Below are 143046 nucleotides of genomic sequence, written 5' to 3' on the forward strand. Positions count from 1 at the left end.
ACCGTGCGATAAAAATACTGACAGCGAAATCAGAATGGAAAACACGTGTTTTGAGCTGAACAGCTGTTGAAGCATAAGGCGTTGTTCAGTTGATTACCTCGTACTGTGCTAATTCACCACTGCTGAACACAAGTTCAGCAGTGATCATTATTGAGTCATGGGAAGATTATGTTTTGCTTTGGGCACTGCATCTCACCATCTCTAGGATGGCGCAGATAGGAAAGCATGCGGCTGGCAATCGACAGGTCTCGAGTTTTAATCCGGATTTAGGTAATTTTATATGTAATTCTTATTTCATAATAGGTGTTCTCAACATGAGAGCAAATAATTACTCTCGTGAGAGTTCAACATTTTTGCATTTTATTTATTTTTAGTCATTTTTGCCAAAGCTTGATAACAACTTTCTTGTACATTTGTAAAACGCTTTGAACAACAAAAAATTAAGTTGGTGCACAACATGATGCTTTATAATTTCTCCAAATTTGTGTGAACAAAACCCGAACATAGGTTGTACGTGAAAATAATTCAAATGTTATTCAACATTATGCTGAATTAATTCGTCGTAATGGTGCCTGTTAAATGAGTGATTGTTAGTTGGGTTCTACGTTACGCAGCTGGTCGATGTTGAGCCGCGGCGGTCGAAGTCGAAAGGCGTGGTAATAATTGTCGAAAGTTTTGAGCGCATACATACAGCGACTGAGTTGTGATCAGAATCTTTATTCGCACTGCGGTATGTGCGGACGTTGGTTATATCCGAGAAGAATTTACCGCGGATAAGAACGTGATCGATTTGGTTTTCTGTGGTCGGGTGATCTTCAGGTGGCTTTGTGGATATCTTTGCAGGAGAAGAAAGTGCTTCGGACTACCGTACCACGTGAGGCTGCAAAGATTACGCATCGCTGACCGTTATCATTAGATACGGTGTGCAGGCTGTTACGCCCGATTACCGGTCTGTACATTTCCTCCATTCCGCGTAGGTAGTTCATGTCGCCAAAACGATTTTTACGTCACGCAGCGAGCAACCATCCTATGGTTGCACTAACTGCGCAAAGAACGCTTCTTTCTCGTCATCAGGTCTCCCTTCGTGTGAGTAGTGCACGTTGGTGATGCTGTAGTTGAAGAAACGGCCCTTAACTCTAAAAATCCTGTTCCTAGTTCATTAGTGGTGCCACAGTTTTGGTAGAAGGTAGCCGCTCGATGCCCGCTTTTCCGCACTTTCTGTCCAGTCCAACTAAGTTCCTGCAACTCCACACAGAAAAAAATATGTAATTAAAATTCAGCGAGAAATCATGCACATAAAGGGAATGCTAGAGTTAGTGCACTTTTACATGAGATATAATGTAAAATTACATTACCTTCGTGTAAATTTCCGCCAACTGTCACGTAAACCATCATGGACACCAACCGATTACGCGACTATTAACGGAAATTTACACGAAGGTAATGTAATTTTACATTATATCTCATGTAAAAGTGCACTAACTCTAGCATTCCCTTTATGTGCATGACTTTTCGCTGAATTTTACATGAATATTTTTTTCTGTGCATGATGTCGAAGTTACGGGGATGTAATTAGTCGTAGATTATTCTGTCCCATCATGCGAAACCAAGTGACTTGCAATTCCATGTGCCAAGTTTCCAATCGTAGTCCTTATTTCGTCGCGTGGGTTTTTGACGATTGTATCGAGTCGTATTTTCTCCTATATTATTTGCAATGAGGAATTTTACGGGTGGCTTATTGGACCTACGCTAACACTCCTGTCTAGCCGGAGGACCATCGTGCCTGCTCTGTTTAGCGACCACGCTACCACATTGGATCTAGCTGAGCGTGATGCAGCATTGATTACTCAGCCGCTGGATGGCAGAACAGACGTTGTTTGAGCCGCACCCTTGGCCGTACCTCCTTGGTGAACAGACACTCGGGTCGTACCTCCTCAATCTAGCTGAAGTCAGAAGGACAACAGTGTCCAGCTAAGCACACAAGTCTTAGCTGGCGGTCTTTGTCATCGCTTGACGGTTGTGCTACGTTGCCCCGAATGTCGATTCCCCGAATTACATATTCGACCACCAGTGAAGCGGTCGCATACACGGAGAGATTCTGGTTGCGTGCATCCATAGACAACCGTTATTCACGGATTGTTCTACGACTTTGGCCTGCACTTGGATATTGTTACATTGCGCATTGAAATTGATTCTGTGCTCCACCGGCCTCAATTTCGGGGTCACGTTGTGCTGAATCCTATTTAGGGTGAGCCAGAATAAATAGTCGAGCATGATAAACATAATGAGGGGATAGTTGCATTGGTCACACTAGCTCCTTGCTTACTAGTTACGGCACGATTATACAGTAAAGCATTTTATATCCAAATACGAAATGTGCTACCTTATTTCAGCACATACTACCAGAGATAATTAAATTCCCTTAACAATGGCTATAATTAGCACGATCTTACTGAAGAAAAAAACGCCACTCCGACCACACTCCAAAAAAAAAACGAAAAAAAAGTGTGACTTTTGTAAAACGTGCTCCAATTAGCGACACTCGTTCCCTCAATCCCTCAACGGAAAGTCACTTCTTTCGCTTTCGCGCTGCTGCACTCTTCCAAGTGATATCCACTTGAGGCGCATAGACAATTTCAATAAATAGAATATTTCTCGTCTTCTTACAAAACGTGCAGCAATTGGCGGGACAGAAACGCGACACTCGAAAGATATAAATGTGAAAGAAACCTTTCAATTTTCCTTTCCCGAATATTATTCATTTTTCAAGAGCCACTTTTCACCAAATGACTTGAAGTTGGCAGACAGTCAGAGACCCTCTCGACTCCCTACCGACGATCGGATCGGCTTTTCCACCCGAAAAGAAAATTGAGAGACGTACATCACCATCATCATCTTTTCTCATTGGAAATTGAAGGAATATCAAGCGAGATGGGGAAGATGCTGACAGGTTACTGGAAAACTGGGGAAAACTGCTTCAAATATGGAAGGAAAGAAAAGCTGAAGCAATTCATACCTCTCCTGGTTCCGGCTGCTGCTGCTGCTACAATTATCGTTCTGTTGCCAGAGGAAGAAACGTTCGCTGAATTTAAATAGCCACATCATAATGATATTCTTCCACCCTCTTATTCGCCGGTTTACGATTGGCTTGCCGTTGGTGGACGTTACCAATTGATATGGTTGTGAGGGCAGGGTTGTGCCGTGATATGGCAAACACTGTCCCAATTATATTATATTGGTGATGCACTACAAATATTCTAATGTTAGATATACTTTTTAAATAGGTATTTATTGGACATAACGGTTACAGCTGATTTCCGGAGTAATTCATCCCTGGTTAACACAGTGAATCTACCGTACGTCAAAACACTAAACAAGCTTTTTTTTACTTACATCACAGTGGTAAAAACGATGATGTGATTTCTGAGTCATGACGAATTAAATGATTTTCTATTTCTTAAAGTTTTCCACCACCATTTTCTCATTTGTCTGTTTTAGGTCTTGAGATATCGTTTAAAGTTGTTTACTACAAAGATGTTTAGTTTTTAATACGATATTAATCACAGCTTATGACCACCTTCTCTTACAAATAAAACCACTGTAAACCATTCAAGCGGCAGAGGAATACAGAGAGAGTTCATTATACTTCGGATACTTTGCTGGAGTGCTAATGGATACTGAATGTAAAATGCGAAATCGTCTTTTGTGCCGTGTCGTGCTGGTGCCGTCTTTCCGTCAGCAAATTTCGGAAATCGAGGTGATGGACTTTAAAAGTTCCATACTTAAACAGTGCAGCATGGGTCATTTACGGGACACGGAATAACTTAAAGTAGGCAGCCGTTTCAGTTTTATGGCTCAATTATGTTATGAAAGTTTGCCGCCTTAATTGAGCAATATGCATAGTTCATTTGATGCGGCGGAGGCTGCTGCTGCTGGAATCCTATGCAAACACTCTCCCCGGGGTTCCGACACATGAGGACGTGACTGGTTAGACAGGATACGTGCATGCCTTCTATGCATGCTGTTAATTTCGCCAGCATCAATTATACTGCCGATATATAATGCGTTGTCAACTTAGGCTCGCACTGTATTCTATATATTAAAGATGACCGATGCGAGTTGTGTTTTATGGAAGGCTCTGGTTAAATATTTGGTAGAGTAAAATTATGTTCGTCGCTAGATGAATTTGCTAGATGACAGCAAGCGGCTACCAGCAGCATTAAAAATATATTCTTTATGCTTTTGTCCTGGCGTTCTGAATTTCCAGCTAATTTCATACTTTGAATATATGATAGAGTTTCCTCAGCATGTATGTAACCAGTGCAGTGATTAGTCATAAAACTTAGCCTTACCCATAGAAATGAAAATTTTGTGTTGAGGAAAGGCAGTTAACCTTAAGGTACACCGGGGCAAGTTGAAACGGATTAGCCAAGATGAAACAGCGGGGTAACATGATGTTTTCTAATAATGATATACAATTTGATTGCCATAACCCATAGTTTTTGATTCAAACAATCTTTTAGCGAAGGATAATTTTCAAATTGTATTGAAATCTATTTCAAAACTTCGCGTTTCATCTTGCCCCACCCGTTTTAACTTTCCCCGGTGTGCCTTAAATTATATTCAGAAGCAGAAATGTTAACAGCGATCCTTATCTTACAAGCATTACGTCCCAACTGGTGCAGAGAGTGCTTCTCAGCATACGGTTTTATGATCTCTCCCTTGTTTATTAAGATGACACGAGACACTGTGATGGGCTACAAAATGCAAAGTTGACAACCCGGAGCATCCAACACAGCTCTGAACCTCACAAGTTCTTACCTCATGCTTGCACGGGTCAATCGATGACAAAGACCGCTAGCTAAGAGTTGTTTGCTTAGTTGGTACACGCAGAAAAATAAATTGTAAACAATTAATTAAATTCCAGTTCAAATCGAACGATTTTCCAGTTTACTATAGCGAAAAACTAATTTCTAGTTTTAACTGAACTGTTCCATTGTTTGATAACACAAATATTTTCATTTTTCGAAATTTTTGAATGTTTGTTAGAACAAACAGAAATTTGGTAGTTTCAACATAAAGTAACGGATTGTTTTAAACCACTGCACTTTTGTCACTAACAAAGCCGGAATGTGGTTGTGTTGGTGGCAGCTCGGAAATCTATTTTAGACACTCGGCAAACGGATGGAAAGGAGACCGAATAAAAAAAGGCAAAAGGCGAAACCGACCAATTTTTTTTATGTATACTGTCTTGAGTACCTGCGCGTTATCAAACACGGCCAAAACTGCACTTGGAAGTTGGGGTGATGGATTTGCTACACCTTCCTCGTTGTGGCGATGTTGGGGTAAGAATTTTTAAGATGTGTGAGTACTTCCGGGCCATGTTTGTGGTCCGCATTTTGTTAAAATAAATGATGTTTTTAACGTAATATGGAATGATTAGAATTGGTTGTTTTGATCGATAAACACAGAGTAAGAACAAATAAATATAATTTTGGAATAAGTAAATGCTTAGTTTGAGAATCAACCATGCGTTTTATTGTTTTAAACGAGCCTCATTTTTCTGGGTGCGTTAACAATTAGTCCTACGTCAAGATTGCGGCTATGGCCTCAAGTACACAGGGTCAAATATTTGACAAGAAAAGAACTCAAAAAATAAGTCTAGGAAAGTCTAGGGACTTCCTTGTGGGTAGAATATCTTCATGCCTGTCACATGACATACACATACAAAATGACCATTGGCTGGTGTTCGCAATAGCGAATAAAGGCCCAGCTACAATGGGGAGCGGCACGCGCCGGCGCAGCAGCGCAAAATATTCAGCACATGGTACCCCATATGAACTGCCACAATGAGCAGTTGCGGCAGAAGCGGCATTGTACTAAAATGCCGCAAATATTCAAAATGTTGAAAAATGGCGGCAACTTTTCACAAACCTGCTCAGTTCGATAGCGCTCAGTCGTCACAGCACTGTAGTTGTTCCGTTCGCTGGTTTCAAATTGAAAAATGGAACCTGAGGCTTCCTGCGAATTTGATCTGTCTGATGACAAGATTCTTCAGCTCATCGATCTTGTGCGTAAGCATCCATTCCTATACGACAAAAAGTGCCAAGAGTACCGGAAAGCAACTTCAAAAGATCGGGCCTGGAGTTCGATTGCCAGCATTCTGGCTGCCGGAATCTCAGGTAGATATATTTATATGCGGAAATATCGTCCAAAACCAAAATAAACATATCAATTAGGCTAAATCAATTTCTTTTTGTAAGAATTCCTCGGGAACTCCTGGAGGATTTCTTGGAGGTACTTCTTGAGGAATTAATAAAAAACCTCTAGAAATTTTCAAGGAACTGCTGGAGGAATTTCCGGGGATTTCCTTGAGTAATCTCCGGAGAATTCCTGGAGGAATCTCCGAGGAATTTCTGGAGAAATCTCCGAGGAATTTAGGGAGAAATTCCTGGGGAACACATGGATAAATCCCCAGAAAACTCCTGCGAGGAATCCCCAGGGAACTCTTGGATGAATTCACGTTCAATTCCTAGATAGATTTCCGGCGATCGCCTGGAGGAATCCCCGTTTCTCAATTGTTAGCAATCCCCTATAGCACCGTACCGCATTCGTTCAAACATCTTCCTACAATGGCAATGATGGCTTGCTTTCATCGGTACCTACCCCTACAAGAAGTGAGTTTGGTTAATACGCATAACCCGATACCATTCGCGACTACGAAGGTTGATGAGCCGGGAAACGCTCTTTCTTCCTACGGGGTTTCTTGTGGGAGTATGAGTGAAAAAAAGCAAAAAATCTTCACTTTCTCACAGAAAACCGCAAACAAAATCATCACCTTCGCAATCCCCAATTGACCACTGCTACATGTTGATCTCCACAGTTGTAATTTTATTGTTAATGTAACGGGCGCATGTAACGTAAATACCGGGGTATTCAGCAAAACTATGCTGAAGCTGACCGGTTCGATTCCCTGACGGAATTTTGTATTTTCGTAACTTGATTTAAGAGAAAGCAATATTGTTGCAAAGAAAACTAATTACTTTGGGAAACCTGAGAAGCCTGCTCCGTCCCATTTAGGATGTTACGTCATAAAGAAAAAAAAACCCAAATTAATCCACCTAGTGGTGATAGTGCCTTTCTCGTCAAAGTGTTTCTGAATCCGAATATTTTTATAGAAAAGCAGGCATTTTATCAAAGACATCTTTGAATTGACTTAAAACTTATTGAAAGCATATAGTCCGACGTTATGTTCAGCAGGGCTGATAAATATCACACTTCTCAGTTGACTGCTTGAGCACTTTGTTGAGCACCTTCACTAACACTGGAGGCTGATCAATATCAAGACGGTACTAACAAGCTAAGCTATAACTCTTTACACAATCACAGATCACAAAAAAAAATTCTGAACATTTGGGCTATGTCTTATTGACCGTTGAAAACAAGAGCGATAGGTAGTGAGTATAGTGCGACGTCTGTTTGTATGTGGGTTTAATTTGTAAGATTTTGTTCTCTTACACATATTTATCGCTTGCGTTGATTTTATTTACTTTCGTAGTTCCGGCGAAGCACCGAACGCTGGTTGTGCAACCCTACCGGTAGTCTTTAATGTGGTGTGAGCCTATTTTCTAGTTAACCGTTCCTCGGGTTATTCGGGAGCAGGCCGTTAGGCCGAAGGCCATTAGGCCGAATGCCGTTAGGCCGAAAGGGTCGTTAGGCCGAATATACCACTTTCGGCCTAACGACTCTTTCTTTGACGTTTAAAAGTTGTATTTTTCTATGTAACGTATGATATGATATTATTAACTAGCTGACCCGACGTGGCTAGCCACGTTAGCTAGAAAAAAATGTTTTTTAAATTCCAGTTACACTTCTTCAATGAAACTGTTTTCGAGAACATTCCAGAATCTCTCTTCAGAATGCTTCCCTCTTGAATGTTTAGTAATATCCAGAAAGTTCTCAAAATTTAATGAATTCTGATTTTCCAGAACATTTTTTTTTCTTGAACGTTGACAAACTCCCCGAACATAATCGGCATTAAAAAAATTGTTCCAGAAAATTGTTCCAGAATGTTCCAGAATATTCTAGAGATTTTTTTCTGTTTTCATTTGGAATGCTCAATAGCTTCCAGAAATTTCTCAAACATTTTATGAATTTGGTTGTTCTAGAACCTTCTTAAAAGGTATTTTTCATTATTTCTGGAACGTTCACAAACTCTCAGACACTTTTCGTAAATTTATAAAAGTTTGCAGAAGGTCTTTGTCCAGTTGCTTTTGTCCAGTAACTTCTCAAAAGTTCTAAGACTTTTCATAATCTAGAACATTTTCGTAGATTATTATTCTTCTTTCTGAAACATTCAGTAATCTCTAGAAAGGTCTCGAAATTTAATGAATTTTGGTGTTCCAGAACATTTTAGAAGGCCCTTTACTTCTTTCTTGGACTTTCATTAACTTCCAGAAAGTTCTTGAAATTAAGAATGAAAAGTGCACACAACATTCCAGAAAGTTCTTCTCCTTTCTCTGATTGAAACGTTCAGTAACGCATAGCAAGTTTTCGATATTTGAGGAAGTGTGATATCCAGAATATCTCAGATTATTGTTTTACTGTTGTAACGTTCAGTATCTTTCAGGAGGTTTCTGGAAATTTTATGGATTTTTTATGTTCCAGAACATTCTAGAAGGTTCTTTTTTGGTTCCTTGTTCGTCCCCTAACGTCCATAACCTTTTCCCAATATAATAAAGTTTCATGCTCTAGAACATTCTAGAAGGTTCTTTTCTAAAACGTTTAACAATTTAGAAGTGGTTATTAGAAGCTGAAGTTCTCAGTTAATAACTGAGCTCATAGACACTAAGCTGAGAAGCAGGGTTTGTCCCAGTTGGGACGTTATGCCAAAAAAGGTGTTCCATAATGCTGCAGAAGGTTCTTCTTTTTTCTGAAGCGTCCAGAAACTTCAACGGGATTCTCGAAAATTTAAGAAGTTCCATATTTTAGAGCATTCCAGAACGTTATTTATTTTCTGGATTTTCCAGAAAGTTCTTAGAGTTTTTAGAATATTGATGTTCCAGAACATTCTTCTTATTATTCCTAGAAAGTCAAAAAACATCCAGAATGTTCTCGTACCTTTTAGAAATTTGATACAACTATGGTGAAACATTTCAATGAAACATTTCAAAGCGTGACGAAAGGACAGACAACTCTGGGCTTTTATATATATGATGCTTGGAAACCTTTCAAACATTTGTAAAAAAAAAAGAAAAAATCTTGAGCACTCGTGGAAAGTTCTGGAACAGTTTTTAAAACCTCATCTTCCTTCCTATTTTTTTTTTTTGCTTTTTCTTCTCCTTATTCTTTTTTCTCTAGTTCATACAATGCTATTTCCATCATACCACTAAGCGTGAAATATATCAGTGAAACTTTGCTAAGCGTGACAGGAGGACAGATATACAACTCCGGGTTTTATTTCACGCAGCCCTATTTCGATGCACCCGTTTTTGATATTCTAACATAGGTAAATTAAGAAAAAAATTATCCATCAAGGAGATTCTTGAAACTTCTAGAATTACAATTGAGAATTCTTCTCCTCAGAAGCCAGTGTATCAATAAACATGTGAAACATTTCATTCAGCATTGGACTTATCAGAAGCGCCAGAATTTATTCTATCATGTATATACTTTTTAACCATAGCCAACAGGTGTAGGGTTTTTGTCAATTGAATGGGTGAATGTTCTAGAAATCGAAAACGCCTGAAAGTATACTTCCAAGTACACACCTCGAAAATATAAGAAGTTTGATAGGTACTCCAGAACATTACAGAACGTTATTTTTTGTCTGAAACTTGCAGTAACTTCCGGATAGTTCTCGAAAGGGTTAAGCATTTTGATGTTCCAGAACATTCCAGAATGTTCTTCTTATTATTATATCTAAAAGGTCCAATAACTTCCAGAAAGTTCTCGAAATCTCAAAAGTTTGATATAGCTACGGTGAAACATTTCAATGAAACATTTCAATGAAACATTTCAAAGCGTTACGGACAGACAGACAGACAACGCTGGGATTTTATATATATGATAAAAAAATGTAATAATTCATTTGCCCGGGCTGCCGCGCAACCATTTTCGCAGCCGGGCTGCCATAGCCGCCTCTGCCGGCGGCTGCTGCGCCGGTTGTTGCTGCGCTGGTGGCTGCTGCGGCGGTGGTTGCTGCGCCGGTGACTACTGCGGCGGCAGTGACCGCAGCGGTGGCCGCTGTGGCGGCAGCTGCGACCTCAACGGTGGCCGCTGCGGCTGCCATTGGGGCAGTTGTTTCGGATGTTGATAGTAACTTCGTCCGTCCGACCCTTCGTTCGGCCTTTTGCGGGCCCCGCGCTTCCGGCGGGTATTTCTACCTCCGCGCCCGCCTCCGCTTCCACCTCCGTTTCCACCAAGGTTTCCACTGCACTCACCACCGAAGTAAAAATTGACGTTCATCTTTGCGTCCACGCTTTCACGCACTTCGATCGGAAATGAAACAGAACCGCGGCAGCCCAATGCACGTTCGGCCTAACGACCCTTTCGGCCTAACGACCCTTTCGGCCTAACGACCCTTTCGGCCTAACGACCCTTTCGGCCTAACGACCCTTTCGGCCTAACGGCATTCGGCCTAACGACATTCGGCCTAACGGGGTAGAACCCTGAGACCATTTTCCCGCTTACCATTCATCAAGTTATCGAAAATGCTGTAGTTTGATGTGTCGCATGCATGGGTTTGGAGCGTTTTCATATCTGGCCCCTTCCTGGGGTACCGGCCCGGAACACCTAAATGGCCATAACTCCGGAACGGCTGGACCGATCCGAACCATTTTCAATAGGAAACAATGGGACCAGATTCCGCGTCGAATGAACCGTCGGTCATTAAAATCGGTTGAGGTTTACTGCCAAAAAGTGATGTGAGTTTTTTTGTACACATACACACATACACACATACATACACACACACATACACACACACAGACATCACCTCGATTCGTCAAGCTGAGTTGATTGGTATATGTAACTAGACCCTCCGGGCCTCCGATCAAAACGATCAAATCTGACTATACATGTCAATGGTTGCTACTCCGTTATTGATCTGAGCTGGTACCAATTGCACTGAGATCCAAATGAATAAGGGCTGGGACACTCCACTTATTCTCAAAGTGCAATTCTAGCAGCTCATACATTTTGGATCAATACCGGCGCCGGCCACGTCCTTATAGTCAGTTGGGAAGGGAAAGGAATGTTAGAGTGTGCTGGTTGTTGCTACTAAAGACCGAGAGCACTCTGCGTCCCCACAACTCGCACGGACTGGGGTGTTTGTTAGACGGAAAGGATGGGAGATCTGGGAGTCACCGTTGGGTCGGTGATGCGATCCATGGATAGGGGGTTATTTATAGTGTTCGTAAGGTGATAGATTGTGTGGTGAATGAGGTGAATAAGGTCAAGCGGCCCAGCACGCTTTGATTGCATAACTTGTAGGCGTTATATACACTGTGCTGTGAGTGGAAATTGGAAGGGAGGGAAACGACTTGTTTCCAATTCGTTTCTGGTTCTAGCGATGGCTATGAACATATGAATATACATGAGTTGTATATATAGAGAAGAGAGAGAGAGAGAGAGATAAAGTGGATAGAAAGATACAAAGTAGGATGAAAAGGGACGGACCAGGGATTGAACCCATGACCTTCTGCATACGAATCAGAAGCGGTAGCCACTAGACCACCAAGCCCGTCATGTAACTAGACCCTCCGGGCCTCCTATCAAAAAGTCATTTTTGGAGTGAACATATAGCCTTTCCAGTACACTTGGTGTACGAGAAAGGCAAAAATATTGTTGTACTTACATGAGTGTCATAAAAAAACGACAACCGGTGTTTTACTTTTCCAGGGTGTCTACTCATAACTCAAAATAAAATTCCCTGAGTTTTCCAGGTTTTTCCAGATGAAATTTCAAAAGTTTATAATTCAAAAAATGACTTAAATTTTCTAAAAATTATGAAGGGTGACTTAGGGTATCATCGGCAGGTTTGTTTTCTTCTTCTTGGTTGGGAAGGATTTGATGCCAACTCTCAGTTCAACAGGTTTCAAAAACCCCCTATGACGAAGAGAACAAAACTGCCGAAAATACGTAAGTTCCCCCACTCTTCGAAAATTTCTTTCAAGATTTCTGAGCGTAATTCCTGCAGTTTCTTCCTGGCTTTCCCCAGGATTCTTTTACGAGATATCTGTACGAGTACGCCCCGATATTTCTTGCAAAAGTTTTCCTCCTGAAGATCCATCCAAAACTATTCAAAGTTTCTTCAAGCATGTTATTGGTTGAGCCTCATAGCCATGTGGTTAGAGTCCGGATGGATGAGGGTTCGATTCCCGCTCCGAGCGATGACATTTCTCACGAGAATAGCTTCTTATCCGTAGCCACTCCGTGTTAAGTTTCGTTCAATTGGTACAACTGCCGGCTGAAGCCAGTTTCCCGTAAAAGAATCCCTGCAATAACTTTGGGAGAAATCCCTAAAAGAGTATCCAGAATCTCGGGGCAATTTCTGGTAAAGATTCCGGGAAGAATTTTGGAAATAATGTAAAAAAATCATGGATCACTTCACGAAATCCGGTACAACTACAAGGAACACCCTGGCTCTGAAAGAATGCAAGAGAAGAATTCAATGAGAAATATCAGCAATAACTCCTGTGGAAATCCCAGAAGGCACTCTCAAAAAAAAATCTTAGGAGAAAGTCCAGGGTAAATTAGGAAAAACTGGGAGAGACATCTCCTGACCAATATCGGAAGGAATTTTCTGAGAGAAGTTCCAGGAGATACTCCGAAATAAATCTCAGGTAAAACATAAAAAAAACCTCTTTTAAGAAATTCCTGTAGGAGACCAGGAAGAACATCTTGAAGAAAGCCCAAAGTAATTGTTTAAAGATATCACAGGAAAAAAATGTAAGAAATCTCTTGAGGAACTCTTGCAGTAAATTCGTGAAAACTCCTTCTGAAACCCTTGGAGGAACTTTAGTAGAAACCCCAGGAATAACTCCTTCATCAACTCTGAAAGAAATTCTGGAAAGATCTTCTGGAGAAATCTCAAGAGAAACATCGGAAGGATTTGCGTAAAATTTCCATGAGGAATTTCAAAAGAAATTCCACGATTTATCCCGACAGAAATTCTTATAGAGTATTCGGGATAAATTCTGGTAGAAATCCTACGAAGATTTCTTCAAGCAAAACACTGGAGGAACTCCGGGAAGAAAAAGCATGCCCGTGAAAAACTTTAGGAGAAATCGGTTGGAATTCAGGAATCCTGGAAGGAATCCGGAAGTATACCTTTCCGGAAAAAAAATCTATATGGATTTTTGCTACCAGGTTTTTATTCTTACGACCCAATTTTTTTTCCTGAGTAAAATTTCCCTGAGTACCGTAATCCGGGGTCAAATTGATCACTTCAAAACAACTTTTGCGGATAACATCAGTGCCTGTTCAAATATTCCCAAAAGAATTTCTGTAAAACCAGTACCCAGTGGATCTCCATGGAACCATGTGACAAAATTTTGTTCAACAAATTTAAACTTTAAGTTAAATAACTTCAAATATCAAAATATTGGAAACTAGCTGACCCGACGTGGCTAGCCACGTTTTCACAATCCCGAGAATTTCGACGATGGCTTAAAAATGTTGGTATGCATTTTTTGCTTATGTACAACTTAATTCAGAAACAATATTTATTCCTCTGAAGCGTTCTAGAATTTCCTTCTTCCTCATCTCTTTGCAAAAGGCTTCAAAAACTTCTCCGAATTCTAAACAGAAAGTTTTTAAATATGCTATTATTTGTGAAAAATACTTGAACATGTATGCTATTGGTTTGATTCCTACAAAGAATGTTCGAGACTGTTCATGAATCTTCGATTTCATCTCCTGATTCTCACAGGAATTAGAAACAGAAAGCTTCTAAATATTCCATTATTTATCGAAAATTCCCGAACATTTTTAGTATTTCCTACATCAGAGAATGTTCTAGAATATTCCAAAAACATGCGTATCTTTATCTTCTTCTCGTTCCTCTTCTCCAACTTCTTCGTCCAGGAAAGTATCAAAAAATTCTTTTAATTCGAAATAAAAAGTTTACGAATATTTAATTTATTATGTAAAGTTTTGAAATACGCCTGTCCTTCCTTCGAAATATGTCCTAGAATATATTCTTTTCCTTGATTTAGTTCCGGAAAATTTCTTCCAATAATTAAAAAGCATATTGATTCCTTCAAAGAATATTCTGGGATGTTCCAGAAACATATTTTTCTTCTTGGTGAAGTTTTTTTTTTGTATTCCAAGCCGAGAATTTTCATTATGTTTGGAAAGCTCTTGAACATTTGTATAAATAGTATTTTCATCTCTCCGTGACATACGCAATGATCTAGAATATTGTTCTTCTCTTCTGCTTCTCCTCTTTGCCCAGGAAAGTTAGAAAAATGTCTTCATATTTGAAACAGAAACCTCTCAAATTACATTGATGTTCTGATAGAAAAGGAGCTTCTTCGAATTCAATTCTTGGACTTCGATTCGACTTCAATCTCGAACACTCAGATCATATCATGCTAGTCGTTCCGAAATATACGTAAAACATTTCAGTCAAACTTTGCTAAGCGTGACGGGAGGACAGATAGACAACACCTGGATTCATATGCCGATTTTGATCTTATTAATTTAGATTTAGAAAATGGTCATCCCTCTAGAAGATTCTTGAGCATTCTGGAATAACCATTTCCAGAAGTTTCCGCAGAATTCATTGTAAATATGCGAAACATTTCACTCAGCAATGGACTCATCAGAAACGCCAGAAAGTATACTATCATGTATTCAGAGATGAAAAACGCCAGAAAGTAAACTTCCAAGTACACACCTTTAACTGTTACAGGGTTCTAATCTCTGAAATGGTAAGAAACTTCTAGAAGCTTCTCAGGAACTGCGAATTTTTCATTTCATTTCAGTCATCGTGAATTGATGTTCGTAGCGCATACAGCCGAGCAATAAACACGTGGGTATTTAGCAAAATTATGCTGAGGGTAAGAGAACTTCCAGAGACTTCCTGAAAGTTCTCGAAAATTAAAGTAGTTTAATAATTCAGAACATTTCAAAACGTTCTTTTTTTCTGAAACTTTAAGTAATTTCCACAAAATTCTGAGAAGCATGCTTTGTTCCAATTCGGACGTTATGCCAAGAAGAAGAAGATGTTTCATAATATTGCATCTTCTTTCTGGAGCGTCCAGAAACTTCTAGAAGGTCTCGAATATTTAAGAAATTCAATACTCCAATACTCTTTTCTTCTGGAGCTTTCAGTAACTTCCAGGAAGTTCTTGGAATTTTCAGAATATTGATGTTCCAGATCATTCCAAAAAAGTTCTTTTTGTTATTTCTAAAGTGATACAACTATGGTGAAACATTTCAATGAAACATTTCAAAGCGTGACGGAAGGACAGACAACTGTGGGCTTTTATATATATGACTAGCTGACCCGACGTGGCTAGCCACGTTTTCACAAACCCGAGAATTATGACGATGGCTTAAAAATGTTGATATGTATTTTTCGCTTATCTACAACTTTATTCAGAAACCATATTTATTCCTCTTAAGTGTTCTAGAATTTCCTTCTTCTTAATCTCTTTGCAATGTAACGCTCCAAAAACTTCTCCGAATTCTAAACAGAAAGTTTTTAAATATGCTATTATTTGTGAAAAATACTCGAACATGTATGTTATTGGTTTGATTTCTACGAAGAATGTTCGAGAATGTTCATGAATCTTCGATTTCATCTCCTGATTCTCACAGGAATGTTCCTATTTTTTTAAATCAGAAACACAAAGCTTCTAAATACCTATTCCATTATTTATCGAAAATTCACGAACATTTTTAGTATTTCCTGCATCAGAGAATGTTCTAGAATATTCCAAAAACATGCGTATCTTTATCTTCTTCTCGTTCCTCTTCTCCAACTTCTTCGCCCACGAAAGTTTCAGAAATTTCCTTTAATACGAAACAAAAAGTTTACGAATATTTAATTCATTATGGAAGTTTTGAAATACGCCTGTCATTCCTTCGAAATATGACCTAGAATATAGAGTGTAGAATTGGCATTTAAGTTAAAATACACATAAATAAAAACTAAAAAAAATCCTAGAATATATTCTTTTTCTTGTTTTAGTTCCGGAAAATTTCTTCCAATAATGAAAAAAAGCATATTGATTCCTTCAAATAATATTCTAGGATGTTTCAGAAACTTATTTTTCTTCTTGGTGTAGTTTTTTTTGTATTCCAAGCCGAGAATTTTTCATTATGTTTGGAACATTTGTATAAATAGTATTTTCATGCCTCCGGGTCATACGCAATGTTCTAGAATATTGTTCTTCTCTTCCCCTTTGCCCAGGAAGGTTAGAAAAATGTCTTCATATTTTAAACAGAAACCTCTCGAATTACATTGACGTTCTGGTTTGCTAAGCGTGACGGGAAGACAGATAGACAACACCTTGCCGTTTTTGATCTCCTTAATTTAGATTTAGAAAATGTTCATCCCTCAAAAAAAATTTTTGAGCATTCTGAAATAACAATTTCCAGAAGTTTCCTCAGAAGCCATTGTAAATATGCGAAACATTATGATGACTGTTGTAGGGTTCTAGCTCATGTAATAATGGAACTTTTAGATCTTTCTACTGGATTGATGCAGCAATGCAAAAATGCAGCGATGCATCAATGAAACGATACAACAATATAGCGATACCACAGACAAACAGACGTAGCATTTGCGAAATTTCCATCGACCACACTTTTAACGATCATTTTAAATTTTCATAGTTGTGGCTTTCACAACCAGAGGCGGGCGCATCGTTTTTCTATGCGTTTGACGTTTCACACTAGCGCCTTCTGTTGACGATGTGGCACAACACAGTGATTCGTGCAACTTTTCCACCAGGTGATGGTAGTGTGAGCTGGGCGATGGATTTCCAAGAAAATCGTTCAAGGTGTTACGTCTGTTTGTCTGTGGCGATACTACAATGCATCGATGCAACAATACAATACACCAATGCAAGAATGCAGCGATGCACCTATGCATCGATGGACGAATTTAGCGAAGCACCAATGCAATGATGCACTAACGCAACGACGCACCAATTCAACAATGCACAAATGCAACGATGTACCACTGCAACTATGCGTCTATGCAACGTGCACCAATGCAATGATGCACCAATCCAATGATGCACTAATGCAACGATACACCAATGCAGCGATGCACTAAAACAACGATGCACTTATGTAACGATGTACCAATGCAACTATGCACCTATGTAACGTGCACCAATGCAATGATGCGCCAACGCAACGACGCACAAATTCAACAACGCACTAATGCAACGATGGACCAATTAAGCGATGCACCAATGCAACGATGCAACAATGCAACGATGCACCTATGCAATGATGCACCAATGCAACGATGCACCAAACCAATGATGCACTAATGCAACGATACACCAAATCAGCGATGCAGCAATGCAACAATGCAATGACGCAAAAATGCAACGATGCATCAAATCAATGATGCACCATTTCAACACAGGTACAATGCTACAGTGCAATGGTTATTGAAGCTTTTATTCTGTGAAACATTTCAATGAAACATTTCAGAGCGTGACGGAAGGACAGACAACTCTGGGCTTTTATATATATGACTAGCTGACCCGACGTGGCTAGCCACGTTAGCTAGAAAAAAATGTTTTTTAAATTCCAGTTACACTTCTTCAATGAAACTGTTTTCGAGAACATTCCAGAATCTCTCTTCAGAATGCTTCTCTCTTGAATGTTTAGTAATATCCAGAAAGTTCTCAAAATTTAATGAATTCTGATTTTCCAGAACATTTTTTTTTCTTGAACGTTGACAAACTCCCCGAACATAATCGGCATTAAAAAAATTGTTCCAGAAAATTGTTCCAGAATGTTCCAGAATATTCTAGAGATTTTTTTCTGTTTTCATTTGGAATGCTCAATAGCTTCCAGAAATTTCTCAAACATTTTATGAATTTGGTTGTTCTAGAACCTTCTTAAAAGGTATTTTTCATTATTTCTGGAACGTTCACAAACTCTCAGACACTTTTCGTAAATTTATAAAAGTTTGCAGAAGGTCTTTGTCCAGTTGCTTTTGTCCAGTAACTTCTCAAAAGTTCTAAGACTTTTCATAATCTAGAACATTTTCGTAGATTATTATTCTTCTTTCTGAAACATTCAGTAATCTCTAGAAAGGTCTCGAAATTTAATGAATTTTGGTGTTCCAGAACATTTTAGAAGGCCCTTTACTTCTTTCTTGGACTTTCATTAACTTCCAGAAAGTTCTTGAAATTAAGAATGAAAAGTGCACACAACATTCCAGAAAGTTCTTCTCCTTTCTCTGATTGAAACGTTCAGTAACGCATAGCAAGTTTTCGATATTTGAGGAAGTGTGATATCCAGAATATCTCAGATTATTGTTTTACTGTTGTAACGTTCAGTATCTTTCAGGAGGTTTCTGGAAATTTTATGGATTTTTTATGTTCCAGAACATTCTAGAAGGTTCTTTTTTGGTTCCTTGTTCGTCCCCTAACGTCCATAACCTTTTCCCAATATAATAAAGTTTCATGCTCTAGAACATTCTAGAAGGTTCTTTTCTAAAACGTTCAACAACTTAGAAGTGGTTATTAGAAGCTGAAGTTCTCAGTTAATAACTGAGCTCATAGACACTAAGCTGAGAAGCAGGGTTTGTCCCAGTTGGGACGTTATGCCAAAAAAGGTGTTCCATAATGCTGCAGAAGGTTCTTCTTTTTTCTGAAGCGTCCAGAAACTTCAAGGTTATTCTCGAAAATTTAAGAAGTTCCATATTTTAGAGCATTCCAGAACGTTATTTATTTTCTGCATTTTCCAGAAAGTTCTTAGAGTTTTTAGAATATTGATGTTCCAGAACATTCTTCTTATTATTCCTAGAAAGTCAAAAAACATCCAGAATGTTCTCGTACCTTTTAGAAATTTGATACAACTATGGTGAAACATTTCAATGAAACATTTCAAAGCGTGACGGAAGGACAGACAACTCTGGGCTTTTATATATATGATGCCACTTTGGGGCGAAATTGATCAGTATATAATTAAGCATCGGTTGGAAAGGAAAATTTCCGTCACCGCTTATTTTTGCTCTTCTAAAACCGAATAACGCATCTAAAATCTTACAACTAGTGAATTTAATACTTTAAATGCAAAATTAAATTTCGAAATTTCCCCTTAAACGCCTAAAGGTAGGCAATTTCATTAAAAATAAGTGATTTCTATTACAATAAATGACTATTTCTTCATGAAATGAACTTTTTATAAGAATTTCATGTTCGGATTAGCTGCCTAACATCCCAACCAAGGCTCCACAAAAATGTTAAAACAGAGAATTCACTGGAAGTCCTATTAGCAATTGATTGTTTAGCAGCAATGATTTCATCTAAATGAGAAATACATTGCAAATTCCTTGAAAAAATAAGACAAAACTAACTTTTTTCTTAAAAATTAAAAGTTTCCACTCATCTCTAGACAACTACGAATCAGATGACGTAAAAAGTTTAAGATCAAGATATTCCCTGAGTATTCCAGGGTTTTCCCTGTTAAATAAAATCCCCTGAGGATTCCCGGTTTTCCAGGTTTTTCCAGGTAGTAGACACCCTGTTTTCCCAGCAATTCGTCGAAAACTTCAGGGGTCATGCGAACGGATCGCACAAAATAGTCCGGGTCTCTTTTCCGCATGAGATCAAATAATGTCTCGTAGAATCCTTCGGTTTTCCGATGCAGGTTCGATGGCCGGACCCACCATCGACGGTTGACCGGTGTTTTTCTCGTCACTTTTCTGGCACCATTTAGAATTTTCAGCACTAGCAACAGTTGAAGAGCCTGTGATGCGCTATCCACGGTATCCATTTTGGTGCACTTTGTAAACAAAACTGCCGATCGTGTCTTCTTACCATTAAGCATTGTAGACAACAAAGCGGCACGCGGCAGCGGCGAATGTTTTAGCACATGTTAGTACTTTTTCTCAACTGACGCGTTGCCGCGCCGCTGCGCGTGGCTCCCCATTGTAGCTGGCCCTTAATAGTTGAGAACCCTGCCATCCATGCCAAGGATTATTCGGGCCGATGAGGCATCGCCGTATGTCAAACGTGACATTTGGCAGCAGCAACAACATTAGGCCGTATGAATAAAGTTGAGTAAATACTCTTTACTAAATCTATGTGAAGCCGTGAAGCAAATCTCTGTGAAACTTCACAGAGATCTGAGTAAAGAGTATTTACCAACCTAAAAAAAGTTATTTAATTTTGATCGCAAAATCATTGATTTCGAACACTGTGCGATGTTCAGATTCTGATGCAATAAAATTGCATCATCTAGAAAAGGCGCGGGTTGGTTCCGCTTCCGGTATTCTGGATGCCAAAACGCTCTCCGACAATAATTATGCACATGCTTGGGACATATTGATTGACAGGTATGAAAACCCGAGGGCCATAATTGACACTCACATACACTGAACGAAAACCCCCGCCATAAATTGAATGATTTTTGCTTCATCCGAGCCCCATGCCTATTTTCCGACAAGATTCGGATGATTTTCATCCTATTGAGCTTCCTTCAAAATAAAAACAATATGAATGTTTACCCCCTCGAAAAAAAAGATGATTGTCATTACTTCTTAGGAAGCGGATAAAAGAATGATTATCATTTTTTTTTCTGAGTGAATTTGGTGTGGGGTGTTTTCATGCAGTACAAATTTTATAAATTAAAATATATAATTAAAACACCAATTTCGAACAAATTTTATCACTGTATTACCTAGTTTATTAATTTTTTTACAAAATATGTACTTGGAAGCCTAGGCCCATTGGATCCGGCCATATTTCAGGATGTGATTTTGAACGCATATTTCCTGTAGAAAAATACCAATTTTTCGATCAATAATGTTTATAAAATTCTTTAATAATCCTAAAATGATTCATTCTTACCTTACGTGATGTTTTAATCACAACACTTGTATATTCCCTCCTCCTGCGGGTTAGTCCGGAACCAAAAAACAAGCGAAATATTTTTTAAACAAACTATCAAAATTTGCCATACTGGTTTTGAAGAATGACATGTTGATCTAGAATTGAATGATTTTCGGTATGGAACATAGAGAGAAAGGCTTTCAGATGTTTTTGTGGTGATAATCAGTCACAACAAACCCCAAGCAATAAATCGTTCATTATCTGTGTCAATTCTAATATGGTAACAGGATGATTTTCATCCTGTAGGAGGGAGAAAAATCATTCTGAACTGTAATCATTCAAAATTCGGATTCTGAAGATTTGCACCTCTTTGAATGAAGAATCATTCTTCGTGCGGCGGGGGTTTTCGTTCAGTGTAGACGGGCTTCTCGCAATGAAACGAATGTCTAGGGAATCGCATAAAGAACTGCGTGAGTTGGTAGATACGTGCACCCGACACGTCGAGGGTCTTAAGGTAATGAAACAGCCAATCCAGGGTACTACGGGGTTGATTATCAATAAAATTTTGACTTCCTGCCTTGGACCCTTTCACTCGTAATCATTGGGAACAATCACTACCCACGGTCAGCTGCCTGATCTTGACCAGACATTGACTTTCCTCAAGGAACAATGCCGTGTCCTTGAACGTTGTGAAGCAGATCATCCTACTACAGCCAAATTGCATCAATCGAAACCGTCTCAACAATCTGCTAAACCTGCAAACGTGAAGGTTCATGCCATATTTTCCGACACCATAATGAGGAGCCTTGTCAGTTTTGTGACAAGAATCATTTCAATTATCTTTGTCCTGATTTTCGGAAACTGTCTGTATCGGACAGAGAAAGTCGCGAAGGTAAGAGAATCACATGTTTGTATTAACTGCTTGCGTCGTGGACACCGGTCCGTTGATTGTTCTTCCAAGAGAATCTGCAGCAAGTGCAATAAACGTCACCATTCCCTCCTACACGAGGAAGGAAACAGACCGGAAGCTAGTGTGAGCCCTAACAAATCATCTGGCCAGATTGAAGGTGAAAATGAGCGTGTATCGCTGCCGGTAGCACCACAGGCAGGCGATGACTCAGCCAGCAATTTGGTTTCTATATCGAAATTGCAACTGAAATAGTCACACATATATAGCACCAAAGAAATCGTATTCAATGCACGAAACATACTAAAGTGGAGGCAATATCGAAACATATATACGATTACTGCGATTCCATCCAACATAATTTACGATTTCTCGAAAAATTTCCACGATTTCGCCGATTTTATCCGTCTAAATATATGATTATGCATGATCTTATTACGATTGCCAATATACGACTCAAGATTTTCAAATAAAAAAACAATTGGTGTTCAATGGGAATCGAACTTAGGTCCTTTGATTGAGAACTGCGCGTCATCTCTATTGGCTATATGTATTGCCAAGTTGAAAATAGAGAGTTCAAAGTGAATGGCATGAAACGAATAAAAATTAGCATGACACGGTGCGAGACTTGTGATGGGAGCGTTGTTGTTGTGCATTGAGTGGCACCAAAAGTGGTGCCGTGCAAGCGGCCCGGAATTCACATCGTTGTTGGAATCTATACATCACTTATTAGAAGTCATCTGCTAGTACGAAAATCTATATATTTGGTTGCAATTATTGCTACCATGGTTGGAATGTGTCAACAACAACAAAAATTCAAATTTGTGACAAATACCTTTTTTTCTTTTTCTCCATCATACAAATATGTAAACAAAACCATTTAAAATTTTCGAGATTGAGATTCGGCTATTAGAAGTGCAGTAACAACCATATGCGACTGTAGAAATGAATATATGATTTCTACGATTTCATTCACTTCGTATACGACGCAAGTATGATACAAACGATCAATATACAACATTGTTATAGTTGTATACGACTTCACCGATTTTATTCATACCTTTAGGTAGTAAGCTCGGTTTAGCAGATTCATATACGATGTGAAGCGACAATTTCCACGATTCAATGAAATCATATATACGACGCTAGCGAACTTGCAACTTGACACTAAAAATGTATATTCTTTTCACGATTCTATCCGATTTTGTGCGATCCTAACGATAGAATCTCGCACCTTTTATGATCGGAGACGACTATATGAAACAAAATCGCAATTGAAATTTTTTTTGGCATGAAATGCGATTTTACGCAATCATTGTCAACAAATATATATATATTATACAATTCTGATTCAATATATGAAAATATACGATTTTTTCCTCACTATGATTTACGATATGTGGTTGGCTGCAGATGCACTGTAGTTGGAGGAAATGCCAATGCAGAACCCGTAGCTTCCGGGAAGGTAAGCCCAGCTCCCTGGGTTAGTGGGTTGGTGTCAGGCCCTGCGAGCCAGCCGTAAAAAAGACTAGCACCGGAAAATCAACAAGAGAAGAATACGAACCGATACCAATGGCGACGACCACAGCGACGAAAAGGGACTTGCGATTGGAAGCTCGGTACGTGGAACTGCAGATCTCTCAACTTCATCGGGAGCACCCGCATACTCGCCGATATACTGAAGGACCGCGGGTTCGGAATCGTAGCGCTGCAGGAGGTGTGTTGGACAGGATCTATGGTGCGAACGTTTAGAGGTGATCATACCATCTACCAGAGTTGCGGCAACACACGTGAGCTGGGAACAGCTTTTATAGTGATGGGCGACATGCAGAGGCGCGTGATCGGTTGGTGGCCGATCGACGAAAGAATGTGCAGGTTGAGGATCAAGGGCCGATTCTTCAACATTAGCATAATAAACGTGCACAGCCCTCACTCCGGAAGCACTGATGATGACAAAGACGCATTTTACGCGCAGCTCGAACGCGAGTACGACCGCTGCCCAAACCACGACGTCAAGATCATCATAGGGGATCTAAACGCTCAGGTAGGCCAGGAGGAGGAATTCAGACCGACGATTGGAAAGTTCAGCGCCCACCAGCTGACGAATGAAAATGGCCTACGCCTCATCGATTTCGCCGCCTCCAAGAACATGGCCATTCGTAGCACCTTCTTCCAGCACAGCCCCCCGTATCGTTACACCTGGAGATCACCACAACAAACGGAATCGCAAATCGACCACGTTCTGATTGATGGACGGCACTTCTCCGACATTATCGACGTCAGGACCTATCGCGGCGCTAATATCGACTCCGATCACTACCTGGTGATGGTTAAACTGCGCCCAAAACTCTCCGTTATTAACAACGTACATTACCGGCGGCCGCCCCGGTACGATCTAGAGCGACTGAAGCAACCGGATGTCGCCACCGCATACGCGCAGAATCTCGAGGCAGCGTTGCCGGACGAGGGTGTGCTCGATGTGGCCCCTCTAGAAGACTGCTGGAGTACAGTGAAAGCAGCCATCAACAACGCAGCCGAGAGCACAATCGGGTACGTAGAACGGAGTCGACGAAACGATTGGTTCGACGAGGAGTGCAGAGCGGTTCTGGAGGAGAAGGATGCAGCGCGGGCGGTAATGCTGCAGCATGGAACCCGACAGAATGTGGAGCGATACAGACAGAAGCGGAAGCAGCAGACCCGTCTCTTCCGGGAGAAAAAGCGCCGCCTGGAAGAAGCGGAGTGCGAGGAAATGGAACTGCTGTGCCGTTCACAGGAAACACGCAAGTTCTACCAGAATCTCAACGCATCCCGCAAAGGCTACGTGCCGCAAGCCGAAATATGCAGGGATAAGGAAGGGAGCCTCCTGACGGACAAACGTGAGGTGATCGAAAGGTGGAAGAAGCACTTCGACGAGCACCTGAATGGCGAAGAGAATGTAGGCACGGAGGACCAAGGCAGCGGAGGAAATGACTTTGTTAGTGCAGCAGAGGACGGGAACGAACCAACTCCCACGCTGAGGGAAGTTAAGGATGCCATTCACCAGCTCAAAAACAACAAAGCGGCTGGTAAGGACGGTATCGCAGCAGAACTCATCAAGATGGGCCCGGAAAAGTTGGCCACCTGTCTGCACCAGTTAGTAGTCAAGATCTGGGAAACCGAACAGCTACCGGAGGAGTGGAAGGAAGGAATAATCTGTCCCATCCACAAGAAAGGCGACAAGTTAATGTGTGAGAACTTTCGAGCGATCACCGTTTTGAATGCCGCCTACAAAGTGCTATCCCAGATCATCTTCCGTCGTCTTTCACCTAAAGTAAATGAGTTCGTGGGAAGTTACCAAGCCGGTTTCATCGACGGCCGGTCGACAACGGACCAGATCTTCACCGTACGGCAAATCCTCCAGAAATGCCGTGAATACCAGGTCCCAACGCACCACCTGTTCATCGACTTCAAAGCGGCATACGACAGTATCGACCGCACAGAGCTATGGAAAATTATGGACGAGAACAGCTTTCCCGGGAAGCTGACTAGACTGATAAGAGCAACGATGGACGGTGTGCAGAACAGCGTAAGGATTTCGGGTGAGCTATCCAGTTCATTTGAATCTCGACGGGGACTACGACAAGGTGATGGACTTTCCTGCCTACTATTCAACATCGCCCTGGAAGGTGTTATGCGACGAGCCGGGCTCAACAGCCGGGGTACGATCTTCACGAAATCCAGCCAATTTGTCTGTTTTGCGGATGACATGGATATTATTGCCAGAACATTTGGAACGGTGGCAGAACTGTACACCCGCCTGAAACGTGAAGCAGCAAAGGTCGGACTGGTGGTGAATGCGGCTAAGACAAAGTACATGCTGGTAGGTGGGACTGAGCGAGACAGGACAAGCCTTGGCAGCAATGTTACGATAGATGGGGATACTTTCGAGGTGGTAGAAGAATTCGTCTACCTCGGTTCCTTGCTAACGGCTGACAATAACGTGAGCCGTGAAATACGAAGGCGCATCATCAGTGGAAGTCGTGCCTACTATGGGCTCCAGAAGAAACTGCGGTCAAAAAAGATTCACCCCCGCACCAAATGTACCATGTACAAGACGTTAATAAGACCGGTGGTTCTCTACGGACACGAGACATGGACGATGCTCGAGGAGGACCTGCAAGCACTCGGAGTTTTCGAGCGACGGGTGCTAAGGACGATCTTCGGCGGTGTGCAGGAGAACGGTGTGTGGCGGAGAAGAATGAACCACGAGCTCGCTGCACTTTACGGCGAACCCAGCATCCAGAAGGTGGCCAAAGCCGGAAGGATACGGTGGGCAGGGCATGTTGCAAGAATGCCGGACAACAACCCTGCAAAGCTGGTGTTTGCAACTGATCCGGTTGGCACAAGGAGGCGTGGAGCGCAGAGAGCACGATGGGCGGACCAGGTGGAGCGTGATCTGGCGAGTGTTGGGCGTGACCGAGGATGGAGAGCTGCAGCTGCAAATCGAGTATTATGGCGGCAAATTGTTGATTCAGTATTATCATGAATTTGATGTGAACTAAATAAATGAAAATAAATGAATGGTTGGCTGGAGAGTCTTCTAAGTCCACTTCGTCGTCGTCCGTTATTGAGTCGTCCGTCGTTTCGCTAAATGTGTCTCTTCCGAGTGTTTTGCTTCTTACTGCAGTGGTTCATGTAATGGATAGGAATGGTCGACCTGTTCGTTGCCGTGTGTTCCTTGATTGCGGCGCCCAGGCCAATCTAATTACTACCGCCATGTACAAAAGGCTTGGTCTGGAAGGATGTCTTGTCGCAATAAACATTGTTGGTGTCAGCAATTCTCGAACGAAGCCTAGTTGCGTTGTTACGGTGAACCTTGAATCTCTCTATAATGACTTCCATGCATCCATGCAATGCTTGGTAACTCATAAAATTACGAATGTTCTTCCCACCCAACGACGCTGGTACTGGTTATCAACTGATCAGAGCCGGCGAAGCGCTTATATACCTCACGCCGTTGGAATCCGCACATTCACGAACCTTTCTCAAGTGCTGAGGAGCGTGCACAAGGTTATGAGCAAGGAGGCACACATTTTATCAATTCAGGAATACTGGTGACGGGTATGATTTCAAACCGCGTACCGGTTAAGCTTATAACTGGGATTTTCGAAGTAAAAACCCAAAAAAAATAACGGAATCTTGTCCGGTAGCGTTCGCCCTGCGTTTGTAATCACCCTAATAGTCAAGTCGCAATTTCAATTCGGGATGAAGTTGATAGACCACTCACATATCATTCTAAGTTTAGAAAGTTATTGAACAAACTAAATTTGATGATGCTAAATCTGAATAAGTTTTTAAAATTCTTACAACTGTTGTATTTTTGTATATTAAAAATAGAATAAAGTTTAGTAAGTTGCAAAATCACGCCAAAAAATTTACTTTTTCAATCGTGAAATTTTGCGTTTGATGTGGGTCATTCTGTGATTTACTAAACTTTATTTTATTTTTAACATACATACTACACCAGTTGTAAGAATTTTAAGTACCTATTCAGAATCAGCATCATCAAATTTAGTTTGTTCAATAATTTTCCAATCTTAGAATGTTAACTCATTGGTCGATCAACTTCACCCAAGAATGAAAGTTTTTAAATTTGGCCATTTGAACATTTTTTGCAAAATGTAGTTGTTTCTTTTAAGTATTTAGTTTACGAAACATGATACAGGTCCACAAAGTACATGTTTTAAAAATTTGTGTTTGAAATTATATATAATGTACCTGATTTTATTCACAAGAACAGAGGAAAACTGACCAACTTCCCCCAAGATTACGGTACTATTTATTGAAAAACATTACCAAAGCTCATCAACAATTTTAAGATGAAACATGAAGAGAAATGCGAACAAATAGTTCCAGCTTAAAACTTGACAAACGTTTACTTCCGTACGCAATCAGAATTGTAAAAATAGTTAATTAAAGCGTGATTAAATTACTATGCTAACCATTTTGTTACATTATTGTTGATAACTTTACTAAGTTGAATACCCAATACTCAGTAATGCATTCCATAGCTTCAACTTCTAGCAAGAAGGCAACCACCTTCTACGACTACGGTTTGTGTAATAAACTTGTTCGGAAACGACTTGGCGTGCGTGGCGATATTTTGTTATGAAAACGTCCTACTTTATCACATAGGGGATTGGCGTAATGGAGATTTTATGGTAATCAGACTGCGTTGGTAGTCCAGTGCTGGTCAGTACTCGAACACAGCTTGGTCAGATACATCGAAAGCCAGAGATATGAACTGTTGTAGTCCTGGAATGAGACCATCAGGTCACAATAGAATGGAGGGAAACGGACCACGCGTTTTATGATGTGCCAACATTGATATTTCCTTTTCCGGGAGCGCGTTTTTCTGCGGCTACCCACTGAGCAAACCAACCAAGAACAGTAGGGGACTAACCGGACCGGGCAGTGTAACAGGTTCCGCCGAGGCAAAGTCCGCACGGATGACAGCACATGGCGACAATAAATCAGCAAGAAAATGTACTTGAAGCGAACTTTCTTACGTCGTCCTCGATATTAAACAGTAATTTAGAAGCTATCAGCCGGAAAATGATGGAAACTTTGCGTCGTGATGTCGAAGCCGGTTCCGAATAGTGTGTCGAAAGTTTTCGGTCCGTTCTTGTCGTTCCATCTCCCGATAAGGGCACGCTAAAGGATGCAGTGCAGAGCAGCCAAAGTTCAATTTAGTTCCGGCATGGGAAGGAAAAAGTTAATGAGCAAAGTGCCTAGCGGCGTTTCTTTGGAGATGGATGATTTTTTCGCCTTATCAGGAAAGGCCTTTTGAGGGAACAGTTTACCCTTAAGAAAGATAACTTCAATTTCTGAAACGAACGAATGAGTTTTCTCAACATGGTTTTCAATAACAACAGCTTTTTTGTGGTCAGTTTTTTTTTTAATTTGCAATCATCGTCGAAAATAGGTAATGATTAACAAACGTTGACAGCCTTCTATATCCAGAAAACGATTATTAAGGGGACATGCTACCTACACCAAAATATAAATTTCTCGATTCTTCTATGTATTATAAACTAGAATTTAGATCATAATCAGTCACAATTCAGCAGTGTTTTTACCGACGAGGGTTTGGAAGATTCGGACATTGCAGCGGCCACTCAACATGTACCTCTCGTTTTCTACCCTGGACTGGGACTTTTTGTAAGCACTGATATGGTTGTTTCGGGGCTTAAGGATTTGAAATCTTCAACTGGATGTGGTCCCGACTGCATACCGTTACTGGTACTTAAACGGGGTGCGAATTCGTTGGCCATATCGCTTTCAATAGTATTGAATCTTTTTTTGAATACCGGCGTATTTCCCTGCTGCTGGAAGGATTCTTTTGTGTTTCCGGTTCATACAAAATGTTGTAGGCGGACAGTTTCTAACTACCGAGGAATCGCTGCTCTGAGTGCTACCTCCAAGCTGTTTGAGAGCATTGTTCTTGAGCATATGGTTCATACATGCGATTCTTACATAGCTCCAGAACAGCACATAGCTCCAGCCGTTTGCAGTTACCTCAGGGCAGCCATCTGGGACCCTTTTTATTCCTTCGGAATGTTGGCTTTGCAGTCTTTTGGGGCAATCGAATACACTAGTTTATGATTTTTCCCGACGTTTCGGTCCGTATGGGACCTTTTTCAAGGGTTCAATCGGTCAAGCTTTCCTAGTCAAAACCCAAGTAACAGAACTAGCTGAGTAACAGCTTTTTAAGCTAAAGTTTGCTTAAGAATTGTTTGTTCCACTTTTGCACAGCAAAAATGTTTGTTGGGGATGGCTTTGTTAAACTCTTGACTAGGAAACCTTGACCGATTGAACCCTTGAAAAAGGTCCCATACGGACCGAAACGTCGGGAAAAATCATAAACTAGTGTTTTCGATTGCCCCAAAAGACTGCAAAGCCAACATTCCGAAGCAAAATCATCCCAGTCCCATCCCAACCAAGTACCTTTTTATTCCTTTAGTACGACGTGAACTATGTACTAGATTGCGTCAAACTGTCTCATGCGGATGACCTAAAACTTTACCACATTATCAATGGCCAACGTAATGCAGACTTCTTGCAGCAACAACTCGCAACATTCGCTAACTAGTGTCATATTAATCGCATGGTCCTGAATGTGTCCAAATGCTCGGTCATTTCATTTGGTCGGAAAAAATCGCTAATTCATTACGATTATTGCCTAGATCACACTCATCTAAAACGAGAGTCTACCGTCAAAGATCTGGGTGACTTGATGGATTCCCAATTAACTTTCAAAGACCATGTTGCCTATATGGCTGCCAAGGCATCTTCACAATTAAGTTTTATTGTCCGTTTCGCTAAAAACTTCAAAGATTTTTACCGCTTAAAATCGTTGTATTGCGCACTTGTGAGACCATTGCCCGAGTATTGCTGTGTAGTTTGGGCTCCGTTTTATCAAAACGAAATACAGCGTATCGGGGCGGTACAAGGAAAGTTTATTCGCTTTGCTCTGCGTTTTCTCGCTTGGCAAAACCCCTTGCATCTGCCAAGTTATCCAAGTCGTTCCAAACTCATAAACTTGGAGCTTCTGCAAAACAGAAGGAACGTCGTTAAATCCTGCTTCATGTCCGACCTTCTTCAAAATCAGATCGACTGCTCTTCGTTGCTTGATCAGATTGAAATCCAAATTCCGAATCGGTCTCTTCGCTCCTATTCTTTTCTGTCGATTTGCCAAGCCAGAGCCAACTACATTTTTAACGAGCCAATGTAGAGTAGGTGCCGTGATTTTAATAGTTGTTTTGCTGTTTTTGATTTCAATGTTTCTCGTGTAGTGATTAAGCATAGCTTTAAGCAAATTTTATGTTAGTGATTTAAGTTTTGCTAGAATAGCTGTGTCATTTGCGTCTGTATTTTTACCTGTTATATATGTAAATGTAAATAAACATGCCCTGCATTCTCGAGCATGGTCCATGTCTCGTATCCGTAGAGGACTACCGGTCTCATTAGGGTGCCGTTATAGTTACGCGTGAGAGTGAGAGTGTGCGTGTGCGAAGCCGCAAAAAAGAATATCAACAACAGCAAAAACACGAAAATCCTTTGGACGCGCACTCCCACTTTCACTTTGAAGCGGCTCTATGTCGGCGCCGTTAGAGTTTTGTACATGGTGCAATTGGTGCGTGGGTGAATCTTTTTAGCCCGCAACTTCTTCTGGAGCCCGTAGTAGGCCCGACTTTCACTGATGATGCGCCTTCGAATTTCAAGACTCACGTTGCTGTCAGCCGTCAGTAAGGATCCCAGGTAGACTTATTCCTCCACCACCTCGAAGGTATCCCCGTCTATCGCAACATTTACTACCCAGACGGATCCTGTCGTTTCGGATCCGCTTACCAGCATGTACTTTGTTTTTGAGGCATTCACATCCAGTCCGACCTTTGCTGCTTCGCGTTTCAGGCGGGTGTACAGTTCTGCCACCGTTCCAAATGTTCTAGCGATAATGTCCATGTCGTCCGCAAAGCACACAAATTGACCGGATTTTGTGAAAATCGTTCCCCGGCTGTTGAGCCCGGCTCGTCGCATCAGACCTTCCTGAGCGATGTTGAAGAATAGGCATGAGAGTCCATCACCTTGTCGCAGTCTCCGGCGAGATTCGAATGAACTGGATAGTTCACCCGAAACCTTTACACAATTTTGCACACCGTCGATGTATCGTTGATTTAATCAGTCTTGTCAGCTTCCCAGGAAAGCCATTTTCGTCCATGATCTTCCTTAGATCTGCGCGGTCGATACTGTCGTATGTCACTTTGAAATCGATGAACAGGTGATGCGTTAGGACCTGGTATTCACGGCATTTCCGGAAGATTTGCCGTACGGTGAAGATCTGATTCGTTGTCGACCGGTCGTCGATGAAGCCGGCTTGATAACTTCCCACGAACTCATTCATTTTAGGGGGCATCCATAAAGTACGTCACGCTAAGAGAGGGGAGGGGGGTTCTGAAAAGTGTAACAATCAATGTATTAGGTATAGGAAAAAAACCGTACGAAGGGGGGGAGGGGTGAAAATTCTAACTTTTAGCGTGACGTACTAAATGGATGCTCCCTTAGGTGACAGACGTCGGAAAATGATCTGAGATAGCAATTTGTAGGTAGCATTCAAAAAAGTGATCGCTCTGAAGTTCTCACATTCCAAATGGCCGCCTTTCTCGTGAATGGGGCAGATCACCCCTTCCTTCCTCTCCACCGGTAGCTGTTCGGTATCCTAAATCCCGATTATCAGCCGGTGCAAAAGGAAGGCAAATCGTGAGAAAGGGAGGTAAGATAGGAAAATATCACGGCGTGTAGTGTCCCTTTAAATCAGCCTCTGCTGCTGAATTGACAGGTTGAAGTCGAATATATCAAATACTTCGTTGAATGCAGCTGTTACTGACACTGCACAATGGTCCACGAACCAGAATTACGAGGAAAAATGCATTCCGCGCCTTCAAATGATATTTTAGACAAGCATGGTCTGTTACAAAGTTATTTCTATAAAAATTCTTTATTATACCAACGAACCTAACCTCAAAATGACTGACTCAGGTCATTTTAACAAGTGTAACACGAGCATGAAAAAGGACGTGCTTGGGAAGCGGACCTGGAGTGATGGTTAGACCACTTGACTATCACGCCGAGGACCTGGGATCGAATGCCACTCCCAACAAACTCGCAAAATGTGAGTTCTTCCTTCGGATGGGAAGTAAAGCGTGGGTCCCGAGATGAACTAGCCTAGGGCTAAAAATCTCGTTAATACAGATAAAAAAATGAAAAGGACGAAAGCAAGGTCGGCAAAGTAGTAGGTAATTTTTGTCTTCTTCGTGCATTGTCAATCATTTTGAAGTTAGGTTTGGCGGTGTAATAAAGAATAAAGTCTTCTTTCTAATGAACATAGACATTAGCATGGTCCTTATTTTCAAAGATATAGAAAAAAGAGTCGTGAAAGAGTCGAAAGTTTGATTTTTAAAGATATATACAGTGGTTTAATCGTAAAAATGGGTCTTCCGGGAATATCAAACGACAAATAAACGATGCCAATTGGGCAAACAAAAATAACATGGAATTTCTTCAAATATGACTATTCAATATGCTTTTACTAGCAACCCTTTTCCAACCTAAATTTCGAGTAGATATTTGCAGCAATTGAATTCAGTTTCGGAGAAGATGAAAATGAAGAGTGCCATTAGCCGACGCGTTGTAGGTACTCCAAGAACGGCACTTCCGAAGACACTGGCCAATACTGCTTCATCAGATCTTCCAGTTGTTCCTCCATTCCGGCAATTTCAGGCAAACTCGAGGTTAAAACTAACCAACAAAAAACTTCTCGAACTAACGCTGTTATTGCCGATGTTGCCCTCTCACATGATCTCAGGATCGATTCCGTCGCCATTCTTAGCACTTCGCAGGCCGACATTTGCTGGACGAGAAGTCTCGATTGTTAAGGTGGTATTGGCAAACGACGAGATTGCCAAGTGCTCTGATGTCGAGCAGGAAGACATCACATTGAACAACAAATCAATAGGAGTCGTACCAGACTATGCTGTCTTTCTTCCTTTGTTCTTCAGGATCATGATAGCTGATCACACAAAGGAAAGTGAAGCTTTAGAGCAGGACAATAATCAACTCCATTTATTGAACATGAAGCTCCAGGAAGCTCTTTGTGAGAGACCGGCTGGGTAGAGCTTTTCAGGTCTTCCAGGATTGCCTGATGCGAAATGGCTACTGAACATTTCCCAAAATGACTAATCTAACTCTTCATAAGGGAATTATTATTTTATCTATTCCACTCAGCAGTGGGCATTTCATTGAGAAACTCCAGAAGGTATGCTAAAATGTACCAAACATTGGTTTAACGTACCTATTCAAATTTTACAGTCCGTTTGTGCAATACACAACGTGAGCGGGGGACATTTAGACTACCGCGCTGTGCTGTATTTGAACAGATTCTTGTAGTAAATAGAAGTTCATAATTTGTTTTAATACATTTATTGGAGTAGGCATTGCAAACGTATTACTTAGAGGATGTATGGCCATTTGGCCGAATGCCGTTTGGCCGAATTAAAATCAATAGAATTTAGAAGAACTTTTTGACATGCTAGCTGCCAATGTGATCATCAGAAATATTTCCTTCTTTTATTCATAGGCATTTTTTTCTAATTTTACCATTCAGGGATTAGCTGGCGCTGCAACTACCATTATTTCATCAGAGTTTTTTTCCTTCTCTGAAACATAGGCTGTTCTTTCGAGTTGGTGTCTGGGCCAGTGGCATTATCACTTGAGTTCATAATTTATTTTCAGCCAAACGGCATTCGGCCAAATGACATTCGGTCAAATGAACCGAAACCACTCAGAGTTGGCAATGAATAAGATTTTGAAATCATAAATTAGTCTTGAGAGATTAGCCTGAGAGATATTTGAAATAATGTTCTACGAAAGTGACCAAATCTCGGTAGACTTTGATTTACCCGTTGGACATTGCCCTCATCCATCAAAGCATCGTACTCCCCGAGGACCCGTTCTGGATAGCCCGTCCGCATCACTCAAACGCCATGCATCAAGAGTATCCGTCCCCGATTGTCCGTTCGATGCTGGCAGCACAAGTCCTCCCACCGCCCCGTCCCTGATTACCCGGAAGATTCTGGATGGACTTGTCCAAGGCCCCGTCAGTCCATCAAGAGATCGCTCCTCCCGTCGTCCCGTTGCTCAGAGATGTCCATATCCTCAGTGTGGGAAAGAGAAATAGAAAATACACCACTCACGCTGTGCATCTGAACAGGAGCCCTTCTCTTATATGTGGATCCACCACTGCGATTCGGATGCGCGCAAGCTTGGTGGGTAGAAATAAATCTCTTAGCTCCCTGAGCACTAGGCCACACAACAGTGCGGCGAGAGCGATTTCAAATTCTCTTCGGTGAAAGTGTAAAAAATCACCCGGGTGCGCGCTCCAGTGAGGTTTTTGCGCCAGAGTGCGCGCTGCGGTGAAACGCCGGAGAGTTCTCGCCCCGGCGACACCATGGTGATAATTCGGTGACTGCTGGGTGAAAGCACGGGAGAGCGCCGGAGAGCGATGCGCGCGAAAGAGTGAGCCACACTCGATCCAAGGCGGACGAGCAAGAGCACGCACTAGCGCTTGGTCTACCTACCACCCAAAACAAGAGAAACTGGCTTCTTGGTGCGGTGAAAAATGTTCCTATCCCCAGTGTGGTCGATAAACTGACGCCGCAGTGAATCGCTACGGTGAAATGCCATCTCTGCCAACGGCGTTGCTTAATACCCAGTTTTTCCCTTAAATCGTCGCCGATTGGTTCGGCGTACTTCATCGATTTGGAAGTCCGGATCAAATGAGCACGGTTCGTCTTGAGGCTGCGGCTCTACGGTTTACTACAAGAATGTGGGTCACTTTCTTATTTACTGTTGGCACTGATTACTTCTTGGACGGTAGAACGAAAAACACGTTCCTTATTATTGTTGTTCCTTATTAGTCCATCCGGAATCCATTCGTATACCCCGTCATTAAATTTTACAGTTTTGCATATGCAAACCCCTTGAGATCAGTGTCAATTGACGATTGTTTTGGTGGCATAGCTGGTAATTGTACCCTTGACCATTCGCATATAAAGTGAACGTGTGATCATCAACCACGAAGGTGCGCCTGTAAGTGACTGTTGTAGGGTTCTAATCTATGAACATGCTCTTACGAAGCGATCTGTTGAAAATGCAACAAAAGGGCGTTTGCAAAGATTCACAATTTTTTTTAGGACCACTGATGGAAGGTTGTCGGTACCTGATCTTTTGGAGACATCGAGATCTCTCAGTGCTGATAAGGCATCGTTCGGGGTTATTTTTAAACGCGGGTAGTTCAAATCATACATGAAAAATTCAAACTACCTAATATTTGGGTCAATTTTACTAAAATATTAACGCGACCCAATTTTCACAATCCTTTACAGCATTTACAGCAATTCTTAGAAAATTTTCTGAAAATATTGTTGTTGACCAGCACCTCACTCTTCGTTTCAATGTAGTCGAAAGAGAATTATTGCCAGAATCTGATCTTAAAATATAGAAGCGCTTGCCAAACCGCACAGATTTAGAAAAAAAAAAGAACAAACCACGGTTCTGTGTAGCTACTGTGAATGCTCTGGACAATGTGTGCACTGTTGCGAAAAGTACAATTCAACTGTCTCCTAATGTCCATCCATAAACCAATTTGCTTCATCAACCTCATCCCACTGGAATCGAACAATCGATTCTCCTAGTTATCTAATCCCATTGACATGGCATTCGCAATCTGCTCATCGAACTGAGAAATCGTTCAATCAATTGAATATGCTTACTTGAAGAACATGGCCAACCCACATTCCGGATGCGCATTTTCCACGCATACATACAATATTCACAGCAGCACATCTCGATAAGGCCATCCCGGATCGAGTCGGGCACATGGCACTGTTTTCACCCAAGCTACAGTTGGAGTGACTCGTCTGGTCGGTTCATGCTCGGAAAAATGTTTACTTAATCATGCATTAATCTGGAAAATTCATACAATGCAATAGAATGCGCCATCTATCTCCATCCATTGTCCCGTTGCAGAAGATTACCGTGCGTTTGTAACATTGATGCGGCAGCTGCTGACGCCGAGCACCATGACAAAGCCAAGCTGCCGCGCCGCGCCGTGCCATCAGACGACGATGACAACGGAGACTTGGTCCATCCAGATCCAGCAGCTTCCCCTCGATGTAGCAGAATTCATCACCGGGGAAAAAATAGGCAAAAGAATGACAAGAATCGTGTATTCTCGTACATCCGTAGATATCTGCAATGCAAGTATATCGATATTCATATTGCCAGCCAGGATGCTAGATTGCATGTTCGGTTTGATCCAGAGCAAAGTCAATAGGACTGATCCATCTGCGATGAACCCACATCACCAGAGCCAACCAGCCAATCCGCCATTGCAAGAACTGTGTGGGCATATGGGGGAGAGTAGGGTTAAGCAGATCGGTAAAGAATAGCATATGCCAATAATTCAAATCTAATTTACTTATCAGCTTGCCGTATTCTTAGATCCAAGTGATTTCCGATTTGTGATTGCCGATCCCCATGTTCGATCACGTTCTTCCATCCTGGTCCACTTATCTTACCCGCTGTACTCCTCGCCTTCCTATAGTAAACGGATCTGCGGCAAACATCAACATTCAGGATTGTTGTGCGGCACTCTTGCAACATGCCTTGTCCACTGTATCCTTTCGTTTCTATTCACCTTCTGAATACTGGGATCGCCGTAGAGGTCCATCCTTCTTCACTACACACCGTTCTCCTGCGCACCTTTGAAGGTCGTGCTTAGAACACGTCGCTCGAAAACTGCAAGTGCTTGTAGGTCCTCCTCGAGCATGGTTCATGTGTGGTGTCCGTAGAGGACCTCCTGTTCATTAACGCTTTGTACATGATACATTTGGTGCAGGAGGTGATCTTTTTTGACCGCATTTTCTTTTGGGGCCCAGGCATGACTTCCACTGTGTGATTGAACTCACATTGTTTGTCAGCCATCAGTAATGATCTGAGGTAGACGAATTCCTCCACTACCTCGAGATGTCCCCGTTCGGTTCCGCCTACTAGCGTGCACCATTTCTCCGCGAATTTTCGATGAATCTTCATAAAGTTGACAATCGATAGTGTCATAGACGATGCAGATATATTAACCTGTACTAACCACTGCGTTTTTAGAAACTGTTCGAAATAGAAAAAAAAGATGAACTATGTATGTCAGCTCAACGGAGCATTTTGCTCTGATTCCTACTAGCTATCAACAGAGTGCATTGGGCGCATGAAGAGACATCTTCGACTGACAAAGAAAGTGTTGCCAGATGAGGATAATTTAAATTTATTCTGTTCCATCCAAGCCAGGTTCTAATACCATATTTTGAAAGTATTGCTAATATTTACAACGATTACACACAACAAATGCAAAACAGATACAATTTGATGGCCTCCCTTCTATCACAGGCTTCGCTCCCTGCACACAGCAACGTCCAGCCAGAGCATATCACAATGATGTACGAGCCACCGAGCGAAGCCCTCCCGAACGAGTCGAAGCGAAGCGGCGAGCGAGCGTTGGCAAAAATAATAAACGATGCCAGCAAGGAATATAGACAAGCATAAAATGCGTTTTTGCTATTTTATGCTTCATGAGCACCAACGAATTGAATGTAAATGTAGACCGCGTGATGGCCCAAGTTGCATTTTTAAATGACGAGCGAGAAACGAGGTCCTGACAGTGGATATCAAAACGTTACAGTACACGATGACGCTGATGCACGTTGCTCCGGCTCGCAGATCCAAAAGTCTGGCTAGTAGATTGATTCCAGAGGGAAGTGAAAAAAAGCTATTTCAGAATATTTATACAGCATCTCCGGAAGAAACGTGGCTGATTTAAGTTTGCCGGAGACTAAATTTCCATGCAATAGGCGTTCCACGATGATGTCTTCGTGGCACTGCAGCTTGTGGCTTGCATATAGGTCATTGGAAGATAGCTGTGCTGCCGTATACCCACCGCGTATACACAGTCATTGTGCAAGTATTATTGATGGAACTCTCTGACATTTTGCATATCCGTTTCGGTGACAGTAGCTGGGACGTGAGCTACGCCAACGACAGTGCATTTGACAGTGTGCTACTTTCAGTTTACGCATATACGAAGTACGTCTCTCCGTCTTGTATTCGCGGAAATATTATGTCAAGTTTATACTGTAAATGTGAATAGTTTCCATTTTGTTTTCTTCTTGTTGGTTCAATCTACCAACTGGGACAAAACCAGCTCCTTAGAGGAGTGTTCCATGAATAGTAGCAGCGTTATTCATTGAAGACAGAATCGCAAGCGCGATCACACTCTGAGTAGAGGACGGCACTTCTCCGACGGTGTAGATGTCAGAAACTATCGTTGAGCTGAACGCTCTGTACTGTCAAATATTGTCATTGAAATGTCAACCGAGAACGACGATCTTTCGTTTTTGGATTCGATGAATGAAGAATCCCAAGCAAATCTACACTTTAACCAAACATTACTGAATATTCTTGAACCCCCGTCATTTTTCACCAAAGAAAAAAAAAAACTAATGCATATTGCTGAACAACATGTAAAATCTGCATTTAAGAATTCACCATCTGAAGTTAAACCACTTCCGAAGATGGCTTGAGGATAAGGCCTCATTCAAAGAAGAAAGAGAAGGCCGCCAGCCAACATCACATCAAGTTCTAATCGCAATTCGCTGATAACTTCAATGGCCAACAAGTATATAAGCGACTTTCGTAAACAAAAAGGGAAATCATCTTATGCAAAAGCCGAGAGGCTTCCTAAGAAACGCATATTGGAACAACCAGTACAAAATTCGTTGTGCAACAGATGCTTCGCCACCTCGGACGATGGCGAAGAGTGAGAGAATAACTACGTGGAATGCATCAAGTGGTTCAATCAAACTGCAATTTTCCTTTAAAGTGTAGAGTATGAAAAATCATTATTTTTTTCAATACATTGTTTTGTTCATCAAATTAATGTCGATATACCTATTATAGTTTAGAACACCAGTATTTCTTTTTAAAATGTTAAAATTTAACCAAACATAAATACATAATACGTCTATGAATCTGGCATATCAAAATAATTCTGAACTCTCTAACAACTTGAAATGATAGGCCAACGCAAGAACACAATACTGAGGTTGTTTTCTAGCATGAGTTGAATGTGAAATTTGGTCCCAGATGTATACTTCCGGTAGGACTCCGGGTACACTGCTCCCTAAGATCCATAATCAGTTTGGACCTGAAATATTATTTTAGAAGTTTAGTGTCTATGAAGAATTTGTTCGGTATACCAGAGTCCTTCTTTTAAAAGTGTTAGGTACCGTAATCCGGGGTATCATTGATCAGCGGGGTAACATTGATCGGCTTGACCCACCTCATGAAATGTTCAAACAAGCATTTTACATTCAACCAGTTTCTGCTATGGAATAGTATATCGTAATCTGCTATCATTTAGCTATTAAATGACATGCAATTTATGAAAATTGAATTCCATTAACATTGAATTAAATCGGTTTTTCCGTAACTGTGTTTCGTAACGCAATGAGATACATTGTCAAACATTCATGCTTGGCGTGAATACTAGATACAATATGAGGTTCGAAATCACTGTATTACTTCAATATGATATCCTAGAGTTGGATTTAATAAACGAAACTTTTATGAAAATGCTATTTTTCAGTAAAATATACGATTTATTAAAAGTCGGCTATCAATTCTTTAAGCCATTGCCTACCTTTAGGCGTTATTCGTGGTTTAGAGGATTTTAATCCTAAAATAACTTAAAAAGTACATAATTTGTAAGAATTTGGACAACATATTCGAGATCAGCGACCCCGAATTTAGTAAGTAAGGGTATTTTCAACACAAATGAACATTGATCACTGACATGATCAATGTTACCCCAAATCAACACAATCAAAAATTAGATTAAAAAACATTTAAATATGTTTTAAAGTTTTACTATACTTTTTCGAGTAGCGTAACACATACTCAGAGGGCCAGTACTTGTTTTAAAAATATAAATCATGAAACGTTTGCTTTAACAAGAGAATTATTCAAGAAAGACCGAAAATTCTGATCAATGTTACCCCGGATTACGGTACTCATGTGATTAATCCATCTAGAATTTAAACACGGGTCATACGTTAAGCCAACGAATTAATACAAGACCATTGCATACTTTTAGGCGTTTAGCGGTTTCTGTCCCAATTTACAAAATTGACACAACTTTGTAAAAACTCGTTTCGGTAAGAATTTAAAGGCCAGATTTGGATTCCAATTCGATAGATCTACCGAGAGTAAACAGCTATTTATTGAAAAAGTAGCCAATAGGCAGCTGTAGAACATATCGCCACAACATTTCACCAGGGAACACTTATTTCTGGTGCAAAATCAGGTTCAAGCATGGACTTCCGGTTTGACAACTACCCTTGCAAGAAGTACAACTCTACCCATCGATCATAGTGAAAACCGCTTGTTTTTATATTTTATACTTCCTGAGTATCAGCCGGTTGTACTTGTGTTTTCTTCTCCAGTTTTTTTTCTCTGTTTTGTCCTCTTTGTGTTACCGTGATTTCGGGTGAAATTGATCACTTTTCACAGTTTTTGGCTTTTTATTTTTGAATTGTTATTGATATGGTAAATCTCAATGCTTTAAAACAAGTACGACCACGGTTTTCATCAGTCAACGAGGTCGAAACTTTTGCTGCAAATCATTTTATTTCAATAAATATCATTTAAAGTAAAAAATCAGAAATTTTAGTTTCGGGGTGAATTTGATCAGTCAGTGAAATGCCTTTGTAAGTGATGAAAATATTTTTTCCATCTAAATTATCCACCCCAGATTGCGAAAAGCTATGTAAAACTTTTACAAGTTTAGTAAGTTTTAAATTATTTAAACATAAAGTTTAATAAGTCCTAGGAAAACGCCTGAAAGTATGCAATGTTCATATTAAATAAGTCACTACTTCAGGAAAAGTACAATTTTATGCATAAATTTCAATATTTTTAGCAATTTTGATGACGGAATCGGGTTTAGCGAATACTTGGCAGCTATAATCATTCATTCGAATATTTATTCCATGTGCGATATCGCTACGGTAACAAAAGTTTGAAAGTGTCTTTGAAGTTCGCCTAACACGCAATTTCGGAAATAATGAATTTAATACAGAAATGTGTGACTAATTGGCTGTAAAATATGTAAACTCATCATTCAACAACACTTGAGCCAGATGATGGTCATTTTCTACAAATTGTTTAAAGTTTAAAGCTTTATTTTTGACAAATAAAAATGGCCCTCACGTCGATCAATTTCACCCCACTGATCAATTTCACCCGAAATCACGGTACCAAGCTGCTCCTGGCCATCCGGAAGACCAAGTCCCACAACAAGTTGGTAGCAACACCGCAAGGCACCGAATACGCTAGCAAGATGCGATTCACCCCCGGATGAGCAGCAGTGAAACCTTTGGCCCAATCCTTACCCTGTCCATCCCTCAAAATGTGACCTTCTAACCTCGAGCTGCCACGAGTACCCTGGCTTCCACCCATTACTAACAGATATCATTAAAAAGTTATTACTCTGTATAATGTATACTATTAAGTTCAAAGAAAGATCCTCGGCTCCGTAAAGCGTTATACGCGATTGAGCCCCAAATAAATGAACTAGAGAGAGTATCAGCCGGTTAAAAATAAAAAGTTTGTCCTGGGGTTTTGAGGGTTAACCAATTCTCAGCTTACTGAGCCTGTATCAGTTGAAAAGGATTGCAGTGAAGGTCTATGCTTCGCCTCTCTAAATGTTAATGGATGTCGAAAAGAGACCTGCAGACTCAGTTCTATACTCAGTTCTAAACTCCCATACACATATATAGCAATATTACAAGAGGTGAATCTGGACTGTTTAGTGTCTATGCGTTGTTACATTTAACTACTGGTGGCGTATGGGAAGATCATCTGGTCATCAGAGACGCGGACAGGCTATTTTAATACGTCTTGGCCTGAATGCTGAAGTGCGGAGGAGTATCCACTCCGAGCCGAACATTCAACATGCTGAGATTCTTTATCAGTGATTTGAAATAATGTATATTGAGTCTATGTATAACATATTATAGGTGGAAGGGCGTTTTCTTACTTTAGATGTCATAAACTTCCATGATCCGAGTTGTAGAACAGCTCATTTCTTTGCCAAATTAGGGGCGGTTATTGGGAAGTTGGGAAGTACAAAGCATGTTGCATTATCCGGAGATTTTAATAGTCACCTGACCTGCTCTAATTTGTCTTCTGAAGAATCCAAGCTGATTGGCAGATTCGCTGGACACGATCACTTTAATGAAAACGACTTGCAGATTAGAATGTTCCTTGGTTTGACAAATCTTGCCGTACATTCCACTCAGACCAATGCTAACGCAAGTTTTCAGTGGACATGGTCGAATGGAAGTTCCCGCAGTCAGGTAGACGTATGTTGAGCGTTTACGCGCTTTGAATCCATCACCTGTCTCTACTGGGCACAAATTGCTCATGTGCAATATTGTGCTAAATCGCTCTCCAACACATCCCTTAACGAGGCCAACTGGTGGAGTCAAAACTAAACCCATTAGGCAACTGAATCCTGGTATATTGAAGCTTTCAGGAGTTTCAGGAGAGTTTAAGTTCGACTGTTGACTTGATTCATCGGTCGTCATCGAGCAACTGTGGGAGGAGTCAAAGGCGAAGGTGCAGAGTTCTGCTGATGCTGTACTCTCTTAAAGCCATCGTTTACCCAACCAGATCGACGTTGTCGTAAGGCTTTTACCGAAGTGAAATAAAGCTTGTTTTGGGTAAATTGAAGCGATCATCCCAAGAGGAAATACAAGCTCGCGGAGGCTACAGAAGAGCTGAAGAAGCGAATTAGAGAGTACGAAGAGAAAGGATCGAGAACTTTTTTCAAGGCCTACATCAGTATCCCAACAACGCATCAGCCGTACCTTCCGGTTCCCAAAAAAGATATAAGAAGAGAAACTCGTATCGGAAACCATCATCTACAGTTCGCTTGAGTGATTGGATTACTGATGGCAACCAGACTTCATTGATACCACCTCTGTTGCCAGAGCCGGCTAACTCAGTTCTGCCACCAGCTCCAACTTTGCGTGAGGTAGAGGATATTGTTGGCAGGATGAAAAACGGAAAAACACCTGGAGTTGACTCTTTGAATGCTGATTTTTTCCAGTACAGCGATGAGCGTACCAAGCTGCATGGTTTGCTGGTAAGGGTATGGACCGAGAACAAGTTCCATACAACCCTACCCTCCCTTTAGTATTGCTTTGATCAGCATGCAGCATTTCTGCTTTTTTTTTTCCTTCTAAACCATAGGGGGATAAATCTGCTCATCAGACACCCTAACAGGAAGGTTAGGATAGTGTGGGGATGAGGCCGTCTTCTACAATGCCGGTAGAAGCCAGGACTACTCTCTCCTCGACCCACTAAAACACATTCCTATGGTCGCCAAACCCTACGTCTCTCCGGAACCACCAAGAAGGTATTGCTTCAGAGAGGGGCTAGTGCATATCGCACCCTCAAGGTTAGCTGCCGTAGCCTAGCAGCAACGAACATCGATGACTCGCTCTGGAGAGTCCATCACGATAGCATGCTGGCGCTTAGCCAGTTTCCCGAGTGGTCCTCGCCATTTCTGCTTAGACAGCTTTGTTAGATACTTCGCCATGCCTGGAGATGGCTCAGTACAATACAATGCAGAATAATGTTAGACGAGAACCAGTGAATCAAAATTCAACCATCGTGCAACAATAACGACAATGTCGCAACCTGAATTTGTTGCGACATTCTACCCAATGCGACAGATTTGTCCGAACTTGAACACTGCAATGCTGCTGAAAATGTACCATCAAAAAGTTTCGATTTTAGGTTGGTAATAATTGATTATTCACAAGTTGAAAAGTACGCAACAAATTCAGCTTCCGTTTTGTCTGCAACAAAAAAATCGAGATCATGTCATTATCTATTATTTACCAGTTTGGATAAAGAGTAATCCAATATCGTTTGTGCTGAGTGGCAGCCCAGGTGTCAATCTGAAGTTTAACCCAACTCATCGATATCGGAATAGCTGGCTCAGGGTCAATGAAATCATGTGATGCTCCAGTGTGAGCTAATTCATCATCCATTTCATTTCCAGCGATGAAAAAATAGTCAGGTACCCATACAAGGTGAACATGCTGAATTCTGCTCCTCGATTTGAGTTCGACTAGCGATAATTCTATATTCAGTTTAAATAAGGGCGAAATTTACATGAGAGAGTTCTCTTCATCGACTCTCTCTTCTGCAAATTAAAGTGACAAGATGCAAGTATGGTTGCACTTGTTGGTCATAAATCGCTAGGTTGCGATGCAATCTAGCGTCTAAGTGTAAAAAAGTTCGATTGAATTTGCATCTTGTCACTTTAATTTGCAGAAGAGAGCATTGGCGTATCTAGCATTTTTTCCTAGGGGGTGCCTAGGGGGTGCCAGTTTTATCGGTTTTCAGGTTGTTTTGCTTTTATTGTAAAAGGAAATACCGATCCACCCTCAATTTCTTAGTATAATGATATACTGCGTCGCGGGAAAAAATAGCCCGCAAATTTTGACTGACGTAAAACCAACATTGTATCGAGTCTTGTTTGTACATATAATACAAGAAATTTATGTTTTCGGCAAAAAATTCTTTCGATAATTGCTCAGGAAATATTCCCGGCAATTTATTTGGAAATTGTTTCTTTTGGAAATCTCTCAGTAATTCCTTTGGATTTGGCAAATTTCTTCGAAAATATCTTTGGATCCCCTTCGGCAATTTCTTTAAGAATTTATTTGGAAATATGTTTGGAATTTGATGCTAAACACCTTTCACGCATTCTTTAAAAAAATCATCGGCAATTACATTAGGACTATAAGTTTGTTTGGCTTTTTATTTCGTTGACAAATCCTTTGAAATATTTTCTCGGGAGTACCGTAAACCGGGGTCAAATTGATCAGCGGGGTGAAATTGATCATTCGGGTACTACATTGTAATTCCATACAAGGAACTCTTAAGCGTTGTAATGATCTTGAACTTTTTACGTCATCTGGTTCGTAGATGTCTAGAGATGATTGCAGACTTTTATTTTTTAGAAAAAAGTTAGTTTTACCTTATTTTTTTTAGGAATTTGCAATGTACTTCTTATTAGGCCGAAATCATTGCTACTAAACAATCGATTGCTAATATGACTTCCCGTAAATTCTCTGTTTCAACATTTTTGTAGAGCCTTGGTGGGGAAATTATGTAGCTATTCTGAACATGAAATAGTTTAAAAAAGTAAATTTTATGATGAAATAGTCATTTATTGTGATAGAAATCACTTTTTTCAAATGAAATTGCCTACCTTTAGGCGTTTAAGGGGAAATTTTAAAATTTAATTTTGTATTTTAAGTATTAAATTCACTAGTTATAAGGTTTTAAATGCTTTATTCGGTTTTAGAAGAGAAAAATTAGGCGGAGAAGGTAATTTTCCTTTCCAACTGATGCTTAATTGTATACTGATCAATTTCGCCCCAAAGTGGCATTTCTATTTTTTTGATTTTTGGAGTTATTTAACTCAAAGTTTGAATTTGTTGAACAAAAGTCTAACACATGGTTCCATTGAGATCCACTAGGTACTGGTTTTACAGAAATTATTTTGGCAATATTTGAATTACCACTGATGTTATGCGCAAAAGTTGTTTTCAAATGATCAATTTGACCCCGGATTACGGTACCTTCGCCAATTTTTTAGTAGTCTTTAAGGCATTGTTTTGTTAATGTCAACAATTCTATTGATATTTACTTTTTTTTTTAATTCTTCGATTACTGTTCAGGAAGTTCTTTTGGGAATTATTTAAGTGAAGCCTTTGGTAACTCATTCGGCAATGACTCTGGGAACTTCATCCCTTTTTTTTCATTTTACAGTCATTCTACTTTTTTTTGTATTTTCGTCGATTTTTTGGACTTTCATTATCTAAGTATTATTATTATTATTATTATTAATATTTAATAAAGACACTTTACCACTTATGTGGCATTCGTGTCTGCAATTATCTAAGTATGCTATTCGGTATTCCTTCGCCAATTCCTTCGAAAACTCCTTCGGAAATTCTTTTATCAATCGCTTCTATAATTTTATTGAAAATTCTTTAGACAATTTCTTCTAGATTTCTTCAGTAATTATGTACGGAATTCCTGTAGCACGTGATTTTGGAATACCTTCGGCGGCAAATTTCTTAGAGATTTCCTTCGGGAATTTATTTGAAAAAAAAAACTTGTCACGGGGATTCTACGGCAATAACTTTTAGAAATTCTTACTATTTTTTTTTAGAAATTCCTTTGCTTATTGCGGAAAATTCTTTGAGAATTTCTTCAAAAATTTTTAATTACAAGATTTAATCGTATATTGGATATTACTAGAGATTTCTCTAGTAATACCTCCTAGGATTTCAATGGAAATTTCAACTTTTTCATCTTTTTTCGTTTAGGGATTCCTCTAGAGGTTTCTATTGGGATTATTTCAGCTGAAGGCCAAGAGGAGTTCCAGGAGTAAAACCATGATTAATTTCTGAAGTAACCCATGAATAAAATTTCTAGAGCAATTCCTGGATGAGTCTTTTGAAAAATCTCTGAAAGAATCAAAGGCATTTCTGGAGTATCCTAGGAAAACTGCCTGAAAGAATCCCAACAAGAGCGCCAGGAGAAATCCCTAGAGGGATTCCTGCAGGTATCACAATAAGAATTTCCGGATGAGACCTAGGAGGCATTCATGAAACATTAGGAACAGCAGGAATCGCTAATGGAATCCCAGAAGGAGTTCCTGGATGATAGTCAAGTGGTGTTCCTGGAGGAATCCAATGATAAATATTTGGGGAAATCCCTGGAAAGAATCCTTACAAGAATTCCGGTAGGTAAGGAGTGTAACGGAATGTAGTTGAAAATGTTCAGGATGCTCTATCTCGAAGCTGGGTTGGTCTTTTCATTTCGGTTCTTCTATAAAATCTTCACAATATAGTTAAGTTTAGAACAGCTTGGAAAAATTTGGAAAATGTTTAGTATTATTGAAAATATGGTTAAATGAATACGCCTCACAAAATAAAAATCTGCACAAAATGCAATTTTGTTAAGGTTTTTCATCATTTCAAAAATGTGTAGCGAATAAAATTTGTACGATAAAAAATCTTGAAAATATTGATGCTTGTTAACAGTTATGTACACATCACATATCATTCAACACCGACTTTTAAAATTCATATTTTCGATAGAAAAATCTCCTATATCTACAAAATGGTCCATTCAAAAAAACGTATATTTTTTGGTCAAACTTTGAAGCTCTGCTTCTAATATCTTAAAAAGTTATATATTTACATTTTTTGCTCTAACTTAGGCCGATGCAAATATTTATTTTGTTTTATGTCACCCCCCCCTTCCTTCAAAAATCCCAAAATATTGAAGGGGCGAAAAAAAAAAAACATGGCGGCCCAGGACTCTATTTTCATCAATATATAAAAATGAGTTTGAAGTCCCTTTGAGGCAACAAAACTCACGAACGGCCGAACCGATTAGCATGACCCTTGCACAGTTCGATTCGTATTCATGGTGGCTGTGTTTATATGTATTAAAAGTTACTAAAATGAACTTAAAACAAGAACAATTGTAAAATTACTGAAATTGTTATGAGCGGGGGAGACATTCGAAATGAACGCACTAAAACTAATCTAAGAGTGCGGTGCTGCAATGACCCCACATCAGTTGTCAAACTATCACACCAAAATGGCAGTACTGGGCAGTACAACGTCTGCCGGGACAGCTAGTTTTCAATAGAAAAACTTTTTTAAGCAACAATTTTTCAATAGTTGAAAAATATTTTTTCAATAGTGAGTACAATTTTTTATTTTTCAATAGTTTTTTTTCGTTTGTTCCTTATTATTTTTTGTCCCCCCCTCGTACCCGGTGAGAGGTCTCGGACATAAAAGAAAAATAATATTTGCATCGGCCTTACTCGTCCATAAAATAAAAAACATACCCTATTTGAAAAAATGCGAATTTTTCATTTTATGTATTTTTTATTTGCGTTAACATGGTTTGGAGGAGCATATTAAAAAGGGGTTCCTCGAAAATGGCCTTTTTTCATTTTTAAGAATTGTGCTTAAATGCAAAGCAGATTTTTCTTGAAAAAAATAATTTGCCTATATCATGAGGAATCTGGAGCTTATTATATTTGCTCAAAAAAGTTAACAATTTTTGAACATTATCGAACTTTTTTCGCAATTTCAATTTTTAAGAAGGTGTGCAAAAATTTAAAAACATGTGTTCAGTAGGTTGAAAACCCAGTTGAATGAACATTTTTAGAAAATCATGAAAGCCATTTCTTTTTTCATACAGTATCTCCAAAAATAAAATTACTTAAAAGTTGTATTAAACTATTTTTGATGCTATTGTAAACATTTTCAACTACTTAACGATACACTCCTTATTACAGTAAGAATTTCTGGAGGAGTCCTAGGTGGAATTTCTGGAAGAACCACAGCAGGAATAGCTTGAGAAATCCAGCTGAAATTCCTGGAGGAAGGAAGCCAAGAGGAGTTCCTGCAGGAATCCCATGAGAAATTTATGAAAGAATCCTTGGATAAAAATTCCTGGAGGAATCACTGGAGAGCTTCTGAAGAAATCACAGAAAAAATCTCAGGAGGTATTCTAAGAAGGATTCTGGGATGTATCATTGTAGAAATCTCAGAAGAAATCCTAGGAGAAATTGCTGGATGAAACTATATCTAATTTCTAGAAACTAATAATTTTTAGAGAAACCCCATCAGGAATGCCTGGGAGAGTCCAAAGAATACCTAGATAAAGCCTGTATCCGCCATAATCGGGACGCAGAAATACAGCTGTAAATCTGTAATAGATACATTAAAATTGCTCAAATTTGGACTAATAACATCTTAAGATGTGTTCATTTCACCTACAAAATTTCATGTGAATCGGTGCAGTACTTTTTGTTGTAGCTATGAAAGAGTAGAATGTGCGCCATTGAATTTTGTACAGCCCCTAGTTTTGCTTGTCAGCGCTGTAACTTTTTAATTTGGCAAAGGAAATGGCTGAAATTTTGAACATAAACCTCTCAATCTATATTCGTTGCATAGGCAAAATTTCAAAAAAAAAAATCGATGCACTATCAACAATGTTATAGTTGAAACATGTATTGGGACTGAACGTGATGTTAGCCCCTCAGACAGCAATTAGTCAGCACCCTTTATTGTTTCGATTGTACTATTGGTAGTACTATACCAACAATCATCAAATTTTGCAGACATAATAAACACATAGCCAACTGTCTTCTGTGAAAATTTCATGAAAATTGTTAGAGAAATTCAAAAGTTATGAATAGGTAAACATCGCACATGAAAAACACGAAAAAATTTCACTAACACTCACCCCTATCAACACCAGTAGCTTTCAAACCAATTGATAAAAGTTGATGAAATTTTGCAAGAAAGTGTCTCTATAAGTATCATAACTGCTAACGAAATTTCATAATAATCATCACAGAACTTTGAACTGTAGCGTAAAAAAAACATCTACCTTGCGAATGAAAATTGGTCATTGTTGTACAAAATGCTTAAAACCACATGTCTTTGTTTTTCATCCACAGTTAAAAGTAATACATAGATTTTTATGAAATTTGGCACAAATAATAAACATATACCAAACAGTTCTCAGTCAATTATTTGGCCAATTTTACCGATTCATTACTATAGCCGTACATCTGAGGCCCGATTATTGCGGATACAGGCTTTAAGGACAAACGTCTTTAAATCCCGGATCAACAGTGCATCAAAACTTCAGACGTACAAATCTCAAGAAGCAAGCTTCAAACAACAATGCATTTTATTATTCTGTTCTTGCTCACTTATAATATGCTTGAAATAAGAAGCTCAGGTGCGCTGATTTGTGCCCTCAAAATCGTGAGTAGGTGCCAAAGTCGGCCATTGTGGCAGCCATATTGGGATTCTAACAAGTCTGTCCTTAAGTCCCTGCAAGAACTGGTGAAGATATTCTGGAAGAATTTATAGAGAAGGCCTGAAGGAATCGCAGGAGGAATTTCTGAAGGAATCTCAGGAAGATTTCCCAGAAAAAAATCGAGCCACAATGCTAGGATAAATTCGTAAAGGAATCACTAGAAGAATTTCTGGACGTATCATTCTTAGAGGAAGGCAAAAAGGAGTTTCTGCAGGAATTCCATGAGGAATTTCAGGAGGAATCTTTGCATAAAATCTCTGAAGGAATTCCTGGATGAGTCCTTGGAGAAATCCGTGGTAGAACAACCGAGGGATTTTCTGCAAGAATTCCAGGAAGATTGCCTATGGAAAGATCCCAGCAAAAAAAAAAACAGGAGAAAGCTCTAGAAGAATCCATAGCATAGTTTCTGAAGTACCAAGGTTAGAATTTCTGGAGAAAGAATAGCTGGAAAAACCACAGGAATTGCTTGAGGAATCCCAGCTGGAATATCTGTAGGAATCCCAGGAGGTACCATAGAAGATATTTCTAGAGAAATCATAGAATCAGGAATGCCGGGGGTATCCTAAGAGAAGTTCCGCTTACAGATGCCTGAAGGAATACCTACAGTTCTCCTTGAAAGAATCGGTAGAAATATATGCAGGAGGAATTTATGGAAGAATCTCAGGAAGATTTCCCGGAAGTATTGCAACAAGTAAGTATGCCAGAAGAAACCCCTTAAAAGTATTTCTGGGGATGGGGGGAGTTGCTTGAAGAATTCCAGCTGGAATTCATGGAGGAAAACCAATATAAGTTCTTGGAGAAATCCCCTATGGAATTTCTAGAAGAAGTCCTGGATATATCCTTGAAAAAATTTCGGGAAAAGTCACCGGAAGGATTTTTTAAAATCCTAGAGAAATTTTCCGGAAGAACTGCCCTAGTAGAATTCTTGAAGGTACCACAGTGAGAACTTTTGAAAGAGTTCTAAGAGAAATTGCTGGAAGAATCGCAGCAGGAGTTTCTTGAGGAATCCTAACCACAACTTCCGGATGAAGTCCAATAGAAGCTCCTGGAGGAATTCTATGAGAAATTTCTGAAAGAACCTCTGAATAAAATCTTTGATGGAATTCCTGGCAGAATCACCGGAGGAACTTCTGAAAAATACCCCGGAAGATTGTCTTGCATAAATTCCTGAAGAAATTCCAATAGATTTTTTTAGAGAAATCCCTAGAAGAATTCCAAGAAGAATTTCCAAAGAAATCCTAGGAGAAGTTGCTGGATCAATCTCTGAAGAAATTTCTAGTATATACAACCCCATCAGAACTGCTTGGAGAACCCAAAGGGAAGTTTATTGAAGAAATATCGGGAGGAAAACATAAAGGAAGCCTAGAGAAATTACTGTATGAAAAGATAGAGGTTTTTCTGGAGAAATCCATGGAAAATTCGGTTGATTATTCTTACCAATATTCAAAACGCCAAAACGTACAACAGGTATATAATTAATTCAGGGTGTGCTTAAGTTATGTTCAAATGTGCCATTAATACATATTGGAATAAGGTATTGTGTGCAGTTTTAAATTTTAGGTGCCTGGAAAAATTCTAGGGGGTGCCAAATTTGTTCTAGGGGGTGCCAGGCACCCATGGAACCCCCCCTAGCTACGCCAATGGAAGAGAGAGTCGATGAGGAGAACTCTTTCATGTTACTTTCGCCCTATTTAAACTCAATCTAGAATTAACTTTGACCTAGAGTTGGTTGAAGCAAGTGCTTCAGTAGCAACCTGGCTATCTGAACAGAAGTATATGTCTTTGCCCCTTAAGCACCGACTAAACCGACGTGCCACTCGATTCCGAGACTTGACCGAAAACATTACACGGTAAATTCAAATTGCAGTGATCGCTAGTGTCAAATTGAAAGTGACGTTTAGCCCGTCATGACATTTATACAGCTGGCGTCGCGGCGTCTTGATCAAACGCTGTGTAAACAAATACACGTGATGGCCAGTATTGTCAATCTGTAGCTACACTTTGCCTCAGAATGGAGCATTACGGCAATTGGCTTCTTTAGCGGTGTTGAGATAATCCCATATTCTTAATCTGCATGCCAAACTGAGCCGAAATCCAAATTTTCATGTATTTTGGTGCCCGGGAACCCATGCAAAAATCAATTTGAAGTTTGTATGGGAGCGATTTGTCCAATCACCCCTCGTCGCATTTTGTACTGGGCGCAGCTGTCAAACAGTTGCCCAGCTGTCAAAAGGTGATTTCAAAAAATCTCTTTGCAATTGATTTTAGCTACCAAAATAAAGTTCTAAAAATCTGAAAAAAATCATAGTGGCTCAGAAAAAGGTGCTCTTTCATATAAAAACAAAAAATCAATACATTTTTCAAAATTTAAAAACCCAATTACGGGATACCTAAGAATTTTGGGAAGCAATTAAGGATGTTATATTAATGTCCCAGCGTGAAAATAAATTCAAACATTGGTGGCTGTTACCATCTGCACACTATATTCCCATCGGATTATGCAAGAGTCGCGACGATGATGCTGCTTTTGCTGCCGTTTTAGTGACACTGACTGGGCTGACTACTATTTCAACTTTTATTTGAAAAAATAAAATCTCCCAGAAGTCAATACTTATATGAATTAGGCTTAATAATAAATTGTGCTTTCGGAAAATTAAGATATGAAATTGTGTTCTGATGTGGCTGCAGTATGACGAAGGCATGACCACCGACGACGGCGACGCCGCGGAATACAAACAAACACTCTACGTTTGATCCAATCAAAGTATGAAATTCTGTAAGATTTTTGAGTCTTTTACGCTCCTAAAAAGTTCTGTTTTGAACATAGTTCGTGAATCTATCCTTTCTTAGTTTATCATGAGAAATTTTGGCATTAATTATGAAATAAACAGCATTATCCAATGATTGAAAAATTTGTTCATTCCAGCACACCTATGGGTGGCATTATTTAAGAGTGTTCGAAATATTTCGGCCAAAATAGTTCTGAACCAAAATCAACAGATGGCGCTAGTTTTCAACGGTTTTTATTTTAAAATTTCGGACGAAAATTTCATGAACCTTTGCACTAGCTGGCATGTCGGTTCGTCGGTGCCTTAAGTACTGCTGAAGTGCTGCACTGCGCAAATGAGAGCAAATATTTCAGCCTGAAAAATGGTGCAGTGTCTTCCAAGTGAGTAAGAGTGATGTAGTCTTAGTTCACGAGAGTGGACACCAGCACCTGCTCGACCTTCGAGAAGGGAGCCATCAGTTTAATAGTGGTAACATACGAAGCCGACTGATTTTTTTGTTTTCAGACATCCAGATGTGCACTCTTGCCAGGTAGGGAATTTCGTGGAAAATGTCCTATATGGAAAATTACAAAACAAGGATATCTTTGTCCCAATCCACCAAAAGTGGAAACAACGAGGTATGTATTAATCTGCGATTCACAGGAGGTTCCTCTAGTAAGTGCTATCTAATAGGCTAGATGTTGGCGAAAGAACGCTCAAAGCTAAGTTAATAGCTCGAAAAGCCAGGTTCACGTTGTTGTTTCCGCCAGTTTCCTCCCAGTATATGTCTAAGCACTTGAGCGGAAAATAGTAGGACTGCATCTCACAGTGTACAGATGCAGATAAGTTATCTGTAGAATGAGAGTAAGTCACCGGGTGTTTAAGAAACAGAGTTGGTAATTATTCTCAAGTTAGAAACTTTTTCGTTTGGGAGTGAACATAACCGTAAACAACACATCTTGGAATATATTTAAACTCAGCGTTGCATACTTGGCTAATGTTCCCGACTGAAATCCGTTTCAGATTATCGTTGTTCGCTTGCTAATTAGAGAATCCATTAGCAGTCATCAGCATTCATAATTAGTCGTTGTCAATGAATTTCGCTCACGTGTTCAGGGAATGCCAAGTTTCGTGCAGCAGCGGTGTAGAACATACATATACTATACCCTACTATACCTACAGCGACAGTAGAGCCTCCAACAATTGCGTGTCGCTGTCGTCGTCGTCGTCCTCCAGGTCGCACTCCCCTTAGTTTAAGCATAGTGCAAAAGCCAGCAATTTAATTTAATTTTTAATACCAGGGTGTCATCAAGTTTGCAACGTAGACACGACCGACAGTCGACTGTCTACAACCGAGGGGGGCCTGTGAAGCCTTCATACACGCCCCCCAAAACGCACTGACACATTTCAACTGGGAATCAATGAATAAAGAGGCTTTATAGGTGGATGGACACCGTTAGGTGGGGAGAGTTTGATTCTTGTATGTCACATGGTTTGCAATGCTATAAACATTTTTATGTGAATGTTTCTGTTTAATTAGTTGGTACCTTCACAGTTATAAGCGGAGAGCTTTCGCTAAAAATGAGTTCAGGCTACAAAAAGGGATATATATTATGCTAAGGGAAGTCAAAAGAATTTCCTTTATGGGAAACGATGAACCGACTCGAACTACAGCCTCGACATTCTTCTTGTTGGCGTAACGTCCCAAGTAGGACAAAGCCTGCATTTCAGCAGTGTTCTTTGTGCACTTTCTCTGTTAAAAACTGAGAGATTCCTCTGTCAGTGACCATTTTGAAATCGAATATTATATGGTAGATACTCTCTGCTCGAGGAATAATCTCGAGGTCATGCTCAATAACCGTGCACTTACCGCATCGGCATCAAGTGGTCCACGATATCCTCAAACAGATTTGTCAACTAAAACTAACTCAAATCATCTTCTCTTTACAATAATCACATGTATGCTACCACAGTACCTACTGAGTGCCAATGGCGCTAGGTTGCACCCAATGACTTCTTATGGGAATTCGAAAATCGAATAGGTGCTGCCGCCGTTCGTCCCTAGGTTCGTCCTCATCGTTCTATAGTTGTGAACAGATTTTACGACATCCTACGAGAAGTATTCGGATTCAATTACCATAATTGCAATTAATTAAATAGGCTGTGCATGTGTCTCTATCTCGCTCCAAGGATTTTCGTTTCCCCTGCACGAAAGCCGCTCTAACGGCGATGTCTTAAGAGGAATAGTGTATGGCAGGCTTATGCAGGGATTCCTTTTCATTAAGGTATCTTGGAGGCTTTGTATTCTTCAGTGTTGCCATCCGAGAGGGATTTATTCAGTTTCAGATCATGAGTAAGCTTGTTTCCGTCGATATGAAATGGAACGTCCTCCAGCATAATCAGCCAGCCCTGCTCCGTTGCCGGAAATCGGAAGATTACGGGACCTGTTCGATGACACGTCTCCACGTCCCGGGCCCAGTCTCTCGGTTGATCAGCACGTACATGCCAACTGACTACTGGCTGACTGACTGACTGGTGGTGGCATCCGCTTTGTATGCAGCTGCTCAGCCAAACACACACGTACGTGATGATGTAGCAAATCTGAGAACATTTCCGGTGTGACTTGCCAGCTGACTGCACCCTCGCTTGCAAGCAAGGGAGTGGCAGTATTGTTGATATTTGCACAGTTCACGCACCGCTGGATTGTCTTCCTTCTTGTCGTCGGAGTCGTCATCGTCGTCGCTTTCTCTAAGCCACCGCATCTCACGTATCCATCCGTGCACTGTGCTGAGGAAATTGCAACCTCTCATATTGGTGACCCTGGCTGGCCCCGGTCCGGCATCGAATCGTGGTTTCAAAACCGGAGAAGGACTCGGGACAAATGCGATGGTGATTTAGTTAATTACAAATGCAATACACCAGTCATTTAATGTCGGTTTCTCGTAATAAATCAATGGCGGCGAGCGCTTGGGACGATGTTTTGCGGTGTCGTAACAACCGGGACCAAATGCATAATGGTTGGCCACAGAATTGTGGATTGGGCATGCAGATGAATGAAGGAACAAGGAATGTGCAAGTCATTGATCTGATTAGAGTGAAGAAGGATGATATTGATCTGAACTTAACTATTTTGCAAGGATTGGAACGAAATAATATATAATGACATGAATGACTCTCTGCTTCAATATTTAATTCCTCATTGCATATCATGATAAACAATAGTTATGTATGCAACAAGTTGCAAAATGATGATTTTTTCAGCACGAGTCGTACATTTATCCAACGAGGCTTGTCGAGTTGGATAATTACGACGAGTGCTGAAAAAATCGAGTTTTGCAACGAGTTGCATACAACATTTTTTGTAATTACGAAAAATATTCATTCAGTAAAATTTTCTCCGGCTACACAAACATGTACAAGTTGAAACCACGTGCGAGAGTCCATGATCATCAGCGTAGTTTTTTTTTTCGACTAGGTAGGCTATGGTGAAGTAGGTGTCACTTTGTCACACCGTCATCAACCCCCTTGTTGAGCTCCCAACGTCCATCGTCGTCGCACATTTGTAGGAACAAAAGTAGTTTCAGGTGACATTTCTACACCTGGTCTGCAGTCCAAATCCGAAATGGAATCAGCCTGATTCTAATCCGAGCTGCTCAATGGATGTGGAATCAATAGCTGATTCTACAGAAAACGTGGCAGGTCGTAAAAAGTGTGTTCTAGAAAAGGTGCCGAAAAGTGCTACTTTTCAGCACTTTTAAGAGTGCCGAAAAGTAGTACTTTTCGGCACCTTAACATCAGTACAGAAAAGTAGGCCGTTTCATCATACTTTCGCCAACTGAAAAGTAAGACTTTTCATGACGTCATTGCAAAAAAGATATTTTAAACATGAAAATTCGTTTTCAATATGCTGTCAAGGCTGACCTTGATAGACTTTATTATGTTTGGACTTAGTTATATTTTCCAGATCAAGCTTCACCCACCGTGCTCTCTTCGCTCTACACCTTTTTGAGTCCAGTGGATCGCAATCATCAACTTAGCAAAGTTGTTGTCAGACACACACTATGATGGTGTAAAGTTCATAGGAAATACCGTCGATTTTCTTACAAAACTACTAACCTTTGAGACGCTATAACTATGGATTACACGCAAAAAAAATCCGTTCCGATATACGTGCACGCCCAGTCACGGCAACGGGAACAAACGGGAACTATGCATAGCAACGATAGCAACAATAAGAAATGTACACCGTGAACTAGATGTCACGGTTTCTAGAACGCTCATATTGACAGCTGGAACTAGTTCCAGTTCACGGTGTATATTTGCTTGTTCACATATTTGCGTTTGTTTGTTCACGTTTATCAGAACGGTTTTCTGAGCGTGTACTTTGTTGAATTGCACGCAAAGACATTACACCGTCTTCAACCAGAGGTTGCACAGACTGAACCGATCACTAGCATGAGACAACGGACAATACAAAAGTAAGATTCTTGGTCCTAAGCTACTTATTTTTATAGAATGAGGAAATCTGCTGATCAGATACCCAAGAGGTGATATCTGATTCTGTCTCTTCCTTACCTTCAAGACCATCCCTGAGGAGCGCACGACTTCGAGAAGGGGGGACCGCATATGAGTACACTCTAATAGTAAGCGTTCCACCAGCGACCGCTTTAAGTTATTCACTCTCCCCCGGAGGATTGGGGCCTGGCTAGAACTTTGAGTACCCGTTGATCTCAAGCCTCTGGATGGGGAGGGGGGCCAACTCAACTAGCTGTTGTTCGGCTCGCCATTTTCTGTGTAGTTCAAGCGGTATGAGTCTGTATTTCCACCTACCCTTGCTGGAGAAATCCCAAATTCTCTGCGACGATGTTCTGGCATTCCGTCCTGCGGCTCTTGTACCGCGTCGTTCAAAGCACCATTAGTGATATGGGCATCATGCCCGCTAGTGTGCATACCGCGTCCTTTGAGACTGTGCGGTATGCGCTGACAACCCTACGGTACATCAGCCTCGATCTCCAGTCGCTTCACGTTTCGGTTCACCACTAGCACATTCGACCATGCAGCGGTGCCATACCGTAGTATGGAGGCCGCTACTGCCACGAGCAGCTAACACTTACTCGAAACTATTGCCGAGCTATTTGACATTATCTTTGACAATGCCATTATCGCCAAGATTACCCTTTTGCAGGCACATTCCACGTGGCTTCCGAATTCCAGCTTATCGTCGATCATGATTGTCAATTGCTTCAGTGAGCGCTTAGAGTTGATCGTGCATCCGCCTATGGTGACCATTGCCTGTTGTTTAGACTTGCGGTGGTATACCACCACCACCACCTTCGTTTTGTAATGCGCGAGTTTCAGGCATCGACAAAGCCGATCAGCTTTACGTCGAGCTTTAGCTTTACGCCTCATGGTAGAAGTTTGAGCCTCAATACGCCATCATAGTTCCATAGTACCGGGCCCAGTATGGACTCCTGAGATAGCTCCGCGGTTACGTTGTAGCTCCTCTTGCCTTCCTCGGTGTCATAGATTAGCACCCTATTCTAAAAATATCTCTTCAGTATCCGGCATACTTAGGCTAATCGGGACTGCTAGCTGGTGCAAGCGCACTCGATGGCGGCCCAGCTTACGCTGTTGGACGCATTTTTAACGTCCAGCGTGACGACCGTGCAATTGCGGATTCCAGTTCGCTTCTTCTAGAGCGCTTTTCGGCCGTTTTAGTTTGTAACCCGACAGCCTTGCGAGTTTCCCAGTGACTAGTAAAATTGGCTTAAGCGCCACTCCCGAGGGAGACCACTTACCGAGATTGATGGCTGCCCGACCTTATTGAGACCCTTCAGGGTAGGGTTCAAGTTTTTCCCAAGTCAATAGGCGGGAAACGAGCTGGCTGATCAGGGAAACGTAATGCCTCACGACCGAAGTCGTGCAAATAGAGAAATTGGTACGTGTGAAATTGATTTCAGCCGGCGACAAAGTAAGGCTCGCGACGGTTATCATCACGGGAAAACAAGACTCAAACACCTCGTACGAATCTTCGTTCGATTAAAGAAATGTCCTTTGGTTGGATTCAGGGCCAACCTCCCCAGAAAATGACCAGACTCGATTTTAGATTTGGCTGTCGCTTTACGCTCGGCACCAGAATTACACAGGGCACTCATTCTGTTTTCGGTATGCGGAGTGGAGCAAATAAACTCATGAACTCTAATTCAGCTTCACTCAATGTGAGTGGAATATTTACAGGAGGTAATTCAATGGACTATATCATATTTTGTACAACTTCATTTATTAGTTTATCTTACAATTCAAATATTCGGGGTACCGCCACAAGCTACAACCCTAATAGTGTCCACGGTCGATCGGTCCTCCCGGAAGCCGAACTGGTTATCCGAGAAGACAGAGTCATCGGGTTTCTCGGTATAGACCATCAGCCTCGACTCCGTTCCAACAATTTCTCGGTGGTGTCCAGAAGGCACATAGGTCTGTATGCCGACGGGTCGCCAGGTGGCTTCCCTTGTTTGGGCAGTAGAACCACCTCTCCGGAAATTCTCCTCTGTCTAGGCACATCTGCATAGACATTTTGAACATGTCGATAGTCGTCTTGATGGCTAATGCCGCGATACCGTCCGGACCCGGAGCCTTGTTCAACTTAAGCGACTTCGCTACTGCAATGAGCTCGTCGTTCGTTACCGGGACGACCTAGCTTTGGCCGGTTTGGCCTTTGGAGACGGTGTCCATGGTCTTGTATCGTGGCACGAGAACAACGTTTCCACGATCTACTACAGCATCTCAGGGAGCGTGCTGACGCGCCCTTCGTTTTGACCATGACTACTCTGTAGGCATCACCCCTTGTATTGGCTGCCTGGCAGAGATTTTCGAAGCACGCTTGCTTATGCGAACTAATTTCTTTGTTCAAAGCTAGTTTAGCCACCCCCTAGGCCTCACTTCACTCCATTCTACCCTCATCGGAACGGACTCTTTGCATCCTTCTTCTAGATCTTTTATGCTGAGCGGGCACACCGAACAGCCTACCCTAATTGTCGGGCCTTTCTTCAGAAGAAGGGCGACTGCGAGGTCCTCTGCGTCGGTGATATCGTTCAGGTTTTTACACTAAAGAGTCGCCTCCGCCGTCGGGGCTCTCACCTGTACTCTCTCGCCCAATCACTCTTGGGCTAGTGCTTTGTAGAAGGTGCCTTCTTTGCCGCTTCCTTCTTCAGTACTATCGTTATCTCACCTCCTGGTGCGCCGGATACTTTGTACATCCGCGCCCAGCGATGTGAGACGGTTTTCGCACCGCGTGGCTCTCAGTACCTCGGCGCCGGCGTAGGTATCCGCCTCGGATTTGAAGACTAGCGAATCATCCCTTTCGCGCTTGCAAGCTGGCTTCACTTTTCTCACTTCTTTTCTCTTTCCAATCGTAATCCAAGGGTTTTCATTCCCTTGGCTCGGTTGGCCCTTCGCTTTCTTGGGGTTGTCCTCCTGGGGCTTGGTTTTCATGCCTCTTGCGCATTTTGCAACCGTCTTGGGGGCCTGGTTACTCGCGCTAGCCGCCCTCTATCTCCTGTTGCGGCTCAGCAAGTCATTTGCGCATCCTCAGCCGGCGCTGTACCGCCTCGTGATCCACCTGCTGCTTGTTCGCTTTTTTACTGTTTTACTAGTCATGTATGTTGGGCGTCCCTTAGAGCGGCTATCCCTCTCTGCCAATAAAGGATCCTTGTGGTTATCTATGCAAGCAGGGAAGCCACCTGAGGGTTGGCACAGGTCCTTATGGAGATTGTCCTCAGAGCCAGATCAGCGCTTATCAGTAGTGTTCATCTGAAGCTACTTCCTCCCAGCCAGATAGTTGCCTGAGCTGGGTACATGTCGGGAATGTACTTTAAGGCCTCGATACGGTTTTATGGGACGGAAGGCAACGCCGACATTGGCCCATCTGCCGTTTCAGACCAGTATCTCCCGACCCTTTTAAGAGAATAGAATGACGTTGCCATCAGCTCACTTGTCCGTAGTTACCTTAGCATGAACCTTCTTGGTTACCACTTTCAAAGCAAGACCAGTATGCCGTATCCAGAAACTTACTGGCGACGTTTTTGATGTGCCCGAGGCACTCTTTGCTGGTTGGGTCACTTTGGTAGCAGTGTGTGGAATTTTTGAAAAGGCCCAACATTGGCCATTGCTGAGCCCGGCCAGTCTTTAAAAATAGAACAAATAATGAGTGATTCGGGGGTCTCCAGTTAGCCTATTCGTTAAGGCTATGGATCGCCAATCCGGAGACGGCGGGTTCGATTCCCGTTCCGGTCGGGAACATTTTCTCGATTCTCTGGGCATAGTGTATCATTGTACTTGCCTCACAATATACAAATTCATGCAATAATGGCATTAGAATCTGCCAATCTCTGGTTGCATGCAGAATTCGATATATTATGACTTTTGTGCAGTGAATCAAAATTCAACCATCGCGCAACAATAATGACAATGTCGCAACCTGTATTTGTTGCGACAAACAACCCATGCGACATAAGTTTGTCCCAACTTGAAAATAATGAGATTAACATCGTACACCACGAGTTTAGAGATTTTTAAGCCTTGCATTGCGATTTTCGAACGGTAACTTCGAGTCGGTAAACACTGCAACTCTGGTGAAGCTCTCTTCAGTTACAAGGAGTTAAAATAATTCATCATTAAAAAATAAATAAAAGTGAATTATGAAACAGGAATGGTTTAATGGAAGAATGATTATAATCCTGAGGAATTCCTCAAGATATTGCTGAATTTGAATTTATCGAGCAGTTTCTCCAGAAATTTCTTTAATATTTTACCAGGTTATTTTAATGTAGATATTTCAGCAGAAATTACCTTCGGAAAACTTGCAGTAATTCCGTTGGGAATACCTTCAGAAATTTCTTCAATAATTCCTCCAGAAGTTTTATTACGAATTTCATCATGCATTCTTTTGAGAATTTCCCCAGTAATTCTTTACAAATAACATTCTTAATTCCACCAGAAATCCGTTTGAGAAGCTCCAGAAAATACTTTAAGAATTTCTCCGGGAATTCTTTCAAAAATTCCAATCAAACTAAGATTCCTTTCCTTGAGTTATAACGGTTTAAAGGAGCCACCATTTGACCAAAATCGAGGGGTCTGCAAAAAATGTTGTGGCTCTACCTAACAGGGGGTCCATCAATTTGAGTAACGAAATGCATTTTTCTTACTTTTTTAGCGAGAGCTTTCAGAAAATCGGCACCTTAAACATTTTTGAAGACAAGGTGTAAATAGTGGGCCGGTCTCAGCGAGAATTACCCATCTTTGAAAATCTTTGGAAGTTGCTAGAGGAATTCAATCGGAAATTTTTAGGCGAATCAATTAAAAAATAATTTCAGGAATTTATTTCGAAAATCCTTGAGGAATTCCACCGGAAATTCCTTGACAAATTCTTCAGAAATTTCTTGACGAATTCCTTCATTTCTAAAGCTCCTTGAGAAATTCCATAAGACATTCCTTCAAGAGTTCTTCTACGATTTCCTTTAGAAGATTCTTCGGGAATTCCTTGAGGAATTTCTTTGATTTAGATTTAGAATATTCCTTGAGGAACTACTTCGCAGTTTTCGTGAGGAATTCTTCCGAAAATTCCTTGAGGAATACCTTCAAAAATTCTTGGAGGAATTCATCCGGAAATTTCTGTGAGATTTCCTTCCCAAATTCCTAAAGAAATTCTTTCGAAAATATTGAAAAAAATCCACTAAATGTCTCATGAGGTATCCCTTCTGAAATTCCATAAGGAATTACTTTAAAAATCTTTCAAAACTTCCTTGAAAAAATATTTCGGAAATTTCTGAAGAAATGCTTTTTGTGATTTTTTATTTCCTAGAGGAACTCATTCGGAAATTCTTTGAAGAATTCCTTTAAAAATGCCTTGATAAGGAAAATTCGGAAATTGTTAAAGGAGTTCGTTTGGAAATTTTTTTGACATATGTCTGAAATGTCTTATTGAATACCATCGGAAATTTCGGGAGAAATTGTTTGATTTGCTCGTTGAGGAACTTTTTCGTTTTTTTTTATAAATCTTTACGAAATTCCTCAAGGAATTCCAGTGAAAGATCCTTGAGAAGTTTCTTCAGAAATTCCTCAAGAAATTCCTTCAAAATTGTATTGCGGAACTCCTACGAAAACTTGAGAAACTTCTTCAAACATTCCTTCAGAAACACGTTTGGGGATTATGTGAGAAAATCCTAAGGAAATTTTTTGAGGACAACCGTCAAAAATTTTTGGAGGAATTCATTCGGAAATTTTTGGAGATATTTCAGGACAAATCTATAAGAAATTTCTTTGGAAATTCCGGGAGGAATTCCTACGGAAACTCCTGGGCAAACTCCTCCGGAAACTCATGGAGAAATACTTCGGGAAAATCCTGGAGGAATTCCCTCTGAAATTCTTGGAGGAATTCCTTCGAGAATTCCTGAAGGAATTGCTTCGGAAATTCCTGGAGCAATTCCTTCGGAAACACCTGGAGAAATTCCTTCCTGAAATTTCTGGAGGAATTCCTTCGGAAATTCATGGAGGATTTCCTTCAAAAAACCCTTGAACGATTCCTTCGCAAAAGTCCTGGAGGAATTCCTTCTGAAATTTATGGAAGAACTCCTTCGGAAATTCCTGGAGAAATTCTTTCGAAAATTCCTGGTGGAATTGCTTCGCACATTCATGAAAGAATTCCTTCGGAAATTCCGGCAGGAAATCCTTTGAAAATTCCAGGTGAAATTCCTTTGAAAATCCCTGGAGGAATTCCACCGGAAATTACTGCAGGAATTCCCTCGGAAATTGCAGAAGGAATTTCTTTGAAAATTCCTGGAGGATCTCCTTCGGAAATTTCTGGAGGATTTTCTCCGGAAATTTCCGAAGAAATTCATCCGGAAATTCATGGAGGAATTTCTCAGGAAATTTCTGGAGGAATTCCTTTAAAAATTCGTGGAGGAATTTCTTCAGAACTTCGTGAATGAATTCTTTCAGAAAATTTCTGGAGCAATTCCTTCGGAAATTCATGGAGGAACTCCTTCGGAAAATGCTTTAGGATTTCCTTCGCAAAATTCCTGGAGGAGTTCCTTCTGAAATTCATGGAGGAATTCCTTCGGTATTTCCTGGAGGAATTCCTCCGGAAATTCCTCGAGGAATTTCTTCGGAAATTCGTGGAGGGATTCCGTCGGAAAATTTCTGGAGGAATTCCTTTGGAAATTCATTAAAATTCATGGAGGAATTCCTTTGGACATTCATGGAGGGCATCCTTTCAAAATTCCAAGAGGAATTCCTTTGAAAATCCCTAGAAGAATTTCTTCGGAAATTCTTGGAGGAATTCCTCCAGAAATTTGTGGAGGAATTTTTCCGAAATTTCCTGGAGGAATTTCTCCGGAAGTTCCTGGAGGATTTCCCTCCGAAATTCCTGGAGGAATTGCCACGGAAATTCCTGGAGGAATTCTCTCGGAAATACATGGAGGAATTCATTCGGAAAATCCTGAAGGAATTCCTTCACAAAATTCCTGGTGGAATTACATCGGATATCCATGGAAATATCCAAAGGAATTTCTCCAGGAATTTTAAAAGAAATTCCTCCAAGAATTTCCGAAGGAATTTCTCCAGGAATTTCCGAAATAATTGCTCCACGAATTTCAGAAGGAATGCATCCAAGAGATTCCGGAGGGATTTCTCCAAGAATTTCCGAAGAAATTCCCCTGAGAATTTCCGAAAGAATTCCTGCAGGAATTTCCAAAGGAATTCCTCCATGAATCTTCAAACGAATTCGTCCAGCAATTTCCGAAGGAATTCCTCCCAATTTTCCGAAAGAATTCCTCCAGGATTTTTTGAAGGAATTCCTAACGGAATTTGTAAAGGAATACCTCCATGAATTTTCGAGGGATTTCCTCTTGGAATTTCCAAAAATAAAATCCAAAAAGACTTTCCGAAAAAAATTCTCCAGAAATTTCCGAAGGAATACCTCCAGGATATTTCTGAAGGAATTCTTCCAGGAATCATAAAAAGCATTCCTCTAAGAAGTTTAGAATGTTTTTTTCCAGGAATGTCCTAAGGAATTCCTCCAAGGATTTTCTCAGGAATTTCTCTATAGATTTCTGAAAGAATTCCTCCAGAAATTTCCGGAGGTATTCATCCAAGATTTTTCGAGTGAACTCCCCAAGGAATTTCCGAAGGAATTCCTCCAGAAATTTCCGAAGAAATTCCTTCAGGAATTTCCGAAGGAATTCCTTCAGTAGTTTCCGAACGAATTCTTTCAGGAATTTCCGAAGGAATTCTTTCAGGAAATTGCGAAGGGATTCCTCCAAGAATTTTGGAAGGAATTCCTTCTGGATTTTTTTAAGGAATTCATCCAGGATTTCTTTAAGGAATTGCTTAAGGAATATCCGAAGCAATTAATCCCTCAATTTCCGAAAGAATTCCTCCAGGAATCTTCAAAGGAATTCGTGCAGCAATTTCCGAAGGAATTCCTCCCGGAATTTCTGAAAGAATTCATCCAAAATTTTTCGAAGGACCTCGCCAAGGAATTTTCGATGAAATTCCTCCAGTAATTTCCGAACGAAGTCCTTCAGGAATTTCAGATAGAATTTCTCCAGAAATTTACGAAGGAGTTCTTCCAGGATTTTGCGAAGAGATTCCTCCAAGAATTTTGGAAGGAATTCCTCCAGTGATTTCCAATGGAATTCGTCCAGCAATTTCCGTTGGAATTCCTTCAGGAATTTCCGAAAGAATTCCTCCAGGAATTTCTGAAGAAATTTCTGAATGAATTCCTCCGGGAATCTCCAAAAGAGTTCGTCCAACAATTTCCGAAAGAAATTCCTCCCGAAATTTCTGAAAGAATTCCTCCAGGATTTTTTTGAAAGAATTCCTAATGGAATTTCCGAAGGAATTCCTCCTGGAATTTCCGAAAGAATTCCTTCAGGATTTTCCGAAGGAATTCTGCTAGGAATTTCCGACGGTATTCCTCCAGGAATTTCAAAAAAAATCTAAAAAGAATTTCCGAAAAAAATCCTCCAGGAATTTCTGAAGGAATTCCTCCAGGAATTTCCGAAGGAATTCCTCCAGGAATTCCCAAAAGAATTCGTCCAGCAATTTCCGAAGGAATTCCTTCAGTAATTGCCGAACGAAGTCCTTCAGGAATTTCAGATAGAATTTCTCCAGAAATTTACGAAGGAGTTCTTCCAGGATTTTGCGAAGAGATTCCTCCAAGAATTTTGGAAGGAATTCCTCCAGTGATTTCCAATGGAATTCGTCCAGCAATTTCCGTTGGAATTCCTTCAGGAATTTCCGAAAGAATTCCTCCAGGAATTTCTGAAGAAATTTCTGAATGAATTCCTCCGGGAATCTCCAAAAGAGTTCGTCCAACAATTTCCGAAAGAAATTCCTCCCGAAATTTCTGAAAGAATTCCTCCAGGATTTTTTTGAAAGAATTCCTAATGGAATTTCCGAAGGAATTCCTCCTGGAATTTCCGAAAGAATTCCTTCAGGATTTTCCGAAGGAATTCTGCTAGGAATTTCCGACGGTATTCCTCCAGGAATTTCAAAAAAAATCTAAAAAGAATTTCCGAAAAAAATCCTCCAGGAATTCCTAAAGGAATTCCTCCTGGAATTCCAAAGGAATTCGTCCAGAAATTTCCAAAGGAATTCCTCCCAAAATTTTATAAATAATTCCTCCAGAAATTTCCGAAGGAATTCCTCCAGGAATTCTGCTAGGAATTTCCGAAGGAATTCCTGCAAGAATTTCCAATAAAAAATCCAAAAAGTATTTTCGAAAAAAATCCTTCACGACTTTCTGAAGGAATTCCTCCAGGACTGTCCGAAGGAATTCCTCCAGGAATTTGCGAAGGGATTCCTCCTGGAACTTTGGATGGAATTCCTTCAGAAATTTCCAAAGGAATTCCTCCAGGTATTTCCGAAGGAATACCCTCAGGAATTTTCGAAGATATTCCTCCAAGAATTTCCGAAGGAATTCCTGCATACATTAAAAAAAAATACGAGGATGCAGGAGAATTTTATTTTTACAAGTCAAAAACAGCTCTGATCATCTAAGATTTTCGGTTAAGTTAGAATGTTGCTCGGTCAGGGAGGGCACGGATCCCCCCTGCCCCCTGGCTACGCCCTTGCATCGGTGGGTGTCACCCATCTACAACTTAAACTTTAAGTAATTTTACTCTTCTATATTTTAAACAATATGTCAGAAAACGGTTAGAAACGGTTGTACACGATTATAGCGTTGCTGTCACCAGCCACTTAAACTACCACCGAAAGATTAACCTTCCTGGACTCATGCTGATGTAAAAAGTACAACACTATTAGAAAATTCTCGCTCATCGTATGTTGCACAAGCCATGTATATTTTCTGGTCCGTAATGGCGTGCGCCCTGAAAACTTATCTAGGCCACTGCGCACGTTAAGTAAGTGAAATCGGAATAAAAAACTGCTGGCAGGCGAAATCTCCTGCAGCCCTATAAATTGCTCCAATTTACTGTGAGCCATAATCCCACCGAACTAGATATCAATGATTGACTTTATTCACCAAGACCGAGTGAATAAATACGGAATCGAAACCGATGGCAGCGCAAAAAATATCATCAATCAAGCGGCTAATCAGTGGTAATGGCTATAAATTTTATCGCCAGCTTTTTGGTGCCCTCTCCGTGGAAAATCCATAAATTCTGTGATTTGGCGTTGCTTCCGCTGCCGTCGTCGTGTCACACTACTGCCACCACCGACCGATCGGAAGCTGGGTAATAGTGGGCGGCTCGACCGTTCGTCACCCAGCTCCGAGTAGAGACCAACCCGACGACCGACACGATGCTAACCAAATTGTAGCAGCCAGCTCAGCGTGGGACGTGGTCGTGAATGTGGTGTGGTGTATACCTTTTTGCTCGTTTTTCACTTTGACACTCTCCAGACGCGCCAGTTTCGCGTTTTTGTCATCAGGCTGAGGCTCCGCCACTTTGGTTTGGCTGTCGGGTTGAAGTCCTCACGGTTCATACTAGATATTCTGCAATAAATTTTACAGAAAACGAAATCACGATTCAGTAATACCAAACGTGCCTCGAATAAGCGGCGCAAATTATTCACCACCCGGCAGCAGAGCGAGGAATTCCAGTTAGCTGGCAGTCAAAGAAGAGGATACGATAAATGGTGGACTGGGAGCTTTTCAAACTTGTCACATGTGGCTGAGAATTATCACACGGGTTAGTGGGTTGCATAAAATGAAGCTTCATCATTCCTTGATGATTGCCCAATTTGATGGTAAATCCTCTCCAACACGTATTGAACGTTGACTACTTTGCAGAAGTTGCAGAGAAGTTTGTTTGATTATGCTGTAGATGTTTGAACCTATGTCACGAGTTGTGTTCTGTATTAAAAAAAAATGCAGAATATTGAAAGTATAATGCATTAAAACACTTGACAATGATTTTTCATTTCTAGTTTGTCTAGTTTGATGAATTTCTCTTCGTCGACATTCTCTTTTGCTTATAATTTGTTCAAAACAAACTAAATCATTGTGCTCCTTACTCATATTGTTAATGCGGAAAAGGGTAAAATTAAGCAATTACTGTGATGTTAAAATCAAGTAGGAGCATTTAAATCTGCTTTAGTCCAATTAGATCAAATTTGACCATTTTGTGAAGTCTTCGGGAAATGCCGGCTTTCCCGCGTTTTTGTATGGCTTTAAGGACAAAAAAAAAGCAGTTCAGATCCTTGACCTCTGACCATTAGTGTAAAAAATTCTGTAGTAGTTTGTCCAATACAAATACAACAATACAAGCAATACTACAAATCTGCGTGAACATACCGCCCTTCCCTTGAACAACGTACGATTAAGTATTTCAATAAGATTCGTAATCCGTTGTAAGATAACGATGCTAATTCCTCACACATATGGAATTACTGATTTCCAACTGGATCTTTATCCGATGTGATCAATATGACCCGTTGCTGAGGTGCACTTCTTCCGGCTTGACAAGAGCAGACTCCAACGACAGCAGCTCGTGAACTGTGCGTAGCTTCAGAACACACATATTGTTTCCTTGCTGAACCTGCTCCATTGCTTTCACAGTTTGGAACATGTTTAGGGTTTTGTTCTTGCAGTCTATCTGGATACGCCGTTTCCACTCGAGTAGCGATTCGACGATTGCTTCCAGCAGCTGGTGTTCCTTCGGAGATAGAACTGCCGAAAGCCTGATTTCCTGTGCTGCCTTCACTAGGGCAGCAATTAGTTCCGATTTTCCACCGGCAATACGTTTGAACGGAATGGCAAACGATTCGATTTTAATGATTTTTCTCTCGAACTTTTTGGAAGGATGCACAACACTAGTCAAAACAGGCCAAAACAACTGCAAGCCACACGCGCACAACCCTTTGACGGTTTTTCGCCCGGTTACCAAAAAGCGCACGGTCAATCCACACAGACGGTTGTCGCGGCTACCAGGGAAAAGTTGATTTCGTTCAACCGTGTTTGGTTTCACAACTTTTGTATATTATTCGTATGGTTGTTGGCAGAGGAATATTTTTCACACGCAAATGGTTTTGGATCATTTGTTCGAAGTACTTTAATTGATATGATGGACGGACTTCACTTTTCACATACGTGTTCTTCTTCGGAGGACTTAAAAACAAAACACATTTCTTTTACATTGGGTGGCAAGTACAATGATACACTATGCCCAGGGAATCCAGAAAACTTTCCCGACCGGAACGGAAATAGAACCCGCCGTCCACTAGGCTAACTGGAGACCCCAATCATCAACTTCATAAATGCATCCAATAACTCAATCTTTTGCCCGAATATTCGAACGAAATCTGATTCAATCTAAAAAAAGCAACAAAAGCTAGATTTTAGAATAGATAGTTCCGCGAAGAAGAATCCGTTGCATCCCAACTAATTGTCAGAATCTGTACACGGAGAACTGAAAAACTCAAAATTAGGTACCGTGATTTCGGGTGAAATTGATCAACGTGAGGGCAATTTTTATTTGTCAACAATAATGCTTTGAACTTAAAACAATGTGTAGAAAATGGCCATCATTTGGCTCAAGGGTTATTCAATAATGAGTTTACATGTTTTACAGATAATTAGTCACATATTTCTGTATTAAATTCAATATTTTCCGAAACTGCATGTTGGGCGAACTGCAAAGACCACGGTGCTTCATTTACCGTTATTATCAAAAAAATATACCATCGAAACCTAAAGGGCCTAACCCCTAAAAAATCAGGTTTTCTATAGAAAAACATCATATTTCATAACAGAAGCATGTTTCTGCCATCAAAATTTGAAACGCCATTCTCTTTCTTTATCATTTCTACACCTCTGTACAAATTTTGAAAATAATTGTTAGAAGAATTTTTGAGTTACGCCCTTTTAAAGGGCCTAACCCCTAAAAAATGAGGGTTTCTCTAGAAAAAACATCATATTTCATAACAGAAGCATGCTTCTGCCAACAAAATTTGAAACGCCATTCTCTTTCTTTATCATTCCTACACCTCTGGATAAATTTTTAAAATAATCGGTAGACGAAATTTTGAGTTACGCCCTTTTAAAGGGCCTTACCCCTAAAAAAATTGGGGTTTCTATAGAATACCATCATATTGCATAACAGAAGTATGCTTCAAAGTCCAAAATAATAAACAGTATCATTTATAATGCTACAATTTGATACTATGCACTAATATTGAATGCATTGTGTATAAAAATTAGCCATAACGCCAGTATAAGGGAAGTATTCTGTAACCTGTAGGATACGGACGTTGTTGGCATCATTTACTTTTATAGCCAGAACAATATACAATGAAAAACATAAACGACAGTTCATTTACTTTTTCATTTATATAGTTAATGCACACCCATAAACTGAATTTCAAAAATAATGTCGTTCAAATTCTCCAGTTACGCCCATTTGAAGGTCATAAGTATTTATAGTAGAATTATTATAAAACTTAGTTTCATTTAATCACGTTTATTCTTCGGTAACGTAGTTTAGCAGTTAAATATAGAAATATCATTACAATTGATCATCTCAATCCTTGGTTTTGTATGTTTATTAATTGAAAACACCATTCACCAATAAATCTAACGAATGAGATAGGCACATGCCATTGCTTGTTTTGTCTTTAAAAAGCAATACAAAAAAACTTACGTCCCACGCTATGAATGGCAATTGATACAAACATGATTGCTTCCTACATGTTTGAAAATACTTCCCTTATATTAGTGTAATGGCCAATTTGTATACAAACATCAATACATATAGCCAATATTAGCGCATAGTATCAAATTGTAGCATTATTAATAATACGTTTTATTATTTGGGATTTCATGGCATGTTTTTGTTATGTAATATGATGATTTTCTATAGAAACCCTGATTTTTTAGGGGTTTGGCCCTTTAAAAGGGCGTAACTCAGAATTTCGTCTAACGATTATTTTAAAAATTTGTTCAGAAGTGTAGAAAAGATAAAGAAGGAGCATGGCGTTTCAGGTTCTCATGGCAGAAGCATGCTTCTGTTATGAAATATGATGCTATTCTATAAAAACCCCAATGTTTTTGGGGGAATGGTCCTTTAAAAGGGCGTAACTCAAAATTTCGTCTACCGATTATTTTAAAAATTTATCCAGAGGTGTAGGAATGATAAAGAAAGAGAATGGCGTTTCAAATTTTGTTGGCAGAAGCATGCTTCTGTTATGAAATATGATGTTTTTCTATAGAAACCCCAATTTTTTAGGGGTTAGGCCCTTTAAAAGGGCGTAACTCAAAAATTCGTCTAACGATTATTTTCAAAATTTGTCCAGAGGTGTAGAAATGATAAAGAAAGAGAATGGCGTTTCAAATTTTGATGGCAGAAACATGATTCTGTTATGAAATATGATGTTTTTCTATAGAAACCCTGATGTTTAGGGGTTAGGCCCTTTAAAAGGGCGTAACTCAAAATTTCGTCTAACGATTTTTTTAAAAATTTGTCCAGAGGTGTAGGAATGATGAAGAAAGAGAATGGCGTTTCAGGTTTTGATGGTATATTTTTTTGATAATAACGGTAAATGAAGCACCGTGAAGACACTTTCAAACTTTTGTTACCGTAGCTGTATCGCACATGGAATCAATATTCGAATGAATGTTTATAGCTGGCAAGTGTTCGCTAAACCCGATTTCGTCATCAAAAGTTCTATAAATATTGATATTTATGCATAAAATAGTACTTTTTCTAATGTAATGACTTGTCTAGTAGCAAAATTGCATATTTTTAGGCGTTTTCGTTAGATTTATTTAACTTAAAATTTAAATAATTAAGAGTTTACTAAACTTGTATAAGTTTTACAAAGCTTTTCGCATACTGGGGTGGATAATTCAGATGAAAAATTTATTTCCAGCACTTACAAAGACATTTTTTCACTGACTGATCAATTTCACCCCGAAGCTAAAATTTCAGATTTTTTATTTTAAATGATATTAATTGCAATGAAATGATTTGCAGTTAAAGTTTCAACCTCGTTGACTGATGAAACCAGTGGTCGTACTTGTTTTAAAGCATTGAGCCAAAAACTGTGAAAAGTGATCAATTTCACCCGAAATCACGGTACCGTAATCCGGGGTCAAATTGATCACTTTAAAACAACTTTTGCAGATAATATCAGTGCCTGTTCAAATATTGCCAAAAGAATTTCTGTAAAACCAGTTCCCAGTGGATCTCCATGGAACCATGCGACAGAATTTTGTTCAACAAATTTAAACTTTAAGTTAAATAACTTCAAATATCAAAATATTGGAAATGCCACTTTGGGGCGAAATTGATCAGTATACAATTGGTCGGGGTTCTGCTAAACCGAACCAAAGACCATTTTTTGAAAAATTGAGTTTTCTTTACCATTGGATGAAGAAAATGATGATCCTCCTTCCATGTAAAAATGCAGTAATTCTGACAGCTCTTCGTGGAGTAAATTCATGATTTCTGTTTGGCAGAACATATAAAAAATAAAATTGCATCCAACCAGAGTGAACTGTAAACCATTCCATAGAATCAGTAAAATATTTTAGTGTTGGTCCAGATGAAGAACATTTCAAGTTATGCTCATCGCCGTCAAATTTCTAACTTCCAACCGACTCATAGTAACAATCTGTGGGAGAATTGAACACAAGTTCGAATCTCTTTAATATTTTCGATTTTTTTTTTGTCTTAGTTCACTTTGGCGGATCATTTTCATGGTTTTCTTCGACCAGTATAAATTTGAAGTTCACAAATTGCTCCATTTTCACATCTCAGGACCTCAGGACATGCAAAGACATCATTTTACATAATCATTCTTGCTCTGTGCCTGCACATGCACCGCCTATAAAAAAACATAGGTGGGAAGGCCTGAGCTGGGAGGGCTTCCGCCGTTCATATTTCAAACTATTTTGAGACCTTCATAATATACGCGTCCTCTCTGATTCATGTAAAGAATTGTGAGTGATATCGTTTTCAACTTCATGGATGATGAAAAATCGAGTTTTTTTTTCACAATCCTAAGACCGTTCGCAATGCTGTTTTATTTTGTATGGCGAGTTTTAAAATTTTTAAAACTCGCCATACAAAATAAAACAGCATTGCGAACGGCCTATGGTTTTCTATGAAACAAAGAAACACAGTCAGCCACACTGAACTATAAACCATATTCCAATGTTTTTGTTCAGCCAGAGTGAACTGAGTGCGAAGTACTGAAAAATTAAATGTAATTATATCAATGATTTCAAATATTTTACATGTATTCTTCGTCTCTGATGATTAATAAAGGCTTGTAAGTTACATGTGTGTGGAAAAGTTTCAAATAATCTTAGCTGTTGTTTATTTGTGAGTAGGGTAAATGCACTAGTCTTCGCCCGCTCCCTAATTTTCGCCCCCCTAATAAAACATTCGTAGTTTTTGTGATTAATTAGACAGATTGTTGTTTGCTTTTCAACGTATCTGAGAGAGCAAATAAAAATCAATCTTGTGCACTAATCATATTCCACAAAACCAATAACTTAATCTATCGAATTAGCGATTGTGAAATAGTCATAGCAATGATGTATGTTTTTTCAGCGCAATGCAAACAGTAGCGATAATCAGAACCTGGGAAGACATACAAAATCAACTCTTCAAACCCAAAATAATGAACATTGATAATCATACAAGTCTTAGGAAAACACAGCAGGTTATTTATTCAGCTAAATTGATAAAACTTTTCAATTTTTAGCTATTTTTATAGGTGGCGAAAATTAGAGCACAAAATTTTAAGTTTCCAATTTTCGCCCCTGGCGAAATCCCTTGTCCCGTTCTATTCGTATTGCATGTTTCAGTTTTCGCCCCTCTCTTTCTCGTTCTGAACTCGGGTGTGAAGATATCGAATGAGGTGAAGTTAATCTTTGTGAGGTTGGGGAAAGTGGGGCAAAATGTACCATTTATGCAAACGTCATTCTAATCTATTTCATGAGTGTCTTCTGTGATTTTTGGCCACTGAATTCGAAAGTCGATTCGACACCTAATGCAATTTTCAACGATCCTTGTCAAATTGAGTCTCCTTGCTATCACACTAACTACTTCATTTTTGATGCGACGTCTTGCTGTCATCGTTGCAAAAAAGGAAGAGAGCGAAAATGAAATGCGAGCGAGCCAGCCAGAAACGCACGTACCATTCTGTCACTTTTAACACATTTGACGGTGAAGTCAGGTGTGATGGCAAATACGGGTGACTTTTATGACTTTTCGTGGGACGAACGTTCCAAACCGTCGTGTTCTATAAGGGAATTCCCGCACAGTCTATTTTGGTTGGAGGATAGTTTACTATTTTGTATAAAAGACGTTAATTTTTGGTTCGCGTGACGCAAATTTACCGAATCAAATAAATGATTGAGGAGTCTAGATGTAAGTGACCTTTTTGTCGAATATAAAAAAAATCCAAAAGTCAAACTTTTCTAAACTTGTTTAAAACTATGTTCACGTTGATGAGAAGAAATAAGAAAAATGGGAGAAAAAATGGAATTGATTTTGAAAGACTTTGCATGGAGTGAAAAATTGGTGATAAATTTCGCGCCTCTTTCACTCACGAGGGTTTATCACTAACACTCTATCAGACGTAACACTAGCAAAATTTCCATCGACCACACTTTTAACAATCATTTTAAATTTTCATAGTTGTGGCTTTCACAATCATAGGCGCGCGCATCGTTTTTCTATGCGTTTGACGTATCACACTAGCGCCTTCTGTTGACGATATTGCACAACATAGTGATTCGTGCAACTTTTCCACCAGGTGATGGTAGTGTGAACTGGGCGATGGATTTCCATGAAAATCGTTCAAGGTGTTACGTCTGTTTGTTTGTGACTCTATTGTTCAAACTCTCTGAATTTGAAAAACATGTTACATTAGGTGTTGAAAAGCATTACGGGGCGAAACGTCTACTGGTATTTTTCGCTTTGGCTAATAATGAACTTCCATTAAACTCTCATTTAACTATTCGCAACAATTATGGAAGATTGTCAATCATTTATATTCCATGTGCTTCAAATTAGAAAATCTTTTTTGACGTATTTCATTTATAAGAATATTTCTGGCGTTCTACGCGTCCAAGCATAAAGTAAAAAACAATATTACCGATCCCTCAGCAACTTTGACAGTTTGGTACTCAGATTCACCAATTATTTTTTTCTGAGAATCAGCTGAGAAACGTTACTTTTTACAAATATCTCAGTAAGTTTTCTGTAAGTCAGCAGCTGTGCGAGAACAGCCGAATTCGCAAATATTGTTATATCTAGTGTATGATTTCAAAATAAGAAGCCCTAAGGGCCCCCAATAGATATTTTTTCATGACGTTATTTATGGATGTTCCCCTTAAGCTATGTAATGCAAAAAAAATCCACTTCAAAATCATCCCTTCCATTCTATTTTTTGCATGGGACGTCTACAGACCACCCACTTCACCCCACAAGGCGTGACGTAATTTGTGTACGTCCCCATTAATACGTAATTTTTAGTTGCCCATGTTTTCTACTTTACAATTTATCTATTGATCTATGTATATATTGTTTCATTCTGCTAAACTCAAGAAGGCGAATAATATGCATACAGGAAAATATTTTTTTTCTTGATTTTCCAGACGGGAGCTTGCTTTGGATAACTCAAAAACGCAGAAGACAGTACTAAGCTTGCCGGTATAATTCGTATTCAATAAAATTTTAAGGATAGCCATGATCGAATTGAGGAAAATTTAAGGGCAACTGTAGGGGGCGAAAATTAAAGCAGAGGTGGAGGGAAGATTGAATTTTGGGGGCGAAAAATAAATCACAAATCAATAATGAAAATTGTTATTTTAATGAATAAAATCTTAATTTAATGGTACTTTTGAGCTGGGTTACCACTGATTGAAGGATAATTAGCAAGAATCACCAAAGAAACATAGATATTATCGGAAATATATGTTGAAACTCAATAATTTGGATAGTTCAATGCTTTAGGGGGGCGAAATCTAGTGCTTTTACCCTAGTTGAACTTTAAGCTTAATTATCTCGGAATAAAGTTTTTGGCGCTTAGTTCGGTTTAGCAGAACCCCGGCCAATTAAGCATTGGTTGGAAAGGAAAATTTCCTTCTCCGCTTAATTTCGCTCTTCTGAAACCGAAAAACGCGTTTAAAATCTTAGAACTAGTGAATTTAATACTTTAAATGCAAAATTAAATTTTGAAATTTCCCCTTAAACGCCTAAATGTAGGCAACTTCATTTAAAATAAGTGATTTCTATCACAAAAAATGACTATTTCTTCATAAAATGAACTTTTTATAACTATATCATTTTCTGATTAGCTGCATTACATCTCTACCAAGGCTCCACAAAAATGTTAAAACAGAGAATTCACGGGAAGTCCTATTAGCAATTGATTGTTTAGTAGCAATAATTGCAGCTAAATGAGAAATACATTGCCAATTCCTTGAAAAAATAAGGGGCTGTCCATAAACTACGTAGACTCTGTTGGGGGGACGGGGGGGTCTGACCAATGTCTTCGGTCCATACAAATTTCGAAAATTTTGTATGGACGAAAGTCTACGAGGGGGAGGGGGGGGGTCTAAGATTGCCAAAATTGAGTCTACGGAGTTTATGGACAGCGCCTAAGGCAAAACTAACTTTTTTCTAAAAAAAATTAAAAGTCTACACCCATCTCTAGACATTTACGAATCAGATGACGTAAAAAGTTTAAGATCATTACGACTACGACGCTTAAGAGTTCCTAGTATGGAATTACAATGTAGTACCCGAGTGATCAATTTCACCCCGCTGATCAATTTGACCCCGGTTTGCGGTACTTTTTAACTCAATTTTGAGTTCTTTTTAATTTACCTTTTCACGCGCTCTTTCTATTGTTGCCAGAGAGTAAAGAGAGAAACACCCCAACTTTTGCAGTTGAGTGCGTCAACCCAACACTGAGTTTCTAGCACAGCACTCAAATTTAAGTGAATACAACCTAGTCGAAATTTCGGTTTGGGTGAAAAAAAAACTTAAAATTAGGTTTTTTTATCTGTATTAACGAGATTTTTAGCCCTAGGCTTGTTCATCTTGGGACCCACGAAGGAAGAACTCACATTTTGTGAGTTTGTCGGGAGTGGGGTTCGATCCCAGGTCCTCGGCGTGATAGTCAAGTGTTCTAACCACCACACCAGGTCCGCTCCACATTAAAATAAGGTATTTTTTTCACATTGAAGCAAGCGGAACAACCCAACATAAACATCGATTCCATCAACTCAAAATTGGCTTGACGCACGCAACCCCGAAGTTGGGTGGAAAGAACTCACTTTTAGATAGTTGCGTCTCTCCGTGTATCCAAACAAGCATGACGTCACGATATCAACAACAAGAATGGAGCGCATGTCGTCATACTCAACAGTCGCACACTTGAACAATACTATTCACACGCTTGAAATACTTCATTCAGTGATGTCCGCGTATCTATGTTTACTCTACTATCTATAGTTTTCAGAAATTCAAAATGTAATCACTAAAATAACCATACGATATCCATCTGGGTATTTGTGATGCGGCCACATGTCAGAAAACTATTTGCTGTTGTCAGCGCTTTGTCGAAGTGTATTCACTCGCGTACCAAAACACCCAGACCAGCGGGCCATTTTTTCTTGATGACTCATGGTAGTAAACTCGTGTTTCACTACACGGATGATCGCTTCTTCGTCGTTTTATTTTATTTATTTGTTTAATTCAACAGCAAATTCATGATAACATTGAATCAACAATTTGCCGCCATAATACTCGATTTGCAGCTGCAGCTCTCCAACGTCGGTCACGCCCAACGCTCGCCAGATCACGCTTAACCTGGTCCGCCCATCGTGCTCTCTGCGCTCCTTGTACCAACCGGATGGTTAGCAAACACCAACTTTGTAGGGTTGTTGTCCGGCATTCTCGCAACATGCTCTGCCCACTGTATCCGTCCAGCTTTAGCCACTTTCAGGATGTTGGGTTCACCGTATAGTGCAGCGAGCTCGTGGTTCATCCCTCTCCGTCACACACCGTACTCCTGCACGCCGCCGAGAAGATCGTCCTTAGCACTCGTCGCTCGAAAACTCCGAGTGCTTGCAGGTCCTCCTCGAGCACCGTCCATATCTCGTATCCGTAGAGAACCACCGGTCTTATCAGCGCATGTATCAGCGTCTTGTACATGTAACATTTGATGCGGAGGTGAATCTTTTTGGACCGCAGTGTCTTCTGGAGCCCGTAGTAGGCACGACTTCCACTGATGATGCGTCTTCATATTTCACGGCTCACGCTATTGTCAGCCGTTAGCAAGGAACCGAGGTAGACGATTTTTTCTACCACCTCGAAAATATCCCCGTCTATCGTAACATTGCTGCCAAGGCTTGTCCTGTCTCGCTCAGTCTCACCTACCAGCATATACAGGGGATGGCCAAAATGTTTGGGATAGGCAACTTTTTTTCTCCCACAAAAAAAAAAACATGCTGTAACTTTTCATAGAGTGCATGAAAAAATCTCAAATTTTGACTGTTTATCAACCTATTATACGTGCATCATTGGTACAAATTTGGGCTCGATTGATTAATTTTTCGCGAAGTTAGAACCGTTCGGGTAAAACACTGTTATTTAGACAACTAATTTTTCAACTGTCCCATCTCGGAAACCAGTGAACCGAATCGAATGAATTTTTAACATTTATTAACAATATATTGATACTTAATACGACGATATAAAATGTAATATTTTCTCACGGCGAATTAAGTTATACCGGATTGAAATTTTTACCCATACAGAGGAAAATAAGTCAAATTTACAATACCACACAAAAATTACTAAATGTGTTCTTTCTTCAATCTTAATAGGCTCTAATATATCTAATTAGAGATGACTTGAGAACAGAAGTGAAAAATCTTTGGATATCAACACTAAAATTTATTGACATTGAGGTAAAAAAAATACATTTTTTCGAGAAAGTGTCAGTTCATGATAACTTTTTTCAACGTTTAAAAAGTACCTATGTTTTAATAGTTTGTGAAGCATTTACATATTGTTAGTGTACGTTCAAAATTTCATTCAATTCGGTTCACTGGTTTCCGAGATGACACCTCATAAATGAGTTGTCTGAAAAATAGTGTTTTACCCGAACGGTTCTAACTTTGCGAAATATCAATCAATCGAGCCAGTGGCGTAACCAGAAATTGTCTCTGGGAGGGGTTTTCAACGGTCAATGATACCTTTTTTTGTTTGACACTTACATTTTGTAAAGAGTAATGAGCAATTGTATGCGCAGTTTGATAAAAGCGGCGCAGCCGAAAAATTTTTTCATCGCAAAGCGCTTTATACTGAAAATATGTTCCACAAATTTTGGCTCGGGGGGGGGGGGGGTTAGGTGGTTTCAACCCTAAAACTCCCCCCGTGGCTACGCCAGTGAATCGAGCCCAAATTTGTACCAATGATGCACACATAATAGGTTGACAAACAGTCAAAATTTGAGATTTTTTGATGCGCTCTATGAAAAGTTATAGCTTGTTGAACTTTTTTGTGAGAGAAAAAAAAGTTGCCTTTCCCAAACATTTTGGCCATCCCCTGTACTTTGTCTTAGCCGCATTCACCACCAGTCTGACCTTTGCTGCTTCACGTTTCAGGCGAGTGTGCAGTTCTACCACCGTTCCAAATGTTCTAGCAATAATATCCATACCATATCATTCGCAAATTTGACAAATTGTCCGGATTTCGTGAAGATCGTACCCCGGCTGTTGAGCCCAGCTCGTCGCATGACACCTTCCAGGGCGATGTTGAATAGTAGGCAGGAAAGTCCATTACCTTCTCGTAGTGCCCGCCGTGATTTGATTGAACTGGATAGTTCACCCGAAATCCTTACGCTGTTCTGCACACCGTCCCTCGTTGCTCTTATCAGTCTGGTAAGTTTCCCGGGAAAGCTGTTCTCGTCCATGATTTTCCAGCTTCTTTGTCGTCTTTTATTCGATAACTTTACTTGATAATTTTGGACAACAATCTTTTCAACTGCAACTGCAGACTTTCGAACAGGTCCGTTTAATTTGTAGAAAAAGTACTATTGGAACAGTTTTTTTTTTCATGTTAGAAATATAATACTTACTATTTCTTCGGCTGGAAAGGCTTGACGCTCTGTTTGCACAAAAGAGAGCCATTCTGTACACTTAAATCGTGTTTTGATTCGATGCAGTATTGCAACACCGATTCGACCAATAGTTTTCGAAGGTTATCGTTCAGAACTTTGCTTCGGTCGTATGTAGCTTTCAAGGTTATACCGTACTGGTTTGAATTCCATGGGATTTCATCCCAAAGATACACAAGATCCCTTCAGAATCGAAAAATCGTTCGAGCCAGTTTTGGATTGAGGTGTTTCAGTACGCCAACACACAAATGCTGGCCTGTTAGTGAAAGTGTGTGATCGGTCTGTGAGGAATGTTTAATTTGTATAAGATCAAATTCATACGTGGAGGGCGACACATCCAGATTTGAAAAAATCTTAATTTGAAAATCTCGTCGAAAATCTTTTTCCATGCACGATATATTTCGATCCATCTCCAAAATCTTATGCATCTTTTTGCATTAGATTGACAAGATGCGCATCTTGCGTAAGCAAAAATGCATCTTGTGGGTGTGTCGCCTTCCTCGATTACAAACACAATCACTTACTATGGAAACACGAAAACAGATTCGCATTTAAGATTTCTGTTGTACAGAAGCTCATGCAACTCCTTCAAATCACTTTCATCACTGCCATATTTGTCAATGAGTTGTTAACACACGAAGCTATTGTCCGTGAAGGTATCTGTTTGTCGATGTCCGGTCGAGATTTCGGAAGTTCGATACAATCAATATGGGAATGTTGTACAGGTTAGTTAGATTGACCAATTGCGCTGCGCCGGACGATGAGGAGGCGCCTTCAGTTGTTTCTGACACATTTTTGCAAAATCTGCTTTTTTTGTAACGTAGTGGGATTAGGATACCTAGTGGGCATAATGGACACCCTAAGCAAATGAATATGTTAGGCTTGTATAACAGACAAAAACTTAACATATTAACAGTTGGCTTACAACTTTAACTTGTTTCCTACGTATTTCAATCTTTTACAGCAGGTAGAATGTCATTATTGTGAAGAAATAATGAATTGAAAATCGTGTGTTTTTTGGGGCTGGCAGGAAAGGTACGGGGCGAAATAGACACCCATCGGGACATAATGGACACCCCTGCATATTTTATGCTGTATCTTTTACAATATCAACCAGTTAAGTAATTTGTCTACGGAGATTCATACCACAGATAAAATACTCCATCTCAAATGAGTTTACATGACATCAAAGTAAATTAAATAAGTTTTGGGCTAAAAATCGGTTTGATTTTTTCCAAACTCTCTTAAACGCCTAACAGTATGCAACGCGCGTACATCCATTCGTAATTTCCAGTGTTCATTTCGCCCCGAATCGACTACAACATTGAAATTGCTATTTTGAGTACTGATTGAGTTCCGATCAAAAATATTATACATACTTCATCCATTGCTAAATCTGCGTATACATGTAGATAAGCTATCAATTCACTTGTTTTTATGGTGGACACGCTCAAACACTCGTAATACCATATTTACTGCTGCTTCGTAATTATAAGAAATCCACCATATGAAAAACATACTTCAATTTCAATGATATTTTGGTTATTTTGAAGGAATATAAATGGTACTTTTGAAAAATAGAACAATGACTTATTCTTTTACATTTATGCATTAAAAGTTTAACATCAAAGTCAACGGTGTTCATTATGCCCCTAATCCCCCTACACGTGCTGCTATAATTTCCAAAAAAAAAAAAACATTACATTTTGTTTTTTAACCCTAAAAGGGATAACTGGGGTCCATTGGACCCCAGGCGCCTTTCAGAGCTCGTCTTTGATGGAACACACTCAGCGTGGTGACGAAACTGAGGCCATGCAGGTACCGTAATCCGGGGTAACATTGATCAAAATTTTTGATCTTTCTTTAATAATTCTCTTGTTTAAGCAAACGTTGCGTGTTTTATATTTTTAAAACAAGTACTGGCCCTCTGAGTATGCGTTAAGCTACTCGAAAAAGTATTGTAAAACTTTATTTATTTATTTATTTCATTTCGTCAACCGACGTAGACTAGTACATTATACATATACATATTTTTTTTTCTTATTTCTTAATATTATAATTATGAAAAACATTGAAAAATATATATAAAAAAAATGAATTAAATTATGTAGTGTTTTGTTTTTTTTTTTAAGTGTTCCTATTTCTAATGGTACGAAAATATGTTTTTAAATTTTGCCTGGACATGGTAAAGTCAATCGTTTCGCAATGTTTATTATAAGCAACCATCATGCGATTTATAGGCCCAAATTTGGCGTAGTTTGTTCGGTGGTGGTTACTTGCGAAAGTATTCCGATTTCTTAATTGCCGAGAGGGTATATAAAAATTTAGTTTTGATAAGATTTCAGGCGAGTCTATACGATGCGAAACGATATCGTTTACGAATGAAATCATTGCGATTTCACGCCGCTCTTGCAGAGTTTGTATGTCAATAAGCATGCAGCGTGCTTTGTAAGACGGAAGTGGAAATGATGTCCAGCCTAATTTACGAAGAGCAAACAGTAGAAATTGTTTTTGCACTGATTCTAATCTTTCTTCGTGCGTGGTTGAAAAAGGAGACCATACAGTGCTGCAGTATTCTAAAATAGATCTAACATAGGCAATATAAAGTGTTTTAATTGTATATGGGTCATGAAAGTTATAGCAGAAGCGCTTAATGAACCCTAGCATATTATTAGCCCTGTGAATGATTGTGTTGTAGTGGTCAACGAATGTAAGTTTAGAGTCTAAGATTACTCCTAAATCCCTAACCCTTTCACATTTTTCCACATTCTTATTTCCTAATGCGATAGAGACATTCGGTGTTGTTCTTTTTCTGCTAAATGATATTAGATTGCATTTTTTAACATTCAGTTCTAATAGGCTTTTGTTGCACCATGTGTAGAATATGTCTATTTCATTGCGGAATACATTGATGTCTTCATCATTTCTTATTTCCAAAAAGAGCTTCATGTCGTCGGCATAAATTAAGACTTTTAATTTCTTGAGAATGAAGGAAATATCGTTTACATAAATGATAAAAAGAAGAGGTCCCAAATGAGAACCTTGTGGTACACCGGAAGTGACTTGAATTGGTTTTGATTTGTATCCATCAAATTTAATTATTTGTTGGCGGTCACTCAGGTATGATTCAAGCCATTTCAGGTGACCTGGTTCAATTCCAATTTTCTGCAATTTGAAAAGCAGCATTGGTATGTCGATGCGATCAAATGCCTTACTAAAGTCCGTATAAAGAGCTTCCACGTGATTTCCATTATCCATTGCATTCAGTACATAGTCAACAAATTGAAGCAAATTTGTTGAAGTTGATCGGCCTTTAAAAAAGCCATGCTGCATGTTAGTTATTCTGTTTTTGATTTGTAGAAATAACTTTTTGTTGACAATTGCCTCAAATAGTTTTGGAATGCAAGAGATAATGGCTATGCCGCGATAATTACGTACGTCTGATTTACGACCAGATTTAAAAATAGGCACTAAAAAAGAGGTTTTCCATACTTTTGGGAAGTTTGCAGTATCGAGTGATATTTTAAAAAGCCAAAATAAAGGAGCAGTGAGCTCCTTAGCTAAATTTTTCAGAAATATTGGAGGAATTTTGTCAGGACCATGTCCTTTAGAGGCGTCCAAGTTTAAAAGTGCTTCAAAAATTTCATTTGGTTGAATTTGATTCACACCAACATTTCTAATAAAATCTGGGTAGAAAGCAAAGTAATCGCGGTCACGATCTTCTTCAGAAAAAGTTGTATAGATTTCCTGGAAAAAATCCGCAAATAGATTGCAATTCTTTTCCGGGTTGTCTCCAACTTTTTCGTCAAGATGCGTAACGGATGGAAAATTGTCAGATTTTAATTTGCTTTTTACGTAATTAAAGAAGTTCTTTGGGCAGGACTTTATTTCGAGTTCAGTTCTCGTATTATATTCTTCAAATGCATTATTAATTTCAAAATTTAATTGGTCGCATATGTTCAAATATTTAGCTAAATTTTCATCAGTTTCATATTTTTTGTAAATTTTGTGTGCTTTTTGTTTGCGATTTTTCAGATTTTTGATTTGTTGATTATACCATATTGGATATTTTGAATTTATATGACGACGTTTCGTTTTTATTGGAGTTTCTTGCCCAATAATTTCATTTAAAATTCTGTAGAATTCTTCTACGGCAGATTCGGCATTTCCTTCATTCTTAAGAATAGCTTGCCAATCTACACTACTTAATTTACATTTTATGTTTTCGTACTTCGCTAATTTGTATTCAAACACTTCCTCATATTCGCAGTCGTTGGGGATTTTGTGCTCATGTATGAACAAAGAATATTCGATTGCTGTGTGGAAAGCTTCATTTTTCCATAATGGAGACAATGATTCGCTGACACAGAAGTCGTCAAAGATATTCGTTAATAAAAAGTCTAGGTAGCAATTTTGGCGGTTTTTTATGTGATTGATTTGGTTTAGACCTAAATTTGCAGTTTTGTCAAAAATAAATTGCAAGGTTTCATTCTCCCCAACGACTGGGAGTAAAATACTTTCATTTTCAGAGTCCAAAATGAAATCAGCATTACGTTGATTAAAGTCCCCGTATATGTGGACCTTAATCTCGGGAGGAAGTTCAGACATGATTTGTTCAGCACATTGAAAAAAGTTTTCGTATGTAGTTTTGTTCGCATGGTCTGGTGGAAAATACACTGAGGCGAAAATATGTGTTTCACCTGCTATGTGAGATTTCACCCAGACATGCTCAAATTCTTTAAATTTAGATGTGTTCATGATTTCTGAATCAAAATTGGCCGAAATAGCCACGAGAACACCTCCTCCTGATTTCCTCTGGGACTCATGAAAATTTCGGTCGTTTCGGAATACATTGAAATCACTTCCAAAAATTTCTTCGCTTCGAACACTTTCATCCCAGCTTGTCTCAGTTGCCAAGACTACCGAGAAGGATGAGCCTAATAAATTTTTTTGGATTTCTTGTATTTTGGCTGGACTTTTCATTCGATTGAAATTTTGACAATAAATCAAAATTTCGGTCGAGTTGTTTTTTGTCGAAGAAGTAGTTGGAAGTGTGTCGGATTGTGAAATATTTAAAATACAGTCAGATTGAGAATTACCCGTTGATGGTTCGTCATGAATTTCTGCTTCCAAAGAAGGCGTCGTTATTTCCGAAAATGTGGGACGGGAGAGTAAAATTTGTTGGCACTCTCGCGTAGGTGCTGCAATCGGTTGGTCCTTTCGCTGGTCAGGAATCGTCCGTATGATAGCAAGTCAGCTGCCGCTTCAGATGCATTCACTCCATACTCTTGATGAACTTCGACGAAGATGCGATTTAGATGCTCTGGAACCGTAGGCAAGCCTTCCGATGCCAGCAGCATTCTAATGCTTGTAGATGTCATGCCCTCTACACAGACCGTTGTAGGCTGGTCTTTCATGTAGGCAAGATATAAGCGGACAATTTTCATAATTTTTGGGTCACGCAGTCTGGCCTTTAAAAAGCGCCCATCACCTTGCACAGATTGCTGCGTCAGGCGTACAATGGGTGGACGCATTGGATCAAATTCGAATTGACCGTCTGTGCTTTCAGTTGAAGGTGCTGAGTGGAAGTCATTTTGATTGCCAGTCGTTTGTTGTGGCATGTGCGGGCTTGGATGCTGCTGGATATTGTTTTTGCGCAGTGGTTGTAGTTGTTGCTTCTGGTTGCTAGTAGACTGTTGATGACTGTTGGATGATGATGGCTTCTGATTAATTGTTTCACCTTTTTCGAAAGTGATAAAAGATTTTGCAGCAGATATAGAAAGCGCTGCAATTGGGTGGTCTGTGGATTCTGGAGGGCTGGAGAATTGACTTTTGGCCATATTCAATAACTGCTTGTCTGTTTTTTTGGTGATTGTGGTGTTGTTGTTGTTGTTGCTAGTATGCTGCTTACGACGTCTCTTATTGCGAGGCATCTTTTCAGCAATTTTGGCATCAAGCTTAGACCAGTCTCTGCGCCAAAGCAGTTTTCTGCCGCTGTCTATAAACCGCCAACCACTGTCTGGTGGCTGTGAAACACGCATTTTCGCTCGACGTTCAGCAAAGAGCTCAGCAATAGCATCGCGCTTTGGTGTTGCAGGAGGTGATTGACGAGTGTTGCTTGAAGAATTAGTTAGTGGTACTTCTGCTAACTCTTCCGCCAATGTTTGATTAGCCTGCGGTGAGCGATTTTCTGAGCTGCTCTCAAGAGCTTCGACAACAGCGGATACAGATTTAACCTCATCTAAAATTTCCTTGGATAGAGAAAGTAGATGAGGTAGTTCCAAAATTTCATGTGGGCTTCTTCCCGCCTGTATAATTTCTGTTACTGCTGCGGTTGCAGCTGATTTGGCTAAAGATACTAAGTCATTCCTGACCGAGTCAATTATTTAAAACATGTTTAAATAGGTTTTTCAATCTTATTTTTGATTTTGTTGATTTGGGGTAACATTGATCATGTCAGTGATCAATGTTCGTTTATGTTGAAAATACCCTTTCTTACTAAATTTGGGATCGCTGATTTCGAATATGTTGTCCAAATTCTTACAAGTTATGCACTTTTTGAGATATTTTAGGATTAAAATCCTCCAAATCGCGAATAACGCCTAAAGGTAGGCAATTGCTTAAGGAATTGATAGCCGACTTTTAATAAATCGTATTTTTCATTGAAAAAGAGCATTTTCATAAAAATTGCGTTCATCAAATCTAACTCTAGGATATCATATTGAAGCAATACAGTGATTTCGACCCTCATAGTGTATCTAGTATTCATGCCCAGCATGAATGTTTGACAATGTATCTCATTGCGTTACGAAACACAGTTATGGAAAAATCGTTTTATTTTAATGTTTATGAAATTCAATTTTCATGAATTGCATGTCATTTAACAGCTAAATGATAGCAGATTACGATATACCATTCGAAAGCAGAAAGTGATTCAATGTTAAATGCTTGTTTGGACATTTCCTGAGGTCGGTCAAGCCGATCAATGTTACCCCGCTGATCAATGATACCCCGTTTTACGGTATCCCTTTTAGGGTTAAATTAGTGTGCTTTCAATTAAAAAGTGAGCTTCAAAAACATAAATTTTGTTCATTATTAATTATTAATTAATATTCGTGATTAATCTTTAAAGTGCCAATTTTGCTGCTGCTGTCGGTTTTCAAGTGTCGAACCGATTTCTTTCCAGTTGAATGAGAAATCAAGGCCAACAGTACAAATCTGCTTTTTGCTAACAAACAAGTTTTCCTCGCGGCCTACTTTGATCCGCCCACACAATACCACTGACTGGACTTGAAGGTTGGTCGATATGCGTGAGTGCACAGAAAAAAATAATAGGGGGATTCACTTAACAGCGTGAACTGATTAAACTGATTAAACTTCGCGATCACCAAGGAAATCTTTGATTACACAGCGTAACAAAAATTAACTTTTTGTCTGTCTCAAGAGCAAACTTATGTGTCTCCGAAGGATTTTGGTCCGCTGAATCCGAATCCGGGCTCAGATTTGCTCTAACACGTCACAATTTTGAGCTATACCTCAATTTATAGGGTAAAATATGCGATTTTGGGCTTTTTTGACTGCAAGCCATTAAGCAAGGAAATATTTTTTTAAGCAATCAAAAGGGTAATTGGTCAATTACACTGAAACCTCCATTTAAGTCGATGCATGGCTGATCGAAAATAATTTTTACCGTGCAGGCAATGACAAAACTATAGACTTTTATATTTTTTAACACTTCGCATGACAAAGGAGATTTGTCAAAAAATATAAAACTGTATAGTTTAGTAATTGCCGGCACGGTAAAAATTATTTTCGATCAGCCATGCATCGACTTAAATGGAGGTTTCAGTGTAACATCTAAATTAACGACCTTTGCAAAATATTTCGTTTTACCAAATCGAATTTGATAGTTTTAAGCGATTTATGTTAGGTACGATATTTCCCATACAAGTCACCCTCCAAAAGTTGCATGCAAGTTTTCATACTAACATAAAAAGCTTATATCTATTAAATTTGATTAGGTTAAACGAAATATTTTGCATGAGTCGTTAATTTAGATGTTAATTGACCAATTAACTTTTTGATTGCTTAAAAAAATATTTCCTTGCTTAATGGCTTGCAGTCAGAAAAGCCCAAAATCGCATATTTTGCCCTATAAATTGAGGTATAGCTTAAAATTGTGACGTGTTGGAGCAAATCTGAGCCCGGATTCGGATTCAGCGGCCCAAAATCCTTCGGAGACACATAAGTTTGCTCTTGAGACAAAAAAATGTTGCGCTGTGTTATTTCAATTGCAAAATCATGAAACATTTCAAATAAGCAGAAAATCATGGCTTACGCAGCAATTAAATCTGTTTAGTGAGTAACCCTAATGACATTTACACGTCATATAAACTTTATATGTATTTACCATGTAAACTTAGTGTTATGATGGTTTGCATGATATATCATGTAAGTTAGTACGAACATATTTCATTTTTGAAGAACAATGAAATGAAATGCAACATGACTACAAGGAACTGGTTGATTGGATGCTGTTATTTCTTGGAGGTTACTAACAAACATAAACAAACTAGTGTCTGTTGGTGCATGCCACCACGCGAGATGGATGAGCAAGGCCTACTCATTAAAAATGATTTTGTTTAGATCGCAATGCGGATTGTCATCTAAAGAAATACTAGACTTAAAACCTAATCTGTGGTTTTATCGTATCACGTATCACGAAACCATAGTGTGTAGCTGCGATTCCACACGATCTCTCGATCGTTGAAGAATATTTTTGTTTATAAAAATTAATGCGTTGTTGAAGTGGCGTTATCAAAATTCAAAAACCATTTGTGACTTCGGAAGCAGCTGCTCCATTTTTTATAGCAGCGTTGCTAACACTATTGATGATGATGATAGATTCGCTGCAAATCAAGTCTCACGAAAATATTGCGAAGAAGCTAACGGCAAGATATGAGAATGTTCAGTGATTTGGAAATAGAGGATTTCATAAATGCTGATTCCATGAAGCTGTTCGACCGGTACGGAATTCCAACATTTTCTTTTTCGTTAGATCCTGATCAGTGGCAAACCTGTGAAAATCTTGCGAAAGGATTTAAATTAGTCAGTCAACTTGAAGTAGTAAAGGACACTTCCACTGACTGCTATGCTAGTGACGGATTACAATGGTTTGTTAGCACACAATGAAGAAGAGAAACCAATTATTCTGCTAATTATTTCGAACTACCGTAAAACAAACCAATTGAAACCCCAATCAGTAAATCAGCTTGAAAAAAATTTTGGACGATCAATTATTATCTTGGAAAAAATAAGGCATTAAAAAAAATAAAACATTAATTGTCAGCAATTAATTCTAGTCTAGTTTGCAAGAAAATAAATTCCATTGCCCATCACTGGGAGAAAACGCGTCGTGGCAGAAACTGATCACTTGACACATGGAAATTAGTTAGCTACATGCGATTATCAAAACGAGACATGCTACAAAAGTTTAACTTTTTGGTCGCAGTGGTAATTTCCCCAATAGCAGGGAGGAAAAAAATCTCAGGACCAATATCACACCGACTGACGGTAGGGTAAATCGCCAATTATTGCACACCTTTAAAATTAGCTTTTAAAATTGTTGCACAATCGATGCTTCTCTTATGAGATTTGCAACAATTGGCGAATTTTTAAGGTGCGCAACAATTGATGAGAATTGAATTCGATCTAAGTTTTTGAGTTGTATTGTGAACCCTAGTGAACTATGACAAGAGCAGGCAGTAATTGCGCGCGGATGCTTCAAGTCCACCTTTGGCAAAAAAGGTGACCGAGCAGTAAGCAGTAGTGAACATAATTACTCCAACTAGCCAACCAGTGAATCTCCGTAGGTAAACCGACATCGTAAACTAATCTTCTGTGTCGTGTGCTACCAGACGGTGGAAAATCCCTTCTACGAGTAACGGGGAAGGCCCATCACCCTACATAGTTTTTTTTTATCTACGACGTCACATTAGGGTGATAATACTTGCGAGTCTTGGCAATGGTTGATTCAGATCTACGACACGTATGAATATATAACGTTACGGTCTCGGACCAGCCTCGGACGGTGCGATAATTGAGGTTTGGTACGCCCTGAGATGCGCTTTGGGGTACGCCGAATGCCTCTTTCGGAATCCGGCCATTGCCGGCATATGCGAATCAGCGTCAGAAAAAAACCTGCTGAATAGATTAGCCAATGATAGCTCAGGGCGCACCTCGTGGTGCATCAGGCCATGCGATGAACCAATCAGGTACTAAGGTAAAGAATGTGCTTGGATAAGCATAAAATACTGCATAAAAGCGAACCAGCAGCTTGGTTCGCCCTCTTTCATCATCGTGCAGTAATAAAGTGTTAGTAGGTTTAAGTGAGTTTAACTCAGTTCACGGAAGTAGTGCGAGAAATCCCTAACTCAGCTTAATATTTTTGAGGTCTTGTTAACACTACACAGTTACCTATATAAAGGGTAATTTTCCAATTGTTGCACGGCTAAAAACTCGCCTATTGTTGCACACTCCATGTTATTCTTATGAGGTGTGCAACAATTGGGTTTTTGAATTTTGAACAAAATGACGATTTTTTATTTTTATACGAAAGAGCACCTTTTTCTGAGTCACAATGATTTTTTTTTTCAGATTTTTAGATCTTCATTATGATACCGTAAAACGGGGTATCTTTGATAATGCGGGTAACTTTGATAGTGCGGCAGGCATTGTGTAATTTATCTTACAACTATGATTCCTTCAACCAGTTAAGAAAAAGGTAAACGTAAATCAATTCTATACATATGAAAGTTCATCTTAGACGTATTTTCATTAAAATCTAGTTTATATGCAACTTTTTGGACAAAAAATAAAAATTGTTGATATTTTTGTCATTTATCAACCCCTTCAAACAATCTGCTGTACGACTTCGTTACAACTATTTTTTCAATGAATGGACGCTTATTCTCGATAGATTCATCATAGTAGATTCCAAATCTGGCCTCGAATCTCTTAACGAAGTGTGTTTTAACGAAATGGAAGCAATTTTGTAAATTGGGATATTAATCTCCATACATTGATAAACGCCTAAAAGCATGCAATGCCCTTGTACATAAATGTAGATAAATATGTGTTGTTAAAAATTCGTTAATAAAACATTAAAAAACTACCCAAAAAAAGAAAACTAACCATGAATAACATGTAATCATATGTTGATGTACCAGTTGGCTTACAACTTTAACTTGTTTCCTACGTATTTCAATCATTTACAGCTGGTAGAGTGTCATTATTGTGAAGAAATAATGAATTGAAAACCGTGTGTTTTTTGGGGCTGTCAGGAAAGGTACGGGGCGAATTGGACACCCATCGGGGCATAATGGACACCCCTGCATGTTTTATGCTGTATCTTTGAGAATATCGACCAGTTAAGTAATTTGCCAACGGAGATCAATACCACAGGTACAATACTCCATCTTAGACGAGTTTACATAACTTCAAAGTCAATTAAATAAATTTTAGGCTAAAATAATCGGATTGAATTTATTCAAACTCTCTAAAACGCCTAACAGTATGCAACGCGCGTACATCCATTCATAATTGCCAGTGTTCATTTCGCCCCGAATAGACTTCAACATTGAAATCGCTATTTTCAGTATGTTCTGATCAAAAATATAATACTTCATCCATTGCTAAATCCACGTATACATGTAGATAAGCTAACAATTCACTTGTTTGTATGGTAGACACACTCAATCACTCGTAATACCTTATTTGCTGTTGCTTCGAAATTATAAGAATTTCACCATATGAGAAACATATTTCAATTTCAATGATATTTTGATTATTTTGAAGGTATATAAATGGTACTTTTGAAAAATAGAACAATGACTTGTTCCTTTACACTTATGCATTGAAAGTTTTACATAAAAGCCAACGGTTTCGGCAAAAACAGGGGTGTCCATTTCGCCCCGGGTGTCCATTATGCCCCTAATCCCCCTACAGCTTGAATAAAAAAGTTTTTCATGCAAAATAGCTTACTAAACCAAGAAAACTTATATTATTCAACAAAACAACTACTGAATACACCTAGAAAACAGCAATTGATTACATGTTCGGTATTTAGCTGTTTCCTACTGGGCATTTTAAAACAACGATATTGTACAGTACTCCTAACCATAAGATTCACGTCACGTTTTCTTTATGGAAAATTAACTAAATGTTACTTTTTTCTACACCGGATGGCCAACGCAACTTATATTTACCATTTACCATCCACCTTTTGATCATCACTTCGATAAATGTTAGTATTTTGAGCGAAACATTTTTCTTGATTTTTGGCCCAAAGTTACCCCCCAGGCCCAATGTCACCCCAACTGGCGGTATCAAGAAAGCCCACTTCGCTGGTGCTCGGGGGGACACTACCTCAGCGCTATCTGCGGATGAAAGTTCAACCTTCATGCGGTAGTGTGCGTTACTGATTGTATGCGGATACCAAAACATACGCACACCACTTTCTCTTATGACAAATCACGAACACTGTTACATAGAGCTTCCACCTTGAAACGCTTAGAGAGCGCCACTTGTCTTGTCGCTTGTCGTTTACATAGAAAAAGACAAGAGAGGGCATTCTTTCTATTTTTATTCTTTGGTATTATCAAAGTTACCCCAAAATGAAAATCTGATTTTCGGTTATATGAAAAACTAAAAGTTATCCGAAATATTTCAGATTATCGAATCTTTTAATCGCAATTGATAACTGATACCCCAGTACTTGTTTTAAAAATATAAAACTTGGAGAAATACTATTACGTGTAAAAATATTGAGAAAATTCGTTGAAAAACTATCAAAGTTACCCCATTTTACGGTACCTAAAATCAATTTCTAAGAGACTTTTTGAAATCATCTTTAGACAGCTGGGCAACTACTTGACAGCTCCGCCCAGTACAAAATGCGACGAGGGGTGATTCGACAAATCGCTCTCATACAAACTTCAAATTGATTTTTAAATAGGTTCCCGGGCACCAAAATTCATGAAAATTTGAATTTTGGCTCAGTTTGGCATGCAGATTCAGAAAATGGAACTATCCCAACACCGCTAAAGATGCCAATTGGCGAATTTTTGGCCGTGCAACAATTGGAGAATTACCCTACTTTTGGAACCTGCCCTGCACCCACCCCTGCAGCACCACTTTCAGTATGAGCTGGAACGACTCGTTAACCAGTGAGTTCAGTTTAACCCTCGAGTGATCGCGCTGTTGTATTTTGTACAACACGATGAAAAAATCTCTCTTTTTGTACTCAGCATAAGCGTGGTCCTGGCGACGTGGCCAACCGCGCGAGTGCCGGAAGGTTAATTTATCGAAAGGGTCCATTGTGTGCGGGAGGAAAATGGGATTGATGGTGGAGTCAGCAAGTAACTTTGGAAACAACGATTATAACTTGTGGCGACAGAAAAAATCTGGATGCTCCTTCCAGGTTAGAGAAGGTACGCTACTTTAATAATTAAAGTTTTACGACTTTTATAAAATTCATCTTAGTTTGTGGTCAGCACAATAATGTATTAATTTCACTTCAACTTTTATTGAAGCGAAGCATGCATCGGTAGATCATCAGAAACAAGCCTCAAAATATATTTATGTACAAGCAGCCAGATACTCCTACGTTAAGCCACATAAGCCCTTGCCAGGCATCGAAATCAATATCTCCTTCTGCATTTATGATATGCATAAGCCGACTATCCGGCCGGTTTTGTCACTATCAACACATCGGCGCGCCCGGCATTATCCCGGCAAATCCTCCTGGGATGCATCTCACCTCATAATCGCCGACCGAACGTTTTCTCCCACGGTGGTGATAGGTAGGAAAACGCTGGCTGTCGGCTGGCTCAGGATGCTTGCACCACACTTGCTTGTTGCGAGGGTATCAACGACCCACATCCACCACCCTCGGTAATTCTGTGCCTGCTTTTCTGCAGTCTGAGCCTGGAAGGTTTACCTTGGTACCACATCGATAGATGCATGTTTATTCATGAGAAATAAGCTTTAGTGTATAAAACGTAGCCACCTCATATGGCTTGTATATGCGGTGACTGAACGCCGCTGCTGGAGCTGTCGCCTTCGGAGGCGTCCTGCTGGGACACCATCTGAGACCAGGAGAATAAGTGTGAAAATTTCACTTTCTGTTGTGCCGAATATGTCTTAAATATGTTATAGAACTGGACGGACAATGTAGCAAAAAGTCGTCCGTCTAATGTGAATGTAATCCATTAGGCATATTTCTTCTAAAAGTTGAATCCAATAGCATCAATTTTAGTTCAAAATTCTATAAGTGTCAACTAAAAAAAAAATAAAATAAAAGTTATCTCTCTAAGGATTTGCAGAATCTTCCTAAAGTAAATCTGCCGACAATTTGTGCGTCCTGCATTAATTTCAACCAAAAGCTTTTCTTCAAACCTCCAGTAATATGCTCGAAAAAAAAACCAAAGTTTGCTTCAAAAAGCTCTGTACCTACCAATAAGTTTATGATGCCTTAATTATCTGTTCAAATTCATTTAAATATTTCTAAAGAAGCTTATATTAAGAACAATAAAAAACCGTGAACGTTTCAAAAACACTGATTTCTAGTATGTAGTTCATGTCCGTTCGATAAACCTCACTATCCTCACACTACTATATCAAATCTCAAGAAACAGCATCCTATATTTTTGTTTATAAACGTCATCTGGTCTTTGAAATTGTTCCCACCGTTTTTTTTTTGTGCTCGTCGTCTACATTTAATTCAGAGATGATGCCGCATATTCTCAGCAGAGCCAACAGCGATAGAGAAAAATCCACAGTCTGCACCGGCAATGGCATTGTCAAGTCAGGCATGGGAAAAGTGCCCCGCATGTGTTATTGTTCGGCGTAGATACTGTTCGATATGCAGCCGATCGACCTCATGGAGGAAGCTTAAGCGACTGATATTTATGGCTGGAGCCGGAGAAGAATGGGATTTTGGCAATAATCCAAAAATCTTTATAATAGATATTTTCCACCATTTGATAGATACGTTCACTTGACGCTGGCTGGGCTGAGTCAACCGAAACCGCAAGTTGGGCAAAGCCGGTTGACGGTGTATTGAGGGAAAACAATATCGACGCAAAAATGTGGAGGTGACTGAGCGGAAAAATTTTATCCCCGCGTGAGAAAAAATGCATCGTAACACATGTCAGATTTCTGGTCGGAAATTTCAATAAAAGCTTAAACGGATTTTCTTTTCATGAATCTCCAATAAGGGGGCATACATTAAGTACGTCACGCAAAATTTGGGAATTTTATACCCCCCTCCCCCCCTTCGTACGGGTTTTTCGTATACCTAACACATTGCTTGTCACACTTTCCGAAACCCCCCCCCCTCCCCCCTAAGAGCGTGACGTACTTTATGGATGCCTCCTAAGTGAAACGAATTTCTAGTGGAAATTTTAATCTTTCCGATCCTGTTTTTTAATCCTAAAATAATTGTTTGCTCTATTTCAAATAAAAACTAATGAATTCGTACATTTACTCAAAGACGAATTTCGCCCCAAATCATATTCGGAGTTGGCAGCACCCTCTCAGATTACAATGAAATTTTCTGGGTGTATAGACCTTGACTAGATAAGCCACTTTGTATACTTAGTTTCTTCAAAAATTATCAAGACTATTGTCTAGGAGTAAGACTATTGGTCCTTCGAGCCGGATTGGAGAACTTGACTAGGATTTGTATCATATGTTGGGGACCTTGACCAGCCTTCGATAGTGGGAGTGTTCCTCAAGGCCCAACACGATTTATTTCGGAGGGGGATTGTCTCCTTGGTTGTGTTGGATCAGTTTATCCATCTATCTTCCGTAGAACTTCGATTCCAGCCACATAATAACAACTGTTTGTACTTAAACACTTAAAAGGTATATATTTCAACCAATTTACATTAATTTATTGTCAACTGAATTATTTACAAGCGCGCAGAGCGCGGTCTCGATGACCGCCACTCGTGATGGTGTTTCAAGCACTAAATTATGAAGGTTTACTTATTCTATTGTGGACCTTAAAGAATATGGATGGTTAGTCATAGATGTAGTCAGGGTGGGCAATCTTACTCCTAGACATACTCACCCACCCTGAAATTGCGTCAATTTCTGAGTCCTAAATGAACAGCCTGATACCTTCAAATGCCTGTGCAGATTACCAATCAACAATCCCAATGATTTCCTATTCTGAACTTCAGAACTAAAACCATGTTACAACCAAACGTGCCTTGTATGCTGAAAATGTCTCCTTACATGGTTTCCGTATGTGGTTTCAATCCTTGATGACTGCTTCTGACGTGCATCGGAGTAACGTAGGATCAGGACGCCCTATGCATCCTTGAAAGAAATGGAATATCGCTGGAACACCCGTTGGTGTACTGTTAGGGTAGAGGTTCGATGTATTCCAGGTAATTAGAATTTAGTATCCTTTCTTCACAATTTATTGCACATAACACACGGTTGAACACAAAACGAATATAATTTAAACAAATTATCTACATTTATTTACACTAAAGTACTACAATTATTACAAATCTTCACATAAAAACAGATTAAAATCCTGTGCGGTAGGCCGTTCTTATCGCCTTGGAGACCTTACCGGCACTGTCTGATCACGATATAATACATAATTTAATTTGGCAAAGAGAATACGTTTTTCTCCCCTATCCTTCACTTACGCTCACACTTTTGTATTAGGGTGACTCTCCAACAACTATCTTTTGAAAAGGGCTAAACTTATTTTACCGATTTTTTTCAAATGTGTTTAATAAAAAAATGACTACTCCTACAAGAAAGTGTCGTATGGGTGATAGTCACTAAATACGTCAAGTTTCAAGAAAAAAATATTGAAAAAAAATCCAAATTGAGTCCTACGCTGAAAAAAAATCGTTTTTCAAAATTCAAAGTCGATTTACAAAAAAAAAACACCATCTTCGATTTCGATGAAATTATGTCTCAAGATAGGTAAATATGTTCCCTACCAACCGTCCATACACCACCAGATGGGCACTTTTAAGGAAAAAAAGTTTTTCTAACAAAAACTTTTTCATGTCCAAACGATTTTTTTTTCAGTGTCTTTTTGTTATCAAAAACTAAACCAGTGAAGATCATAATCATCTCAGAATCCAATGAAACACAACTTGTTAAGAGATTCTGTCTCATTTATTCAAGGAGATTTTGTCTTATTCATTCAATCAATTTAATTTTTATATTAAATATGCAAAGTGGCTTATCTAGTCAAGGTCTACAAACCCAGAAAGTTTCATTGTAATCTGAGAGGGTGCTGCCAACATTTGTTCGAGTTGGCGCGAAATCCGTCCAAAACTGAACACTTCATAAAAAATTTCACGCAAAGTTTAGGTGTTACAGATATAGGTATCAAATGGTGTAAATTTCAATGGTACTCCACCTTCTCCCCTGCGTAGTCGACTTATGAGCTTTGAGATCACCGTTTTAATGCGAATGATCTGGCCAATTTTTAGGTTTACGCAACCTCATCTGTAGCTCCGATACGATTTGGGCGGCAGCCGATGGTACGGCGTTCCAGCCAAAAACATCATTACACATTCTATTGATAAGATTGTCCGTAGTTGTGACACTACCATATTTTTCAAGCATACCGGGCATGACCGTAGTCGTATCCCCGCAAGGTCCTCATCGATGACCCGCCCCTCATCGACAGCCTCTGTTTGAAGTTGTCACACTAAAGAAGGCCAAAAACTCGGGTCATGACGTCGAAAGAGTCCCTCGGTGATCCTCTACAGCATCTCGGCAGACTGCTTGGTAGGAGCCATTACAGCTCATCTTGTATGCCCCATCCCAAGAGTTTGTATTGGCACTTTGACAGAGACCCAGACCTTTTAGCTTGCCCTTAACTCGGTCTTGAGCTTGACTTTGGCATCCGTCGAACATTTCGAACATCAAGCGTCGCTCATTTTGCTCCTTATCAGTACGCACTCACTGCATCCGTTGCCTATTCCGTAGATAAGTACGGCGCAGGTTCGCAATAGCCTAATTCCACCAGTACGCTGCTGGTGGTCTCCTAGAAATTGGACTTGCCTAGAAATTATGATATCGCATGTATAGGAAGCACCGCTACAAACTGGTCAACGCTTAGACAGAGTAGGTTTCGCTCACGGCGGAGCGCCTGTCCAAATACATGATCGTTGAAGTACTATCGTGCGGGGTGTCATTAGGCCAAAGTGGCATTGGGCCTATATTCCGCACGTTTAGAATACGACGGGAATGCTAATGTGTCATAGGCTACTAGAATATGTAATTCTAAGATAATCTGCATCCACCGTCGGATTTTCTGACTTTATTGAATCCGTGGGAACGATGGACCAATGTCACCTTCTAAGCCCAATGTCACCCCGATCGGCGGTACGATGGCATCACATCGCAAATGACTGTCCTGGTCGTCTCTTACTCCGCTCGCTGCCTGCTGTTGTTGTAGTCGATATTGTAGCGAACCGCCAGCAGGTTTCGCTGGCAGTGTAGGCATCAGCGTCAATGATAGACTCCGCTCCGTTCCGGCCAGTACCTCTAAAGCAGGTTCTGACTCCGCTGGTTTGTACAACGGCTTTCCCATTCCACGACTTAGGCATTGAAGTCACCCGCTATTACCACTGTCATTCGCCCTGTCAAAGCGGCCAACAAATGAAGATCCCTTATAGATATACGACTACGAAGCTTTCGTAGGATGTATACCCAAACTCTTGGACTGGATTCTTTCTCCGTATACCATTTTGCCGCCGTATTGAATCATGCGTGATCCAGTTTCCGTTACCGGTAGGCTATCGGTATGGATACGCAATGATGGCGATATCCGTCCCCCGCTCAGCAACGGCTTAACACAGCAGTTTCTGGGCTGCATTACAGTGGTTCAGATTTAGCTGCATTTCATACATACATACATTTATTTGTTCAACATCACATTTAAGACAAGACATAATCACCCAAGCAGCACACAAGTCACAAGGAAGTGTCGACAGCGCAGGTTTTTGGTTGGACATGAGTCATTTTCAAGTAATTCTGCCTTTGAGTTAGAATTACATGAGTGTGCCTCCTGTACAACCAAAAACCTGCGCTGTCGACACTTCTTTGTGACTTGTGTGCTGCTTGGGCAACAATAGTACGCCACAATACTCGATTTATGGTTGCCGCTCTCCATCCTCGTTCGCGCCCAATGCTCGCTAGGTCACATTCACGGTAAAGGCTGGGTATGCTGCGCAATTCAGATCCCATTGTGATGCACTAGTCTCTGCCCAGCAACTCCTATCCCTACCTCCTCGCGGTACCGGCCGGAAACTATGAGCAACCTTAGGGAAGATCGGGTAACTAATCCCGGTGGGAACTTTGGTCGTAGGCTGGCAGGGAAAGGGGGGGGTTTGCTTCGGCAAACCTGAGCGTCTGTTCTCCAGGAGGAGCGGCTCACATGAACGTCTGATCCCCATGTTAGCGATCTACGTCCGAGTGCCAGGGAAGGACTCTAAGCTCAACTGTGCACTATGGTCCTCCGGAAAGTAGGAGGTTGGTGTCAGGCCCTACGAGCCAGCCGTAAAAAAACCATTGTAACGGAAAATCAGCAACAGAATAATGCGAACCGAGACCAACGGCAACGACCCCAGCGAACAAAAAGGACTTGCGATTGGAAACTCGGTACGTGGAACTGCCGATATCTCAACTTCATTCAACTGCATTACAGGCACTGTGACTTCTCAGCTGTGGCTTTTTGAAGGCCGGGCGTCATGGGCCTCCTCCCGTCGAGTGCTTGCTATTTGCAGATTTCCCAGAACAAATTAAACACCTGCGAGGGTTTGTGCAGCCGTGCACCTTATGGTTATGACCTTCAGCTCCACATCGCATTGCATTAAGCAATTGCAGTTGCACGACTTGTGTCCCGGTTTAAGATACTTGAAGCAAATCTTTTGTGACTTATATATGCCGAGTGGGCATACTGAGCCCAGCTTGAGCTTCCCCGTCTTAACGGAATTGTTAGAGTTAGCCACAGGTAGTTGAACCAATGTCACCTGTGTTTCTGCTTGAACCGCGCACAGTTACCGCAGTGCCTTGACAAGTTCTTCCGCATCCGTGATCTCATTCAGGGCTTTGAGCAATTAGACATCGTGTCCACCAAGGTCAAGCGGGAGTCCTCCCCCCTGTTTTAGTTGATGAACGCAACTCACTTTCGATGCGGTTCACATGACGGTTTTTTCAAGCCAAACTTTCCGACAAGCCTGGCCGGAGGTTCGAAGTCATCGGGTCTGGCCTTGCCTCTTAGCTACCCGCGAATGCGAAGGCCTCCGTCGGAGTAGACTTCGTCACCTTCAGCTTCCCGAGTTCTGCTGCTGCCAAAGTTACCACGAGTTTATCATGGAACTACTTGGCCACCTTCGTTGCCTACGAAGACTCAATACAACCTAATTGAGGTCATCGCTGATGTTCGACTTTGAGGACGTAAATTCAATGATGGAGTCAAACTGCTGCGTATTCGTCTTCATGGTAAAATAACCATCTCTGCTCTCGTTGATGACCATCATCAACCACGTTCCAACCATGACCTTTCCCGATATAGGGTTTCATAGGGTGGCACATCGGGCACAGCTACCAACTCCAGTCGCTGTTTTCCTTAGACGAGACCTAGCCAACTCATAACAGGCTCCGTTAACGGGGGATCATGCATGTCTCGGCCCAGGTTGCTACACCATGAATGGGTGGACTCTCACCACTGGAACAGGGAATACTTACTTACTTTCAGTCCAGAGTACTCTCGGTGGTGCAGTGGGCCGAGTTGCCATCGCCTTGACCTGTGGCCAGGTCAAATTTCGGTCCACTGGCTTTATTTCATTGTTGAGGCTGTGCCGTCATGAGCATCTGGGTCTGCCTCTGCTGCGATGTCCTGCTGGGTTCCAATCTACGCTTGTTTGTAGATTTCGTTTCCGCCACTTTCGCTCCAGAATTTCAGTCGCTATCGGCTTTCGGTGACATCGACGATGGTGCCACCATGCACGAATTATATACCGCAGGCATCACGCCAAATTACACTGACGTACAGCAGCACAGATTTCACGTTCGAGTTAAAAATTCGGATTTTGATGCGTCGACTAATCAGGTTATTTAATATCCACACATTTCTTATACTCGCAAAAGTAGCCCTCGCTTTCTTAATCCGTGCACCTATGTCGATCTTGGTGTCGCCATCGGCCGCCTTTGGCTACCAAGATATTAAAAGCTTTCAACCTTCTCCCCTGCTTGTCTAGCTATTGTAAAGCTGGAAGAGTTGACCGTATTTACATCTAACGATTTGGTCTTGTTGACGTTGATAGTAAGGCCTGCCGCCGAGGAGCAATTGGCAAGATTATCGAGCTTGCTCTGCATATCAGTGCGCCGTTGAGCTAGGAGCGCAATGTCTTCAGCAAATTCGAAGTCATTAAATGACCTAAATTTTAGGTGCTCCATGGTAATGGGATGCCACAACATCTCACAATTTGGTTCACGATCAATTCCACGTACCATGATCTCGTCGATTACGATGAGGAATAGTAACGGTTGGACAAGACACCGTTGTGCAGTATTCTGCACGAAAATGCCCGGTAATGTTCTTCAATGAGGTCGATGATTTTCACAGGGAGACGCTGGTGCCTGAGGGCTTCCCACATGTTTTCGTGATTGAGTCGAATGCTTTTCCGTAATCAATGAACACCAGGTTGAGAGACTCTTGGAATTCATTGATTTGCTCCAGGATGATAAGGAGCGTGACGATACGGTCCACACAGGATCGTCCGCCACGTGTAACGTTTTGACGTTTTTATTCTGTTTAAGTAAAATAAAGTTTGAATTCAGTTAGATTAAATTGTTAAATTTTTTGAATATTTCGATTTTGATTTTAAAATTTGTTTTTTTTTGTATAATTCATTATTAGTTTTCATGATTATTTTAGTTAATTTGTAGCTTTTGACGTTTTTATCTTTTCAAGTAAAATCTTAATTGAATTGGATTCGTTGATTTGCCTTAGAGTTTGAGCCGTTTCATTTAGTATAGATTATCCGTTTCATATATGGTTTGTGTCTAGGCTAAGCTAATGACGATTCATGTTGTATCTTATAGGACTTTTTCGATGGCGCTAAATAGTTTTACGGCCATGTGCGATTTGAATTTGGCGCACTTGTATATAATAGTTTTTAGATTCAATAGACGACTGCTTCAATAGCAGGAAATTTACTTGACTAGAGAAACCGACTTGACTCCATCACTTGATAGTTGAGTCGGCTGGAGAACAGAAGCGAGCTTCGGCGACCTTCTGCCAGTTTTAAGTTTTGTTAAGGTGTGTAGTGTTTTGTAGTAATGTAAATTTGTTAAGTAGTGCCATTTGAAGTGAATTTAAGATTAATTGTCTTTGTTTTTTCGTTCTGTAGTGACTTAAATTATGGTTTTTGTCGCCAGGGGCAGACGCTCTGTTCCCTGTGCGTTTAATTGTTGTTAAAAAAGGTAATTATTATAATTGAATTCGTTTTAGTGTATGTTGTTTAATTTTGTGTTCGTCTTTGGACCCTAGCGTCCAAAAGACGCTTTTTATTTTGGGCTTTAAGCCATTTTTGCTGCCACAACGCTCGTCCTCGCCCGCCAGTAACTGGCAGTTAAACGGAGTACAGGGGAATTATTTCCGGCCTACCTGCGTGCGGTGACGCACGATCGGGCAGAGTACCGGACCGCCGACGCCCCTCCGCACCTATAGTCCGGCGAATATTTAGGACAGCGAGCTAACGTCGACGATTGGCCAGGAGAAACCACCGTCGACGAATAAAACCTGCGCAGGTACGTTTCTGAGTTCATGGTCATGATCACACACACACATACACACACACACACTTGACGAGCATTTTTGTGAAATAATATACATTTAAAATGAATTCAATTGTTTGTTTTGTTCTGATGTTTTAATTTGAGTTAGTTTCTTCGCTTTTGACGATTATACAATAAATTCACTTCAAATACTTTCTTTCATTTACTTGTTGTTATTTATTCTGTTTGTCTCTTTTTGGTTTGGTTCAATTTGTAAGTTTGAATAATAGATTTGGTACGTTTATGGGTTTTATTTCGGCCAGAGACCGTTCGAGAAAGCCCTTGAGGTAAGAGTCGTCTTATAGTCGGGCAAACCTTATATTGAACCGGTGGTCTCTCGTTCGCGAGAGTGGCGCAAAAGCCACCGCGTTTTATAATCTCTTGTGCTTATTCGACGAACGGTTACAATCCTGCTTGCTGCCGTCGAAGAATTACGTTAATCTTCTCCTGTATCCGGGGATCACTTTGCAGCGGACTTTGAGAACGGTACACATGATGCCCCGCAAATTATCGCATATATAAGACGCCTCCCAGATAACCATGCATCGTATATTGATGTATTCATTAAGTAGTATAACAATACATATTATGTCACTATCGTATAGGCATCGTATTTGAATACAAATGATGTTGGTCCATTATCCTACTTGCGATTATATCCGACTTAGAATCTATCCAAAAAAAGATGTAGCATATATCGTAAAATTTAGTCGCCCCATGTTTAGTCTAACTATAATCTATATCGCAAAAGGTATCATTTGTTGTTGTTCATGTTTTGCCGCTCGTAATATGGTTTACTTAATAATTGTATAAGCAACGTATTTTGTCGTAAATATTTCGGGTTAACTCATAATATTGTCATATCACATATTATTGTTATTTATCTCTCTTAAACAAAACTGCTTTGCTTTCCAAGTTGACAACAATGTTTCAAGTAATTAGGAAAAGTAAGTTATCAAAAATCAAGAAACGAGGAACATATAGTAGGCTCCTTAAAACTCCTTAAGCCTCGTAGCCGTGCGGTTAGGGTCAGCAACCTTATAATCGCACCATGCTATGGGGTGAGGGTTCGATTCCCGCTTCGGGCGTTGAAACTTTTCGTGAGAATAGTTTCTTCCCCGTTTCCACTGGTGCATGCTCCGTTGTCCGTTGTCTCATGTTAAGTTTAAAACAGTCTGTACAGCCGAAAGCTGAAGACGTTGTCCATATCTTTTTTTTAAAACATATCGTAATCGTTTTAAGCAAGTAGCTACGAACAATCCGACTGAACATGAAAACGACTGCTCATTATGTGAAACCAAAAATACCCAACGCTGTGAGCCAGAAAATGTCGTGGAGAATGTTGAACCTGCTATTACTGAATGTAGTATTCCAAACTGTGACGGTATTCAACCATGATATATTTTTAATTTTAAGTCAATTCCAACCATTTATATTATTTTATTGCAGAAGGCGAAAGAAAAATTGTGACAGATCTTAGGAAGTGGTCATCCGGTTACAATATTCCCCCAACAGCACTAAAATCACTCGTTGATGTTCTTAACACAAATCATCTTGCGCTACCGGAAGATCCCCGGTCCATTATGCGGACACCTAGGAATGTGGACATCCGCCCTATGGGAGAAACTGGACAATATTGGCACCAAGGGCTGGAGTCTTGTCTAAAGAGAATTTTCCAAACATGAACACCAGCGAATCAATTTCCTTAAGCATAAATGTGGATGGGCTACCAATTTACAAAAGTGTTACAAAAAACTTCTGGCCCATCCTGTACAACATTTACCAGGTCCCTCATATTGCGCCAATGGATGTAGGAATTTTTTATGGCAACGGGAAACCAAAAGATGTGAATGAATTCCTGAGCCCATTTGTTGATGAGCTACTGCCACTATTAGAATCAGGAATCATAATTAATGGACACACACTGGCCATAAGCATTCGTTGTTTCATATGTGACACCCCCGCCAGGTTATTCATCAAAAATGTTATAAGCTTCAACGGAAAGTATGGGTGCATAACATGCACAACCAAAGGTCGGTACAGCCAGTTATCAAGAACGATGACATATCCGGAGCTGAATGCACCCTTAAGAACTGATGAGCGATTCCGGACAAATCAATATCCTGACCACCAGCGCGGATACACACCTCTTCTGAAGCTTCCTATCGACATGGTCAAGGATATCGTTGTGGGAGATTCCTTACATCTACTCGAGTTAGGTGTAATGAAAAAACTGCTAAATGGTTGGCGCACAGGTTCAATGTCCATGAAAGCGAAATGGAGTTCTTCTCAGAAAAAGGAACTCTCAGAATACCTGGTAGAAGTTACGTTTCCCGTTGAAATTCACCGTCAAATGAGGGCACTGGAATTCATTTCACTGTGGAAAGGCTTAGAATATAGGAACATTTTAAATTACGTAGGTATAGTTGTACTTAAGGACTACCTGCCTGAAATTCGTACTATATCGCCCAACAGTTGAACGACGTTACCGTATTCGTGGAAGCCTCTTTTCGATTTGTTTCTTCGACTAATGCCAGTCCATGTCATCTTAGTCCAAAATTCGCGTGTGAACAGGCAATCTACCACAGTATAGCATGCGTTGTCGCCTCTTTGATTATACGCATTCGGAATTATGATTTTGGAGAAGTACTCCAGCTAAAAAAGAAGACAATAATTAGAGCAAGAAATCAAATGCCAATTGTGATATTACTTACATAACGTCGTTGCAGTTCTTTGTTGTTGAGAGTGATGTTCCACCGGCTTAATTCGTCTTCGTTGTCAATCGGCTCATGTCTTTCAACGGTGTCATCTGGTTTGGTATTCACAGTGTCTTCCTTAGCTTGGATGTCGGACAAGGCTGCGTAACGTGCAAAGTTGGTTTGAAACGCTTTCTCGATGGATTTATCGACAGTTTCTTCGATGAAAACTTTCAGCTCAGCTTTCATTTGCTCGTAGCTCATCGATCCTTTATGAGATGAAAAACAAAAAAAAAAATGCTTCATAAATTTAAACTTCGTTACAATATATTGGACGTTAAACAAATCTTATGCATGTTTTCTCACAAATCTGATTCCTGAACTATTGTGCAAGAGACTGTAGATAAAAACATCACAGCGGAGAGGAAGAATTTTGAAAAATAAAATGCTAGGGTGCTAGGACAAGCGATCCTGTTTTAAATAATGTACCACTATAACTCAGTCATTTTGACCAACTGACAAAATGTGTACACAGTTCGATACGCATCAGTACGAGTATAAAAATTAAGTCAATTGATATAAATTTGAGTGAAATTTATAGGAAACCTGCTCAAACGGCCCTGTACCCTATATACATTGAAAGGAAAAAAAACAGAAGAAAATACTGCAAAAAGAAGTTTTTGAATTTGATTGGCCTGCGATTTTTACCTGCGATTTGCATACCAGGAATGTCGTTTTCATCGGAAGGCTGGATGTACACGATATTTTCTCCCTGCAAGTATATGGGGCCAGCATCTACCATTGTTTCAGGTGACGCTCCTGAAAATAAATGTATATTTTAAGAAGAGTCAGACCATTTTAGACCATTGTTTATACTACCTCCAATAAGTTTACTCGATGTAGGCCACTGATCTGCGGGGTTCATGATTGATACCGTTTGATTTGTCTAAGGCAGCTGGAAAACAGACGTAACATTGCCTTGTGCATTAAAAGATGTCGGCTGAACAAATGACGATGTTTTTTGGGTGGCTCCTGTAGCAATGTTTTGGGTCATCTCGCATGCTGCTGTTTGCTGCGTTGGTGTAGAATATCTTTATCTGCCCACAGCTGTCATCATAAGACGCCTTGTTTGGTGCATGAGCCGATACGTTCGTGTTGATGTTTGCTGAAACACTTTGACCAGCCACGGTGCTCGCTTCCGAGATCGCTTCATAATTGCTGAAGACATCCTTCGATCGCACAGGCAATTGTAATTTGTTTACAGGTTTGGCTGTTTTCACTGAACGAGGTGCATCGGTTTGTGGTCGCAGTTTGCATGCTGAAAAGATAAATAAATGGTTTGCTTAGATTAGATCAGAGTATCGCAAAGAGCTAGACTAAAGGGCTGCTCTTCCCATTACGCCGGGCCGGGACCGTGCCGGGCCCTGGTCAACGATTTCTAACATGCGATTACTATGGCGTGTTTCACATCCCAACGTGCCGGGGCTCGGTCGGGCCCCGGCCGGGTAAGTGAGAAGCACACCATAGATATCGTTGGAAAGAAATCGATTACTGGGGCCTGGTACGGTACCGGCCCAGTGAAATGAGAAGACCGCTTTAAGCGGTGCTTAGACGTCTCAAACAATCATCGTAAATTGAAATAAATATATTTAGATTTAAATACTAGGTATCTAATGAAATATTGAAACAGTTACTAACCTTCAATCATCGTGTTGTAGTTTTTTTTTTCTGTCGTTGCTTTCGGTTTCTTGGCAGGTTTCATTCGCTTTTCCTTACCATCAATATCAGAAACTTCCCGCTTGGATGGTTCCTCGGCTGCTTTCTCTGCCAGATGAATGTCGTTGAAGCGACCGCAAACTATGACGGGGATTTTCTTCGTAGCTCCTTCAAAATCTTGTCCAGCAAGCCGTAAGTTTTCTATTTTCGCATTTGCAAGCTTTGGCCACAACAAGAAGCTTTTGTTTACCCATTTCGTGGGAACAGCCATGACCTTAAATTTCTGGTTTTCAATGAACTGTACGACGGTAAACATCTGTAAGCAACATAAAATCATTATCACTTGTTTAATTTAATAGTTTTTCACTTACCTTGACGAGAATCTTGTGATTTTATCGAAAATAAAATGAAACAAACACTGCGAGTCCAAGATATTTCTGGCTTGGTAAGCTGTCAATGGAAACAGTGATGCCAGATTTGAATATTACGGAATGCTGGATTTATTTATACAGCATATTTTTATTTTTACTTTTCTTAATATTTGCCTTGAATTTTTCAATAGAACAGGATAATCTATTTATTTATTTATTTATTTATTTGTCTAATCAACAGGCTATATGTAAGCCCCAATGATGTTACTTAATTCTAAGATTTAAATAAAAGACAATTTATGTATGTTTGTATGTTAATTTGTATGTTAATTTGTATGTTAATTTGTATGTTAATTTGTATGTTAATTTGTATGTTAATTTGTATGTTTGTATGTATGTGTGTATGTATGTTCCAGCATAACTCTGCAATGCCTCAACCAATTCCAACCAAATTTGATATACACATTTGTTAGGTTAAGGAGGTGGTTATAGGGGTATTGGAATTCAAGATGGCGGCTTGGGTTCCAAGATGGCGGCCAAAACGTCAGAATGCATGCTATTTAACGGTAAATCTGTTATGAATACTATGCAATATGGGTATCTATCGATCGGGCTTGATGAGTAGAAGTCGAAAATCAATATCCGCCACCATGGTAAAATCTAATATGGACTACAATTCCAAGATGGCGGACCATAATCCAAGATGGCGGCCATGGAACGGTGGCTTGAGCCAAGGGGTTTCCAACAAAATTGATTACTTGTCACTACCGAAAAAATTACTCTGATTACTCACTGATTACCATGATTACTATGATTATTTTTTGATTACCTAGATTACTGTTGATTACTCATGATTACCTGTGATTACTATATGATTACAATTGATTACCCGTGATTACTTGTAATTACTCTGATTACCATGATTTTTTTTCATTACCTAGATTACTGTTGATTACTCATAATTACCTGTGATTACCATATGATTACAATTGATTACCCGTGATTACTCGTGATTACTTGTGATTACTCTGATTACCATGATTATTTTTTGATTACCTAGATTACTGTTGATTACTCATGATTACCTGTGATTACCATATGATTACAATTGATTACCCGTGATTACTCGTGATTACTCGTGATTACTTGTGATTACTTGTGATTACTCTGATTACCATGATTATTTTTTGATTACCTAGATTACTGTTGATTACTCATGATTACCTGTAATTACCATATGATTACAATTGATTACCCGTGATTACTCGTGATTACTTGTGATTACTCTGATTACCATGATTATTTTTTGATTACCTAGATTATTGTTGATTACTCATGATTACCTGTAATTACCATATGATTACAATTGATTACCCGTGATTACTCGTGATTACTCGTGATTACTTGTGATTACTCTGATTACCATGATTATTTTTTGATTACCTAGATTACTGTTGATTACTCATGATTACCTGTGATTACCATATGATTACCCGTGATTACTCATGATTACTCGTGATTACTTGTGATTACTCTGATTACCATGATTACTTGTGATTACCTTGATTACTTTTGATTACCATGGATTATCATTGATTATATCTGATTACCATTAATTACCTCGGATTACTAATGATTACTTCTGATTGCCATGATTACTTGTGATTACCATGATTACTCAGAGAAATCGAAAGTAATCATTGATTACTTGTCACTAAAAAACTTGTTGGAAACCCCTTGGCTTGAGCTATGAAACCATGCAATATGGGTATCTATCAATCGGGCTTGACGAATTGAACCCAAAAATAGATTTTGACGCCATTTTGACGCCATTTTTGAATCAAAGATGGCGGACTATAATCCAAGATGGCGGACCATAATCCAAGATGGCGGCCATGGAATGGTGGTATGAGCTATGATACCATGCAATACGGGTATCTATCGATCGGGCTTGATGAGTACAAGTCAAAAATCGATATTTGACGCAATTTTGAAACCCAAGATGTTAGACTATAAATCCAAGATGGCGGACCATAACCCAATATGGCGGCCATGAAATGGTAGTTTGAGCTATGATTCCATGCAATATGGGTATCTATCGATCGGGCTTGACGAGTAGAAGTCAAAAATAGATATTTGACGCCATTTTGAAATCCAATATGGCGGACCATAATCCAAGATGGCAGCCATGAAATGGTGGTTTGAGCTATGATACCATGCAATACGGGTATCTATCGATCGGGCTTGATGAGTAGAAGTCAAAAATCGATATTTGACGCAATTTTGAAACCCAAGATGTTAGACTATAAATCCAAGATGGCGGACCATAACCCAATATGGCGGTCATGAAATGGCAGTTTGAGCTATGATTCCATGCAATATGGGTATCTATCGATCGGGCTTGATGAGTAGAAGTCAAAAATCGATATTTGACACCAATTTGGAATCCAATATGGCGAACCATAATCCAAGATGGCGGCCATGGAATGGTGGTTTAAACTATGATCCCATGAAATATGGGTATCTATCGAACGGGCAGGATGAGAAGAAGTCAAAAATCGATTTTTGACGCCATTTTGGAATCCAAGATGGCGGACTATAATCCAAGATGGCGGTCATGAAATGGTAGTTTGAGCTATGATTCCATGCAATATGGAAATCTATCGATCGGGCTTGATGAGTAGAAGTCAAAAATCAATATCCGACACCATTTTGGAATCCAATATGGCGGACCATAATCCAAGATGCCCGCCATGGAATAGTGGTTTGAGCTATGATACCATGCAATATGGGTATCTATCGATCGGGCTTGATGAGTAGAAGTCAAAAATAGATATTTATTGCCATTTTGGAATCCAAGATGGCGGACTATAAATCCAATATGGCGGACCATAATCCAAGATAGCGGCCATGGAATGGTGGTTTGAGCTACTATACCATGCAATATGGGTATCTATCGATCGGGCTTGATAAGTAGGAGTCAAAAATAGATATTTGATGCCATTTTGGAATCCAAGATGGCAGACTATAAATCCAATATGGCGGACCATAATCCAAGATGGCGGCCATAGAATAGTGGTTTGAGCTATGATACCATGCAATATGGGTATCTATCGATCGGGCTTGATGAGTAGAAGTCAAAAATAGATATTTGATGCCATTTTGGAATCCAAGATGGCGGACTATAAATCCAATATGACGGACCATAATCCAAGATGGCGGCCATGGAATGGTGGTTTGAGCTATGATACCATGCCATATGGGTATCTATCGATCGGGCTTGATGAGTACAAGTCAAAAATATATATTTGATGCCATTTTGGAATCCAAGATGGCGGACTATAAATCCAATATGACGGACCATAATCCAAGATGGCGGCCATGGAATGGTGGTTTGAGCTATTATACCATGCAATATGGGTATCTATCGATCGGGCTTGATGAGTAGAAGTAAAAAATCAATATCCGACGCCATTATGAAATCCAATTTGGCGGACTATAAATCCAATATGGCGGACCATAATCCAAGATGGCGGCCATGGAACGGTGGTTTTAGCTATGATATCATGCAATAAGAGTATCTATCAATCAGGCTTGACGAGTAGAAGTCAAAAATCGATATATGACGCCATTTTAAAATTCAAGATGGCAGACTATAAATTCAAGATGGCGAACCTTAATCCAAGATGGCAGCTATTAGCTATGTCACCATGCAATATGGATATCAATCGATTGGGCTGGATGCGTAGAAGTCAAAAATCGACATATGACGCCATTTTGAAATTCATGATTACGGACTATAAACCCAAGATGGCGGCCATGAGCTAATACCATGCAATATGGGTCGATCTGGCTTGATGAGTAGAAGTCAAAAATAGATATTTAACGCCATTTTGAAATCCAAGATGGCGAACCATTATCCAAGATGGCGGCTGGAATGATGGTTTGTGCTATGATACCATGTAATGTGGGTATCAATCGATCGAGCTTGATGAATGTAAGTCTAAAATCGATATCGAACGCTTTTTTGAAGATCAAGATAGCGAACCGTAAAACATTTGTTTACCATAAAATATTTAACTACTTCTGGCAAATTTTTGCGTTGCAACTGTATGGAGGACTGATGAACATCGGCGGCAGAAAGCCGCCGATGTTCCGAAAGCCCGATGCGCCGTGTTTGCGTCGATTCACTTCTAGGCGAACAGAACATTCAAGCATTTGCCCGGTAGAATGCGAACAGAGGTGTTACACATTTACACGTTGTAACGCAAACATATTTCTACTGATTGAGATTTAAAACCACGGCTCCGAAATTCAATAGGTCTTAGAGCACGCTACGAAAACTTATTTGAAACGTCCATGTTTTTGTTTTCGTAACATTTATCTATAGAACCTGAGGTCTACGTGAACCTTTAACGCTTTCTCAAAGTGCCATTGAAAAATGGTTAAAGCACATGATTCAGCTTTAATTTATTTTGACAAATTAAATGGCGAAAAACATGGAGAATCATCGTTTACATTGAAATATATGAAACTAATAAACCTAGCAAATGCCATATGACAAAGATGAGAAACCAAAATAAAAGTTGTGGAATAGAACTTGACTTACCTCTCTTCAGCTTAGTATTTTTCTTTCAAAGATAGCTATAGTTTTTATTTGAATGGCTTCTTTGTTTTTCTTTCCATAAATTTGTAGATTGTGTGGAAAACACAATAGCACTCTATGTCGTAGAAACATATCAGTAGATTTAATGTTTAGTATACTAAGTATGCTTCGAAATTCTGGATTTTTGACAGTATTTTCATATGGCTTTTATGTCACCATGGTCTTGCGGAACACCGGCATATGGGACTTCGCATTTGCTCCAGTCCCCCTCAATAAATAAACCCGAGCAAAGCCGGGCAATTCAGCTAGTTAAAAATAAAAAATACTTCTGAGCGGTTTGGTTTTTTTGCATGCTAAATCTTTGTGCACGGTAGAGTGTTTATATTAGTAGCCAAATTTTAGTTTTCTTTGAAGTTTGCTAATTCGGCATCACTTACTCTGTGGCGCAGTAAACTCTCTAGACATTGTATAAGGTTTTCGATAATGCATACATTTTATCGTTATGATAGAATACAATGGTCGTTTATATAGATATAATAAATCACGGGCTAATGTACGATTTTAAATCATATTGCAATGAAATTTTGTTCGATTGTTGAACAATATGTCGTATATAACTGATTGCAAAGTGGACAAACTATCGTACAGTAGCTTGGGCAGCTATTTTTAGATTTCGAGGAACCACACACAATGTCAAGTTAGGCTATCGAGTGTTATATTGCCTTTTGTATCAATCACATATGGCGCAGACAGATTATGAGGAACCAACAACCAGGACATAAGAGTTCAAATCCAGATAGGGCAGCAGATCATGTATTCAGTGGAATTGTTATTTACACAATAATATAAAGACAGTTATAGGCGTAATAAAATGTAAAACTGCTAAAATAATCGGTAGAATGTTTTTTTTTTGTCTAAAATTTAAAACGAGTTGATCGTATACAATGTTGTATCAATGAGGAATGGCATCACTTTGCATTACTCATTGCTGTCGAGTGAAATCGTACATGTTAACAAAAAGCATCAACTCTGAATAAATTGAATAGTCGTCTTGTATCTTAAAGAGTGGCATATGATATCTCTGTGTTGAATCTTTGTTTTTGTTGACACGTATATCGCCTCCACTTTGGTGCTGATATAAGGATTTCATGCATAATATACGATTTTGGAATATTATATATCCATGCGTATGCTGTAAAATATACGGACCAAAATGTTGACTGGGCTTGCATCCAATCGGCCGGAAATGTCACGGTTTCCCATATGTTGCAAAATAATTGATGCAGTAGTTGTGCGGATATTACGGGGTCTGCTTTAAGCATCTCAGCTGATATGCGATCGACCCCCGGAACTCTGTTCGATTTCATGCTACGGATGACTGTTTCTATCTCCTGCAATGATGGAGCTTCGGTGTTGACACGGGTAATGCGTCGAACCCTTGGCGGATCATGCTGAGGTGTTGATGGCGTAGCCGATATTTGAAAAAGGTTTCCAAAGTGCTCGAACCAGCGTTTCAGCTGATCAGCCGAGTCGGTCAATAACTGTCCAGACGTGTCTTTCACGTTTGTCGTAGCATTCATCTAAGTTCCACTAAGGCGACGTGAAACAGTGTAGAGGAGATGGATGTTGCCGGTGTTTGCGGCTTTCTCGCCTTCGTTGGCTAGGGAGTTCGCCGACGCTACATGAGCTTTTCACTTCCTTCTCGAGAAGCGAATAGCGCTGACGGGCTACGGTTTTGGCTCCTCGTGTTTTTGCTCGCTCTATCGCAGCTTTGGCGTTCCTTCATTCCTTTATCTTGTTCTAGGTATCATCTGTGATCCACTACTTTCTCTGGGTGCGTAGCTCACAGGGAATCCGTAGTGCTCACAGGAACAGGAAATCCGTAGTGCTTTTCTAAGCCGGCAGCTACACAACAAGCTGTTGTTGATTATGTATTTTTTTTTTTTATTTGTGTTGTATATAGTGTAGAAATAAATGAATATATGAATAATAAATATATGAAAGGTGGTCATATTTTCTCCAATCTTTCGAAGATTTTATACACAGTTTCTGTGCATACTCCTTGTACGGGAGAAGCAGTCGGAGTTATTCCTTTTTCAAAAACAAATTTGTTACCTACTACAGACACCGAAACTACTCGTGTAAAATTGAACACCTTTGTCCAGCTGGAAGTTACGAGAAGGTTGTAATTTTTGTCCCAAATTCTAGTGCACCGTACTATACCCCCACTCGACTGTCCAGCATAGCTCACACATATAGCGGCAGTAGGTGCACAGTAGAAGTGAAGCAAAAGCAACACACGTGTGGGATGAACCGAATTTCGGGTGAAACTCGGAGCATTGTAAAAACACTACGGCAGAAACCAGCAAGCGCCTGATAACGGAGTATGTGCACCAAGCCCAACCCAACCCATCCTGCATGAATTACGGGCTGATGTATATTTTGGCAGTAAATTATAGTCTATCACAAATTAAAATTGTGCAAGTAGAAGTAGATTGTACACGAGTTTGAAAAATTACTTTATTATTTAGTGGCACGACGGGGTTGTTGCTGTTTTACATGCACACTGGCACCGAACACCCAAAACCTATAAATTTTCGACAATTTTATCTCGGTAATAGCTGCTTAAACGGTCCTGGCTCCAAGCGGCTGATACTTAATGGTGCTGTACCGCACGAGTTGAAGAGAAGCGGAAGAGTCGATAATTGCACCTCAATTTATTGATTGCTAATTTTGAAAAGTGGCTTTTTTATGGCATCCTATCGTCCTATCAAACTGCACCTGAAACGAATGCCCGACAAAAAGTTTTTCACCGCAAATGAAGTGATAAATCCACAAAACGGTCAAACCATTCATCGAATTCAATTTGACAAAATAGGCAACTCACTTGACCGATGTCGTGCCAACGTGCCGACGGATTTTTGGCTTGGTTTCATCAGTTTATGATTCATAAATATACGATAAATTAATATTCATGATAAGCCACTTAATTGAAGAGATCGAACATACAACTGAGCGTTCGTTCGCACCAGGTCGGTCGAGCAGTATAGTTAACAGGAAGCGGTGTTAATTTAATCCATTTTGCATTAAAATAGTGGCGTGTATTTTTCCCGCCAATGAAAACTTGGACATCCGCCGCCTACACTGGTTTCGGCGACGATGGCCACAGCTGGCCGGAATTGGGAGGGGGCGATAAAAAATGGTGACATTCCAAAGTGGAAAAGGGATAAATATTAATAAAAATGGCTCGACGCGTTTTTTTCCCGCTGTTATAAATATGATGTCAAAATTTAATATTTAAATAATTATTTAGCAGCATTCTACACCGGGCCAAGCCCCGTCCTCCGATCTACGCACCGTGAATGATGTTTGACCTCAGAACATGGCGAATTTGCCGCACATGAGCATCATCGGTGAATTGGATCGCAGTCAGGCAGATGCGAAGCATGAAAATTGATATGTTTCTGCAATTGTGTGTGTCATGTAGAATAAATTACCGAATTTTTTGTCCGTCAATTTGCGGCCACGATAGACCGAGTCATTGTGATGCAAATTCCACAGACAGCCCATTTTGACGCCACCGCGCGCCGGACACCGTGTGGTCATTATGCTTGTGCGGGTGGCTCTGTAGTTATCACCCATAATAGATCGAAAATAGTTTTTTTTTTTCTGCAAGATATATCGCTCCGAAAAAAATGTCTGACAACCTACAAAAAATGTGTTGAACGAGAGGATCAAAGCTTGCTCTATAGCAAATGGTACCATATTGAATGCATGTCGTTTTAAATCGAACAAGTGTGATCCAAAATGAACTCAATAATGGCGTTTATGTCGCATTCTATTCGATGATAGAAAATTATCCTATTCGATGTTTTTAGTTAATTACATGGCCGAGCAGCTACAGCTTTTCGTCATACTAATTTTTTTTTTTCGCTCACAATCAACCATCCCTCAGTATTGGCCGGTATATAAATGGGAGCGGGAGGAAGCGTTCCGATATATTCTCCAGTAAATTGAGCATCAAGGCATCAGGGTTTTCGGAGTGGGTTGTGTAATGGTGAGGTGACAACTTGAAAGGAGCGGCCAACATTGCCCTGGCCCTCACAAGTTCCTATCTCATGTATGCAATCAATCAATGCAGTTCAATCGAAAACAGAAGCCGTCAGCTAAGAGTTTTAGCTGGTAGAGCAGCCTGGGGTCCTGGGCAACCTAGTACCGCATAGCTATGGGGCTGTTCATAAACCACGTAGACCAAAATTTGGTCATCTCAGACCCCCCCTCCCCCTCGTAGACTTTTGTCCATACAAAAATTTGAAAATTTGTATGGAGCGTAGACTTTGGCCAGACCCCCCCCCCTCCCCCCAAAAAGTCTACGTGGTTTATGAACAGCCCCTATGGGCATTGTTGTCCTTCAGACTTCACCAAGAAGATGCGGCTCAAACAGCATCTGTTCTTTAAAATCATTTATATAGAAAAGAGGAGTTACGACCGTCTATTGGTTGGGCGCCGTCGAGGTCAAAGCTGGCGTTCGATTTGAATAGGTCTTATCAACATAGGAATCACAGACATCAGCATTCACCATCAGCTCGACCTTTGCTGCTTCGCGTTTCAGGCGGGTGTACAGTATTGCTACCGTTCCAAATAATGCAGTCCGCAAAGCACATAAATTGACTGGATTTTGTGAAAATCGCCACCCCGGCTATTGAACCCGGCTCGTCGCATCACACTTTCTTCCCGGGCCGGCCCGAATGAACTAGATAGTTCACCCGAAATACTTACGCAATTTTGCACACCATCCATCGTTGTTTTAATCAATCTAGTCAGCTTCCCAGGAAAGCCGTTTTTATCCATGATTTTCCAAAGCTCTGCGCGGTCGATACTGTCGTATGCCGCTTTGAAGGCGATTAACAGGTGATGCGTTGGGACCTGGTATTCACGGCATTTCTGAAGGATTTGCCGTACGGTGAAGATCTGATCCGTTGTCGATTGGCCGTCGATGAAGCCGGCTTGATAACTTCCCATGAACTCATTCGGTTTAGATGACAGACGACGGAAAATGATCTGGGATAGCACTTTGTAGGCAGCATTAGAAATAGTGATCGCCCTGAAGTTCCCACATTCCAAATGGTCGCCTTACTTGTGAATGGGGCAGATTACCCCTTCCTTCCACTCCTTCGCTAGCTGTTCGGTTTCCCAGATCTTGACTACTATCCAGTACAAACAGGTGGCCATCTTTTCTGGGCCCATCTTGATGAGTTCAGCTGCGATACCATCCATACCAGCTGCTTCGTTGGTTTTGAGCTGGTGAATGTAGAATACGTGTAAAGTAAGTGTTGAGGAAAATTTAAAATATCAAATAATCAATGTAAAAAAATATAAAAGATTCGATAATTTAACTGCAGGAACTTTAATTCCCAGAACACGCGGAATTTTTACTCAAAAGAAAAAAAACAGCAAAAGAGAGGGGAACTGGGTTCCCCTCCGTTAGTTCTGATTGGTCAGATGGTGCACGCGGTGTTATAAAAAGCGGAGGCATCGCCGTGTTGAGCTCATTCGTAAGACGAACGTTATAGACGACAGACGGAGCACCACCAGCAGAGAAGGCAGCAGCAGCATCGAGTGACATACTCGCATCGACCATGGCGGCCTAGCAACGCCATCAACAGTGATGCAGCCGGTGAGGTGAGGTTTTTAAGAGTTATCCTTACCAAGCCATGGCATGCTTCGTTTTGGTGCTGCGTTTGCCAACCACGCTGACCAGAAATTTCGACAGTGAATGGCATCCTTAACTTCCCTCAGCGTGGGAGTTGGTTCATTTCAGTCCTCCGCTGCACTGGCATCGTCGTTTCCTCCGTTGCCGTGGTCTCCCGTGCCTACGTTCCCCAATCCATTCAGGTGCTGATCGAAATGCTGCTTTCATCTTTCGATCGTCTCACGTCCGTCCGTTAAGAGGCCTCTGCACTTATCCCTGCATATTTTGGCTTGCGGCACGATCCGTTACGGGATGCGTTGAGTTTCTGGTAGAGCTTCCTTGTCTCTTGGGAACGGCATAGCAGTTTCATTTTTTCGCAATCCGTTTCTTCCAGGCGGCAATTATTCTCACGAAAAAGGCGGGTCTGCTGTTTCCGCTTCTGTTTATAACGTTCCATCCGGTCCCTTGCTGCATCATTATCGCCCGCGCTGCGTTCTTCTCCTCAAAAATCGTTCTACACTCTTCGTCGAACCATTCGTTCCGTACCCATAATTCCATTTCACGTACCCGATGGTACTCTCGGCCACGTCGTTGATGGCTGCTTTCATTGTACTCCAGCAGACCTCTAGAGGGGCCACATCAAGCTTGCCCTCGTCTGGCAACGCGGCCTCGAGATTCTACGCGACATCCGGTTGTTTCAGTCGCTATAGGTTGTACCGTAGGTACATTGTTGATGACGGAGAATTTTGTTGGGCGCATTTTTACCATCACTATGTAGTGGTCGGAGTCGATGTTGGCGCCACGATAGGTCCTGACGTCGATAATGTCGGAGAAGTGACATCCGTCAATCAGAACGTGGTCGATCCCCCACGTTCTTTCGTCGATCAACCACCAACCGATCACGCGCCTTTGCATATCACCCATCACGATGATAGTTGTTCCCAGCTCGCGCATGTTGCCGCTGCTCTGGTAGATGGTATGATTACCTCTAAACGTTCGCACCTTGATGCTGTCCAACACACCTTCTGCAGGCAGCGCTACGATGCCGAACCCGCGGTCCTTCAGTAGATCGGCGAGTATGCGGGTGCTCCCAATGAGTTGAGATATCGGCAGTTCCACGTACCGAGTTTAAAATCGCAAGTCCTTTTTGTTCGCTGGGGTCGTTGCCGTTGCACAGTGTTTTATTTTGCCGATTTCGTGCGCTTTTTTAATAACTTTTCAACCGTTGATTTTTGCGATATAGTTTCTTCGTAGAAGTTTCTATATAGGACAAAGCGCATCTTTTGACATAAAAAACTGGATGATCAATCCACCCATAAACGAGATAAAAAAAATATTTTTTCAAAAAATAAAGATAGACGTGTGATGTCTTCGACAAAGTTGTGCAAAATGCAATTTTGAACAACTTTGTCAAAGACGTCATAATGCTAAATCTCATACTTTACGAGATATATTGCGTTGTATGTGCATGATCCCTAGAAATCATATATTTCATCATAACTTTTTAACGGGATTTTTTACATTTTTTTCGTCTTCTACAAAGTTGTTTAGAATGTAAAAATACATGTTTTTGCTTAACATCGAAAAACGATAGCATTTGGAATAGAACATTTATTTATAAATTACTGATTTTTATAGGGTAACTTTGAACACGTCTAACTGCTTTCGGCGCAAAATGGCGCAGAGAACCGTTTCGAATAATGAAACAACTATGTTTCTACTTTATGAAAATGGCTTAAACTTTTGTATGCAAGTGTATTTTTTATGTGTAATGGTAAAAAAAAACAAACAATTATCAAATATTGAAATTATTTATTAACTTTTTCATTTAACGAGATAGAGTGTCGTAATGTTCAGCAAAATTGTGTATTTTTGTATGCTCAACAACTTTGCAGAACATGCAAATAATATAAACATTCTGGATTAAAAATTATAATAAAAACAAATTTCTGAGTGATTTTTAATATGCTTATTTTTTAACTCGTTAAAATAATCATAGCTTTTTACCAAGATTTTTTACATTTTTTTACATTCTAGAAAGTTGTTGAGCATACAAAAATACGCAATTTTGGTGAACATTGCGACATTCTATCTCGTTAAATTAAGAAGTTAACCTTCCGTTAATCGCGCTGTTGTACTTTGTACAACACATGAGAATTATCGACTATTACTTTGAAACCATCTTTTCTATCGATGTCAACCCCAAATGTATTCTACAGGAATCTTATTTGGAATATTATAAGACCTTTTTTGAAAACAGTATAACTCCTTATAATGCGGAAAATTGAAAATCGCAATATGAAGAACGTACTATATTTAAGATAGGATAGACAGTTGAATGTGAATTAGAGTATTTCAAAATCTAAATGATCTAGAAATATGGTGTCTTCGGCAAAGTTACTTGGGATATCAAGGGCCTTCGCGAGGTGATCTGAGAAATTCAGATTTCAACCGATAGGCGGCGCTAGTGAGCATGTAATTTTTGTATCCCATATGACTCAGGATCCTGATTACTTAGAAAGATGGTGTCTTCTGCAAAGTTGTTTAGTAGAACAAACACTAACTGATGAAGACAAGTATGATGTGGAATTCCACATCCAGGTGGCGCAAGTGAGTACTCAAATATTATAACTCATATATCTCGAGATCCTGATTACTTAGAAAGATGATGTCTTCAGCAAAGTTGTTTAGTAGATCGAACACTAACTGATGGAGAGCCGTATGATTTGAAACTCCACATCTAGGTGGCGCCAGTGGGTATTCAAATTTTATAACTCATATGTCTCAGGACCCTGATTACTTAGAAAGATGGTGTCTTCTGAAAAGTTGTTTAGTAGATCAAACAATAACTGATGAAGACAAATATGACGTGCAATTTCACATCCAGGTGGCACTAGTTAGCATTCCCATTTTATACCTCATATATCTCAAGATCCTGATTACTTAGAAAGATGATGTCTTCGACATTGTTGTTTGATGGATAAAGGATGGATGTACTTATCCCGTAACATTGACAACCTTAAGATAGAGTATATTGAAATACGACGGTCAGGTATTGAATATTTTACTAAGCGCTTTAAATTCATGTAAAATTAATCAATCAAGTGCAAATTTAAACAAATTATAATCAACTAGTTGTGTAATTTTCCAATTTTGAAAACTTTCAGAAGTATAAAAATTTACAGCTCGTTAATTTTTTTTCTAGATGAATAATAACACGTTCATGCTTTTGCAAATTTACAACTAGCGTCTTCTGGTGGCAGAAGCACGAATCAAATGGTCAATCAGCTGAAAGCCCTTGATCTACCAACCAACCTTGCCAAAGATATCAACTTCCCAGGTAATCAGACTCGGAGATATATAAGATATAAAATTTGCATACTCATTAGCACCATATACTGGCAAAATATTGATTTCAACGACCCCCAACTTTGCCGAAACCACCATCTCTCTTCTAGTAACCAGGATCCTGAGAACTATTGCATATACATTTTTATTTTCACTATCGTCGTCTAGTGGTGAAATTACGATTCAAACGGATAACTATCTGTAATTTTGCGATCTTTTTGAAGGTCGGCACGAGAGGTAACTTTTCCTCTATTTGGTCTTTGATCTACCAAACAACTTTGCCGAGGACACCATTTTTCTGAGTAAAGTGGAGCTTCGTGGCCGTTCGGTTAGCGTTACCAAGCGTGTAACCGCACCATGCTATCCACAGGTGCATGTAATGTATGTCGTGTCCATGGTCTAGTGTTAAGTTCTGTTCAGTCTGTACAGTCTCTGGCTGAAAACGGTGCCCCGTGCCTTTTTAATCGGGATCCTGAGCTACATGAGATTAAAATTTTACATGCTCACTAGCGCCTTTCTAAGTAATCTAACCTAGAATCTAACGGTAAGTCTTTCTAAGTTATCAGGTTCCCGAGATACATAGGATATAAAGTTTATTTGATCACTAGCGCCGCCTAGTGGTGGAATTTCCAATTAAACGGCCAATAATCTGTAAGCTGTTTACCTACCAAACAACTTTGTCGAAGACACCATCTTTCTAAGACATCGGGATCCTGAGATATAAGATATAACATGAAATTGCTCACTAGCGCCGCCTAGTGGACGTATTACGAATCAACTTTGTCAGCATCAAGTAGCCCATGAAAGTTACAACAACTTTGCCAAAGACAGTCCTCCTCTAAACAATCAGGATCCTTAGATATTTCAGAATGCATGGGTGTTGTACAAAGTACAACGCGCGACTGCTCGCGTTACAAAAATTGGCGCGAGTACTGAAAGGTTAATAAACAATTTCAATATTTGATAACTGTCAAAAGATGCGCTTTGTCTTATGTAGAAACTTCTCCGAAGAAACTATATCGCAAAAATCAACGATTAAAAAGTTATTAAAAAAACCAAATTAATCCACCTAGTGGTGATAGTGCCTTTCTCGTCGAATATGTTCTCACAATCTTTCCGGCAACGTAATTCAAAGTGTTTCTGAATCCGAATATTTTTTTAAGAAAAGCAAGCATTTTATCAAAGACATCTTTGAATTGACTTAAAACGTATTGATTGCCTATAGTCCGACGTTATGTTCAACGTATAAGCAGCGCTGAATAATATCAGACTTCTCAGTTGACTGCTTGAGCACTTTGTTGAGCACCTTCACTAACACTGAAGGCTGATCAATATCAAGACGATACGAACGTCGCTTCCCAACTCTCGATCGGTTCAGTTGTGTTTCGCTTTATTCTGGTCCTCAGTTGAGTGCGGTGCTATTGTGAAAGGTTTAGCACAAGGTCGTTTATTTCAAAGCTAAGTATCTTTTCATTGCTATTTCTATTGTCGTGAGTTCGCATTGTTCCGTAGCTCATTATCGGCTGCTCGGGATTAGCCCCAGTAGCCAAACATGGACGGCAATGAGGGCGCGTCCTCTGAGAATCCCTTAACTGCCGACAGAACGCCTATCGCTGTATCTCCAATCATCGCCCTCCAGCCTAAAGATCCTCAACCGACTGACTCCCGCCATCGATTTTATCCAGCTTCAGTAAAAGGCCCATATGAGGTATTCCTGCGACAGAAGGACAACCCGATCAACGTTCTTTTGATCTCTGCGGAGCTTTACAGTAATTTCAAAACGGTCAAGGAGGTCCGAAAGATTGCTTTTAGCAAGGTTCGCGCTGTCTTGACAAGTCGGGAAGAAGCAAACAATGTCGCTCTTAACGAACGCCTTTCTCGTCTTTATCGGGTATATGTACCATCAAACCTCGTGGAGATCGATGGCGTGATTCAGGAGGCTGACATGGATTTTGGGCGCCTCCGTGAGGAGGGCGTAGGAAAGTTCAATGACCCCCGCATCTCTCCGGTTCCCGTGTTAGAATGTGCGCAGCTCACCACTGCAACAGAAGATGAGAATGGAAAGTCTTTCAAGCCGTCCGATTCGATTCGTGTCACATTCGAAGGAACCATTCTACCGGATTACCTGGAAATCTGTCAGGCAATCATTCCCGTTCGATTGTATTCCCCTAAGCCCATGCTGTGCAATAAATGCAAGCGGTATGGGCACACGGAGAGACTCTGTGCTAACAAAGCTCGCTGTGGAAAATGTGGAATGTCACACCTCGATACAGCATGTCCAATTCGAGAAAACATCTGCCTCCATTGCAAAAACAGCCACGAATCTAAAAGAGAATGCCCTATCTACAAAAAACGTGCTAAGTTTGCTGCGGCACAAATCTGGCATAAGTCGAAGCTTAGTTATGCGGAAACTGTAGGAAACCTGCCTAGCTCCGATTTTTGCCATGAAAACCCATATGCTTCTCTCAGTGAGCTGTCGGATATTGATGAAAATGAATCTGAATCAGTCTGTAGCCGATCAGAATCCCTAAAACGTAAAAAAATGGTGCGTCCAAGACAATCAAAGAGATCAAGGTCATCGGATCATCAACAGAAACCCAAGACTAACATACAAGCTCAGAATTCCACTTTTGTTCAATCTCGATCGCCTCAGTCGAATGCAGTCCCATCGTCTTCTCGTCAGCACGGTTCGGTAAACTCTCTTCCCCCATCGTTTGATTTACCATCAACTTCTCGTCAATCACAATTCTCCCGTAAGCAGCCAGACTTCCACTACAAAGAATCTGATTTCCCTGCCCTTGCAGGCGCATCCGGTGGCCCATCATTTTTCAGGACAGTTCCTAATACAGCGAAAAATACAGAAAATCCCTCTCTAACCGTTGGTCTAACAGTCACACAGATAATTAAACTGATCTCGGAGATATTCCAGCTTAGCCCGGTTTGGACTGATATCCTCTTAAAATTGATTCCCGTTTTGAACATCCTTTTGAAAAAACTAATTTCAACATGGCCACTCCTTGGACTCTTGGTGTCTATCGATGGCTAATTCACTCCCAAATCAGAAGTTTTCTCTGTTCCAGTGGAATTGTCGTAGCATTCTGCCAAAGATAGCAAATTTGAAATGTTTCTTACTCAAACTCAATGTTGATTGTTTCGCGCTCTCTGAAACCTTCCTTACGCCAGAATTAAACTTCAATCTCCCGCATTACAATATTCTACGATCTGATCGGGATGTACGAGCTGGAGGGGTTTTGCTGGGGATAAAGAATTGCTATTCATTTCATCATATCATCTGAGTCCTATTGAAGTCGTTGCTGCTGAAATTGAAATTGAAAATCAATCTTTTGTTATTGCTTCTGTCTATGTTTCTCCATCAGCGAATGTGAACCCGAGTGTTTTGAGAAGACTAGTAACCTATCTTCATCATCCAGTATTTATTCTAGGGGATTTTAATGCCCATGGTTGTGCATGGGGCGAAGACAAAGATGACGCTCGAGCGAACATGATCTACGACGTTGTAGACGAATTCCACTTATCGGTGTTGAATACCGGAGAAATAACACGCATTGCATGTCCCCCGTTTCACAACAGTAGAGTCGACATTTCATTGTGTTCATCAAGATTCTCTCTAAATTGTGTCTGGTCAGTAGTAAATGATCCTGCTGGTAGTGATCATCTACTGATTCATATAACGTTCTGTACGAAATCCAAATGCAATCAAACAATTTCTTACGACTTGACCAAAAACATTGATTGGAAAAAATACGCATCAATTGTCTCGATGGAAATTGAAAACTGTTTAGTAGAAGAAGCAGATCTTCATGGATTTTTAACAAACCTGATTTTAAAGCATTGGCGTAGCTAGGGAGGGTTCCAGGGGTGCCTGGCACCCCCTAGAAAAAAATTGGCACCCCCTAGAATTTTGCAGTCATCTAAAATTTAAAACTGTACACAATATTTCCAATATATATTATTGGCACATTTGAAAATAACATAAGCACATCCGGAACTACTTATATACCTGTTGTACGTTTTGGCGTTTTGGATATTGGTAAGAACAATTAACAGACTTCTCCATGGATTCCTCCAGAAATACCTCTATCTATTCATACACTGATTCTAGAGAAGGTTTCCTTTATGGATCCCTTCCGATATTTCTTCAATAAACTTTTCTTAGGATTCTCCCGGCAGTCCTGATGGGGTTGTATATACTAGAAATTTCTGCAGATATGAATCCAGCAATTTCTCCTAGGATTTCTTTGGAAATTCTTACTAAGATACTTTTTGGAATTCTTCTAGGGATTTCTCTAAAAAAAATCTATTGGGATTCATTCAGCAATTCCAAGTGGAATTATTCAAGACAATCTTCTGGGGTTCTTTTCAGAAGTTCCTCCAGTGATTCTTCCAGAAATTCCTTCAGAGATTTTATTCTGAGATTATTTCAGAAATTTCCCATATATATTTCCCAAAATATAGTTTTTCCGATCGATCTGAAATTTTGCACAGTTGATATGGGACCAAAGAAGAACTCAAAAAGTATACAGGAGTTAGAGTTTTTCCATCTTTTGTATTTTCCCATATAAACCGTGTACCAGGCTAATATCCAGGACTTCCCCCAGAGGTTCTTCCAGAAATTTCACAGGGGATTTCTCCAAGAACATCTATTGGCTTCTTCAAGCAATTCCCATTAGGACTCCTTCAGAAATACTTCTAGGGATTTCTCCTGGCAAACTTCCTTGCTGCTGGAGATCTTCCTGAGATTCCTCCAAAAATTCCTCCTGTGATTCCATCAGGGATTCCTCCAGTATATTTCTACCAATTCTTTCAAGGAGATTGGGTATTCCTTCAGGCATATAACTTCTAGATATAACTTCTATGATAACTTCCGGGATTTTAGGAATTCCTACAGATCTTCCAGATGGGATTCCTAAAAGCAATTCCTGCGGTTCTTCCAGCTATTCTTCCTCCAGAAATTCTCACCTTGGTACTTCAGAAACTATGCTACGGATTCTTCTAGAGCTTTCTGCTGTTTTTTTTTCTGGGATCTTTCCATAGGCAATCTTCTTGGAATTCCTGCAGAAACTCCTTTTAGCCTTCTTCCAAGAATACCTCATACCTCAAACAACTTCTCCTGCGATTCATCCATAAATTCTCACTATGATACGTCCAGAAATTCTACTAGTGATTCCTAAAAATTTATCCTAGAATTGTGGCTGGAATTTTTCCGGGAAATCTTCCTGAGATTCCTTCAGAAATTCCTCCTGCAATTACTTCAGGTCCATCTCTATAGATTCCACCAGTTCTTGCGGGAACTTCTCTAGGTTTTTTTTTCTTCTTTGGATTCCCCCAGGCTTTCCTGATGGGGTTCCTCTAAAAATTCCTGTATAGTTGCATCCCGCAATTCCTCCTAAGATTTCTGCTGAGATTTCTATAATGATACATCCCAGAATCCTTTTAAGTATACCACCTGTGTGTTTTCTGTGATTTCTTCAGAAGCTCTCCGGTGATTCCTCTCCTCCAGGAATTTTTATCCAAGGATTCCCTCATAAATTTCTCATGGGATTTCTCCAGGAACTCGTCTTGGCCTTTCTTCAGGAATTTCAGCTGGATTTCTCAAGCTATTCCTGCTGTGGTTCTTCCAGAAATTCCTCCTAGGACTCCCTAGAAATTCTTACTGTAATACCTCCCGGAATTCTTGTAGAGATTCTTCCTGGGATTTCTCCAAATATTTATCATTGGATTCCTCCAGGAACTCCTCTTGGCTTTCATCCAGGAACTCCTCCTGGGATTCCATAAGCGATTCCTGCTGCTTCTAATGTTTTATGAATGCCTCCTAGGTCTCTTCCAGAAATTCTTATTGCGATACCTACAAGAATTTCTATAAGGATTTCTCCTGGCATTCTTGCTGGGATTCTTTTAGGCAGTTTTCCTAGGATTCTTCCAGAAATGCCATTGATTTTTCCAGGGATCTTTCAAAAGACTTATCCAGGAATTGCTCTAGAACTTTGATTCATGGGTTACTCTTAAAAATTAATCGTGGTTTTACTCCTGGAACTCCTTTTGGCCTTCTTCAAAGAATGCCAGCTGAAAGAATCTCAATATAAACCTTTAGAGAAATCCGGGAAAAGTTTCCTGGAATTTCGGGAAAAGTTGAAATTTCCAGTGAAATCCTAGGAGGTATTACTAAAGAAATCTCTAGTGAAACCCTATAGGAATATACGGGAAAACTTGTAATTAAAATTAATTAGAAGGCAAAGAATGTTGGTAGTTGGCGAATTGAGAGATGAATTTGTGAAAAAATTTCGTTAGGAATACAACCCACGACTCCGTATTCGTTAGACCGCAGTATGGCCATTTCTTCGAGAGTTCCTTCGGCATGGTTGTTTTTTTTTGTTTTGAAAATTTCTGCGGTAGTTTCACTGGAATTTAATCTTTTTTTTCTTAGGATTTTTTTTTCCAATGGCTCTAAATATTTCTGCAATTTCTTTTTCAGTTATGCAAATTTCGCAGGCAATTTTATCGTTATTACTTTTGTATTTTTAATGATTTAATTCAAGATTTAATTGTATTTATATTTAATGCTTTCGATTTTTTTTAATTTTTATTTACGTGTATTTTATCGTTTGCTATGTCTACATTACATCCGAAAATTGCTGAACTGGAAATTCGGGTATTCCCAACTGGACTTGCTCAAAGAAAATCTTTTGAAATTCACGAAAAAATTTCTGACAGATTCCCAAAGAAATTGCCGGAAAAAAATCCTTCAAAAATATCTTAAAACTTTCAAAGTAGTTACCAAAAGATTTATATAAGAATTACCAGAGGAATTCCTGAAAAAAATATTAAGGCTTTTTTAAGAAATTGCCCAAATCCAATCTCAAAATAAATTGCTGAAACATATTCCTTAAGAATTTCCACAAACATTCACAAACAAAAAATCGAAGGAATTCTCAGAGAATTTTCCGAAATCATCAAAGGAATTTCTGAAAAAAATAGTAAGAATTCCTGAAAAGAATTGCCGTAGAGTCCCCGTTACAAGGATTTTCTTTTTTCAAATAAATTTCCGAAGGAAATCTCGAAGAAACTTGCTGTATTAATTTCCAAAGGAATTACCGAAGTAGTTCTCAAAGTAAAAAATCGAAGTTTGCAAAATTTCCCAAGGCATTGCTGATGATATTTCCAAATCAATTTTCAATGCATGTAACATCGGAGCTGCCGAAGGTGTGCTGCAGGAATTCCGCACATAGTTATTGAAGAAATCTAGAAGAAATTGTCAAAAGAATTTTCAATAAAATTATAGAAGCGATTTATAAAAGAGTTTCCGAAGGAGTTTTTGAAAGAGTTGGCGAAGGAATACCGGATAACATACGTTGATAATGAAAGTCCAAAAAATCGACAAAAATACAAAAAAGTAGAATGACTGTAAAATGAAAAAAAAAATGTGAGTAAGCTCCCAGAATCATTGTCGAATGAATTACTAAAGGCTTCACTAAAATAATGCCCAAAAGAATTTCCTGAAGAGTAATTGGAGCATTGGATAAAGTAAATATCAATAGAATTGCTAACATTAATAAAACAATGCTTGAAAGGGGATACAAAGGATTTATTGAAAAAAATTGCAAAAGAATTGAGATAAATTGCAAAACAATTTCCAAATAAATTGCCGGGAATATTCCCTGAGCAATTACCGAAAGAATGTTTTGCCGAAAACACAAATTTCTTGTTTTATACGTACAAACCAGACTCGATACAGTGTTGGTTTTACGTAAGTCAAAATTTGCGGGCTTATTTTTCCCGCGACGCAGTCTATCATTATACTAAAAAATTGAGGTGGATCGGTATTTCCCTTTACAAAAAAAAGCAAAACGACCTGAAAACCGATAAAACTGGCACCTCCTAGGCACCCTCTAGGAAAAAATCCTAGATACGCCAATGTTTTAAAGGCGGCCGAAAACTCACAAACAAAACCAATCCCTACTTCATTAACTAAAATTAGATCTCCTACGATCTGGTGGGACAAAGAATGTTCAGACATTGTCAAACAGAGATCGGAGGCTTTCAAAAAGTTCAGGAAACTGGGACAAATACAAGATTTTTTAAACTATAAAAAAATAGAAGCAAAAAGCAAAATGATACTCAAAACTAAAAAACGCAACTTTTGGAAGCAGTTTGTAGAGACCCTTACAAAGGACACTGCTATGCCAATTTTGTGGCAGACGGCACGTAGATTGAGAAATTTCTATCCGAACACGGTAGATCCACATGATTTCAATGCTAATTGGATCGATCAATTTGCTGAAAATGTTACCCCTTGCTTTGTTCCAAATGAAAAACCAATATTCATTGATAATAACACTCCCGCAATTGACCTCATCGCTGATTTTGGATTGACCGATCTAGAAAGTGCTTTAGTTTCGTGTAATAATTCTTCACCTGGAATGGACGGAATCAAATTTTCCCTCTTGAAAAACCTGCCCACTCTCGCTAAACAGCTTCTTCTCCGATCGTATAATTGGATATTTCAGAACAAATCCATTCCAGTTGCCTGGCAAGACGTGAGGGTCGTGGCGATCCTTAAAGCCGGTAAGGACCCCGGTATATCACAATCCTATCGCCCTATAGGTTTGCTTTCGTGCACTCGAAAAGTTTTGGAGAAGATGATACTTGTTCGACTCGAATTTTGGGCCGAAAAAAATCAGGTAATCTCCCCGACACAATACGGTTTCCGCCAAACAAAGGGAACAAGAGATTGCCAGGCGTTATTAGCTGCAGATATTCAAATTGCTTTCCGATCCAAACAAGCCTTAACTGCCGTTTTCCTTGATATTAAAGGGGCTTATGACTCAGTTCTTATTGACGTGCTATGCAAAAAGTTGTGTGTTCTTGGAATCCCAGCTCAATTAGCTGGGTTCTTGTTCAATCTTCTATCGTTTAAAGTTATGCATTTTTATCAAAGACGTCCGTAACTCATACCTGGGATTAACCCAAGGTTCGGCTCTCAGTCCTTTGTTGTATAATCTTTACACCAGGGATATAGACAATTGTATCGAGAGCGGGTGTGTCTTAGTGCAATACGCCGACGACGCATGTTTGTGGGCCTTTGCTAAGGATGTTAAATTTTCCGAGCGACCTCTTCAGATTTGTTTGAATAATCTCACAAAGTGGGCAAGTGACTTAGGGCTGGAATTTTCTGCTTCAAAGACGGAATTCGTTATTTTTTCTAACAAAAGACTGTTGTCACCAGTGAAATTTCACATGTACGATCTCCAATTATCTCAGAGTTTCTCGCATATGTATCTAGGCTTATGGTTTGATTCTAAATGTACGTGGAAAGTTCATGTTCAGTATGTTGTACGGAAATGTCAACGGCGAATTAATTTTTTACGTACTATAGTGGGAACATGGTGGGGTGCCCACCCAACGGATATGCTAAAATTGTATAAAACAACAATTTTATCGGTGATTGAGTACGGCTCGTTCGTTTTTCACATGACAGCTAAGTCACATTTTATTAAGCTTGAAAGAATTCAATTCAGGTGTCTGAGAATTTGTCTAGGTTTGTTGAACTCTACTCACACCCAGTCTGTTGGAAGTGCTGGCTGGAGTGCTTCCTTTGAACATTCGTTTCTTTGAATTAAATTGCAGATTCTTAACGAGTAGTCACATAGCATCCTCAAAACTGATGCTACGATTAGATGAACTGTTCAGAATCCACCCTCAGTCAAATTTTCTTCGATCATACAGAGAGTGTCTCGTGATACCAACTTCCCCCTGCTTGGATAGCTTTTACGATTACGATGTTCCGGCACGGCCCTATAAATTGAATGTAAACACTTCTCTAGTTCAGAGCTTGGCAAACTTCGCGAAACCGTTTTTACCAGTACAGATAAACCAATCCTATATGGAAACTTTATCGACTATCAATGCAGACGAAACGTTTTTTACTGATGGATCTCTGGAAGCAGATAGATGTGGATTTGTAGTTTACAATTCACACCATCAAGCAAGTTACCAGTTAGAGACACCGTGTTCAATCTATACAGCCGAATTGTTAGCTATCAAATACACAGTCGATTATATAAGAACACTATCTCCCCAAAATTATCTGATTTGCTCTGATAGCCTTAGCTCATTAGAAGCGCTGAAAAATATTAGAGTAACAGCAAAAACTAATTTGATCGTCTTACACATAAAAGACGTTGTAGCTAGTCTTACTAAGGATCGATATGGTATAACATTTTTGTGGGTTCCATCGCATTCTGGGATTGAGGGCAATGAATTAGCAGATGCTCTTGCGAAACATGGTTCGCATAATGGGGAAATATACCACCATATTCCAGCGGCCGAAGATTTTTACCCTCTTATCAGACAGAGTTCATTAGCATCCTGGCAAGAAACCTGGTCCGGCAGTGAATTAGGAAGATATTGCTTTAGTATTTTACCTAACGTAAAATTATCTTCGTGGTTTTCATCTTTGCAGTGCAACAGACAATTCATTAAAAATATGTCGCGTCTGATTTTGAATCATTATACGCAAAACGCATCTCTTTTCAGAGTGAATATAGTCAACTCCAATGTTTGTGACTGCGCCATGGATTACGGAGACATTGATCACATCATTTGGACATGTGAGAAATTTGAAGGAAGAAGGCCCGACATGTTGCGAGAACTCCAACAAAACAACCGATCACCGCAACCCATGAGAGATGTACTTGGACAAATGGACATAGAGATGATGAAGATAATCAACAATTTTATTTTGAATTCAAAAATTCAGTTATGAGTAATAACCTTAAAATACACTATTTTTGTTTTTTTAGCTATAAAAACTAACAAAAATTATATTTTGTAAAAAGATTGTAAACAACTAACATGAAATATCGGCTCCGCTAAGGTTTTCCAATGAGCCTAATAAACTAGTTTGTAAATAAAAAAAAAAAAAAAGACGATACGTACAAGCTTAGCTATAACTCTTTACACAATCACAGATTACAAATTTTTTTCTGAACATTTAGGCTATAATTTATTGATTGTTGAAAACAAGAGCGGTAGGTAGTGAGTATAGTGAGACGTCTGTTTGTATGTGGGTTTAATTTGTAAGATTTTGTTCTCTTACACATATTTATCGCTTGCATTGATTTTATTTACTTTCGTAGTTCCGGTAAAGCACCAAATGCTAGTTGTGCAGCCCTACCGGTAGTCTGTAATGTGGTATGAGCCTATTTTCTAATTAACCGTTCCTCGGGTTATTCAAAAAGCCGTGATGTAATGTGTTGCATGGTACATTTGGTTACTTTGGATGCGGTACCGGAACAGGTTCCGGAGCACACCGGATCTCCCAAATAAAATCTGAGACTATTTCATTGCTAACGATCATTAGGTTACCCAAAATAAAACGATTTGATTTATTTCATGTATGGGTGGGTATAGATCACTTTTACATTTGACCACTTCCAGTGGGACACCCAGAACTGGTTTCGGAACACTACCGGTTGTCTAAAATATGGTCTGAGGCTATGTTTTTACGAATCGATCATCGCATAATCCAAAAAAGCTGCTATTTGATGTACTGCCAAACACTGATTTGTGCATTTCGCCAGTTCCGGCGAGATACTCGAAAGTGGTTCCGGAACACTACCGGTAGTCTTAAATGTGGCCTGAGACTTTTTCTTGCTCACCGTTCTGCGCGTCATCGAAAAAGCCGGTATTTAATACGCGGTGTGCATGCGTTTGATTCCGTTCTACATTTGACCACTTCCGACGCAGCACCTAGAACCGGTTTCAGCCCAGTATTGTTTTTCCAAAGTGTGGTCTATAATTGTTTCTCTTGTTGGGGTTGATTGTCCTTTACATTTGACCACTTCCGATGGAGCACCCTTAATCAGTGTGGAATATTACCGGTTGTTCCAAATATGGCCGGAATTTTTTTTTTGCCAAATCAAGATACATAAAAATCCGTGATTTGATCTGTCGCATGGGTTTGGTTCACTTTTTTGTTTAGCCATTTCCGGCGGGACACCCAGAACCAGGTCCGGATCACTACCGGTTCAGATACTGTTCATCAGGATATCGAAAAAGCCACTATTTGTTATGTCGCATGCATGGGTTTGGTTAACTTTTATACTTGGCCACCTCCGGCGGGACATCTGGAACCGGTTCCGGAACACTACTGCTTCCGATATGGTCTGAGAATGATTCCCTGCTTACTGTTCATCAGGTTATCGAAAAAGCCGCGGTTTGATATGTCGCATGCATGGTTTTAGTTCAAATTTAAATTAGACCACTTCCGGCGGGACACCCAGAACCGGTACCGGAACACAACCGGTTCAAATATGGTCTGAGAATATTTTCCTGCTTACCATTCATCAGGGTGTCAAAAAAAAAATCCACTATTCGATATGTCGCATGCATGGGTTTGGTTAACATTATACTTAGCCACCTCCAGCGGGACATCTGGAACCGGTTCCGGAATACTATCGGTCCCGATATGGTCTGAGAATGTATTCATTCTTACTGTTCATCAGGGTATCAAAAAAGCCGCGGCCACATTCCGCCTCGAATGAACCATCGGTCATTAAAATCGGTTGAGGTTTAGTTCAAAAAAGTGATTTGAGTTTTTTGTCCACACACATATACACACACATACACACACAGACATCACCTCAATTCGTCGAGCTGAGTTGATTGGTACAGGGGATACTCAAAATAACTGAGACAGGTAAAAATTTCATTTGTCAAAAAATGTTCAACTCGCTGCTACTTTTCGAAAAGGGCATCAAATATTCTTAAATTTTTACTGTAAGTTTATCAACTAGTTGTGTATCAGTGGTCAAAATTTAAAAAAGATCAGGCTATTCTACACGAAGTTATAAAGGTTCTAGAAAAAGGTATAATTATTCGATAGCCAACTTTGAGCTGTTATATCTTCGGATTCAATGAACCGAATGCAATGAAATTTTGATCATTTATTACTTATATAATGAGCTATTGAAAACTTTTGACTAAACTTTATACGAAAGAAAATTATTACGATTGTATTATTTTTATAATATATCACCAATTTATCCAAAACTTCATCATCGTTTCAACATTCGAGATAGTAATCATAGTTCATATAGATTCCCTCCAATTGACTTGTATATATTCATGTTTCAAAGGAAAGCTACCAAATAGCCGGCAATAAATTGAAAAAGTAATGGGATGCATATGAAAAATAGATAAATTTACTTAAAAAACATAGAATAAATGAAATCACTATAACTTTTTTTCTTATTAATAATCTCAAATTAAGTCAACTGTTTTTCAAAGTTCATAATATAAGTCATAAATGATCAAAATTTCATTGCATTCGGTTTATTGAATCCGGAGATATAACAGCTCAAATTTGGCTATCGGATAATTATACCTTTTTCTAGAATCTTTATAACTTCGTGTAGAATGGCCCGATCTTTTCCAAATTTGAACCACACATACACAACATACACACTTGATTAACTTACAGTAAAAATTTGAGAATATTTGATGCCCTTTTCTAAAAGTTACATCGAGTTGAACATTTTTTGAAAAGTGAAAATTTTGCCTGTCCCAGTTATTTTGAGTATCCCCTGTATATGTGACTCGACTCTCCGGGTCTCCTATCAAAAAGTCATTTTTGGAGTGAACATATAGCCTTTCCAGTACACTTGGTGTACGAGAAAGGCAAAAAGCGCACGAAATCGGCAAAATAAAACACTGTGCGTTGGTCTCGGTTCGTATTATTCTGTTGCTGATTTTCCATTACAATGCTTTTTACGGCCGGCTCGTACTGGCCCTCCTACTTTCCGGAGGATCATAGTGCGCAGTTGAGCTTTGAATTCTTCCCTGGCACTCGGACGTTGATCAGCCACCCCTAACATGAGGATCAAACGCTTTTGTTGTGAGCCGTTCCTACTGGAGATTAGACGATCAGGTTTGCAGAAGGAAGCCCCTCTTCCCTGTCAGCCTACGTCCAAAGTTCCCACAGGGGTTGATCTTCCCTAAGGTTGCTCGTTGTTTTCAGCCGGTAGCACGCGAAGGTAGGGATAGGAGTTGCTGGGCAGAGGCTAGTGGATCACAATGGCGTCTGAGTTGCGCAACATACCCACCAGCCTTTATCGTACCGACAATTTCACATAGTGTTCATCTTTATTTTACGTGCTTCGAAAAGTCTCAGATTTTCCTATAACAATATTCATAATATTCGTAGTTCGCTGTCAAATTTTCAGCTCAATAGCTCATAAGAGAACAAAGTTACAGCATGAGTTGACCATTTTGTATGGAAAACGGTTTACACTGTTATTTTTATGAACACGGCTGTATGTTATCGTACAAATTTACGTTGAAATTATCTAGGAAAAAGTTCAAAGAAGTTCATAAAGTGTTTCTACATAAATTTTAACCTATTATGCAAAAAAACATGAATTCTGTTCCTATACAAATCTGTTTCACCTGGACAAATATGTCTGGTAACTTTACACAAGGCGCGTATCAGTGATTACCAGTACACCGGTGAAGGACGTTGATAAGTACAAATTATATGTAAATTTCTCTGAATCAACAAGAAGACACAAATTAAAAACGGCTCCTTCCGAAACAGAGGCAGCACCACCACTTTCCCATGTAAATGAAGACATTTCCATGCCGAAACTACTGGGTGGTGTGCTATATCGCGTGCTACGAAACCCTCTGTACAGTAAGTCCGGTTTTCGTCTTTCATTCCTAGAATGTGTATACGTAGGTACCCATCAGAAGGATGACTTGATGTGTGGCTTCCGAGCAGCAACACTGAGAAATACCAACATTCTGGCAAATGATGTCGTAAAACATTATGAATTATCTTCGCTTACTTTCCAGTGGTTTCGGTTAGCCGCGTTCGAAAACCGGCAAGGGTGATTGCTATTTCTATTATACCTACCCGTTTAGTAACTATTCATAACGAACGGCAACAGTGGTGCACACTGCTTCCGAAGGTAAAATAAATGTGATCGAAAGTAACTTGGATAAAGAATATTAACTTTTGTTATAACATTTTTATTATGTTTTGCTACATCTTTTCTAAAAATAGTCCATCTATAAAAACCGAACTATCTGGTTTTAAATGTTTTCGATCTCGAAATACCGCTTGGACACCAGTGTACGATGGTAATAGAGGAATTCCACGGAGTCATGTCAGTCGATCCTGAGCGACCATTTCAAAAATACCTGAAACTTTGCACAGTTTTTCAATTTCATCTAAATCGCCATTTTTTGATATTAAACCTACATATTCACTCACGACTAACTTTTCAAAAGGGTGTATGCAAAAATAGTTCAAAAATATTCTAAAAGCTGTACAGCAAAAACGGATTGTTCGATTGTTATGAATTTTTCAGCAAAGTTAGATAACTAAATGATGATTCCTTAGAAAATATACACTGTAAAAAATTTCTTTTTTTACTTTAAAAAAATATGATCTTTGTCATAAAAACTCAAATATCTCAAAACCCTATATTTTTACCAACGTCAATTTTTTAGGGGAAATGGCCCATTATATCAGCTATCTACCATAAAATTTTGATGATGGTAAACTCATAAACAAAAAAGTTATGACATTTCAAACATTTCACAATTTTTACATTTAGTAACAAAAAATTTTTTTTTCTGTGTAAATTATTTCGAGAATTTTATTTTGATGCTGATTTTATTGTAAAGGCTATCGCCTGAATTAAACAAGTTGTTTTCATGATATTTTTGTTTGATTTTTCATAATTACTATAGTATCTATTTGAAACTTAGACGCGATCCAGTGTTGTGATCAAAAATTTTGAGAGTGTCATACTTTTTTATTGTACGTGACTGGTGAAAAAATCCCTTGATAGTGTTGAAAAGCTGTTGTAAGAAAAGCTGTTATAAGAAAAATGGAATTAAACTTATTTTTAAGAAAAAAGCTGAATAATAGTTGTTTTATATACGCGTATACGTCTAGTTTATCAGCAAAAAAAAAACATACCTCTTAGAGAACAGACTTTATGATCGGAAGAATGCGAGTAACTTCAACAACAACAAATGCATGAGAGGTACATACCACAGACAAACAGACGAAACGCCTAGAACAATTTTCGTGAAAATCCATCGCCCAATTCACACTACCACCACCTGGTGGAAATGTTTCACGAAACACTGCGTTGTGCAATATCGTCATCAGAAGGCGCTAGTGTGAAACGTCAAACGCAAAGAAAAACGATGGGCGCTCTTCTGGTTATGAAAGCCACAACCAAGATTCAAAATGATCGGTTAAGGCGTGGTAAATGAAAATTTCGTCAGTGTTACGTTTGTTTGTCTATATACATACCATGACAATGCTCACGAAAAAGCAGAAAAAAATACTACCGCAATGGATATTAAAAATTTTATAGTAAATTCTTTCTTCAGCCAAGCAAACAACACCAAACTAGTCAGTTAAAACAAATAAGTGATTTTGTTTATTATAATCTTACGAACAACATGAACAGTCGCTTTCTCAAAGGTCTTCAACTCAACGCTCTCTTGTAGACCGTTTGATGAAAAAAAAAATGTTCAAAAGAGTTACGAAATCTCACCGAAAGCACCATAGATAAACTGAAAGAGACTGGTTATGCCCAAATGTCCACATTGAATACAAATTTACGCATTTGCACGTCCTGCCGTCTAGACTTTGACAAACGAGCCATCTGTATATCATCGGTAAAGCAGGGCGCAGGAAGTTCGAAAACGACAACAACTGAGTAATTGCCAGAAGTGCTAAGTGCAGAGAGTCATGCCACCGTACCATCAGCGACATCTGTTTAAACAATTGATTCACGCTCCTTTTCAAAAATGCTTTGAAATATTCTTCAACATCTATACCCATTTCAATATTTTTAACGTTGCAAAACACGCTTTCAACATTCATCTTGAAGAAGAGGGAAAACACTTGTCCTCAAATGTAACAGCAAATTATTGAATAAACGACTAATGCGCGGATGGCGTGATAAAATCGGAACATTACTGTACATATAATATACATAATACATAATAAAAACAGCTTGTATTACTCACGCAAGGCCATTAACAATAAAATCAGCATCAAACTGCGATTTCCGGCTGAAATAATTAACACTAAAAAAATATTACTAAATGTGAAAATTGTGAAATGTTTGAATTGTCATAACTTTTTTATTTATTAGTTTATCATAACCAAATTTTTATGGTAGATTGCTAATACAATGGACCGTTTTCCCTAAAAAATTACGTTGGTAAAAAGATAGGATTTTGAGTGAGTTATTTGAGTTTTTGTGACAAAAATTATATTTTTTCATGTTAAAAATGATTTTTTTTTCACAGTGTATATTTTCTTAGGAATCTTCAATTAGTTATCTAACTTTGCTAAACAATAAAATTAGCATCAAACTGCGATTTCTAACCGAAATTATTTACACAGAAAAAAAAATTACCAAATGTGAAAATTGTGAAATGTTTGAAATGTTATAACTTTTTTGTTTATTAGTTTACCATCACCAAATTTTTATGGTAGATTGCTAATACAATGGACCGTTTTCCCTAAAAAAATTACGTTGGTAAAAAGATAGGGTTTTGAGTTATTTGAGTTTTTGTGACAAAAATTATATTTTTTCATGTTAAAAAAGTTTTTTTTTCACAGTGTATATTTTCTTAGGAATCACCATTTAGTTATCGAACTTTGCTGAAAAATTCATAGCAATCGAACGAAACATTTTGGCTGTGCAGATTTTTGAGTATTTTTGAACCATTTTCACATACACCCTTTTGAAAAGTTAGTCGTGATTCAAAATAAAAATTTGATATCGAAAAATGGCGATTTAGATGGAACTGAAAAACTGTGCAAAGTTTCAGTTCAATAGAAAATCATGAATTAATTTTTTTTCTCAATTTTGATGCTGTTGCTTGGAATCGCTCAATAGTAATAACGAGAAACCATCACCATAAAAATGTTCCACGCTTCAGCGTTCTAAAACACTATAACACTGTGTTTTGGCTACGAACGAGCAACCCAAGTTCCAGTAACAGCACATGCAGAGAAGACGACTTCTCGCGCTGCTTATCGGAACCTTTGATGCATGAAAATGAATGGTGCGGAAATTTAGCAACCTCTAAAAATGAAGAACACCGCGTAAGCGAAAACAACAAGTTATTGCAAACTTTAAGCCTCATAATCGTAAAGTAGCCCACTGAATCGAGTGGGAGCGAAAATCGGACGAAACGGGTAGCTGCGTCCGCCAAACTTGTGGTGATGCTCACAGAATTTTCTACCGGATGGAAAAGTTAGCCATCAACTAACTGGAAGGATTGGAATGCTAAATATGTGATGTTGGAGCATTATTCAAGTAGTCACAATTGCATTCTTGTCTAGTCTAGCCTATAAATACACAGTCCATATCTTGGAAGAATTCTGGAAAATGATAAAATCGACTAGTTTTTACTTTACATTTTAAAACAACGGTTTTGTATAGTAGGTACTGTAAAATGGAGTAACTTTGATAGTTTTTCAGGGAATTTTCTTAATATTTTTCCATGTTATTTTGCCTAGTGTCATATTTTTAAAACATGTACTGGGATATCAGTTATCGATTGCAATTAAGAAACTCGATAATTTTAAATATTTTGGGAGACTTAATTTTTCATATGAGTGAGAATCACATTTTCATTTTGGGGTTACTTTGATAGTCCCCTAAAAATAATCACAGATTGAAATATAAGGAGTATGAGCATTGTAAGAGCCTTGTCGAATATATAAGATTGAATTATCATATCATAACATGGATTTTTCTCAAAATTCTACAAATAAAAATGAGTTTGTAGAATACTGAGTGAAAACCACAGTGAATTTAGCTATGAAAAATCATTATCTTTGTAAAAATATATTTCAACGGTATATCACCATATAATAACGTGCTATTCATGGTAAGCTCTCTTTATTTGGATTGTTTCCGAATGTTTTATAAACCAATTTTTATCACTACAGATTTAACTAAAATAAACTACCGTAAACCGGGGTCAAATTGATCAGCGGAGTGAAATTTATCACTCGGGTACTACATTGTAATTCCATACTAGGAACTCTTAGGCGTCGTAATGATCTTAAACTTTTTACGCCATCTGATTCGCAGATGTCTAGAGATGAGTGTAGACTTTTATTTTTTTTTTAGAAAAAAGTTAGTTTTAAATTCACTAGTTGTAAGATTTTAAACGCGTTATTCGGTTTTAGAAGAGCAAAATTAAGCGGAGAAGGAATTTTTTCTTTCCAACCGATGCTTAATTGAAAACTGATCAATTTCGCCCCAAAGTAGCTTTTCCAATATTTTGATATTTGGAGTTATTTAACTTAAAGTTTTAATTTGTTGAACAAAATTCTGTCACATGGTTCCATGGAGATCCACAGGGTACTGGTTCACTGGCGTAGCCACGGGGGGGTTTTAGGGTTAAACCCCCCCCCCCCAGAGCCAAAATTTTAGGAACAAATTTTCTGTATGAGGCGCTATACGACGAAAAAATTTTTCGGCTGCGCCGCTATTTTCACACTACGAATACAATTGCTCATTACATTTTACAAAATGTAAGTGTCAAATCAAAACAGGTATCATTGACCGTTGAAAACCCCTTCCAGGGACAATTTCTGGCTACGCCACTGTACTGATTTTACAGATATTCTTTTGGCAACATTTGAACAGGCACTCATGTTATCCACAAAAGTTATTTTAAAGTGATCAATTTGACTCCGGATTACGGTACTCGAAAAAGTATTGAGAAATTATTTAAAATGGGTTTTATAATCTAATTTCTGAATTTGTGGATTTGGGGTAGCATTGGTCATGTCAGTTATCAAGGTTCGTTTGTGTTGAACATACCCTTACTCACTAAATTTGGGGTCTCTGATTTCAAGTATGTTGTCCAAATTCTTACAAGTTACACTCATTGCACAATTATGGGTCACTCAAGGAACAATCACTTCATAATATGAATCGTTTTTCATACAAAAACAACACTTTCATTATTTTTATTTTATATTCTCTTCATTGAAACTCCTTTTTATTGTTTTATATAAAAATCTGCTTGTAAAATTCACTTAAGGCGGTGAAAATTTCTAAAATGTTGGTGAATAATGAAAACCACAATAATGGGTCAAAATTGGCTGTGTAGCAATTATGGGTCAATTTGTGTCCTATTAACGGGGTTTAGGGGCATAATGGACACCCGGGGCGAAATGGACACCCCTGTTTTTGCCGAAACCGTTGACTTTTATGTTAAACTTTTAATGCATAAGTGTAAAGGAACAAGGCATTGTTCTATTTTTCAAAAGAATCATTTATAGGGGGATTAGGGGCATAATGGACACCCGGGGCGAAATGGACACCCCTGTTGTTGCCGAAACCGTTGACTTTTATGTTAAACTTTTAATCCATAAGTGTAAAGGAACAAGTCATTGTTCTATTTTTCAAAAGTACCATTTATATGCCTTCAAAATAGCCAAAATATCCTTGAAATTGAAGCATGTTCTTCATATGGTGGATTTCTTATAATTTCGAAGCAGCAGTAAATAAGGCATTACGAGTGATTGAGTGTGTCCACCATACAAACAAGTGTATTGTTAGCTTATCTACATGTACACGTAGATTTAGCAATGGAAGAAGTATTATATTTT

At 39.6% G+C, this 143046-nt stretch overlaps 1 protein-coding gene across 1 annotated transcript; it reads right to left on the minus strand.

Annotated features, from left to right (window-relative positions):
* Window positions 1–69310: 69310 nt before the first annotated feature.
* On the minus strand, window positions 69311–108653 carry LOC109425904 (uncharacterized). The gene is made up of 5 exons (XM_062848298.1): window positions 108320–108653; window positions 107330–107440; window positions 106640–106890; window positions 106369–106580; window positions 69311–69812 (listed from the first exon to the last, which is right to left on the minus strand). Exons 1-5 carry the CDS (start codon window positions 108651–108653, stop codon window positions 69311–69313), a joined length of 1410 nt encoding a protein of 469 aa, XP_062704282.1.
* Window positions 108654–143046: the final 34393 nt, after the last annotated feature.

The sequence above is a fragment of the Aedes albopictus genome, chromosome 2, assembly GCF_035046485.1.
Source record: "Aedes albopictus strain Foshan chromosome 2, AalbF5, whole genome shotgun sequence".
Classification (NCBI taxonomy): Eukaryota; Metazoa; Arthropoda; class Insecta; order Diptera; family Culicidae; genus Aedes; species Aedes albopictus.

Excerpts from the sequence above, each read along its gene's own strand:
- LOC109425904 (XM_062848298.1), bottom strand. The coding sequence starts at position 108,653 with ATGTTTACCGTCGTACAGTTCATTGAAAACCAGAAATTTAAGGTCATG. Across the intron at positions 106,581-106,639 it reads AAGAACTGCAACGACGTTAT|CTGGAGTACTTCTCCAAAAT; the intron begins GTAAGTAATATC and ends CTTCTTTTTTAG. Across the intron at positions 69,813-106,368 it reads ATAGTACGAATTTCAGGCAG|CCGCGACAACCGTCTGTGTG; the intron begins GTAGTCCTTAAG and ends TTTCCCTGGTAG.